Raw genomic sequence first — 121,896 nt, 5'->3', positions numbered from 1 at the left:
AAAGTACGTCTGAAGTAATATCCGGTCTTGCCAGCTTTTATTTGCAAAACCTATTTCCATCGCCCAAATTAGTATTTTCTTTTTTTCTATACGCTTCAAAATCCACCCCCCTGTATGCGTAAAAACTTTTTGCTTTTTTTGAGCCCATTTTCGTATTTCTCGCATATCAATTCAGTTTTATTTTCGCATTTCTTGAAAATTCAAATAAAAATGGGTGGATGGAAACCCAATATCACGTGACAGTGCATTTCAAAGCCATATAGAACAGAGCGTGAAACTGAAGTTTTAAGATTTATTTTTAAACTCGTACTGTTGTCTTTGTAGCAGAATCCCTATCAGCAAAACAAATGTCCTACTTGTGGTCGGAATTAGAAGGCTGCAACAAGGAAAACGTGGTATGGTTAATTTTGTGGTCGGGGGTAGGTGGAGGGAATCTGCGCTATAGTGTTTTCTTTTCTTGGATCATTGTAATATGACAATCAGTGAGTCTTCAACAAATCTAGTCCTGGGCACAATAAGACATAATAAAAACAATGAATTAACAAATAATTGTCACACAGTCAACACGTTTTGGCCAACACGTTTAATAATACTTTGATCCCATTTTACTCTTTCCAATTCTTACATGGAGGGCCTCGATGATCCCCAAACAGTAAAATGAACAAAGATTAAAATACACTTAAAAAACAAACAAACATGTATACTAGCATCGAAGCGGTGGCTGACAACTGACCGCTGGAGCCGCTGACATTAGTCATCACAATGAGACAACAAAACACTTTTAATAAGACACCCTCGACACAAGTGAAATGATTATTCCAGTAGCAAACATGATCCTGATTTGTTAGAGTGTAAGTCACAACAATTGGTACACATGTGCATTCTAATGAAGATGTCGGTTCATTTTTGGTGCAACTTGTGTATTGGGTCACATTAGACAAGCAGCTGTGCCTAAAGTTATGACCAGTTAGTATGGACAGGATTTTTTTTTTGCTTATGTGCCATGATCACACTTGATATATTTTTAGAACACAAGACAGGACATGCTCAGATATTTGAAGCAGCTGAAAAAATTTGTTTTTTGCTCATATGGGGAAACTAGTAGGACAAAGAAAAACTGCATGGACGAGCTGTAAATTAACATTAAAAGGACTGTGGCTCCATAGATGAAAGTAAGTAACCCTAAAAGTGAGTTTATAAAGTCAACATTTCTCATGATGATGATCATGAGGCCATCTTACAAACGTAATAAACTAGTGAACAAAAATAAGAAAATAAAAGTATACAAACAGGTGACAAGTGCTCAATTTGGACAACAAAAAGAACAGAACCGGGTGCTCGAGGGAAAACGAAGCAAGAAAACCAAAGTAAAATTGGCCGGGAGGGCCGCTGTTAGTTGTCGTCATCTTCGTCGTCATCCTCCTCACTGATGAGGTATCCCCGCGCGCCGCTGTGGTGAGCCGATGGCGAGGGGGGCGGGGAGGTCTTGTTGAAGAAAGGCAGGCGGAAGGTGGGCGAGGGCGAGCGCTCCTCGCGGGCGGGGCTGCTGCTGGGGCTTTGGCGGGGGCTGATGGCTTGCAGCATGCGACCTTTGCCCTCCTTCAGCATGTGCTTCTGTTTACAAACATAAAAGAGTGTCTTCTAGTAACATTAAGATGATATATTTCAGTACACTGTAGTTTTTTTCTTGAGAGACTATGGATGAATTGGAATCATTTTATATGGAGAAAAAAAAGTATTTATTCATGGGATTTCACGGTAGATTATTATTTTGCAATCCCATTCCTAAATGTTGAATTAACTGCTTCATAGAATTAGTGACGGGTAAATGATGTATCATGAAGCACGATATATTTTTTTACTCCTCTAGATGGTGCTCTTGGATTAAAGATAAAGGCTAATGCAATTGAACTGTATTGAATTTCCACTGCATCTTTAAACCAAGGAGTGCCATCTAGAGGTGTCCAAAATATTACATGCTTCATGAAGCTTCATTTGTCCATTACCAGTTAGTGGTATCACGAAAGAAAGAAAAAATCGCATCAAGTCACTCTTTTGCTCAATAAGTTTGTTTACGCAAAAAGCTGTTTTTGGGCAAAGCGTCTGAATTCCCTAAAACTTATGTTGTGTACTACTATTGATTAGTAGAGAACGGAAAAAAGTAGAATCAACCTTTTGATTTGAACACCCAAACAGTATGTGAGGTGCAGGTATTATTCTGTCCACTTGGGGTCGCCATCCTCATGTTCTACTGTAGCATCTGTGACTGTAAAGGCATGGTCTGAAGTTTTTCTGTTGATGTTTGTAAACACAACATTCAAAACTGACACTCAAGGAAGCAGCCAACAACCAGGAATGAGCATGAAAGCAGCCCACCAATCAGGAGCACGCATTCGCACAGCAAAATTTGCATATCGTCACTCTTCTGTGAAAAACACTTGGGTCCTTTTTTTTTTGTTTTGTTTTTGGGATGTCTGCATTCAGTTTCATCCCACAAACGTAAAAATGTAAAAAATGACAAAAATGGACATTTTTCACAGGACAGCGACGATATGCTACTGATAGTAGCTTGTCTCCGTAGCTTGGCTGGAAGAAAAACGTTGAATCTCCGCCCAGAAACAGACCAAAATAAATCCTTCAAACCATACCTTTCAGTGTGCATAGCTTTAAGGAGCCTGGTGAGTGACATGGGTGTCAGTGAATGAGAACATGGCAAAAAAAAGCTGAAGTCATCGCTTCGGTTACTGGATTTTTTGCATGACAGGAAAGAAAACCGCCTCTGCTTTCCTAATTTCTATCAGCCAGCTTCCATTGCAACACTTCTGATGTTTTGTTTTTCTTGCCGTGTCATCAAAAAGAACAGCCGACATTCTCACCAGCGCGCCCTCGGGCCCAAACATCTGCAAGAAGTTGCCGATAAACTCCCGGGACTTCTCCTCCCACTTCTGGATGAGGTCGATGCTCTTCTCCTCCACCTTCAGGACAAACTCTTTGCTCTTCTCCTCCACGTCTCGTACCTTCCTCTTCACCTTGTCCACGCGCTCCTGCAGGTGGTACTTTTTCTCCTGGGGAACGAGCAAACACGATCACGTATGCGTCCGCGCTCCCCGCCTGACGGATTGTGGACGTGCCGAGCGTTTTTCTTACGTTGATGAAGCTGACGTTGAGTTCCTTGGCCGTGTAGCCCCGCTGCAGGTTGCGCCGGACGTACAGGTCGTAGTCGCGGACGATGCGCGTGATGATGTCGGAGGTGGAGATGCCTTCTGTCCGCTGGGTGGGCGCAAACATGCCTGCGCGTTGGATGATAGCATCGTGTAAACAAACTCAGCCATTTTGTTGAGGCAACTGAGGTCACAGGTTCTGGGTTCGAATCTCAGCTCCTACCTGCTTCCTTGATGTGCTTATACACGTCATCGCTGCCTGCCGAGGAGTAGGGGATGTCGTCATGGGCCACAAAGTCAATCTGGGGGGGGGGGTGGAAATCGACAACGGATTCAGACCTAAAAATAAAAATACAAAACGGCAAGGTGACAGGTTCGAAGGTCCTCTCATCCACTCACGCGGTGTTTAGCGAGGAACTCTGGCGTTAGCGTCCAGGGGGCGTTGCGCACCACTTCGTCCACGTAGCGGCAATGTCGGATGGCGTCGTAGCGCTCGTCTTCATTCATGACTGTGAAGCCTTTGAACTTGTGCGTCAGGTCGTCGCTGCACACTTCAAACACAAACCCAAAAAAAAAAACACGATCAACATTTGTGCCCATTTTTTGGCATCTTTATGTTTAAATCAGTAATTAGTGATTGGCGATTTTCAATTTCAATTTCGCACTTACCTCCGACTATGAGGTGTGTGTTTGGGAAGAGGCATTTCGCCTGCATTAGAGCCCGGGCATGTCCTGAGTGGAAAACGTCAAAGATGCCGTCTGCGTACACCCGCACCGGCCTTTCCGCTGAATCGACAGAAAACAGCATGGGTGGTGAATTCTGTTGACGTGCGATGAAACGACGCGGTGGAAGTGGAAGACACGATCCATCAATGGCGGTTCGACTCACGCCGCGTTCCCCGTTTGGCCTCCTCCATGTTGACCCTCTCGTAGGGTTGCGCGTTGGCTGGCACCAGCTCATCGGCGAAAGGCGCAGGATGCTTCAACCCCTGAGGGAGCCCCACAAGCGGCACGAAAAGGTTACGGAGCGCTCAAGGGCCTGCGCAGCTGCTTATACGTTATATAATGTTTAGAATAATAGACAGTATACACTATTGATCAAAAGTTTGGGGTCACACAGAATATATTCTGATTTGTTGTGCATCATGATTTCATGCTTTCATTCATTCAGTGGCTCCTGGTGTGCACTCCTATGCCACCAGGGGGCAGTATAACACATAAAGGCTTACTAAATGAGGGAGTTGAAACAGAAGAAGACGTAACACCTAAGCTCGAGTAATATTTGTTTTTTAGCCAAGGCTAAAGAAAATGTGCGTGGGTGTTTGTCTAAAGGATTTAAAATACTACGCCAACACTAGTTTTGTTAGCCCATCTATTGCGTTTTGCATTGAGTGTTAGCGTTAAGCTAGCAGACTCTCATAAGACATGGTTTGGTTAAAAACACATGCAAACATGTTTTTCTTTTCACAGTAAACTTCGACTGGGGGTGAACATAAACAACTTGGAAGAAAGCACTTTGCCTTTGAAGAATTGTTCACTAACTGCCAAATTGTGGCTTGTTCAGTTCATTGTGACCAAAGCTAGCAGTGCTAAGTCAAAATTTTGCTCGCAAATCCAGAAACAGCTAATTACTTGCTGTGTTTTCAAAACAACCAAACAACCAAACAATCTGACGTTAAAAATAGCACACACTAGCTTAAGGCTGATTTTAAATGGAAAATCCCATTGACATGCTAACGGTTAACATTGATAGTTGCGGATTTGCATACATTTACTGTAAAACTAAACACACAATTAGTAACTCACAGTAGGTTTATACTAAAACTAAACATAAAACACAGCTAATTACTTGCTGTGTTTTACAAACAAACAAGTGTGATGCTAATGCTATCTTAATGCTTAATGCTAAAAAATGCCATTGAAATGCTAATAGACAATTTTGATAGTTGCTGATTTATTGCCCTATTACTGCTAGAGCGCAAATCAGGTAAAAATATATTAATAAATAAACTAATGATGGCGTGTATCTTGAAAAACTTTCAAGTCAGGTCACTAGTATGTCGATATCTGTACACAGGTGCATGTCAAAGAAATTAGCATTTCGGCAAAAAGTTCACTTATTTTAGTAGTTCCATTGAAAGAGTGAATCCAGCATATTTTGTGTGTGTTTTTTTAATGGAATATTCTAATTTCTTGAAGTTGGTCTCAGATATTGCACTCTTGTGTTGATTCTATACAAAAATAATACAAAATTACATTTCCTACAATATTGTGTGTGTATTTCCTCAAGTGCAGACAGTTCATGAAAAATAATATAAACATTTCCAATGGCCAAACAAGCCCAGTGCTCTTTTGCTGTTTTCAAAACTCATTCACTGCCTTGGACAAATCCACTTGTGTCAATCATGTTTTTTCAACAGGACGGGTGGTGGGGAGCGTCTGATTCTCCTCACCATAAATGTCAAACCTGGAAACAAATTTACTAATGCACAACCACCAGTAGATGGCACCGTGGGAGGAACGGCTCCATGTTGTGCAACATACCAATATAATCATCGAGCACAATGTCTTGAAAATGTCAGGCTGGCAGCGAATGAGTTTTCATTGTGCAACACCGATACACAAGTTGTCAACAAGTGAACCCTCGTGACATGCACACGCACACGGTGCCAACTCACCACAGTGCATCTGGGGATTTTCCCAATCCTTTCTCCCACCTCGTTGTCCACATTGGAGACGTCTCGTTTCCTCTTTCTGGACTGCAGCGTGGGGGCGTTGGTGCTTTGCATCTGAGTCAAAGGTGAAGACAAACGAGCATGACAGCTGCTCCGAGCCGGAGCCAGAAGAGTGCGGCGGCCGGCTAATGTCGCACGCGGTATTGACGCAGCACAAAGTCAGCAGGGCCACCATATGAGATGCTTATCGACTTCAAATGACCTCGTTACGTTACTGGCTGTCAGCTGAGCGGCTTGTTTGCAATACATTGCATCGAGGCCCCTTGACTGTCCTTTTCCTCGACTACACTTAATATAAAATAAACAAGCCAAGATTCAAACCCAGAATTTGTGCAGCTCGTGAGGCAGACCAGCTTCTTTTGTTAAAGGCCGATCCAAGACACGCGACAAACAATGCTCGAAGCCCTCGAAGGAAGAATTTGTTATTTTTAAACACCCAGTAAGCGGGATTCCTTCGGCTTCATGCCGAGTGAACACTGCAGCTGTGCACATTATATAAAAGCCTGCGCAATTCGGCCGCCATTTCATCATACTTGCTGCTATAATAGGACAGGAGCCAGAAGTCCTGTTTAACCACATGCTTCGCGGTCAACCCTTTCATTCGGAATCTCACTCTCAGGGAGAATTCCCCCAAACAAGGATTTACTTAGTAACCATACTAGAGGGTGCAAGATTGCATTTTGTGTCAGATTCAAAACTCATCGACAGTATCGACCGTTAGTTATTACACTCAAAATAAATCACGCCATATAATGCAAATTGCTATTACCCAAATGCTGTTTTACATAAACCTACAAAAGTTTTTAACTCATTCACTGCCATTGGCGCCTATAAACGTCAAAAATTCATTTGAACTATTTCTATTAGTTTAACATTTTTTTCCACTTTTGTTAACAAGAATATGAAAACCTAGACTTTTTTTTTCAATCTTTTTTTTGGGGGGGAGAAAAGATTATTAAAAATTAGGGGCGTCAGGCGATTACATTTTTTAATTGTAATTAATCGCATGACTTAAATTGTTAACTCACGATTAATCACAAATTTTATATCTGTTTTAAATGAGCAATACATGTTTTTCTAGGTTTTTATACTCTTGTTAACAAAAGTGGAAAAAAATGTGAAACTAACAGAAATAGTTCAAATGATGTTTTTACGTCTATAGCCGTCAATGGCAGTGAATGAGTTAAGCTTATTATTTACCCAAAAGTGGTACCAGGGCTCCTTCTTGTGGTACCCAAACGAATCACTGAATTAAATGTTCAAACTCTGCAGCATGTTACAATGGCTTAAACTTTTCTTTTTTTTTAAGCCAATATGGTCTATTTGTATAGTACTTCGTTTTGGAACTATTAGTACAATATTATATTTGCATTTAAACTTTTAGAACTGGTTATCAGAAGTTTTATTTAAATGCCATGTTTCAATTTGATTTTGCAAAATATTTTTATTAATTAAATCATTACTTGATTATATTCTAAACCTTAAAACCTGCCTCTTTTTCTTTTCTTTTTTTACTGTACACTTGATTGTTTAAAAACAAATCACTTTATTACAACATATATGAAACTAATTTGTGGAGGTGCAGCAATTAATCAGCAACTAATCAATTATGAAAGTAATAAAATTACTTTTACAACCAAGTAATCTTTTAAATTCCATGTTTAATTTAAAATTGTCAAAATCCTTGGCATTTCAGCCTCTAAACATAAAATATTATTTTATGTATGTAATCCGCCATCAAAGTAGACCGTTTATCTTTGTGGGGGGTTAATTTGCAAACATTCGTTTTTTTACTTCGGAAAACAATAATCAACCGATATATAATTTATGTTTACACATTTTCTGCACTGTCAATTTGAAATAAAGTCCCGTTTTGGAACAAAAGGATGGAAATTAAACCATTTTAAAGAACATCTGATTCATCGATTAATCAACCAAATAATAACCTACTATTCTCCCAAATTATGGAATGCACTTCAATTTGATCTGAGAACTGCCTCTTGTGTAGAAAGCATTTGTGCAGGCTATTTTAAAAACTTCTCAAGGTGAAAATCAACTGGAAGGCTGCCTAAAAGCAACTGACAGCAGATAATCAGTGACACTGGTTGAGCAGCTTTAAGTCTGCTAGTTCTCTCTTCAAGCAACACATCAACTTAACGTGCTAACAATTTCATGTACAGTAGTTTCGATCTGTTAAATGTTTACTTACTGTTCACTTTTGTCCAGTGTGCTACTTGTTGGTTTGTCGGTGCCCCCTCCCCTCGCAAAGCTAGCTACCTGGCTAACTGTAAGGAAGATCGCTAACTACCGTCGAGTACCAGCTCAATGCTAGCTGCCAACTTGTTCGACTTGTTAGCTAATTTGGAGCTTGTCGGCCGGGTACAAGTTGAAACAACCCCCTGGCGGCGTGGTGTTACGCCCTGGTGCTCGCTGTGCTAGCCGTGGAACAGAGCACAGAGCAAGGGGAGACAGCAGAGCAGTGACAGATTGTACTACAACGCTGACAGGTCAACAATTCGGAAACTACAAAAGTGGAACAGCCTGTAGGCGGAAGGGATTTGGGGAGAGGTACATTTCCGGGTTTCTGTATGGGCGGTGCTGCCAACTAGCGGATTCATACGGAAATTGTCGTTTGTTTTATTACGCTGGACAATATCAATTTTTATTCAGAGATGGCTCCCCTCTCTAAAAACGTGTTTTTGACGCTGATTTAAATTGTCTTTACTTTTTGTAACTCAACTCAACTTTATTTATAAAGCATTTTAAAACAAGCATTGTTGTATACAAAGTGATGCACACATAAACTTTATATCAATAAATTAATGACAAGATGAATTCATAGCTATGATGTTTCAGAAAACATTCCACCTGTTGCTGAACGGACCAAACCCTTAATTAATACATTTTAAAAGAATTATTATTATTATCATTATTATTATTATTATTATTATAAACTGCTGCAACACCTCGATTTCCCCCCTAAGGCTCAATAAAGGATATATTATCTTGTTTTTTATTTTTATTTTACAAAGATAGTACATTTTTGATTTACAATAATTTAATTCAGCTATTCTTTAATACAATTTTAAAAAATCTGAATAAAATAAATGAATACATTTTAATTATCAAATTTTGGGAGAAAAAAACTTACACTTATATAGCATGCAATAAAACAGCCGTTCTCTGCAAAGATTTGTGTACATTCTTTGATAAACATTATTCCTCACATAAAACGTAAATGATGACAAGCGCAGTGGAAAAAGTGGTGAGAACGTCTTCCTCATAGATGAGCGGTACCATGTTCGAATCTCAGCCCAGTCCTTCTGTGTTGAAGTTAGTAGACAGTATATTAGTAGTACTATTACAATGGTAAGGAGTAATTTCACTTGAAGATCAAAAAAAGCATGTCAAACATAACTGGTAGCTAGCTGTGTTGTAGGTACTCGAAGCCTTCCATTTTTTTGTCATCTGCACAGACAATTACGGAGCAATGTTAACCATTAGCCACCTGGCAGAACACCTTGAGACTTGCCATCTCCGTGTTATGCTCCTTGATTGCAGCTTTGCTGGTTTGAAAGTGGAAATTACAAAGGAACAGTCAAGGAAAATAGTCTTAAAAATTATCAATAAAAATGTTTCTCAAAAGTTTTTTTCACTGGCCGTATTACTTCTAATAGAATCCTTGGGGGCTACATTAAATATGAATCTAAAAAAAATATTAACAAAAAAAAAACAGTATCATGAATATGTTTTGGGCCTTTTATAAGTGTTTTTCTAATGTTTTATTTGTTTTTAGAACTGTATGAGAGACTGGACTTTTTTATGTCTCATGTTGTAATGAAATAATCCATTTCTTATCTATTTTTTGGAAACCTTTGTACAACAACTCTCAGACTGGTTCTGATGTAGGCTACTAAATTCCCGCATACTTCTCCAAAGACCTAAACAGTAGTTGGCTGTACTTCCCCTCTATTTTTTGACCATCTGTTTTGAGACAGGGGTTAATTTTTACCGCTTGGGCATGTTTTGTCAAGAAAGACTCCACAATAGGATGGCTCATGTTCTCATATTTTGCATATTCGAGCCATAAGACAAAATTGGAATCAAGATTCTAACCACATGTCAAGGCAATTGGATTTAGAGCCAAAAACTGTATATTCAGAAGCCAATTTCACCTGAAGTTTCTCTTTTCCATCAAAGCCCCTCCACATCTCCGAAGACGCAAGAGGGCTGGAGTTGTGTCCTCTTGCTGCTTAGTGGCCAATGAGCTGCAGTGTTGATAATAGTATTTAGCAACAGTTACAGTATGATGAGGAGCAGATGAGGGGAGCTACAGCAGCAGGTGAGCATGCTCCGTTGTTTGTCATTATGTTTGTACTGGCGGTTGACATTCGCGGCATATATTGTTTGTGTACCTGCATGTCAATTTGGGGACATTTTTGCATGATGATTACCTTGCAGATGCCAAGGATGAGTTCTCAGGTGTCCCTGTTCACGATGCTTTGCTGCCTGTTGGTCATGCCAGGTCTGTTTGAAAATAAATGTCAAATTATTCGTGTAACTTTTTCTTTCACAATGTCTGTATTTTTATTTAATATAATTATGAATCTTCTAACCTCCTCCAGCTTTATTAGAAGCATCATCTCTGTTGAGAGTAAAGAATCCCGCAGGTATTTTGTCTTGTTCTTACATTCTAATGAACATATGTTTGGAATAGAGCTGCATTTTTTTTCCTACATAAAAAACGTACTGGAATAAATATTATAAGTACAGTTTGACTGAATAATATTTAGCCTAACTGACTACTAAATTGAGAGTTTCTGGGTTTTAATCTTGGCTCAGACACTCCTGTGTGGAGTTTGCATATTCTCCAAAAACATGCATGTTAGGTTAATGACACTGTGAAGTGAATTCAGAGATTATGTTTAAAAATTACAGACATTATGATGTATTTATTTATTCATGTATTTATTTTGGTGGGGCGGGGCAAAAAAGGTGCCGTGTGCCGAGTGATGCCGTTGGGCGTCCAGCATGAGTCCTCCACTCGCCCGCTAAATAATTTCTATCACTACAACATGCAGTTAGCTAGCTAGCTAGCTAGCTAGCTATGCCTACACCCTCAAAATGCATCTTCCCTGGATAACACAATTTACAGAACAGCTTGGTGTCATTTCCAACTGAGGAAGTGATGACCGAGAGGAGCCCAGAAGCCTGTTAGTTTGCGAGCTAGCTAGTGGCTAGCGGATCTCTTGTCAAGACGTAGAAGCAACAAACCGAGTAGGATATATTCCAGCCACATCAGTCCTTAAGCGGAAATATTTTTGCAGTTCAAACATATAGGCAGGGTTGGGAGGGTTACTTTTAAAAATGTACTTTTAAAATGTATTCCGTTACAGTTACAAATCTCTCTCTCTCTCTCTCATCGTAGAAATTGTAATCCCTCGAAGTAATCTCCATTTTTAATAATTGTACCTGTAATCTGATTACATGTTTTTTCCTGTAACTGTAAGGGAATACAGTTTAAAAAAATTGTAATCTGTTTACGTAACGGCGGTACATTTATTCCGTTACTCCCAAAGGCTGCATATAGGGATGTTAAGGCAAACGAAAATTGCTAGCTAGAGAAAGTTAGCATTCATTTTCCAGTTATAGTAGTGGTATTTGATTGATATAGTTGACAGTTAGCGGGGCGTGTGCCTAATCTGGTTGTGGTAAATCTACTGTATGTTCTGGGGTTTACTGCATTAAGTTAATTTTGATTCACTCTATCGTGGATCTTGATTAGCCACCATTTGGATTTCATAAGCACATCTTATAAAAACATTTTATAGATACTGACTGAATTTCCCCCTTCTTTTCCTGTGTTCTCTTACACAAAATCCAGTGAGCATTGATTCAGCCAAAGCGCACGACTTCTTGACTAATACCCGACCCAAGAGGAATGTAGACCCAAAATGGTACAGAGGATTGCCTGACTTTCAGTCATACTACCATTTCTACAACAGCATCGGACACATTGAAGGAGTAAGTCTTTAAAGTTGCAATATGGAACTTTTTCCCCAAAAATAACTTTACAATAAGATTTTTATTTGACCATTTATGACTGAAATGCATTCTAATTGGTAGATTAACACCTTAGCTGTTCACAATGGGTACTCCTGCAAGTCTCTGGCCAATAGTTTTCAGACTGGATTCGGGTTAGAATTTCCTGCCCCCTGTATGCGGATGTGACGTAATGTGCGTTGTGCGTATGTGAAAAACGGTATGTGCAGTTTCATTTTTCGTCAGGAGGTGGCAGTAGCGATTGGAAATTGAATGTTCTAGGAGCTTTAAGTGAGTGGAAATAAATATGTATTAAGATCAAGGTTATTTTAGTTAACTAAAACTAACGAAACAAAAAAATTAAAAAAAATATTTCGTTAACGAAATTAAATAAAAATGCTTTTTTAAAAAAAACGAAAACTAACTGAAACTAATTAAAATGATAGCAAAAACGTCCTTTGTTTTAGTCTTTGGTAATCAACTTAATGCATGAGCCTTTGGGGATGATATATTTTGATATTAACTGGAATAAGGAATTTGAAAGTGTGTCACACAAAAGTGACGTCATCGAGCAGCAGCCAATAGAAAAGCACCTTCAGATGACGTTGCTCCCATGGTGTTTTTTTAAATATTGCGCACAAGTAATACACTTTTTTTTTTACAAACTAAAACTAATACTGAAACTAACTACAACTAAACTAAAACAGCATTTATGAAATAACTAATAAAAACTAACAGAACTACCCTGAAAACGAATTAAAACTAACTCAATTTAAAAAACAAAACTCAAAGCCAAATAAAAACGAACTAAAATGAAAAATTCCAAAACTATAATAACCCTGATTAAGATTGGGCCTTTTCAAATGTTTTTCTGTTTCTCTTAGATCTATGAGATAGACAGAATCAGGATGTTGTATCAGCAAATGCGCCACTTGGAGCTCACGTATGGCCCAGATGCCTCCAGTTACCAAAGTATCTTGGGTGTGCAAACCACCACTGCAGCACCCGCTACTACCACCCAGCCTCCCACCAGCCCCGCTTCCACAACGGACCCTCTGGAGCATGCTCGGAAGCTCTACCTGTGCCACCCCAAGGACCCTCTGTGCAAACCTCAGATTGTCTACATGCCGACCGGGGCTGTCTTGGTGCTGTGCGACCCGCGACACAACCCCGCCTGTAAAACCAAGACCGAGGAGGACATAAAAGCTGATGCTCCTCCTGAAGCCTCCTCTGCTCCTAAAAAGTCAGCTTCCCCTCCACCTCCTCCCATCATTGTTAAGCCTATGGAGTATGATTGCGACCCTTACTGGGACCCCGACTGCCTCATTGACCAACCCCTGCGTGCCGCCCAAGACACCACCAAGACAGTGGTGCCCGTACATGAGAAGGTGAAAGAGGAAGAAGCAAAAGCTAAAGAAAGTGTCCCTGTGGAAACCGCTAAGGAGACATCACACTCTTTCTTTGACCCGTATGATTTTAAACGAGACCTTTATGACCCCTTCCGCTATGCCAATCCAGCACCTGTTCAGGAATAAGAAATTCTACTAGGGGAATCGCTGCAAAATTCTTGTCCATATTGAAATAATTGTTCACCAAGAGTGCATTATTCTTTGTGTGTATTTTTTAAAAGCAAGTCTTTACTGCCTGATTGTGTTTGTTTGATCGGCAGGCACAATAATATTGAAGCATAAATACAATAAATAGCTTTCTGAATTACTGAGTGTTCCATGTGCTTGTCTTTGCAGTTGAGTAATTTCAACCCATAAAGGAGATCAGGCTTCCTGATTTAGTCAAAATAAAAATAAAAAACATCATATTTGATCAGTTTCTTATAGAACACATACAAACCATATTAATAGTATTGCTATTATACCAAAAATATCTGAAAACAAAGAACAAGGGTTCTATAAAGATTTGTAATTTTATTAGAATAACATTAACAACAATTTTGGATGCAAGACAATGGATGCAATATGTGAACCACACGAAAATGCCACACGAGAAACTAATGACATGCAACCTACAACCCTAATTAAAATCACATAAACACTCTAAAAGCAGGTGGGTCGAAAATAACCTTATTTGGGTCAAACATGGAACACTACTTGTGTCAATTTCACCCAACTTTCGGGTACTTGCACAAAAAAATATTGATTTGTGGCCACTATTCAACCTACAAATTAGCATTTTGAGTGCACGTCATACCGATTTTGGCCATGATACTTATAATAAAGATAACAATTTTTATTTTGTGGACGTAACATCTATTTTCATATTTTGTGGTTGAATTGGTATTAACTATAATAAATAAAACTTGTGCTTAAAATGATCATTTGTGGCCACAATTTAGGTATAATCATGAGCATTAAAAAAAACTTGTTCAATTTGGTAAGCAAATCGAGCGCACCTTTCCTAAACTAAGGCTGAGGTAAGATAAGTTATAGGAAGCAAAAGTGCGCTCGATATACTTACCCATATGTCCAAATTGTTAATCGGAATGAGGTCAAACCCACAAATGAGTATTTCTTGCGCACATTACACATTTTTCGTGTCCACACATTAGATTGGTATTAAATTCCCAATTTTCCCTGTATGATTTGCGCCCGTAGATGGCAGTAATTACCAGTTTGTTTCATTCCAAGCGTCGACGAAGAGAGCAGTAGCGGCCGGGCGGCGTCTTCTTCCACTCCAGCTTCCAGCATCATCATCACCGCTCATCACTTCTTTTCTCTTCTCCTTCGGAAACAAGGCCAACCAAACCGAACTGCTTTATCACTGGACTGTTTTACTTGGACGTCAGGTGTTTATACCCTTACGAATTTTTCCCTCGCATATGTTTTGGCGTCTTGAAACAAATGGGTGCGGTCGGTTGGTTTTCCGATGCTTTCTTGCAGGCCCTCTCGGAGTAGCATGCTAACCTAGACAGCTAGCTGCTTTTCCGGGATGTCAGTGTGGCTTTTAATTAGATTAAGTCATGCTTGGCTGGTTCTCTAGTTCGGTGGGAAACGTGTAGGTGACATGCTCAAGCGACTAAAACCTCAACTTTATTTTAATACAGCTTCAATTTGTTATAATAGCTTTTGTTGTTTACAGTTGTTTCGGACTGCGGGTGGAGCAGTGTTGAGCATCTTGGTTAGGTTACAACAGTGACGTCATAGACGGGCAAGAGTAGGGTTAGGACATAATAAACTATTTATGCGTTTTTGATTCTATGTTAGTGACACCGTTGTTAGTATGTTTAGCCGTCCTGGCTATTTTCAGATGGGTTTTAGTTTAGTTAAAAACAACACCCAATCTCAGTCATGGGCACATATAAAGAGAACATTGTAATAAGCAGTTGTGCTCATATTAACAGTGTGACAGGCCCAGGGCCACTTCTTCCTTTTTTGGAATGCTTATGTCAGCACAGATATCGCTTAAATACAGGTTTTGTTCACTAACACGGAGGCCACATGTTCACATGTTTGTACTGAGCAGAGCTGCAAATATAAGGTTCTACATTGACAGTTCCTCGGCCTGGGCAACCCAAATTCAGTGATTCTCCTGTACAAATTTCATAAATAAATAAATACGATGACATAAATGTTTTTTGTGTGTGTGCTTGCATTAAAACACACACAAAAAATGGGTTGTTTTGTGGATCATTCATTTGTCCAATTTTTGGGGTTAAATGATAAAGACTTTAATATTTAAAGTAGCACTAAGGAGCATTTCAACCTTAATAAAATATTTTCATAACTCTTCTGATGAAACATTGGCTTAAAACTAGTGGAATGGTACCTTTGCCGTGGCCTGAGGGGGTCTGTATAATTTTGACTGGCACCAAGCAACTTTGAGGAGGATGGTAGGAACACTGCCACACAAAAAAACTACAAATGTGCTGACTGCTTTATGACATACAGTACGTCACTTCCCCTTTTCCCCATTTGTTGACATTGAAGGCATGAATACTACAATATGCACAGTAATTGCACTTTGTAAAACCAGTTTACATCATTACAATGCATTCTCTTTTATTATATAAAATAATTGTATTATATTAAATAAAATGCCCTCTTTCAATTACTTATATAATTGATGAAAATATGCTGCCGTCTTCTCGCAGTATGTCTGACAAGAGTGAGCTGAAGGCCGAGCTCGAGAGGAAGAAACAGCGCATCGCCCAGATTCGAGAGGAGAAGAAGAGAAAAGAAGAGGAGAAGAAGAAGAAGGATGTTAGTCGCACTAACATAACACCGATAAAGATGTTGGAATTTTTCTTCTTGAACTTTTACTTGTCCTTTACAGGGAGACTCAAAGCGTTCTGTGGAGGCGGGTTCCGAAGACTCCGACTTGGAGAAGAAGAGGAAGGAGGCCGAGGCTTTGCTGCAGAGTGTTGGCATCACCCCTGATATACAACACGGTGCATACTTTCATACACACATTAACACACGCAGCAACAGCATGCTCACCTTTTTTTCACTGCAGTGGTGCTTTGACTTACTAGTAAGGCTGAAATAATCTAATTGCATTTTTTTCTTCCGTATTGCTATTGCGATTCTTTTTTTTCAAGGTCCTCTTAACATAATTTTTTTTAACAAAACACAAACAGAAAAACACGTACAATAAACAACATAACATTTATACATAAATAGGGCTGGGCAATAAATCAAATACATTTGACTAATCCTCATTTTAAAAATCTAACTGTTGAAAATTAGCTAAATCGTGAAATCGAGTTGCATATAAATAATACACTCTAATGAATAGCTTTTTTTTTGCACAAGCTATGAATGTTAATTTTACGATCAAATTTATTTAAAATCAGTATACAATATTGTTGCCTGAACCATTTGATCAGAATTTATTCATGAATAAATGAAAACTTTAAATAAATGTTTGTTGGGTTTATTACTTTGATTAAAATCATAATCATCCAGAATAATAAAAAAAGAGAGAGATTTTTCTTTTTTGGCCATATCGCCCAGCCCTATACATTAATATTTTTGTTTTATAGTTTACCACTAAAATAAAAGCAAATTAACCATGAATTAATATAAAAGACAGTTTTTAATCTCTTTCAATTAGAGCAGTTAAATTACTAAACACTTGCAGTCTAACAAGCGTTCACTACGACAACTTCACACGATTCTACCAAAGAAGTGTGATGTAAATATAAGTCAGTAAACATAAGTCAGGTTATAATATTAATGCTAACAAATCTGTGGCTTTATCACTTAAACTTTTTTTTTTTTTGAGTGTTCATACTGTCAACTGAAATCAACATCAGCAGGTGGCAGTACAGGACAAAATGGCCGCCCCATGAGATGAATATAGAGTGGATTTTTTAAATTCGTTCCACAATATTAATCAGAATACTGTGTTTTATTGCGGAGAATATTTTTAATATATATTTTTTAATTATATTAATATATAATATGTTTTTTGTTTTTTTTTACCCATTCACTGCCGTTGACGGCTATAGACGTCAAAAATTCATTTTTAACTATTTCTATATATATTTTTTTTTTAAATCCACTTTTGTTAACAAGAGTATGAAAACCTAGAATTTTTTTTATTGTTCATTTAGAACTGTTATAAAATGTGTGATCAATTGTAAGTTAACTAGTGAAGTCATGTGATTAATTATGATTACCAATTTTAATCGCCTGACGCCCCAAATTTTTAATAATGTTTTCTTTTCTTTTTTATTCATTCACTGCCATTGACGGCTATAAACGTCAAAAATTAATTTAAACTATTTCTATTAGTTTAACATTTTTTTCCCACTTTTGTTAGCAAGAGTAGGAAAACCTAGAATTTTTTTATTGTACATTTAAAACATATAAAATGAGTGATTAATCGTGAGTTAACTATTGAAATCATGCAATTAACTACTGTTGCCCCTAATTTTTAATAATCTTTATTTTATTTTATTTTTTATTTATGGCAGTGAATGAGTTAATTAACTTCCACTTTAACATTTGACATTTTCAATAGTTATAATTATGGAATGATTTAACGATGCATAAATAAACTTGAAAGACCAATAAAACCTCACAATATTGAATAGCAAATATTAAAAAAGCAAGAATGTGTTGATTTCATCGTTATTATTTATGAAATAGTCCACAGTAGACCTGACACAGTCATGTAGTGGCCAACCTAGAACCCTGTTAAAGTCAAAGTACACTGTACATATATAACAGTATCCAGGATGGACTGCTTGATACGCTTAAACAAAATCAAATTTTTCAGTTTGGTTATAAGTTGTGTTCACCCCTCTCACCTCACACATTATCTGACCATTTTGTGCATGACACCTAAGCCTGCCTATCATTTATGTTCATTCTCTCTTCTCTCCCCCTATCTGTGTGTCCTTGTCTCGACCCCCTTTGCTGCATGCTTCACTCATCCTCTCGCCACTGCTACCCTTACACCCCCCTCACCCCTTCTCACTCCCACGCCCACTGGTCAAACAGCCACAGCTCAGCCCCTGAGGGTAGTAACAGAGGATACCTGTCTATTTCACTACCTAGTCCCCGCCCCCATGTCTCCCTCCAACAAATCAGTGGCCAGCGACGCAGGAAGCCAGGATTCCGGGGATGGGAACGCAGGACCGAGGTGTGTGCGCACATGCATGCCGTGTGTATTTGTGAGGACGAGTGAGATAACAGAGACACTTCATTAGGTACAGCAAATGCACAATCCGACATTGTATTTAAAGCAGAAGTCAAGTCAAAAATGGTCTTTGCAATAATATGTTCATAGTCAACAGCAGGTGAACATATTAGAGTAAAGAAAATGTTTGACTTCACTTCTGCTTTAAGGCAGTAATGCATACTTCAATTGGCAACCAGAACGGTGTTTATATAAAAATATGCTTTCTATCGTGTTTGCCTTATTTAGTAACATAACGCAACCTCTCTCAATCTAATTCAGGTCTATAACAGTAATAAACACATTTAAATAACTTTCTGTTAATGTCGCTTAAAACTTAGCATTCTCAATATTTCATCTCAATCTTTTTAAATAATTCATTTGGTAATTTATTGTAAATGGAATGACACAAGGTAAGCTATTAGTAAAATGAACAATTTTGCATCATGAAGTACTTTTAGTTGAGAAATTCTAATCAAATTAATCCGTACTAAACGCTAGCCAGGGTCCGATTACCTGTTTGACGTTTTACTGTGATTTTAACAAAAATTTAATAAAAAAAAAAAAAGAAATAATTCAAATGAATTTTTTACGTCTATAGCCGTCAATGGCAGTGAATGAGCTAATGGGGTAAAAATGCTGTTTTATTTACCAAAAAGAAGGAAAAAAATCATTTGATGTGATACCGCAATATTTTTGCTCACGGCTGTCATATTGTCTGAATCTAATAGCGTCACATGCCTACTAATAACATCGCAAAAATGAGAATGAATTAATGTACTTTATTTTTATTTTTTTAATCATACATTTCAATGGTTTAAGTTTTCTAGTCCATCTACAAATGACCCGGCAATCTCCATTTTGAACAGCAATTGTGGCCCCTAGCACAAAAGTGTGCACACCCCTGCGGTACATAGTGCAAGCGTACCTAAAGTCGTGTCCAGTGAGTGTCTAGGACAAATGTTGACCTGCGTCCTCTTTGCCTCTTCACCAGCACGCTGATGTTTACTCGATTAACACGCACTTCTTCTCTCCCTTTCTTCCTTATCTCCTTTTTACTGTCTCCCCCATCTTAAACTCTTATCACATCTCACCCTTGACCTTGTTGGTTCGTCCCGCTGCTGTCCACGCGTCCTCTTTCTGCCGTCTCTCTGTCTCTTGCTAACTCCGTCTGGTGGTTTGGCCCCTTAAGGACATTGCATTGGGATCCTGACCCCTCTACTCTGCAACTCCACTCCGACTCTGAGCTGATGGGGTACTGCTCCTCCTCTCACCTCCTGTAGCTACCAGCTTTAATTAGCTTCTCGAGTTTCATCTCTAAAGTGTCCAAATATGTTTTGAGTGTTAGTAATATGTCTGTTAGCCCTCATCATCATGTCTCCTTTCATCTCAAGTTTCTCTTACGCTGCAGTTCTGCTTATATGTTTATGTCTGATGTGATGCCTCTATGCAGGCGTGGGGCTGTGAGGCTCACCATGTCTAAAGTCACCCAAGTGGACATTGTCCCCAAAGAAATGGTGTCCTACTCAAAAGAAACCCAGACCCCCACTGAAGCTCACACAGATCAAAAAGCAGGTAAGCGAGCACACTAAGCTCCCTCCTCCCGCATAAAACAAGGTCAAAATTGTGTATAGGTGCCACAAAATGGCGGCAAAGCAACCCATGTTACGTAAACAACAGCCCTCACATGACACTCAAACACACTAGCTAGCATGCTAGCCTAGCCAGGGGCTGTTGTTATTAGCTGAACCAAGAGAGAAGCAGAAACGTACTTCACTTTTCAAGGTGCATGAGGTGCGTTCAAGGACCGTAAACAAAACGGGACATCTCATAAAGCACTATCAAGGAATTAAACCCAACAACACCATGATTCCACCAGATGGCGCTAGTAAAGTAACTATTTGATCAAATAGATGAGATTTTAAAGCAAATAAGGTTAAAGGGAGGAAAGGTTCTGAATTTTTTTGTGTGAAATTGTGACTACGCGAGGGTTTAAATTATTTTCTGTGTGTATTTTGTGTGCTCTGCAGATGAGGATGAAGATGATGAGATAAGTGCGCCCCCACCAACAGAGGACGCTCAGGAGGAAAAGGAAGACCAGGGTGACCAACATGAGGAAGGTAAGGATGTTTTGTCACATCACACCATCAGACCAAATCAAATCAAATCAAATCAGGTGTGTTTGTATGAAGGTGTATACAAATCCAAATTGTGACCTGGAAAAGTATTATAAGTACAATGATACTCCAAATGTTGTCCTCTGTATGTGTAGACACCCCCAAAGAGCTAACAGAAGAAGAGAAGCTGCAGGTGCTGCACTCCGAGGACTTCCTGGCCTTTTTCGAACGAGGCAGCAGGATTGTGGAGCGGGCGCTGTCCGAGCAGGTGGACGTCTGCTTTGACTACAGCGGGCGAGATCTGGAGGACAAGGAGGGGTCAGGCCCATTCAGCGGGGAGAGAGAGAGAGGAACAAAATGGCCAGGCAGGACCCTCAATGTATTCTGTCTTGTTCAGGGACCTGCAGGCGGGCGCCAAGCTGGTTCTCAACAGACAATTTGCAGATGAACGCTGGACCAAAAACAGAGTGGTCACCTGTCTGGACTGGTCTCCTCAGGTGGGTTTTTACAAAACGCATCAACAAACAGGTGAACACAACAGCAAAGGGGGAAAAAAAATATTTTGGGGCTTTTACTATACTTTGTTGTAAGATGCTTACCTAATGAGGTGATTGTATTCCACCAGTACCCCGAGCTGCTTGTGGCCTCCTACAACAACAATGAGGACTCTCCTCATGAACCTGATGGAGTCGCACTGGTCTGGAACATGAAATACAAAAAAAACACGCCGGAGTACATCTTCCACTGCCAGGTAAGACTGTTAAATAATGTAGCGTACATCTAGTAATGTTGACCATGAAGCTCAACTATCACACACCAAATTGAATAACATCATTTTTTTTGCTTTTTGTTTTCTTGAAGAAAATCTATTCTATTATGATATAGAAAATGTATTAGATGAATTTTAAAAATACAACTTTATTCTCATTATATTACACCTCTTATTCAGGAAAGATGCTTTTATTTTATTTTAAAAAGAAAAGAGAGAGGAAAATATTCTTGGAAAAATATGCCTTTTGTTCTTAAAACAAAGTTTTTATTCCTGTAATTAGCAATTAGCAATGCGACAGGAATTCCCCAAAATTCAAATCTATCAAAATTCCAAGTCTAATTGAGAGGGGTGGAGAGAAGGATTCAGGAAAAATTGAGATTTTTTTTTATGTGGGGAAAAAAAAAGACCTTTTTTGGGAATGCCCACTTTGTGTCTGTTGAAAATGTGGTCAGAAAAGAAACTTCAAAATATAGTGTAAAACAGTGTAACTTTATTTGGATTGAATCACAGATTTGAGTCATGGACCGAATTGTCTTTTGGATCAGCAAAAAAAGAAAGAAAGAAATTGAAAATCGTCTTCATTTATTTTATAAAATTCTTTTGTCAAAAAAAACCCAAAAACATAAATTTTAGGAACACATCTTTAACTGCATTATAAGTGCACTTAAAGCTGTTTTCCTGAATCCTAAATGGCTATATTAGACATTTTGAGTTTAATGTTTTTTTTTTTTTTTTATTATTATTATATCATGGGCAAAAGTGTTTTATAAAATACATGAAGACAATGTTCTATTTCTCTTGTGTGTTTTTTTTTAATAATGAAAAAGACCTCAAAGTGCAATTTAACGCTCATTCCTCTCCTTTAAACATGGAGAGTGAATTACAAATTAGTCGAATATTGAACAAGAAGTAAAGAAAACAAGCCAAGCAACAGCAGCTGTCGAACTACTTTTGCCAGCCGGTCACTCCTTGCTAATGCTAACAGCTAGCTGCTAGTCACTAACGCCGGACAATTGTGCCATATCACACAATGACGGCCAAATTGACTAGCGGTTTCTTAGCATTCTAAATTAGCGATTGAATATGATTTCGGGATGGCGTTGTGTAGACGTTGGTCGCAATTATGTAATGTCAACAAAAACTGCAATTTGCCAAGTTGAAACGTCAAAATGGTAAGCTAGCACCACGCTGGCCAACTTCAAAGTAAAAGTCTACTGATTGATTTTGAACTTATTTCTTATGAAGATGCTAATTTTGTTCTTAAAATAAAGCTGACTGTTTATGCAGAGATGTAATTTTTATCCATTATGTAACAATCATCTCAGGGCTTCTAATTTTATTGACTGGTCCTCATACGTTGTCAGGCACATTTTTAAATACTTAGTAAAAAAAAAAATTGAAAATGTTTTTTGAACAAGCTACAACTTATATAGTAGTACTATTCTCAATAAAACCTGATTATTTTGTTTTCCTTTCTGCAGTCTGAGGTGATGTCAGCCGGCTTTGCCAAGTTTCACCCCAACCTGGTTGTTGGCGGCACCTACTCGGGGCAGATTGTCTTGTGGGACAACCGCAGCAACAAGCGAACCCCCGTCCAGAGAACCCCGCTGTCTGCTGCTGCGCACACTGTAATGCTCTGCCGCTCACCTCGTACCAAACACACACTCGCTGTGCTCGCTTCTTGATCAATCGTTGTGTCGCAGCATCCGGTTTACTGCGTGAACGTGGTGGGAACGCAGAACGCCAACAATTTGATCAGCATCTCCACAGACGGCAAGATGTGCTCGTGGAGTCTGGACATGTTGTCTCAGCCGCAGGTACGAGCGTAACTTGTCCTCGTTGGGATGCTTGACGAGATGCTTGACGAGAATCTTTTTGGCGTTTCCGCCCGACAGGACAGTTTGGAGCTGGTGTTCAAGCAGAGCAAGGCGGTGGCTGTCACTTCCATGGCCTTCCCGTTAGGTGACGTCAACAACTTTGTAGTGGGCAGTGAGGATGGCTCCGTCTATACCGCTTGTCGCCATGGAAGGTGACCTGTCATAACAACTTGGATTGATTTAATTTATTGTGGCTGCACTGCTTCCAATACGTGTAGGTTGATGTTGGATTTTTTTTTTTTTTGGTCCAATCAGATTTCAGCCTTTATGTGTTGCCATGCTAATCTTCCTTGGGCCTTCAGAGTCATTTAAACTCATTTAAACTTGTATTAACATTGGGACTGTTATTAGTCATCACGGGGCCACGACGTCGGCATTTTTATGTCCTCTGATTGGTTGGTCAGAGCAAAACTGACCAGCCAGTTTCAACTAGCTAATGTAGTCAAAATAATTCTGAACTATTAGGGCTGGATTTAATAAATCCCATAAATTTATGTGAAAATAGAATTTTACTTGAAGGCCTTTTTTTTTGTGTTGGTATCTTGATATGTTCCTGCAACTTAGTTACAAAAGTTGTAAGTTATAAAACCTGACTTATTGCACCCCCCCCCCCAAAAAAAAAAAAAATTAAATGTATATTTTTACAATTATTTCCATAAAATCCAGCCACTGATACTTAACCCATTAAGGCCTAAATCGCCTGGCAAAACATGTCTTTAAAACCTATGGGTGACTTTACTGTACAGTCACCCCCAAAAAATGAAGTTTTCTTGGAAATTCAACAATAATAAATCTCTTTCACTGCCATTGACAGGTATAGATGTCAAAAATTATATTTATTTAATTAGTTCCATTAGTTTCACATTTGTTCCCACTTTTGTTAACAAGAGTATAAAAACCTAGATTTTTTTTATTGTACATTTAGAACAGATATAAAATTTGTGATTAATTGTGAGTAACTATTGAAGCCATGCAATTAATTACAATCCCCCAAAAATTATCGTCTGACGCCCCTAATTTTTTAATAATCTTTTCTTTTTTTAAATTAGGGGCATCAGGCAATTACATTTTTTTATGTAATTAATCACTTGACTTCACTATTAACTCATAAATTAATCACAAATTTGGTATCTGTTCTAAATGTACAATAAAAAAAAAATCTAGGTTTTCATACTCTTGTTAACAAAAGTGGGAACAAAAGTGAAACTAATAGAAATAGTTCAAATTAATTTTTGACGTTTATAACCGTCAATGGCAGTGAATGGGTTAAGGCAAAAAATAAAAACAACATGAAATAGGTCTTCCTTGCCAGTAGTTGGTGCTATACTGCCGCCATTTGAAACCTTTGATCATGAGAAAGACAGAAAAAGTCTTCATTCCTAATGTAATTAATGTGTTAATTGAAATTTGATGGTATCAGAACTTGCATTTGATTGAATACTCATACTGGTATTGGTAATAAAAAAAAGAAGTTGTGGCAGATAAAGTCTGAAGGCTGAACTGCTTTGTGGACTGATTGTGTGCTGTTGTGTGCGCCTTTCAGTAAAGCGGGCATCACGGAGGTGTTCGAGGGCCACCACGGTCCTGTGACGGGTTTGAGCTGTCATACCGCAGCGGGACCTGTCGACTTCTCGCATCTCTTCATCTCCTCTTCTTTCGACTGGACCGTCAAACTGTGGAGCACCAAGGTGACACTCAGCTAGCTAGCCTCTCTACATCGCACTTTTTTTTTTGCGGAATAGCGATCAATTCCCTCCATACAGAGCACCCGGCCGCTGTACTCCTTTGAAGATAGTTGCGACTACGTGTACGACGCCATGTGGTCACCAACGCACCCTGCACTGTTTGCTTGCGTGGACCTCGCTGGTCGCCTGGACTTGTGGAACCTCAACAATGACACGGAGGTACGCCCTGAAGATTGAAAAAAATAATAATTATGCGGAGGCTTGAAGTGATCTTCTCACAGTAGCACCGCTTGGCTGTTGCGCAGGTTCCCACTGCCAGCGTGTATGTGGAAGGGGCTCCAGCGCTGAACCGCGTGCGATGGGCTCACTCGGGAAAAGAAATCGCCACCGGAGACTCTGAGGGGCAAGTGCAGGTGTACGATGTGGGCGAGGTGAGTAAAAGCAGACGACAAATCAGCACATTTCAAATGTAAGTAGGGGTGTCAAAATTTGTGAATTAATTTTGATGTCAAAATTTGTGAATTAATTAAAAACATTTTTTTTAAAATGCGCTATTAATGACTGCCCCTTACTTGGAAAGCCTGTACTGGGTGAATTCCAGTCACAACGCAGTGACATGTCCACGTCAAAATTTAGCAGTAATAATAATGGGTATATTTGAGGAGACTGGGGTCAAGTTGTATTTTACAATTTTAAAAATGTGCAGAATTTCACAAGCATGTTAAAGATTAGATAGCTCTTAATACGAAAACAAAAATGCACTGAGCTGTCACTAATGTCTTACAAATGCAATTATGCCATCTAGTGGCAGAAAAATGACCAACGCAAATCAATATCACATTTGTTTTTTTACAGTACAGTACATCTTTAATTTTAACTCAATTTTATGAATTATTTTGAAATGACTGCATCAATGACTAAAACATGCAGCCATATTTCTATTAGTTTAAAAAATTTCCCCACTTTTATGTTAACAAAAATATGAAAACCTAGAAAAAATATTTTATTTAATATTTTATTGTACATTTTGAACAGATATAAAATTTTAAAGTTAACTATTGAAGTCATGCGATTAATTACGATAAAAAAATTGAATCTCCTGAAAAAAAAAATAATAATAATAATAAAAAAGAAAAAATTGAATCGCCTGACACCCCTAAAAACGTATTCAGAAATGTACTTCCGTTTAAAATTAATACAAAATATTTACTGTCAATAGAACTAGAGTGCCACAAGGGGGCAGTCTAATACAGACATACAGACACAAACAAAGAAGTTTCACAACTAAGCAAGTCAGTAAACTGCAGTAATGAGTCATTTGTTACAGAGGATAAAGTCCATATCCCTTTTTTCGTCTTCAAATATCCGTTGCTTAAAGGGTTAGAACTCCTCAACATTGATGCTAGTTTCATTAGCCTGTCAATTGAGTTTTGTATTTTGTGTTAGCCGTAAGCCAATGTTTTTCATAGTCTTTCACCTTTTCCCAGCAAATCTGCGTGCCCAAAGCCGACGAGTGGACGCGCTTCGTCAGGACTCTGGCCGACATCAACGAGAACCGAGACGAAGCCGAGGAGCTCGCCAACGTTTGACGACACAAACGCACCCCCGCACGCCCCTCTGTACACTACATCATACTAGCGGAGCTTTGCCATCTTGCTTCCTCTTCCCACTTCTTAGATCCTGACTCAGCCTGGAGATACGTGCAGTGTTAGATTATAATAGACCAATTTTGATGTTTGTAGATATTGATACATTTTGAGTGCATTTTTGGGCATCAAATGCTCGAGAACAAAAATCAAGCATGGAAAACTGTTCAACAAAACACTGTCATGTAAATGTGGAACCTTGAACATTCCAAGGTTTCACCGATTGCTCTAAAGGCCTCAATCAATATGCAAATCTTTGTACTTGCACCTTTATACTAATATTTTATTTTGTTTTTCCAAAAACATGTTTTATTTTATATTTTCGCAACACACTGTGCAAGACCAGTTTTGCATTTTAACCACTTCATTATTTAATATTTATTCCGGTGCTTGCACTTATTTAAAACAGAACGTGTATTCTTTCTAACGCTGCTTTGTACGTAATCCTGCGTAGCGCACATAATTAGCACTTCAAGCTTTTTGACCTGTAAAACTTTTCAGGCCTCAACTTTGAACAGCTATCATTTACTGTGTCATGCCTTGTTTCAAGAACAGTATTCTAATTTTTAATATCAAAATGAATTTTGATGAAGGTTTAACCCAGAAGTCATTTTTATAGCTACTCTACCGTCCAACTCTTCCTTCTGTCCATGTACTTGTCCACCTAGTGTTCCTCAATGTCATCGACAGTACTTTGAGACTTTTACTTGTCAATTAAAAACGAAAATGAAAAAATGGCTACCTGGATGTTATTCCTATGTTTATACTTGAGAAAATGTTTTATTTAAAAGCTTCCAGTGGCTGGAATATTTTCCATTTGGTTGTCGCTAGTCTTTTCCAGGACGCAACAACGGGGCGCTCTAAAGTGGGCCACGCCAGCGTACTATCCAAAAGGAGGAAGCATTTTCAAGGCGTAACTGCACATCAAAATTGCATCGGGCACAATCGGAATAAAACTCCCAAAGCCTGTATTTGTAAAATTAAAACCACATGGATGATTTATTTCAATAAAATGACTGAATTTATAAGCATATAATTCAATAATAACCTAATTTCATGAATGCAAAGGTCTGTACACCAGTAAGCCTGACTCTCAAAGATCCCCTCTTGCCGTGACATCGCAATAAGCACACTATGCATCAATGGATGTCACCTCGTAACAGTTCTGTCGCAGCAGTTTTACAATATGTACAGTACTACATTATGCATACTGCATGTTGCGCTGTCCTAAGCATCACTTTTACAATATGTACAATATTCATCCTCCTGGGAGTGTCGCCCCACACACAACTAGGGTTGCAAAATTCCAGAATTTTTCAGTTTGAAACTCGACATGGGAATAAACCAGGAGTTTAAAAAATATATGTTGGCTCTTAACTCATTCACTGCCATTGACGGCTATAGACGTCAAAAATTCATTTGAACTATTTCTATTAGTTTAATTTTTTTTTCAACTTTTGTTGACTAGAGTATGAAAAGCTAGAATTTTTTTTTTTGTACATTTATAACATAAAATTTGTGATTAATCGTGAGTTAACTAGTGAAGTCATGCGATTAATTAAGATTACAAATGGTAATAACCTGACGCCCCTAATTTTTAATAATCTTTTAAAAAATAAAAATAAGAAAAAAATAATTACAATTATTATTATTTTTTATTTTTTTTAAAGAAAAGATTATTAAAAATTTGGGGTGTCAGGTGATTAAATATTCCAATCGTAATTAATCGCATGACTTTACTAGTTAACTCACGATTAATCACAAATTTTATACCTGTTCTAAATGTACCCACAAAAAAATCTAGGTTTTCATACTCTTGTTAACAAAATATATATTTTTTAAACTAATAAAAATAGTTCAAATGAATTTATGACGTCTATAGCCGTCAATGGCAGTGAACGAGTTTTTTAGTTTCCCGCTCCCTTGCAACCCTACACACAACACACAGCTACCAAGCGAATCACTTTCTATGCCCCCAGCCCTACTCGCAAAGAGTATCAGACGAAAACAAAACAAAACAAAAATCATAGCTACTCATGATAGTGGCGTAAGGCTGTTTGTATGAATTCTGGAGTGAGTGATGGAGATTCCAGGAGTGAACCGTCACTAAAAACGCTAAAGTGCTGAAAGTCTGCACGGCGACCAGTTGCTGCTCCACGATTGGCTGGGCAGTGACCACCACGTTCATCACACACAAGCTGCTGTTCTGGAATCTACCCACACCTCCCCGCTGATTTGGGGTACACTGAAACTGAGGCTGTGTTTTTCTGCTTTTCTGGTAAATATCTTCATGCCCGACTCCTGGAGGAGGATGACGACGGAGGGGATGGAGAAGCGATATGAACGCTCACATCGTCCCTAAGGGGACTGAGTTGGAGCGATGGGCTCCGGGGGGTGGATGGACACCACGCCCGAAGATTTGAATTTGGGGAGGTGGAGGCCGAACTTGTTCTCCACTCCGGCGAAGGTGGCGGCGGCCAGACGGTAGCCTCCCACGTGATCGGCGTTGATGGGAGGGAGCTCCGAGATGCGAGACTTGGGTGTGGGCTCGGATCCTGACGGGCGACTGCAATGGAGGACCACAAAAAAATTACATATTTGAGTCTATAGGGATGTACTGTATATATTTGATCTAGGTCAGTGGTGTCCAAACTCGGTCCTCGGGGGCCGGTAGTCCCGCAGGTTTTGGATATTTCTCTCCTCCAACACAGCTGAAGCTCATCAGCAAGCTCTACTAAGCCTGATAACAATCCTGTTGATTGAAACAGGTGCGTTGGAGCAGGGAAACCTCCAAAACCTGCAGGACTACCGGCCCCCGAGGACCGAGTTTGGACGCCACTGATCTAGGTGTTGTCCAGTAAATAATGTTCATCTACTTCTACTACATAACTTTTTACATTCCTCCCACATGTGCAAGAGATCTGTTTGTTTTTCTATCTCTCAACGTGCTGAGGTATTTTTTACTGACACCACCTTAAAAATGACTGTCGTGAAGTCCGATCGAGTTAGAATACGTCGGGTTGGGGGTGCGTTTCCAGCAAATTTGACATGTTGAATCAGCGTCGGGTGCATTTGATCACTGTGATTGGCTATCAGCTAGCGAATCAGAAGAGCAAGTGACAACGCGGATAAACAGTACTCAACTTAACTATGTTTTTTCAGGAAAGCACACGTGATTATTAAAATCTCCCATAAAGATGATATGATCATATTTCAGCATGATTTGGGCAAGAAGTCATTTAAAATTGTATTTTGCTAAATAGACATTGTTTACATTTAAATTTGTTTTTTTAAATGGCCGCCGTTCCTCCACTTTGGCCCGACGTCCCCGGAGCGTACAAGTAAGCTCAGCCAGGCGGTAGTAATTCAATCATAGCGGTGGACTCACCAGTGACAGTACAGGTCTCCGTCAGGCAGAGGAAATCCAAGTTGTTGGAAAGGAAAAACGTTTTGTTTATCAATGACCGCGCATTTAACAGCGCGATCCTTCCGTCCGGCGGTCTCGAGGAAGCTCCTTCAGAAGCTGACCTAACCTTCGGGAACGAAGCTTGTGCCAGCCCCCGTTTTTGCTTCACTAGATGGCCGCCGCGCTTACCCTGGCGCCGCTGTCAAAACCGGTATGAGTTGTTTACGTTTTATATCCCGCCCCCCGTAAAGAGGTTGCCGGTTGCCTTTAGGAAGAATGACTACCGCCGGCGATGGTACGGAGGGGAATTACTTCTCGCGCATGCGCTGAAGGTATGTAATAGTCGTGTCGGTGCGGGTGTGTATTTACAAGGGGTGGGGATTTTTGAATGTCTCACGATTCGATTTCGACTTTTGGGTCTGTGATTGGATTCAGAATCAATTTTCAATTAGGAATGATTTTTGCTTCAAAATGATTTGATTTTGCTTCAATCTAAAGATGTGCAAGGAATTGTAATGATCTACTCCAGTCTGACTCGCTAATGCTAAGTAGCGCGCTACCTGCGGCACTTTTATCACTCAAAAGAACGGCTCCACACTGAAAAAAAAAAAAACTTTTATTGGAATAACTTGATTGCGACTTTTTCCTTCTACTCTCTAATGTGGCTACAACTTAACAGCGTATCAGATCGCGTGGAACCACACTGCCCCTCAGTGGCCAAATCGGGTACAACATGAACAGCACTCCCAATAAAGGCACACACAAACAAAGGGAAGACAGTATAAAATAATTTAAATAAAATCCATTTGGGGACATTTAAAATCGATTCTGAATCGTACTAAATGAGAATCGCCATTCTTATGAGAATCGATTTTTGGGCACACCCCCTAGTATTTACGTCATTTTTCTACGCGACGTGCCGACGTCTGGGCCGACACCACAGTCGATAGGCGTCGGTCACATTTGGCCGACGTCGGATTGTCGTATCTAGGCTTAAGTGTCACTTGCTTTTCCATTCTTGCTTAGATTTGTACCAAAAATGCAAATTGTCTTCACTTTGGGACTAAGAAACAAAAATAACTTACTGTCCTCCAAAGTCGACATAGAACCACCTCTGCAAGAGTTCATAGGTCACCAAAGTCACGCCAAACTGGGGAGAGGACCGGCACATACGAGCTGGACGAGAGAGATTGTGTTGTCGTGTGAAAACGCGGCCAAAACAAACGAATCGCACACGTTAACTCTCACCTCCTGCTCCCTTCCAGAGAGCTCGGAATCCTTCCTCCTGCATGATCTTGCGGAAACAATCGATAACTCCGGAGTAGGTGGTCTGACCCGCACGGGCGGCCACTTGCAGACGAGTCTTGATGACGTCGGCGGGCGTCACCAGCGAAGCTGCAGGGATACCTGGGAAATCAAGACGGAAGATTACACACGTTACGAATACGATGGAGTCGAGAATTATTCTGCTGCTAGGTGGCAGTAGTGTTTCATGTTGGACATTGATGTGCGGCTGAGCTAAAAGAAAAAGAAGACACACTTGCCCCGCATATGCTTTGATACGAGTGAAGAGTAGAGATTAATAAGGTACTCATGACGCAGTTGTTTTTTACTTTGCAAGAAAGATTAAGCAACTTAAGGACTCCTGAATTTGATTTTGAACTAGTCCCCACATTCACTTATGCTGAGCCACATTTAGCGAGGGTGGAAGTTTCTACTTCTGCTTTTTTATTAGTAAATGGAAGCCTGTATTGAGAAACGTCTTGGAAAAAAGCAACTTGAGCTTCGATGAGCACATTTGAAATCTGGAATGAATGATTCCAAATCTAATCACGTTCAAATGTGTTTTGGAAATCCAAGCCGACAAAAGATTTATTCTTGGGTTGCCGCTATAAGATTGAGCGATTATCCTGTGGTGTGTTTTCGTTCTCTTTCCCTATCCACTCTTCTTTTAAATCATGTGATAATAAAACTGCTCAATATTTCCACACGTGAGATGCAGTGATCACTCACTATATTGAGGTGATTTTCAAAAATTAAATACCCAAAAATAAAATAAATGGAAATAACAAAAAAATACATATATGCATAAATAAATAAATTAAAATAAATACAAAAACAAAAAACAAGATTAAAAAAATAATAATAAATATAAAAATAAAATTTGAAATAAATATAAAAAATTATATATAAATAGAATTAAACATCAATCAATAACATTTCGTCCTGGCAGAGCGTTTGCAGCATGACATAAATGAATGTGAGAGCAGAGTTTTTATTTATTATATATTATATATATTATGTATATATAACATATTTGAATTGGTTCGGGTCGATACCGGTACTGAACAGTACCAATTTTCGGTACTTTCTGCACGAATCACGTAGGTGACCTATTTTGGTTTCAAAACGGCAAAGTTGGCCGAAAGGTGAGGGATTTTAATGCCGGAGTATGGAACGTAATAATAACGACACCAAGTGGACAGAAATAACACCTGCACCTTCACATGCACACATTTTTGGTCTGATACGCATGATGCTTTCAAAAACGAAATAATAAAACAAATATTTGAGCTCTACTTTCCAGACATTATTTTACTACATATGAATCAGCATCTTTGTTTACCTGCAATGGCTCCAGCCGAGAGGAGCTGCAAGGGACCGAGCCGACCTTGTTCGTCAGTCATCATGGACTTGAGGTGGGCGTAGGCGGGGAAATAGATGGCGGAAAAAGGGATGTCCCTCAGGAAACAGGCCTTAGCTCCCTAGAATGGCACGCACGGCCAAGAACCACCAAAGAGTGAGCCTGACAGAGAGGAGGCGGGTTGCCGAAACAAATTGGACATATTTTTACCTTGTAGAGGCCAAAGAAGCCCAAATCTCGCACCACGTTGAGCGCGCTAACTCGAGGCCCGGTGGTGATCTCGCCTGCCACTTGTAGACGGATCTTCACGATCTCCAGAGGGTTGGTAAAGATCACCTGGGAGCCTCCAGCCTTTATGAACCAGGAGGACGAGAGCTCGTTAGCGCACTTGCTTTTACCTCCTCCGCGCGTGCGGTGATTGCGTCACTTACACAGGCCCCAGCCATGATCTCTGCTAGCATCGGGATGGAGTTGTCCTTGTCGGTGAACTTGTCTCGTACAAAGTCATTCACCTGTTAAGCGCAAATACAAAAAAAAGTTTTTGTCTGTCTATGAAAAGCCACCTTTCATTTCGATTACACTGTTAGTGCAGTGAAAGAGTAAATTAAAAAACAAAACAAAAAAAAACGATGTAACTTCTAATGGTTGGAATTAAAATTGTAATTCTTAACCTATTTAGTGTAATATGTTAATGATTATGTCGCATCAATTAATAAAGTACAAGGTGCCCATAAAACAAAACAAATTAAGCTCATCCCTGTTGGTCAATTAAAAGCTCTGATATGATTGTAATGCATCGTCTCATAAATCCGATATCCCTGCATGAATAGTCTGGGGGGGGGGGGGGGTTCCCTTGTAAACAAAAGCCTATTCATTATTATAGGAATAAAGTCCCACTTTAAAATCTTGATAGAAGACTTTATCTTGAAAAAAGTTGCAGTATTCTGAATCTTGTCGGTTACAATTTCTTAAAGTGCAAAAACTACATACGGTTCATGATTTTATATAGCGGCTAGCAAATCTTTTTTTTTAATTAATTATTCTACTGATTACGGAAACACATATTTTGCATTATTTCAGAACGATAAAAATACAGAATATGCATGTGGGGTGCAAGAATAATTTCTGTCCACTTCGGGTCGCAATCTTCACTATCCACACAAGGGTATCTTTGATTTAGGGCTGGGCAATATGGCCAAAAAATAAAATGTCGATTTTTGCAGTCATTCAGGATGATTATGATTTTAATCCCGCCAAAAAATCCAGCAAACACTTGTTTTTTTATTTTTAATAATTCCTGTGCAAAATGTTCAGACAACAATAATGTATACTCTAAATCAGTTTTAACATAAACTTAGCATTCATAGTTTGTGCTTAAATGCCACAATTAAGTAGTTGGTAGCTATTGTAAACATGTCTTGTAAACCAACCCATTCAGCATTCGGCCAATTGTGCAAAATTACAACTCACAAAAATATTTGGATGTAAAAGAACATAAGAACAACAGCTTTTAATCATCCAAAAGACAAAATTCGATTTCACGATTGAGCAAATTTTCAACTATTCGATTTTTGAAATGACGATGTATCGAATTAATTTGATTTATTGCCCAGCCCTACTTTGACTTTGAATGTGTTTGGCTTTAAAAGGCGGGGCTTAACCTGGTGGGTGACGTGTGTGTCAGTCTTTGGGCATCAGTTGTGGCTGCAGCAACTAGTGTGGTTTTTATATATATATATATATATATATATATATATAGTGTTCGTATTCATATAATATGTAGTGTATATAGTGTGTATGTATATATATATATATATATATATATATATATATATATATGTCAGATTTCATTCATCAATATTGTAGTAGTACGGATAATCTTAATCATTTTGGTCATGATAACTTTTCCTGTAAAAAGTGGCCTGGGGCCAATTCAAAAATTGTTTGTATTTAATAACTATGATGTTCTTTGTTCGGTTTCTTCTTTTACTACTACTACTTTGACTACATTTCTAAATAGGTCAATAAAATTCTGATCTGCCTTATCGCCACCTAGTGACAGGAAGCAGCAACAGCTCTGAGGCCCTGTTTACACGACTTCACACACACATACCTCAAGTTGTTAAAAAAAAAAAAAAAAAAAAGCCAAGTGAAGCTTTTTTTAAATTTTGTATTCATCCTCTATGCTCTGTTTATGATGTACTAACTCTGGTTGTCTGTTTACATGTATTATTATGGGACTGCTTGCGGAAAAAGCAGGCACATATTACTATCCTAGAAAAAGGGTTTATTATTATGGGACTGCTGAGCGTAGCAAGCAAGCAGCACATATTACTATCCTAGAAAAATGGGTTTATTATGGGACTGCTGAGCGTAGCAAGCAGCACATATTACTATCCTAGAAAATGGGTTTCTTGTTGCGTAAATTATTATTATATCATCTTCCACGATTTTTGCGCTAGAATGCGGCCCGTACCGTAGATCGCACCGGGACAAATGAGGTATCAAACGATGCGGCTCGATCATCGGCATTATTTTTCTAGGAATTCCCACTTACCATGGCGACGCAATTCCCCAAAAACTACCCCAAAAAGTGCCATAGGAATGAAGGGGAAATGGAAAGACAAAATCACACATCAAGCACCTTTTTCCAAGACACTCTGTGCATGCATATGTTATCCGACCGATACGAATTTTGAATCGTTAGCTCAGTGTCGAAATCTTTTTTAAGGAATGAAAGCTCTCCCCTCTGTGCGGGTTCAAAGACAGTGAGTCATATAGCATTTTAACACACTCTGTTTGGTAATTAGCTAGAGTGCCGGGAAGCAACAAATCTCTTGCCAAAAGTCAAAAGTTTCACTTCAAGTCGTCACCATGGCCACAATATTTTCTCACTAGACGTCAAATTCTCACATTTTGTAGTCACGAGTGTCTTCTTTCAGACAAACTAACTTTTATTTGGCTAAGGTGTCATTTAGTACCTTTATTTTCACTTTTAGCGAGGACAAGTCGGACCAACTCGCCTATCTTTTCCATGTTAAATTCAGGCGCCTTTCGCTCTTAATTTCTGATAAATCATAAGTTTTCAACCTGCTCTCATTTGGTCATTTTTCATCCGATTAAAAAAATGAGAACATGCTCGTGTTCCCCAAACCCTTGCCGTTCTAACGAGCCATTTCTTGAATCTGTATCTTGAACCGTTAAGACGTGAGAGGCTTTTGTTCAAGGGGTGCGTCGCTCATTCAATATCAATGGAATGTTGGCGCGTGACGGCTCCAAGTCAAAAATGGGTGTGCGTTCTTAAAGGGACAGTGACATATTTTTAGATTATGGTTAACTTCCACATTTCTTGACCGATTCCAGTCATTTAAATTTTAAACTGTTCAGCTCATTTACATTTTTTTAAATACATTTTCAGGGACAGTGAGATACTTTTAGTTGATGTTGATTATGGTTAACTTCCACATTTCTTGAGCGATTCCAGTGGTTTAAATTTTAAACTGTTCAGCTCATTTACAAGAGTCAGCAGTCCCATTCAAACAAACGAGGCAGTGTGGACGGATTTTTTTTTCTGCCCGGGGAAAGGGGAAGTATTTGTTTTTTAAGATACCCTGCTACATGTGTACAAAGCCTCAATTGAAAGCTGCCTGCAGCCCTTACGGCCCACAGTTACAAAACTGAAATTACTTTTGCGGCCCACTAGATGGAGGTCACGGCCCAAGGTTGGGCCGCAGCCCAATGGTTAAGAATCACGGTATTAATGGGTGTGCATGAGTTGAGGGGACTCACAGTGAGTTTGATGGCCTTCTCAGGTGCCACGCCAATGAGCTGTGGAACCAGACCTGTGGGGTATCATGCGGGACAAGAGTTTGTAGTTGTTTGTGATGTAAACTGTTAATTGAATGGAAGTGAGGTAACAGGCAGGATTATTTTTTTTGTGTGTATGTGTGGCGTACCTCTGTAGAAGCCAAAGAAGCCTTCATAGCGAAGCACCTTCTTAGCGCAGTCAAAGCTGTTCTTGTACATCAGCTCCCCAACAAAAGAGCCCGTGGACCTTTGGTTCTGCATCCGGGTCTTCACCAAGTCGATTGGATAGACTGCCGTCGCGCCCGTGGCTGCGCAAACAAACACCAGCTTGGACCAAATGGTTTCTCTAACGATATCGATGGCTCTCAGGCGAAGAACTCACCTCCAGCAATAGAGCCCAAAGTGAACCTGTAAGCAGATTCTGCAACTTGGAGCCACACGGGCCTCGAACTGTCACCTTGAGCCTGAGATCGTAAAATGGAAGATTAGGACTGATGTCATATTTAACAGTGGGGATAGACTAGATTATCAGACGGGCCGATTATCGGTGCCGATATTTGGGATTTTGACAAATATCGGCATCTGCCTTTTTATGAATCTGAAGGCCGATAAAGCTGGAGAACGTAGCGAATTCCGGGTTTTTAATCAGAATTTGTAAGATGTTCACAGACACAGTTTTTACTTGTCGCAAAGACCTTTTGAACATATTCAGACCATTTTTCATGTCTGCGAAGATCTTTTGAAACCTTTTACGATCCCTAATTAACGAAACCCAAATTAGCTACATTCGCATGCATTTGTTGCTCAGTGAGATACAGGGAACTTTTCATTTATGGATTTATTTAAATTTCCACTTTATAAAAAAAAATGATGCCGACACTGGGAACTCCTTACACGTTTTATTTTAACAAATAAAATTATAATAATAATAAATTATGTTGAAATTTTGGAAAACTACAGTAGAAAACTTTAGGGAACTATTCACTTGCTTAGCTTTTAGCTTTTTAATTTAGCCTAACATATGCTGATGACCTTAGAAGCTCCTTGAAAAAATTGTTATAATATTTAAACAAAGCTGTCAATTTATATATTCAAAATGAAAAGAAAACGTTTTTTTTTTGTTTTTTTTACGCTAATACTTTCTCTTTTACTGCAAATGAATATCGGCTTGAAATATCGGTTATCGGTCTCTCTTTGACTACTAATAATCGGTATTGGTATTAGCCTTGAAAAAACCCACATCGGTCTATCACTAGTTAACAGTGTACGTATATTGATTGAATCACCCTATTGTACCTTGTCTTAATAGTTGAATTAATAATAATAAGTGGTGACATGTTACCTGCTTTTGAGTTTCAGCCAGGTTATTTGGAAGACTTCCTTCTTCTAGCGGAGCTATTCTCTCAATGTCAGCAAGATTCAGGCGCCTGGCACACAAGCACAGTACACGTCATCACTGCTGGGAATATCTTATGGCCAATTCATTTCAAACCTGGCTGTTATGCACTATTACAAAAAAATAAAAAATTAACATTTTGCGAGTAGTTTGGGAAGTGAACTAACGCAACATTTGTTGTCAAAGGAATGCCATTTCAGAAGCAGTGAAAGGTTCATCGCTCCTTGTCGCCAATCAGAATCAGTCATGCCCGGAGATGAACCAATGTTGACTGACTGAGTTTGAACTGATAAAAGAAGTGTTGAACTGACCCCAGTTGTTAGTTTTACGGCAATACTGGCGTGTTTACCCTGAGGGAGAGTGCAGGCCTGATAACTGGTACAGGATGTCAATTTCCATCGGCGTGATTTGACCAAACTTGTTGGCAGCGTGAACAAACTCCTCTGCGGGGAGACAGATGAGATAAGATTGGGAAGAAGATGTGATAAAACCAATATTTTTTTTCCACATCATTTCTCAAAGAAAAACTGTGTGCACCTTTGGTGACCAGTGTGTCGTTCCAGGAACCGGCCAGTGTGCTGTAGATCTTGCGGATCAGCTCCATGTTGTTGAGGAGGGAGTTGAAGGCATTGAAGTAAGAGAAGCTGACCAGGTGAGAGGTGCCGCCACCTGCTGCCTGGAAGGAGAACGCCACAAAGACGCGATTACAAATTTTTGCCTTTTCATTCCAGCTCAATCTTCTGTTTGAACACCGAACGGTACATAAAAAAAACAGAACGACTGGAAAAAAATATATTTTACAAAAAAAGTAGAAGCTTCCTCTTGTGTTGAAAGACTACCTATTAGGGTCGAATAATTATGAAAAATAACTAAATAGAATTTTTCCCCATTCACTCCCAGCCATTTTCACTGAAGCAATCCCCTTCATTCACGGCTGTTTTACTGGATTTTGACAGATTTTGCCACAGGTCCACAGAATATTGTGTTCTATAGCTATTAAAACATACCAAAAGAACGATTAGAGTCTCTTCCTTAATCAGGAAAAAATAGTATATTTTTATCAACTTCCATTTTGGAGCAATTAGCATTACAGTATGGCTAAATTTAATCATTATTCACAAATCTATTTAGAATTATGGGTAATTAGCTTTTTTTTCCAACATGGCCCTCGTCGATCTCTTTTGCTCTGCTGCCACCTGCTGGCCGTTTGTGTAATAACTACCATTTCTTCAACCGTTCTTTGCAGTTGAGAGGCTTCTGTCGGCTCTAGCATAAAACAACAACATAAAAACGTCTAAATACGTCTTTGGGACACTTAAACATTTAAAATAGAACGTGTTTATACGTCTTTGGGAGCGCACGGGTTGATAAGCGTTCCATCCGAGGCCATAATCAAGACTGTCACACACTAACTCACGGAGACAAGGTTCTCCTCCACAAAGGGTGTGAGCATGTGGTGCCTGATGGTGGCCATAATGTCACTGAAGTCCAAGGCGGAGATGACGCCATTCTTCCCTTTGTCCTTCTGGGCAAAGGCCTGCCGAGCGTGCTCCAACTGCAGCTCCTACAAGAAAGGGAATGACACACTGTGAGGATACGGTTAAAATTGTACACACCCTACGGTTTAAAAATATAACACTTGTCAGTGTACTGTCAGTGTGTGACAAGGAGGTGAAAAGCAAAGCCCAAGGTGTTTGTTTAATCGGATTACCTGCAGGAATTGGGTGAACTCGAGGTAGTTGAGCCGTTTCTTGCGGTCGTGCCCAAAGTGCAAACGGACGAACTCGCAGTCCCAGTTGAAGGGAATGTGGTGGTGCACTGTGGTCTGGCTGAAAATGTCACGCACATTCTCTGTGCCAAGAAATCATACACAGCATTTAAACTTTAAAAAAAATAAAATAAAAAGGACTCAAAAATAGTGATTGATTGATTATAGGATTATTATTTTTGCACATATTGGCCTTTTGTCTGTTTGTTTTAAACAGACGGCCGATAAGCGATCAGATGATGAGATGTTAAATTCCTCACACGAGTGACCTGCTGCCCACTAGCTATGTTGACGATGCACTTTTTGGTTTTTGAACTTGAAAGAAAAAGTAATGAGTAATAAGTGAAAGGTTACAATTTTACCTACAGTTAACTCCCGCTATTTGTGGGGGAAAGGGACCGGGCTAAAATCTGCATATATTTGACACCCAATGAAATGCAATTGGGGTGGGGTGGGGGGTTAGTAAACAAAGGGCTGCTCAATTATGAAAAAAATATTAATCACGATTATTTTGGTAATAAATGAAATCACGATTAGGACGATCATTTATTTTTTGGTACAAAACAATAAAATGTTCTTTGAAACACTATAATTATGAGAGTTTCTTTTGGATGAAACAAAATTCCACATTCCAAAGACATGCATGGCAGGTTAATTGAACACTCCAAATTGTCCATAGGTGTGATTGTGAGTATGGTTGTTCGTCTCTGTGTGCCCTGCGATTGGCTGGCAACCAGTTAGGGTGTACCCCGCCTACTGCCCGAAGCCAGCTGGGATAGGCTCTAGCACCCCCGCGACCCTTGTGAGGAAAAGTGGTCAAGAAAATGGATGGATGAAAATGCATCAAATTAAAATTTATTAAAATATAAAATTTTAAAAAGGTGCAAATGTATAAAATTAAACAACTCAAACAACACAAAATTAGTATTAATAATAATAATATTATTATTTTTTACGATACTGCTGATTTTGTAATTGTGGAGAGTAATAATTGAAAGTATAATTGAATTTCGATTAATTGCACAGCCCTATGTAAACCTAAAGATTTCTTCAAAAAATGCTCACAGACATTCAATGTATGATTATCCATAAGAAACATGGTGGAAATGGAGGGAAAACCCCAAAATATATACTTTTACATTTTTAAAATACAAAAAAAAAATTCAATGCAGTTTTGATTTTGTATATTTCAAAATTTTTCCGCAAACAAATATCGGCACAAAATTTCTGTTGTCGGCCTCCTTGACTACCAATAATCTGTATCAGTATCGGACCAGAAAAAAAAACATATCAGTATATCACTACTTATAACTCACAATAGTGCAAAGAGTTGTGTTATTTGGGAAAATGAGAAAACAAAAAAATTCAGCCATGTGAAATGAGCTGGAAAGTGGCATTCGGAAATTCCTTATCTGCAGCGCACTGCATGAAAACACAGAAGGTGTGCCGATGATGCGGCACACAAACACAGAACATCAAGTTTGGAACTGGGGCAGCTGCGCACAAAGCTGTGTGGGTGTTTTTTTTTTTAATCAACCCGTCACATGACTTGCACAATAAGGTGCACTACAAAGTCAAAGACAACAGCACGTACCAAAGGAAATGTCTCCAGTTCCAGTCTTGTCAAATAGCTGGAAGGCAACTATGAAGAGCGCGTCCGGCGCACACAACACCGACTCAAAAGCAAGAAACTCCTGGAAAGAGATGAGCCTGTCCAAGTAGGCAGACAAGAACACAGATTTCAATTAATCGTGACTTTGAGCATGTTTCGTTTCCGATATTAAAATGTTAACATTCAAACTACATAAAGCTGCAGTAGATGACAACCAAATGACACCATAAATACTACATAAAGAGTTGAGTGTGTATAGTCTGTGTATCATTTGTGCACATACAAGCACGTGGGTAACATGTTGTTTATCTTATCTTTACAAGCAAACAGTAGCGAGAGCTTTATCGGGTGTTTAACAAATAGCACTGCTTAATGTTTTGTGGCTTAGCGGCACATACACACCCGTCCTTGGTGGTGTCGGCCACCGCAGCCAGCAGTTGTACGGTTTTGGGGTTGTGGTGGATCTGCGTTTGCAGGCCCAGATACTTCTGGACAAAGTCTCCCGAGGTCATGAACCTATCTCCATCCTTGTCCACTTCGCTGGCATACTGAGGGTGCAAAAAGACAGACGAGAGCATGCAAGTTGACGTCGGGCACTGCGCGCGGTCATTTTTGTGTGTCGCGTGCACGATTACGTAATCACGTTGATCTGTCGCATGAAGTTGTACTTCTAATACCTTCAATAACCACGTTTGTTTGGGAAAGCCATGTGCCGCCTTGAGATACAAGTATAATTCGTTCTGTGAACACTCTCAGAACTCACTTGTATCTCAAATCATCTTTCCCCAGTGAAATAAATGGAGATGCCATTAAACTGTTCCAGCCTTTCCCCTTCAAAAATGTGTAATGTCTTTTTAATAAGTAAAATAGCCGCCCAATTGAATCCTTTATTTTATCAATCCATACATTAATAACATCATGTAAAAAGAAAAAAAAAGTAAATATTGCCGCATTTTTTTTGTTTCAATTGCATGGACATTGTGCTGCAACTTCTGGTGTGCATGCATTGACCACCTGGAGGCAGTATAATCCATCCATCTATCATCCATTCATTTTCTGAACCGCTTATTACAAGACATACGGATTTAGCGTACAAGAGCAGTCTCATCTTGCCAATCATTTCAAATAAGATCATTCGTTCTTCTCAAGGGCTAAAGCGTCTGTGAGTATCGTTAAAGCGCTACAATGCCACCACATCGATGCTTTACGTTATCCAGTCTATTGCGTTTCTTATTCTATGTTATCATATTTAGCTAGCGGATTTTAAGGCAAAGTTAGACAGTCATCTATTTATATGCACATTGCACAAGTGTATACAAACTAACACAAAGTAGTAGTATTTACATTACAAATCTAAAAATGCAAATCATTTCAATCAAATCATCCATCCTCTTTTTCCAAAAACTGTTCACTACCTGCCAAACAGTTTTTTTGTTGTTTCATTGATGCTCCTTAACATCAATTCCAAGGAGTAAAACTACAATATTGCCACGCACCCAATTTGTTGGTCCCTGGCAATGATGTCACACATCTAATTAACATAATCCGAGGTGTCGTATTTCTGTTGTGTGCTGCGCCTCAACAAATTCAGACATGACTGACCCAACCGAGCAAGCACGTAAATCTTTTTGGCTTGAGCTGGTGTGCTATTTGACCCTGTGTGTGTGTTCAAGTACCAACAAGGGCTTTGTCCTGCAACGGTCACATGATCAGTCACACGCTGGCCATGCCCAAAGCAACGTGAAGGTTAACTGCTTGCTGTAATAACCCCAGACATCTTAAGGACTGCGTGAGTATTATTAAAAAATACTAAACTCCGGCTAGCAAAAGACGTAAACACTAAGGACTTCCTTGCTTGTGCCCTTAGCTAACAACAATGCTCGTCTCACACTGAAGGACAACAACAATGCCAAACAAGTTGATAGACGACACCCACAACACGTGTTGAGCCTTCACAAGTCACTCAAAAGATTCAACCTTTGAATGTCAGCGTATTTCGTTTCAAACGCATGTCATTTAGAGGTTGAGTTTCATTTTCAACATGAAGCAAAACAGCAGCCTGTTATGGACGTTTAGCCGTGGCTAAGGGTGTAATTTAAACCCTGTGACACAACCTCCTCAGCTCACTTACTGAGCAAAATCAGCCTGGGCTCACTTTTTCTCCTTGTGTAAAATTCATGCGAGTCTTTCCCAACCTTTTGCATTAGAAAAATCCTACAATAAAGTCTGAATACTAGGGGCGTTGGGAAAAAAAACGATTCGGCAATATTTCGCGATATTACAGCGCGCAATTCTCGAATCGATTCGATATGCGGCCGAATCGATTTTTCAACATCAATTTTTTATGGGAATATTCAACAAAACGTTTTACTTAGGGTTAGGATTCACACATTAAGCATGGAAGAATGTTATATTAATGGAACATTAAGCCTTAATATTTTATTTCAGTGCTGTTTGCTAAATGCAGTGGCTCAGTTATAAGCCTGAATTTTCAGATAAATAAATACATTTTTATAGAAATCTTACAGTGTACATGTACAAGTTTACTGATTAGTATTTTCTAAATTTGAGTAAAAAAAAAAATCACAATAATCAATTTATAGATTCATATTGAGATTAATCTGTATCGAATCGAATCGTGACCTATGAATCGAATCGCCAGGTACTTGGCAACTCACACCCCTAAATACCTGAATACCCTGAATACATAGTAACGCTTGATGGTATTTCAATTTATTTACTAAGTGTGAAATCTGGGTCATGTTCAACTGAATTTATGATTTATTCTGTTGTATGATTTGCACCTTCTGCCCTCCAATTGAAGAACATTTCATTGTTTTGCCTGTCACTGTACATCACTGGCATAGATAAGTTAACAGAGATATATATTTGGGGGATGTTCGATTACATTTTTTTTTTCAGATACCAGAAGGAGATTCGACTTTTTCCAATATTACTAGCACTTTTGATGCATTCAATTAATAATAACTACAAAATTTCTGACAAATTAGTACACACTAGTGAGCCATGGCACCTTGCTATACATTAACTCTCACCAAAACAACAACAACAACAACAGCTGAAAAAATTAACAAATGATGTGCAATGCTCACCTTCTGGAAGATTGCTTTGAGCTCACTAGGATCCCCGCGTTTGGTTGATTGCACCTAAAAAAAAATACATACAAAAAAATACAGTCATACAAGGGTGATAGGGAAATGAAAACTGTTTATACATTCCTTCCCCACTGAAAAAAAAAAAATGCAAATTATAGTGTACGTTAGTGTAGAGGGCCAGCCCCAAGTCGGACGTGTTCATTTTAGCCTGGCATGAAGCTAACAGTGATGCTACCCAACAAACCCGGGGTTGACGGTTGTCATTCGCCCACAAGTTCACACAGGTCGAACCTCGAACCAGCCCCGGTATCGACAAGCTAGCAGAGCTAACACGAAGAGGACGCGAGCCGTTACAATGACACGAGAAAGAAAAAGCAGCCGCTGAGAATTAACCTAAGCTTCGACTGCTAATGGGTGAAAAGAAAACAAAAGGACGTCTCGCTTAGCGTTTTTGTCAGGAAGAAAGTATGACTGACAGCTGGTTAGCATTACGGAGCTATCCTCCCTCCAGCTTGTTGGGAAGTGTCATCAAGGCCAGCAGCCGCCGACCGGCCGCCGGGCGTCAGCTAGCCCGGTGATGCTACAAGGCAGCTCCGAGCACGACGCCCGCTCGTCCGGCGCACACTCGCCTCGACTGTTCCTAAACACGAAAACGAGCAAAACACCAAGAAAAATGACAAAAGTAGGGGTTGGAAATTGCAAAGGGAACGATGCCGAAGTCACCTTGACCGCCATGCTGGTTTGACGTCACGTACAGTTTGTGAGGGAGGGGGGGAGAGCGAGAGAGAGAGAGAGGGGAGGGGGGTGTCGGTGGGTGAGGGAGGGGGGACGCCCACGGGTGCAGTTGACATAAGTGAAGCGCTACAATAAAAGCGAAAACTATTTTACTCATTAATACCGATGATGTAATGTGTTGAGTTTCTCCCATTGATAAAGTAGCACTTTGTTGCTAGATGTAGCCGTTTCTACTGACTAAACTAGCATCTTTCCTCAACGGTGACGTCACCAATGTGGTGCCCGCGGACACCAGGTAGGCCCTTAGGACCACAAGTGCCTATTCCAAAAATAGCTCACCGGCGACATTGTGATTTACTAGGACTGTTATAAAAGTGATCGATTGAAAATGTGAACACTGGCGGAGGCTTACGGAAATACAGTGTTGCATATTGTCTTTTATCTTTTTTCTTGATTATTGTGAGAACTTTATTTATATAGCACCGTTCATACATTAAACTGTAACTCAAAGTGCTGAATAATTAAAACATCCAAGTTCAATAAAAAGAAAACACACCCCTCCCCTAAATATCCCAGATGAGAATGCCCTCCTCACACACACACACGCAGACAAAAACAAAAACATGGCGGGGCACAGAGTGGGGCCACCATGTGAGGAAAGGCCCCTATAGGAGCATGAGCAATGTCTTCACAAATGTGAATATAATTAATTATAACAACAAATAACAGGACAATTAAAGGAAATTACAGCCTGTGTATCCCGCTAATCGGTAGCCAAGAAGTAGCACTCAGTTTCAGACATGTTGGTGACCCCTGACCTTGGGGCAGTCTAAAACGCTTCAAGGGACAATGTAGATTTAGTGCCATGTAGTATTTTAACAATCCACTATTAAGTTAAATAAGATACACAATTTTTTTTATATCACATCAACATACATTTTTTATATAAAATCATAGGTCAAGTAATCGAAGGAGAAGAACTTTACAAACGTAGCTAGCTTCTGGTGGTGCTTGCAGCTAATGTCGTACCCAATGGGTCGCCTGCTGCTTACATTCCACAGCTGGCGTCTGCAGGTGATTGTCACTGAGTCCCGTGATTCGGGCTCCCGCCGCTTTTCTCTTTATGCTTTGCTCTCGCCATCTTATGCTAGCTTCTCTCGCTCACTCTCACTCTTGTTAGCCGTTCCAGCTAGTTCTTGTTAACCGCTCCAGTAAGTTCTTGCTAGCCACTCTTGTTCTTGCTCCCACTAGTTCCCGCTTGCCGAGCTGCTTGCTCGGTGGTAGGCTTGCAAAGCGTGGTCCCTCTGAGGCACTGTAGTGCAGGTGCTTCAAAATCATTGCATTCTATTAGTTCACCACTAGATGGCACAAAATCCTACACAATGTCCCTTTTATATATATATATAAAAAAAAGCTTAACATTGGCTAATGTCATAAAACTACAACCAGTTGATATCAAAATGCTTCACTAGCACAATCCTACTCATGCCCAATTTAACCTCTGAAAATTTAGGATTTTAGAAAAATGCTTAATGTTCATAAAATTACAAATATTGAGATCATTGTTTTGATATTTTCAGAGGTGGCCATGAGTAGAGATGTGTTTATTTAAAAATAAAAATGTACTGATGAATTACTCCAAATTAACACATTTCAATTATTTATTTATTTTTTGCTGAACTGGCAGTCAATTTGAGTTACGTCGCTATATGCTATATCATGTTCTATGTAATGACATCATTACGCAATGGCAATGTAATTGTAATTCTAATTTAGCAACTTTTAGCAACAAATAGACATGCCTTTAGCAACATGTCCTAAAAACGACTTGGTAACACTGCGTCCAAGGGTGCAGTCTGTTCAACAGAGTGAAGCACTACAACAAAAATTCAAACTATTCAACTTATCACTTATCAAAGTAACCTTGCATAATTGATGTGTGTGTTGCTCCTCTCACCAAAAACGAACAGAGCAACCCCAACAACAACAATCACCTAATCTATGAATCAAATCTATCTATTATTTTGTGTTAGTATTGTTTCTCTCCAACTCCCCACTAGCAGGATTACAGTTGGCCCACTCCCAGCCATCAGGAGTCACTTAAGGTCAAAACATTACAAATTTCAGTGTCAGTAGACAAGGGAGCTTTTCTTGGCAAACTCATCTAGAAGTTATGTTAATTCTATCAATATGTGAAACTGAAAACATGGCCATGTTGATGTCGATGTATTATTTTATTAACTGATGATCTGATATAACTATTTTCTATTGTAGAAGGCAGTGTCTCGGTTTGAAGAAAATAGCAGGAAGTGTACAGACTAAGTCAATACGTTTTACTGTGTTCTAAACCAAAGATACCTCTTATATTTAGGTTAGGCGTGTTCATTTCTATTTCATTTTACAACAAAATAAACAGCCCAGTACCGTATTTTACAACAGTTATGAGGAAAGACATAGAAAATTGATGGATAATCTTTATTGCAAAATATTCACTGTACTTTGGACAGGAAGTTGCAAAAAAAAAAATCAAACTGTGCAACACTTAATGTTTCAGAAAACAAATGAACAAGGTGCAAAACAAATGTCAAATTTTAGAAAACTAATTTACCTGCATAATATTTGATGAAAAAAAAAAGTCTGAAATACTGTAGGTGACCAATGACAGAAAATTCTTGGCAACTGTATCAAATCACAAATAATAATAATCTCCTCATGACACTGTTATATTGCACTGGTCAACACATCAAGATGAAATGCTTTCTGAAACGTTACAATGCATGGTAAAATTCGTATTTTGCAAGCTTTTGCAGTTCAAATTTAAAAACAAAAAATGAAAATATCTCAAAACCTGATGTGCTAGGAAAAAAGAAAATACATTTTATAAGTCAGCATCAAAAATACGTTTAAGGACACACATAAAGTCATCTCTGATTAAAAATGTCTGTTGACCATATTAGTAGCGTTTTCATTATTTTCCATTTCACTACAGCATAAATCAAAATATATATAATGTCAAATAAAATAAAATAAAAACTTCTTTTTTTTTTAACTTTAGGGGAAAAGTGTGATATTTATTTTCATTTGCCATTAAAAAAAAACAATGCGCTGGGTCTCTACTGTCATGTCGTCGCTGATTTGCTGCTCACCGTCACATGACCACCGTACCACGTGACATGACCTGCAATGGCGTCCCACTGCTATGCAGGATTTGCGACAAGATCTGGTAGGTGACTTAAAAAAGGTCACACGCTTAGGTCAACAAAGCACCTGAGTGAAATGGCAGGTGGAACGACCGCCTTACATTTAGCGCACGACTTTAGCATGCTTGCTAGTTGTTTTGTCGGAAGCTACTGCCGGTTGAGCACACGAGTAGATAAAACATGTCACGGTATACCGTATACACTATAGACATTCTGACAACTTCTATAATCTTTGTATTTCTTAACTAACCTTTAGCTTGTATCAATAACATTACTGCAACGACTGTTTTGCACATACATGAGAATTATTTGTTACATTTACACATAGTATTACACTAATTCATGACTTATTATGGTACCACTAAGTATATCATCATTTAGCAGTATTTATTAAACCAAGGCAGTGTATCCACATATTTTACATAAAAAAACAAAAAAATATGCCGAAATAATGATGACCTCGTTTAGGCACAAATGTACTCTGTGTGAAATCTAGTAACAAACCAAACATTGCTTTTGCATTCTTGCAGGGCTGGCAGCTATCTTTCGACGAGTGTGCAGTTTGGACCCGTGCGGGACCCCTACGGCGCGACTGTGTCACCCACATCGCCGCTTCTTCTGGAGAAAGTGGATGAAATCTCACTCGCACAGTGTCGTTCGTCCAGCTACTGTCAGGCCTGCCTATGCCGTACCCAAGGTAGAGAGTTTCTGTTTGTTTTTCAGAGCCGATACAATTTTTAATAGTCATGAAGGCCAATAACAGGCATTTGGAGCTGGAAAACATAAACTATATTTAGAGTAATAGGGAAAATATTGGCATATTTTTTTTTATATAAAGTATATAGTACCAGCTTCAATTTCTTAACTTTGTTGAAATGCCTTTAAGCATATGTCATTTAAACACCTTTTCAGTTGTGAACTTTACTTTTAGAACACTTACACAACTGCACCTGAAACAAAGTACTATACATAAAATTTAACACAGAAATAAAAATAATAATATCAAGAAGAAGACGAATGATGATAATGATTATATAAAAATAATAATTAAAGGAAGAAATAAAATATTCAGATTTTAAAACATACAATAGCAGAGTACAGGAAGTAAATAGTTTTATTCCCTTCATTCTAAGTAACAAATAACTAAACAGATGTCATCATTAAAAAAATTTTTTTACCGTAGATGAACAACAAAGTGACCCACTGTTTTCTCTCCTTTCCGGTTCTAAGCACATTGAACGGCCCGATTATGTTGGCACCAGACTGGTTCCGGAATGGCCCGACTATATCGAAATAAAAAATGCAGAGCAAATCGAAAGCCTCGCCAGAGCATGCCAGCTAGCTCGACATGTGCTGCTGCTAGCCGGTCAAAGTCTGAAGGTAAGCGTAGACTCTCACACAAAGTTCTTTGTTTGTGGGTTTGTCATTAACTCATTCACTGCCATTGACGGCTATAGACGTCAAAAAATCATTTGAACTATTTCTATTAGTTTAACATTTTTTTTCTCCACTTTTGTTAACAAGAGTATGAAAACCTAGGAAAAAAAATATTGTACATTTAGACCAGGTATTAAATTTGTGATTAATCATGAGTTAACTATTGAAGTCATGCGATTAATTACAATAAAAAAATTATAATCGCCTGACGACCTAATTTTTAATAATCTTTTCTTTTTTTTAAATAAGCTTCTTTTCAAAAAGAAAAAGAAAAATTTAAAAAAAAAAAGATTATTAAAAATTAGGTCGTCAGGCGATTACATTTTTTTATTGTAATTGTTAACTCGTGATTAATCACAAAATTTACATCTGGTCTAAATACAATAATGTCCCCCCCTAGTTTTTCATACAACAAAAGTGGAAACAAATGTTAAACTAATAGAAATAGTTCAAAAGAATTTTCGACGTCTATAGCCGTCAATGGCAGTGAATGAGTTGAAAACAAACAAAAAAATATTTTGTTTCAGGTTGGTATGACAACAGATGAAATCGACTTCATTGTACATCAGGAGACGATCCAGCATAACGCATACCCATCACCTCTCGGGTATGGAGGTTTCCCAAAATCGGTTTGTACTTCAGTCAACAACGTGGTGTGCCATGGCATACCCGACAGGTAAATAGCAAGTGTATGATGCCGGAATTTCACTCAATGGCAACAATTTATAGTGAGATATGAGGCGATAATGGTTCTATAGGTCAAATTTCAACCTCTTTCATCAATTAACAGTTTCATTGTCATGAAATAAATATTGTCAAGTGTTCAAAAATCGAATTATGTAAAAGGTGCTCAAAAACAAAGTCAGTAGTTATCTCAAAATATCGCAAAACAATCGCCGCTTACCTTGCCATTGTCGTCGATATCTTGTTGGGGAGTCTCCAACTTACGGGTATCAGTAGAAAGATGACCGTTTGCCTTTTGCTAATTTCTTACTCATTTTAATAATTCTACATCATTATGAACTCAAATTAGGCCAATCGCCATGAACTCCAGCTACAACATCCAACATAGCAACAGTTGCTATGCTAGAGTTCATGACCCTAAAATACTTGCTTCTGATTGGTTTATTGCTGTTTGTTCGAGTAGCACTGTAGCAGCCCGGCTAACCGCATGCCTATGTGGCGGCCATGTTGGCAGCGCTGTTATTATAGTTTTGGAATTTTCATTTTAGGTAATTCTTCATTTGTTTTGAGTTGTGCTTTTTTAAATGTAGTTAGTTAGTTAAATGCAAATGAGTTAAATGAAAAAAGCAGGCGAGGCAAGCCATTGGAGCCATATGTCAAGCACGTAAAACTGTCGCCTAGGTGCGACATCATCTGAAGGTGCTTTTCTATTGGCTGCTGCTAGATGATGTCACTTCTGTGTGACACACTTTCAAACAAACCAAAGACTAAAACGGAGGACATTTTCACTATGATTAATAGGGTTGTTCGAAAAAATCGATTCGGAGATATATCGCGATATTACAGCGCACAATTCTTGAATCGATTTGATTTTTAAACATCAATTTTTAATGGGAATATTCAACAAAACGTCTTAGGGTTAGGATTCACACATTAAGCATGGAAGAACGTTACATTAATGGAACATTAAGCCTTAATATTTTATTTCAGCGCTGTTCAAACATGAAACAGACTGCAACCTGTTTGTTAAATGCAGTGGCTCAGTTATAAGCCTGAATTTTCAGATAAATAAATACATTTTCATACAAATCTTACAGTGTACATGTACAAGTTTACTGATTAGTATTTTCTAAATTTGGAGAGAGAAAAGGATTGCAATAATCAATTTATAGATTCGCATCGGGATTAATCGGCATCAAATCGAATCGTGACCTATGAATCGTGATACGAATCGAATCGCCAGGTACTAGGCAATCCACACCCCTAATTTTAATGTTAGTTTTAGTTAGTTTTGTAAATGTAAAATGTAATTTCAGATAGTTTTCGTTTTTTAAAAAGCATTTTCGTTTTTATTTTATGTCGTTATCGAAAATGTTTTTTTTTTATTTTAGTTTTAGCTATTTTGGTAGTTTCCGTTATCTAAAATAACTTGGTAAGGGCAAATTTCCCATTAAATTGAAAAATCATGTTGAAAATACATCATAACTTGCCCATTTTTCGGTTTGGTACCTGTGGATTCACATAGAAGCAGATTTTTTCCCCCCATATTTTTTTGGATGGAATGGTGAAGAATTTTTTTAGTTAACTCCCCCCCCCAATGCATTTCAATGGCCGTCAAATATAGCCATTTTCAATATTCCAATATTCATGAGTTGGCCCGTTCCTATTACCGTGAATAGGGATCGACTATACCGTTTGGAAAAAAAAAAAGCGGCCAAAATATTTTTACCCGTGACAGGTTACTCCATTTCCCTTGTAGTAATGGTTACGGCCTGCTTGGCATTTGTTTTCTTGCCGTCCACACACATTCAACTCGTAACTTTGACCCTCCTAGCTAGCTCACATTATTGTGTCTTTACCAACAATAATGCTAAGCCCTGAGTCGAGTGTTTTGTTAGTGCGTGTGAAGTCATCCTGAATTATATCGATGAGGATGAATGTGAAAGATGACATCCAGTATTTTCTTTCTGTTATTGGCAATGAGACTTTCTGTACGCAGCATTCATCCTTTATTAATGTGCCTGCAGTCGGCCACTTCAAGATGGCGACATCATCAACATCGACGTCACCGTAAGTCGACGGTCGGGATCAAGCGTACCGCCGTAATCCGTCCAATCACCGTTCATTCCGCCCGTTCCCGTTAGGTGTATTTGGATGGTTACCACGGCGACACGTCGGAGACCTTCTTTGTCGGCGAGGTGGACGAGGTAGGGCGCCGCCTGGTAGAAACGGCGAGGCGTTGCAGAGATGACGCCATAGCCGCCTGCAGGCCAGGTGCGGAACTTTGCGTTATTGGGAACACTATCAGGTACGACGATCTACCACGGATTAGTATGCACGTACTGTTTTAGTTCAATAAAATATTTGTCTTGCGTTACAGTGAAATCGCCCTCGCGAATGGATTCCAAGTGTGTCCTTATTTCATTGGACACGGAATCGGCTCCGACTTTCATTGCTATCCTGAGATCTGGCACCATGGTGAATAATCTTCATGACAGACCTTTGTGCTTTATGTTTGTATTTTTCACATACACGGTGCTCCCTGTTTTTATTTCCAGCCAATGACAATGACATGACCATGGACGAGGGGATGGCGTTCACAATCGGTGAGGTCATTATCAATGTCATGTGCTGGTCTGGCGGCTGACTATATGTGTTCCGTTGGCAGAACCCATACTGATGGAGGGGTGTGCAGAGTTTAAAATTCTGAAGGATAAGTGGACCGCGGTGTCTGCAGATGATAAAAGGTGAGGTTTTGTCTTTGGCTGGTTGTCATTTGGATTTTTAACCTATGTTGTGGTTCCTTCCCACTCGTGCAGATCGGCTCAGTTTGAACACACGCTCGTTATCACATCCGACGGAGTGGAAATCCTCACCAAATTGTCAGAAGAGGACAATCATTGACCTGAAGAGATTTTAGTGTGAAACTGTCTTACTTGACAAAAAAAAATCTACTTGAACTGTAAGGCATCAGGTTAAATGTGTGATTTCCGCAAGCAAGACAACACATTAATAGGTGTGTTTTCATTTGAGTGATTTTCATCCGAATTTTTTTTACATCCTGACACACGTGAACATACCTTCATTAGTATATAAGTTATGTGTTTTTAATAAAAATCTTTTTAGTTCATGTGACTCTTATTTTGTCTGTAACATGCATCATACTTGGATTCTAATTCCATTATTTATTTATTTTCCTATAAAATTTTATTTACTCTATATGGACAATATATTGACCTTTACACGTCGTAGAGGAATAATTACTGAAAGAAAATAAGATATATAATGTTGCCACCCTCACAATCTCTTCTAGTGCAACCAACATTTTTTGTCCATAAGATGGCAGCATACATTTACCCTCCCCCCAATTACTTTTGTCAGCAGTTTTTTTTTTTTTAAACTAATCAACTACTCTACATGTCATTTGGGTTATTTAACATGGACTTTTCACAAAAGATTTCCACACAAACCACCAGAAACCAAATTCTCTGTTAATACAGTATATCTGTATAAAAATGTCATATATATTTTTTATTTTGACATGTAAGAATATGCATATTAATATGGTTGTAGTTGCCACCCTGTCGAACTGAGTAGTTTCATAAAACCCTTTTTGTTTAATCCACATCCTGTTTCTTGGTCGATTTTTGTCGATTTTGTAAAAAATTTAAGTTGCCATGTGTTTAAAATTGGGTTAAGGTTGCAAAGTAGGGTTTCAAACTAAAGATGGCATTTCAAAGTAGGGTTTTGGATGACACTTTTAAACTAGGGTTAGGGTTTCAAATTAGGGATTCAAATTGGGGCTTTGGTTTCAAAGTAGCATTAAAAAGTTTGGACCGGATTTCAAATTCATTTTTTTAAATTAGGGTTAGTGTTTCAAAGAAGTGTTTAAAATTGGGTTAGGGTTTCAAAGTAAAGTTTTAAACTATGGTAGGGTTTCCAACTAGAGTTAGGGTTTCAAATTCGTTTTTTAACTCTGTTTGGTGTTTCAAATTAGGGTTAAGGTTTCAAAGTGGGTTCACTTATAACACTTATGGTTCATTGATGACAGCAGCTCGGGTTTTGAGTGATGGATGCAGCCCTCGGGATACAAAGCCCAGATAGGGTTTTGAACTTGGGTTAGGATTTCAGAGCTAGAATTGTGGTTTCAATGTAGCATTTGGGTTTCAAATGAGGGTTTTAAAGTAGGGTTTCAAAGTAGGGTCAAGATTTATGACATCAGATTGGGAATGTTTGACCTCAGATTTTTAAAATTGTAATAGTATTATACTAATAGTAATTTTGGTGATACACTTTTTATTTCTTCATTTTTAGATGTCTTACATTCTTTTGTTTGTAAATGTTTTTCATTTGATCAGATACGCATTATTTAGTGACCACAAGATCAGTGGTATATAAAAACACTATTGATTTGTATATGATGACAAGTGACATAGTCAATATATATAATAATAATAATATCATTTGACCGTTTAATGTCAAGAAACATTAGAAGATGATATTGTGGACGTTACACAATGAATTCAGCATTATGAACGGACAGACGTGAATGTATGCATGTGTTTTCTCTTTATAAAATGTGTTCAAATTCAAAGCATGAAGCATGAAGTGTCATGCGAATGCCTTTTGCACGCTGCCACATGATCTTCCTCACCCAGTCCGTTCTTTAAAAGCCACACTCGGACGCACGCTTTCCCACACAAACCGCCACCGCCCACTCCAAACAAGTTGTTTTTTTTCCTCCTGCGTGCCGCCATGTCTGCTAAAATTAAATTTGCTGCTCTTGTCCTCATTTTAGGTGCGTGCGTTTTTGCACATGGCGCCCCCACTGAGCCGACGCACGCCTTCTGCAAGATAGTCTGGTAAGACCTTGTGACCTTTACTTTCATAATGATGTTTATAGGTGTATATTAATGTCAAGGTAATTTCAATAATAATCCTGATTACATTCGTGAGTAAATCTCGTTTAATCCCCGCAGGCTGCTCGGTGTGCCGTGCAGTAAGGTCAACGTCGCCATTGTGACTCAAATAAAAGCCATGGGCTCATACAAGGTAAGAAATGAAAGATTATTTTATAGGTGTGGGTTAATATATGACATATTTTTCCACTGTGTGTTTAATCCAGTTGGGCCCAGTCACCCCGTTGCTAATCCAGGCCAACCACACCTCGGCAGTAGGTCAGGTGGAGAGCGTTAACTTCACCGTGTCGTCCACAGCCATGAGCCTGGGATGCCGCGTGGATGTAAGTCACATGATTGTTTTTTGTTTGTTGTTGCATTGCTAATAGTATAAAAATGGCTCTTTAGCGCCCTCTGGAAATTTTTGAAAAAAAAAATGTTATTCAGTGAGCAACATAAAATTTAATTGCCACATCTATCATGAATAGACCCACAAAAAAGCTAGAAGAGTCACAGGAAGTCAGCCATTTTGGAACATTTCAAGGGGTCTTTAAAAAGCTAATTGCTCATAGTTTTTATTTGATAGTGTGGTGCCGAAGCCAAGGAGACGCAGGAGGAGTGTCACAAAAAAACTTTACTGAACATTACATCACTCTATAACCAAAACAGGAAGTCCGTCACTCTAACTCCCCTCCTAGTGAACACACTCAACAAACATTAGTTCCGTGGAGGAATTCTGAACACCACAATAGATACTGTACCAAATTTGAAGTACAGCACATATTAAGACAGATGGACAAAGCAAAACAGACTATACCCCTGACTATACTTCTTAAAATATTTTTTTTAATTAATTGAAATCGTGCCTGACACCTTAAAATTGGCCCTAAGAAGCCATTTTGGAGCAAAAACAGGACGGCTGCCATTTTGGTTTGAAGACTCTAAATAAGTGGTGGGCAATATTTTTATTTTAATTGTATTTTTTTATGATGCTTCAAAGAAGACAAAAGGTTAAAAAATGGGCATGTAAAATATGTAAATAGTTCTCTCTCCCTCTCTCTCTCTCTATATATATATATATATAAATGCAAATAAAAGTTCAATTAAAATTGTAGCTAAATAAATGTTTAGTTTTCAAAGATTAGATGCAAATGTATTGTACTTAATTTTAATAATAATTAATTGTATTGTAAATAATAGCCTAGAACATTATGCACAGTTTCAACATTTACTGTAATGTCAGTAATTCTGGTGTACCACTAGAGTCAATCCGCATCCCACTAGTGTACCTCGTACCACACTTTGAAGATCACTTATATAGAATCAATAACTCCAATTGGAACTTTTGTTTCAGGGTGCGTCAACATCTGCCTTTTGGTCCAGCCTTTTCGATAACGGCACCAACTACTGCAATCTCCGCAACGTGATCCAAGGTAGCCTTTTCTCACCTTCATTTTTTACCCCCAATGCTCTTTTTTTCTGATCACTACCATTTCCTGTCTGCACAGGAAGCGGCCTCTCCAAAGCTCCGGGCTTCACCGAGTACATCAACGAATGGCTCTGCCTGGGTTACGGACTTTCAGCCTGCAAAAGCAAATGAGTCGGAAAATGTTTGCGCTGCATTTGCTACAACTAATAATGGAAATTAAAGATGCAGGCAATGATGAACTCGGCGTATAGTGACAGGCAGAACAATTCAATGCTCTTCTACTAGATGGCAGTAGATACAATAAACCTGTGTATCCACTTGTTGCTTTTCATACCGCACAACTAATGGCTTTCTGCAAATTTAGCTTTATGTTCAACTAGAGACGTTCAAAAAACACGTCAGTACATTTGTGAGTAAATTGATTGATTTTGGTATCATACTTCTTTGTTAGCTTTTGGAGGTGTATTGTGAGATTTTTTGAATGTAAAATACATGGAAGGCCTTAAAAGTGCCAAATAACACAAGGATCCCAAACTGTCTGATGTGGAAGTGATGTGAAAATGATGAGTTCCATAAAAAAATTAATTTTATAATTTCAAAAGCCAAATTGAATACACATGACACTTGACTCATTTGTTAATGTTGTGATTATAAAAGTTGTACTTGCAGCTTCTGTTGTTTGTTCCATCATATTTAGCATTTTTTTGAAATAACATAATTTTATTTATATTTTATTTAACACATCCTGTAGTTGTGTAGGAAAAAGAAACATTGAGGCCACCTGCAGACCGCAAATTCAATTTATCCAGACTGCCGCACAATTCTGCAAACAAAATGGAATAAAGGTTTTTACATGATATTTAAATATAGTGGTGTGTTTAATTTGTTCCGTGACTACAGTACAAAAGTTTTGTAATGCGTTTTGTAATAAGTAATGGCATCCTCAAATAATGTAAAGATTTAAAGAGTGGGTTCATACTTGGCCACCAGGGGACAGTATAATACTGTCATGCAGACAAAAATACAAGAGAAATCTGGAGTTTCTCTCAACTAGTGATTCAGTAAGATAAGTTGTTTTTGCGCAGCGAATGAAGAATAGATTCCTTAGAGTAATGGGGAGGATGAACTGAGCGAGGAGTGTGCAGACATAAGTCTGCGATTGATGGATAAAATAACGATTTAAATCAATGACTATCAAAATCAATGTACAGTGGAACCTCGGAGTTTGAACGTCTAGGAACTCGTACAAATCGGACTTCAACCCAAAAATCTGAGTAAAGAATGCCTCGGAGTTTGAACTCATTTTCGGAGTTCGAACACCCAAGCCGACGAACGTACCTTGAAAACGGGCAGCCGAGTGAAGCCCAGCGAAGCCGAATGCTCACGTTGCGGTAGTTGCGACGATGCACTGCTCATTTCCGGTCAGATCGTGAATACTCCCGGAGGTGCTCCATACTCTACTTTTGATTTTTCCACGACAATTTTTTTCACCATGGGCCCAAAGAAAGACAACAGTGCTACGAATCACAGTGGAATTAGGAAGGAGATTATCGCGCAGTTGTAACTACCGTGACTACTTCTGTAAATACTGGCACGAGGACCCCCCCCCCCCCTTAGCTGTTCAACAACCTGCCTGACGTTAAACAATGCACGCAAAGACCGCTTAACATTTGTGATTAATCATGAGTTAACTAGTGAAGTCATGCGATTAATTACATTAAAAAAAAATAATTGCCTGTCGCCCCTAATTTTTAATAATCTTTTTTTTTTTTTTTTTAAATAATTAATTTATAGCAGTGAATGAGTTAAAACACCCAGAAACTTCATTCAAAAATCATTCCATAAGCCCTTTCCACTTCCACATGATCAATTTACACCTGGATTTGTGTGCTTCCCTAACCTGGCAATAACCAGATTGATAATTGTGATTCACTCAAGGGATTTCTCTACAATCTCAATCTGGGACTGCTCCACTGTAATTTGGTCGGGAAAGGCTGATTGGACGATGCGGCATCTTGTATAATGTTTGTTTTTACCTATAACGGCAACGTATGAAAATGTCTTTGGTCTTGTCTTAGGGAAAGAAAAAAAAGCACGAACGTCTTTACCAAGTAAAAGTGCCGCTTGCTGTTCAACATTCAACAAGGAAACGGTGAGTAATTCTGTAAGAACAGAATTAATTGCAGCGTCCATTTTAGGTTTGCACTGCGACTACTTACTTTAAATTCAAACATAGCTTATTAAGGTCGAACCAACGTTTTAATTTCAGTTAGACCAGCTCTAAAAGCTGCTGCAAGTCCTCTCCAGAACAAAAAGTATTTGCGTCGACTGCAAATATAACAAATTTCAAGAAATCACAAACTTTACAAATATAATTTATGCTTAAGATAAACAGTTTGGGTCCTAAGACAGATCCTTGTGGCACACCACAGGTGATGTTTTAGCACTCAAACTTGTGCCATCCCTCCAACATCATACCTCTTCATCTTTTTTTAGTAAAATCCCATGATCTATTGTATCAAAGCCTTTTTTTTTAAGTCAATAAAAATTCTCACTGCATATTTTTTGTCTTCTATACATCCTGTTATCTTTGCTACTAACTGCATTAATGGCATGGATGTTAATGTATTTGTTCTAAAACTGTACTGACTCCCCAATAATAAATTCTATTTTTCAATGAAATTGTCAAGTCTCTCCACATGTAGTTTTTCCAATATCTTTGAGAATTTGTTTGTTAGCATTAAGCTAAGCAAACGTTCCAAAGGCAAAACTTTATATGTTGTGATTCTCTTTGTTTTGTGTTTATTTTCAGTAAGATTATTTCACAGCTATTGGAAAATAGTGGGGTTGACTATTTAAATTGGAGGACATTTTGTGTGTGTAAAGCTTTGGGGAAGGCTTAAAGGGCACTACTAACCTGCAGCCTGACCCACAGAATCCAAACCTCACCACTTGACCTCCTACCTCTATTGTGAGGAAATTTGTCGTTGATATTATCTAATGTGTGTCTTGTTTAAGTTCCGCATAAGGCAATTACCTTTAATTACCTGTTAACGTGATTGCAATGTGATTGCCCTTTCATGGCCGATGCTGATTTTCCATCGCGAATGCCGTTTAAGGCGAAGAAGGCATCATCGACATCACGCAAGTCACATGTCTAAGCCATTTCCGAGTAACCGTGCTGTTTATTGTGGTGACCAGAAGTGAGCTCATCATCATCAATCCCGTGAGGTTGGCCCAGCGCGCCTTTTTTCGCGAGGATTTGGATTCGGGTCAACAAAATGGGGGAAGTGGACAAAGGACATAAAATCTGACCAGGCTACTTTGTTGCTTGTGTGAAGAATGTTTGCAAAATTGGCCATTTAATGAGGAAATTCACGTTAGCAAAGATTAAAAAGTCATGTGAGTTGATACATTCTTCTCGATGGCCTTATCTCTACAGCACACACTTAAAGAAAAGAAGAGGAAGTAGCATAACGAATGCTTTTGCTGTCATCAAGCGGTTAAAGCTGAACTGACGCCGTTTGTCATATTCTCACCAAGCTTGTGAGAATACTTGTCTGATGATGCTGGTGGAAAAGATGTTTATGATTCACGCTAAAAAACAAAATAAAAATCAAGCTTAAAATCATAATAAAAATAAGTGATGTATAAAATCATGAATAAATATGTACAAAAGAAATATTAAAAAAATGCATTTAAAATGAAAATAAAATCAATTAATTAAAAAAAAAAAAACAGTGTTAAAACTAAAATAACCTGGATTGGCTGGCAACAAGTTCAGAGCGTTCCCTGCCTACTTTTTTTTTTTTTTATGGGAGAGCTCAGTATTGATCATTTGACATGTCATCATCATTGTTCTCCCTTTTTTTTTTTTTTTTGTATGTGGATGTGTGTGTGTGCGTGTGTGCGTGTGTGCGTGCGTGCGTGCGTGCGTGTAAAAAAAAAAAAACATACCGTTCACCTAAACCGAACACTTCAAAATCCAGCCAGAGTCGTGGGGCCGCCACAAGACCCGAAGAGGGACCAAAGAAAAGAAAGAAAAGCGAAGCCCAGCACCGACCAGACACCACCCACCGGGCCACTAACCAGAGTCCTTCACCAACCCCAGAGACATCTAAATTCCAACAAATCAGGGAGACCTCAAGGGCCCAAAGGAGAAACTGAGGAAAGGTAGAAAGGACAGACGAAGCAGAGTGAGCCGGGCCCAGAGCGACGGACCGCGCCGGGGCGGCGCCGCCCCGAACACCAGGGAGAGCCCCGCAACACAGCACCCCCCACGAGACCCAGGGAACGACCCAGACGCAGCCGCCAACCAGCAGCCCACAGAGGGGCAGACCCGCCCACGCCCAGCCAGGAGGGGACAGCACCTGTAGAGTTAGTCCCCTGGCATGCAGTGAATCCGAATATTAGCCCTTAGTGCCCATTGGAGGTGAATCTGCTAGATCCTGCTGGCAGCAACTGGGTTCCTGACTATAAAAACACAACCATTAGTTACAAACTGCCAAATGCAGAAACATCAATGTAAGTTTTCACGATGTAGTGGCTCTCGCTAACAGGCAGAATTAAATAACCAGAATTAAGTTAAAATATTCTATATACGTAGACCATATTTCTATGAATTTTGATATTTGTTTTTCATTTGAGGCCGATATTTTTTCCATTAAAATGTGATTTATGAGGAGGTTAGACCATTGGTCGATATTCAGAGTTTGTTTATTTTTCCAGTTAACAAGAATTGTTTTTTTTGCGATAGTAAGGGCTACAAGTGTAGATTGAAATTGTTTATGTGGTAAGTTAGTTGTTGTTAGGTCACCTAGCAAACACAAGTTTGGAGATAAAGGTATCCTACAGTCCAAAATAGCGGAAAGTTTTTCTAAGACTTAAGTCCAGAAATACATAACCGGAGTGCATAACCATAAAGCATGAAAATAAGTGTCTGTAGTGTTTTGTAGACACTGGAGACAAATGTCGGAGTCGGAGAGCCCCATTTTCTTCATCATATATTGAGTAATGTATGTTCTATGGATAATTTTATATTGGATAAGTTGTAAATTTGTGTGTTTTGTCATTTTAAATGCATTTTCACAAACTTGAATCCAAAAGTCAGATTCCGGAGCTATAGACAAGTCTGTCTCCCATTTTAAGATGGGTAAAGACATTTTGTCCGTATATGAAAGTAACTTATATATTTTTGAAAGTTTTTTTGTTGTTGTCGGAGAAAGCTTGGTAATATCTTTAGCTAAAACGGGCGGTTGGAGCGTACCCTGAAGTGTTGGAATTTGTTCCCTGCCTACTACCGACCCCTGTGAGGAATAAGCGGCTCTGAAAATGGATGGATGGAAAGTTAAAATAAAATGAAATACATTATTTAAAATATGATTAAATACACACAATCAAAAATAATATGCAAATATACAACGTACAATAAATACAATAAATTAATACTTTCAAATAAATAAATACATAAAATAAAGTACATTTTGTTTAAAAAAATCACACAAAAAATCAAGTTTAAAATGAAAATAAAATAAATTATGCATAAATATGAATGAATACATACATTAAAAATAAAATGCAAACATAGAACATATAATGATTATAATACATTTATATTTTCTTGCAAAAACTATTTCAAAGAAGCACATTTTGTTGACCCCCCCACCACCCCATTAAAATTGAAGCTTAAAATTTAAATAAAATAAATAGTACAACTATACATAAATGGATAAATACATACAATATATATTATATTAAGTGAAAGTAAAAAAAAATCCCTACCATATAGCATTGGTTGTCAAAATAAAAATAATGAAACTGACTGATATTAAACGAATGAGAGAAAATCACAGCTCTGATACAGTTCAATACAGATTAGTTAGATACAAGAGCATGTCCAGTTGTCCACATGCGCGATGCTAAGTTAATTGATTTCCGCTTGACAGATAATCGAGAAACACTAATCAATTTGTTTTGATCTATAGTGATAAAAAGTATAGAATAAAGTGCAAAACCTCCCGACATGTGATCTCATGAGTAACAAATTAATCCTGTTTCACAGTGGCCACAAGACGATGGGAAAAATAAATAAATAAATAAATAATGTTCATTCGCTCACCGCTAAAAAGTTAAATATTTTCTTTTTTCCCCCTTGATTTTAAAATATTTATTTTATGAAATTATTGTTCCATTGATTTAATTTTATACTGTCTTTATTTTATTTGACATACTGTTAAGTCAAGTCATCTTTATTTATATAGTTCTTTCAAACAGCCTGAGCTGCCACAAAGCGCTTGAATTTGTTCATTTATTTTTGTTCTATCTTGCATTTTTTGTATGGACCGTCAATGCAATAAATAAAAAAATTACAAAAAAATAAATAAATAAAAAATTAATAATAAGAATAAAAAAGTAATAATAATAATAATAAAAACAGCCACAAGAAGGCACCAGAGAACATCATCAAAAGTGAGAAATGCACAAATGTATGACGCAAAAAAAGTAAAGCTTTATTATTTTAAAAGCCAGAGTACAAGAAAAACATTCTTAATGATTTTTTAAATACTGTGGTTAAAAATGCAGCAAATTATCACATTATTACTTTGTCTTTCTTCATTACTTTTTTTTGGTTTGTTTTTTTCAGACTGTACAAGTGGCAAGTCCGTAGCCCAGGCAAGCCCACTCGTTGGTCATCTCCATGAAGCCTGGACCGCTGTTCAGTCCGCTTGCTGGGTGGGAAGGAAAAAAACAAAACAAAACATTAGAAGTAGCATTAGCATAAAAAAGAAAAGAAAAAAAAGAGTCACATTTGTTGAACAAGAGGAGCTGACCTGAGAGCAGATCGTAGAGGTTGCAGTAGTTGAGGCCGTCGTCCAGAAGGCTGGTGAAACCCTGAGAGGTGGACTGGCCCTAAAAAAATAAATATATAAATAATAATAATAATAATAATAATAATAGTAATAATAATAATAATAATGACTAAACATTAAGCATTTTTTCTTTGGATTTTCACCCTTTAAAGCAGTTAATACAGCCACTGCATACTCTTCAATAAAAAAATAAGTTGAATAATGAATTATTTTTTTTACACTAACTTTTTTATAGAATTTAAAGGGCAAGTCAAGTCAAACATTTTCTTTATAATGTTCTAGAAACAGGTGGATTTTGCAACTTAATTCATATCACACAAATGCAATATTAATCAGTTAGACTACTGGGGATGTACACAATATATTATTGTAAAGACAATTTTGACTTAACTTCCCTTTAAGCAGCAAAATACAATTATATTTATCCATTTCAGAGGGCAGCCATTTTGTGACTTGATGTTGCCTGACAATGACATCACAGTGCCTGAGGGCTCCGGTATTGACCAATCATAGCTTAACTGTTTACTGAGTTTGGACATGTGACGTCTGTAACCTAATTTTAATTTTTGCTTTGTCACAAAGTTAAGCTGTAGATTTTTTCCCATCTGTTTTCATGAATTTAACCGCTTAACATAAATACCTTGAATACATTGAATTGATTTTAGCATGTTTTGACAAAGTGTGCCTTCCTCTTCCACCCATTTTTCTGTATCTATAGTCTTCAGTGAAAAAAAAGAATTTGGCCACATTATGTAAGAACACGTTACTTACAGTCACCCGACAGCCAGCCGTCATCACCATGGAGCTGAAGGTGAAGGTGATGTTCTCCGCAGCGAGGCCGTCCACCGATGTGTGGTTGGCGGTGAGGCCCAGAGGAGTGCCGGCCACCAGCTGGGAAAACATTTTGATAGGAAAAATCAATGACATGTCTTATAATCCGTTGATAGTTTTCTAAAAACAACATTACCATGTAGTGACACTTCTGACAGCCAAACATGGGGTTGAAGGTTTGGATCTGCTGCACCAGTTTGGAGCTGACCTCCGCACAAGTTGAAGGGAAGAGCCTAGAGAAGCAGAAATCAATAATAAGAATAAAAAAGAAGACTTTTCCCATCTCTTAATCTAAAATGTCACTCACCAGAGAGTTCTGCAGAAGGCGTGATAAATGGGTACAGGAACAGGCACGGCGGACACAAACAGGACAAGCCCGGCGAGGAGAACGAGAGTCTTCATGGCTGCAGCTGGAGGTTGTTGTGGAACAAACGTTGGCCGTTTCCCCTCTTATACAGCGTCGGCCGTCCAGGTTGGGTCATGCGCTCGGCAAAATGGCGGCCTGACAATCAATTGAGCATGGATAAGTGCTGATGACCCAACGTGGCGGTCTTGTGCTGATGGCGCCTGTTAAGTGAGGCCTTTTAATAATGACGGATGAACAAAAGAGCTGCTGCACAAGATTGATCAAGTCTTAAACATCTCGAAGGTTTGTCAGAAAAGTTCCAGGACTGGCCTCACAAAATATTCCATTTCAAACCGAAACTGTGAGTTACCCCCGCTCTTTGTAATCATAATAATGTATGTATTTAACTTTTTATATATAGCAGATATAAAAAGTCTACACACCCCGCTTCAAATGCGTTGTTGTGATATAAAAAACGGAGCCCAAGACAAATCATTTCAAAGCTTTTTCTACCATTAACGTGACTTACACAATTTAAAAAAAAATCTTTTTGAGAGGATGCAAAAATAAACAACTGCGATAATGTGGTTGCACAAATGTGTGCACACTCTTATCACTGGGATATGGTTGTGCACAAAATTAACTCATTCACTGCCATTGATGACTATAAACGTCAAAAATTCATTTGAACTATTTCTATTAGTTTAACTTTTTTCTCTCTCACTTTTGTTAACAAGAGTATGAAAACCTAGGAAAAAAATCTTCATTGTACATTTAGAACAGATATAAACATTTTGATTAATTGTGAGTTAACTAGTAAAGTCATTACAATTAAAAATTGTAATCGCCTGACGAGATGATTATTAAAAATTAGGGGCGTCAGGCGATTCATTTTTTTTAATCAAAATTAATCGCATGACTTCAACAGTTAACTCACAATTAACCACAAATTTTAAATCTGTTCTAAATGTGCAATTAAAAAAAAAATCTAGGTTTTCATATTCTTGTTAACAAAAGTAGAAAAAAAAGTTAAATAATAGAAAAATTAAAATGATTTTTTGACTTTTATAACCGTCAATGGCAGTGAATGAGTTAACCAAGTAACCGAACTCAGTTTTGTTCCGTTCGCTGCCTTTGTAAAAAAACATGCGCTAGAACTAGCATATGTTTTAGCATAATAGCATGCTACCATATGTTTTCAGATAGAGTATGTTTAACCGTACGTGCGCCCAATAGTGCGGTGCGCAGTATGTGTGTGTTAAACACAGAAAGAGCACCAGTAACTGTGACTGCGCCTTATAATACGGTGCGCCTTATGGCCATTAAAATACGGTAATCCTAATTTAAATGAAGGTCTCAATATGAGGCAATAGACCCATGTGATTTATCCCAGCCGATCAGCAAATAAAAACAATGATACAAAAATATTTTAAAAGTCAAATTTTGAAAAAATATATGTGTTTTGTGCATATGTAAAATATATATATATATATATATATATATATATATATATATATATATATATATATATATATATATATATATATATATATATATATATATATATATATATATATATTAATGATGATGATGATAATAATAATAATAGATTCTTATAAAGTGACAAAAAAATCTTTATTTTGTGTTAAAACTTTAAAATAAAATGTAATTTTGGGGTCAAGGAACCATTTTTGGTAACTTAAACTTGAGCCAAAATGGATCCCATTCTGTTAAAAAGAATATATTAATAAAATGATTTATCAAGACATACATGTTTTAAAAGCATAAAAAAATGTTTTTTCTTAATTAAAAAAAATATATATTATAGGACAAATAAACCATTTTTGACAATGTAAACTTGAGCTAAAATGGATGCCACACACACGCCCTGCAATAGAGCGGTAGTAACAAATACATTTTTTTTTTAAGTACAAACAAAAAAATTTTTTTGGGGGGACCTGTTACGTTTAACCAGTTAAAATGGGTTTAGTAAAAATAAAACTAATATAATTACATTATCAAGCAGCATTTCCTTTTTTTTCTGTCACTCTGGCACACAGACACCCACAAAGCAGTTTGCTCATTAGTCACAATCTTGATTTTTTATTAATAATGAGTCATTTCAATCAAATGTGTATATTTTTTTCTACATGCTGGAGAAAGTAATAGAAGTGCCAAAGGAGCAACAAGGAGGCCTTAATGCACGATGGAGGTGTGTTTAGAAGCAACGCCATACATCAAATGTCGAATGCACATGGAACCATTTTCGTTTTCATGCTTACTATAAAGAAAAAAAAATCAAAGTTCATTGTTGCTTCAGGCTTTGCAGGTGGCAAGTCCGTAGCCCAGGCAAGCCCACTCGTTGGTCATCTCCATGAAGCCTGGTCCGCTGGCCAGTCCGCTCTCTGAAAGAAAAACAAAAAACACATTAGCATTAGCATCAGCATGGTTTTCTTAAAATGAGTCTCTCTTGTATGTGAGGGGTTGACCTGAGAGCAGATCGTAGAGGTTGCAGTAGTTGAGGCCGTTGTCCAGAAGGCTGGTGAATCCCAGAGAGGTGGACAGGCCCTGGGCACAACCCCCACAAAACTCATCGTCACACGTCAGGTATTCAACCTTGTCCTTTGACTCCATCTTGTGACACCTTTAGGCAAACCCTATTGTGAAGATTGGTTGGACTTACGGTCAAGCGGCATCCTCCGGTCATCATGGTGGGGCTGAAGGTGAAGGTGATGTTCTCAACCGCCAGATCGTCGGTGGAAGAATGGTTGGCAGTGATGCCCAAAGGTGTGCCGGCTACCAGCTGGAGGAACATTTGGGTGGTAAAATCAGTGGAAATTTGATTTCAGTTTGATTTGTTGAATCATTTTCTGATACTAAAACTGGGATTGTCAAATTTCTTGTAAATGTAAGAATGAGACGGACGGGCCACCCGTGTTGTGTTTGTTTTATTTAACTCAACTTGGTAAAAAAAAAAATAAATAAAAACAATTACAATTTAATTTAATAAATTATAAAAAATATTAATAAATTAATTATAAATAAATGATTAATAATTAACTATTAAAAATTTAATTACAAATAAAAATATGTTAAAATTAAGTTTGATGTTTCCTTCTTATAACACATTTCCCCCCCAAAAATCATGTAAATTAAAATAAAAATCTAAACTACAATACATTGAGTGTAATGTAATGTATGTAAGAAATGTAAGAAAGAGAAGAGCTACTACTGTTGTGTTTGTGTTATTTAACTGTTTAACTTTTTCTCTAACTTTAAAATAATTTAAAAATAATAATAATAATTAAAATTAAATGTAATTATTAAAATGTATTAATAAATTAACAATTTTTTAATCATGTCAAAAAAACAAATTCCAGCAAACTCCAGTAAACTCCAGTACATTGAGTGATATCTTGTGACATTAAGCTATTCTATTTGTATTTTCATTTGTTGATTAAAAATTGCCAATATAACATAATAAAAACTAGTGTGATACAAAAATAATAATAATAATAATAATAATAATAATAATAATAATAATACAATTTTAAATCAGGACACACTTTATTCCTTTTCTAATCAATACTTGAAACCAAAAAATTGCGTAAATTGTAGTTACACAACGCTAACATTTTTCAAAACGCATATACAACACACGCATTTTTACTTAGGGGTGGACTCGCCTTTGTTGCCAGCTATTAATGTCAGTTTTTTTGTTGTTGTCATTTTGAGGGAACAAAAAATTATACACTGTCACATAAGCTTCAGCACACTGACTACTTTTCATTGTGTCCTATGAAACGATACGGGACATTATGGGTCTGTTTATTGTGTGAGCTTTTTGCTCATAAATTCATCTTGCAGAGAGAAGGTTTGAGTTAAAAAAAAAAAAAGTTACCCTGTAGTGGCACTTATCGCAGCCAAACATGGGGTTGAAGTCTTGGATCTGTTGCACTATTTTGGTGCTGACCTCCGCACAAGGGGAAGAAAAGAGCCTACAGGAGCACACACATGACATCACATCATTTTATATATACAGTATATATTTATGCAGTGCATACTGTATATTATGTCCATACTGTATACAGATAAGCCATTTTAATTCTTACCAAAGAGTTCTGCAGAAAGCGTGGTAGGGCACAGGAACAGGCACAGCAGCCACAAGGACGACGAGTCCGGCGAGGAGAATAAAAGTCTTCATGGCAGGAGGTTCTCGTGGAGGTTCTTCTTCTTCTTGGATGAGAAAAAAACTAAAGCCAAGCTTGGACAAGTGGCGGCTGCCGGTTTCTTATAAAGTCCATTGATGCAGGTCACATGCTCGGCCCAATGACAGCCTGACAATCAATTAAGTGCAGTTAGTTATAGTCTTGACATTAATAAATGGCCTAATAAATGTGCCTTGCCTGTATGATGAATATCTATTTATGTAGTATTTAGACACGTTTGCATGATTGTTATCTAATATATTACTTATTGAGTAATGTTTACACTTTTTTTTGCATGCACCACTATAAGTACCAATGTACAGTAAATGATGTGACTTAATTAAAATTTTGTGCTCTGTATCTCTTTTTCTCAAGGTGCAAATTAGTATCCTAATAATGAAAGTGTAAAGTTTAGCTTCATTTGCATCTTATTTTTATCTTCAGTTAAGAATTCTTTTTTTAAATGTTATTTTGTGTAATTATTTTTCAATTCTCTATTTTATGTATATTTGTATTTCATTATGTTGTATTTATTTGTATTTGTATATAACTTCTAATGCTGCATGTTGTTTTTTATGCTAATATGTGTATAAAATAAATGTAATTGATTGAAATCTCTGTTGTTATTTGTTAATGTTTCAATTTTAATATTCACTAGGGACGTTTGATACCACTTTTTTGTTTTTAATATTTTTAGTTGAACAGAAGTGGTTTATTGTATTGCTTTTTTTTTCCAATTGGTGTAGTATGCCAGTAGAATACCTTTTATGGGTATTTTTGTTTTGTTTTTTGTTAAAGTGGAAGACAACCTTAAACATTTCTTGTCAATAATATGTTATATGTGACCTTACTAGTCTAAACATAACAATCTGATTAATATTACATTTGTGGAAAATGAGTTATGAAACAAAATCCACCCGTTTTTATCCATCTCAGGGGGCGGCCATTTTGCCACTTGCTGTCGACTGAAGATGACATCACAGTTGCGCAGGACTCAGGCAACGACCAATCACAGCTGACCTGTTTTCTGAAGCTGAGCTGTGATTGGTTATTACCTGAGACCTGAGAAACATTGATGTCATCTTCAGTCGACAGCAAGTGGCAAAATGGCCACCCCGAGAGGGATCAAATAATTTTTGCTGCTTAACTCATATTCCACTAATGCAATATAATAGAATACAATATGTAAATAAAAAAAAAAAAAAAGAGAGCAATGATGATGACATGTCAAAAATGGTAAAATTACCGAATGAACAATACTGAGCTCTCCAGGAAAAAAATAAAAATAAAAATAAAAATAAAAATAAAAATAAAAATAAAAATAAAAATAAAAATAAAAATAAAAATAAAAATAAAAATAAAAATAAAAATAAAAATAAAAATAAAAATAAAAATAAAAATAAAAATAAAAATAAAAATAAAAATAAAAATAAAAATAAAAATAAAAATACAATATGTAGACCAGTGGGGCTACATAGAACATATCATTGTCCCCCCCCCCAAAATATCTTTGTGTTGACCTCTACTTGCTCTCATAAAATGATCACAATCCCACAAAGCATGAGATGTTTTTGGCTTGGGTGAATTTGCTTGTCCATTCCAGATTATGCTCTAAAGAGCATAAAAATGTGTATCTAAGGCAACGAGCGGTGGAAAAAAAGCATTTTGTTATTTCACCAAGACTTAACAGTGATGTTATGCGCTAAATAGCCAAAAAAAGCCAAGAGAAATTGACAAGATCCTAACAACCACAAGACTCTGGACAAGCGCCAAATTTAGTTCATTACCCACTGAAGGGATGAAAGGTCACAATCAAACAATCACCGTCATATCACCTGCTGTTCAAATAGAAATGACATGACTCATACATACATACACATTTTTATGTTTCCTTGGCCAATAAAGATAATCTCTTTGCATGTCAAAACATGAGGAGTGTCATATGTTAGTTGGTCACAATGATCATATCGATAACAAGTATAAAATTGTGTTATTCCTGTCGGCATGCCTGACCGTCACTCGCACGTCAGCTGACTCTGACGTCCAATGTATAGACGTGAGGTCAGAGTAGCGAGGTGGGAGAGCAGTCGGGGGCTTCATTGCATCGCTGGCAGAGGTTAATGATGACCAACAATGACAAATAAACCTAATGATTAAAGAAATAAAACAGATTTGAAGAGTTCAATACCATCCGTCCAGTGTTGATCTTCATTGTTAAGAGGAAGTCTACGTCAATGGTGGCCCATTGAGATAAAAGACAGACGTGTACATCTGTGGTACTCCCTGAACTGGAACATTTAATCACAAGGCACATACAGTATAGACCAGCGGTCTGCAACCTGCGGCTCTGGAGCCACGTGTGGCTCTTCAGTCCATCTCCTGTGGCTCAATGTGGATCTCTACAAGAATCTGTAGAAATTAATGATTTTTTAAATTAACATATTTATCTTTATTTTTAGATAAAATATTCTTTTAAATGAATATATGATTGATATAAAAATGAATAATTAACTCATTCACTGCCATTGACGGCTATAGACATCATTTGAACATTTTCTATTAGTTTAACATTTTTTTCCACCTTTGCTACAAAAGTATGAAAACCTAGATTTTTTTTATTGTACATTGAGAACATATAAAATGTGTGATTAATCGTTAGCTAACTAGTGAAGTCATGTGATTAAATAAAATTTAAAAAAATTATCGGCCGACGCCCCTAAATTAAAAAAATATATAAAAAATGAGGGGCGTCAGACGATTATAATTTGTAATCGTAATTCATCGCATGATTTCAATAGTTGACTCACAAATAATCCCAAATTTAATATCTGTTCTAAATGTACAATTTTTTTTCTAGGTTTTCATAAAAAATGAAATAAAAAAAAGTTAAACTAATAGAAATAGTTCACATGAATTTTTTACGTCTATAGTCGTCAATGGCAGTGAATGAGTTAAGTACAGTACTAAAAATGTCAGAGTCCAAATTTTTAAGTTGCCAGAAAAAGAGACAAAAAGGTAGATGAAAAAGTATTTAAAAAATATCTCAAAATGTCCAAAAAGTGACCATAAAATGTCCAAAAAGCAAGAGGAAAAGCAGAAAATTACCATAAATTTTCTATGAAATTGCAAAAAAAAGCCAGAGAATTATATATTTAAAAAAGGCAGAAATAAAAATGTTCAAAAGGTAACTATAAAATATCCAAAGACAAAAGAAGAAATACTGAAAATTACCACATAATGTCCACAAAATTGCCAAAACAGTCAGAAAATGTATTTAAAAAAGTCAGAAAATAAAACATTTAAAAAGCAACTATAAAAATTCAAAAAAGAAAAGAAGAAATCCTTTATATTTTAAAGGAACAAAAACACAAAGTGGATTTAAAAAAAACCCACAAAAGTCCAAAATAACAAAACTGGCAAGGACAGAAAGAAACCAGGAAGCTTGAATAGCATCTACCGAAACAACAAGGACCGCCTTGACAAGACACAAGGGACCACTGGGGCGACCAGCACAGGTGGACACAAAAACCTAACGAGACAGACATGGAATACATGACAAGTCAAAATCTAATCAAAACCAAAATGAACAAAAACACAGATCATGACAACATTCCTGAAATGACCATCAAACAAATAATCATTAGAATCCGTGTTTTTCATGTTTCGATTATATTTATAGAATTGTTTTGCAAAACTGCTCCTCAAGAAAAATAATTATTTCAAGCATTGACCCCCGCCGGGCACATCTGCCAATTTGGTGACAAAATGATGACTAAACATTAGATCAGCTTGGAGGTGGTCTAAAATGTGGTGCGGGTGGTGAAAAATGACATTGGTGGATTTGATTAAGGTGCAGGCAGATATTCTATTCATAAAATGACAACAACGTGCCTGGCGAACCCTCTGAATCGCTGCAAAAATTTATTTAATTAATTATTAGTTTTATTTATTTATGTAGTTATTTTAAAGTACCCCCTGACCCGCCCTTGTGCTGAGGGGAAGCACTTTATTTGCCTGGGAGTCATCTGCATTCCATTCCACAATTGCACAAATGCAGGGGAACGTTATGTGTCCATCTACCAAAATACCAAAAATAAACTCTATCCATGCGCACAGTGCTTTATTTTGGTGTTTTACATGTGTTTGTTTTAATCATGCACCATTCCCCATATTTAGGTCACTCAAAGTTACAGCTTAGCAAACGGAACCCAGTTTGAGAAGCACTGATTTATAAATGTATAGACACATGCTGTAATGGTCACTAAGCAGACATGTGACTTGTGTTTTTTTTTTATTTACTGCCTGCAGATGTGTGACTAAATAGCTGAATTAGGTGAACCAATGGAAGGCATCTAATCTAGTGAGCCGAAACAATAAAATTAATTTGCATTGTTGGCATGATGTCCTCTCTCATCTCCTATAAAATGGCAACACACTCCTTCATCCTGACCGCAATGAGGACAACTGCTACTGGCCACCATTTTGGGACTGTGCGCCTCCGACCCTCCCCCGGGTCCATTCCCTTACCATGCACACTGCAGGACCCTCTGGTTAGACCCACCATTCAGAGTCCACTCACTGTTCCCTCTGGTTTTCCCTGAGGGAGCAGAGCAGCCCGCTAGGCCAGGATGCTCTGGAACACCCCTGGCCAAGGGGCCTGCTATATGCTTTCCCACCGCTCCCCCTCATTCATCTGACCCTTCAGAGGGTCCTTCTGGAGGGTCAAAGTTGTTGCTGGTGGCCCCACTTTGGCCAGCCCAGACTTGGTTCTCTCTCCTACGCAGTCCCTTCTCCTCCGAATCGTGGATCCTGCCCATTCGGTTGGATCTATACTGTCCCAACAGCAGGGTCGGATTTGGCATCCTGATCCCCGTCGGCTCCATCTGTGTGTCTGTGAGACCCATCGCTGACAGTGCTCGTCTTCATTTAGGCATACGGTCCTTAATGCCAGGGCTCCGTTCTCCTAGCGCTTTGAATTATATACGATACGATACGATGCAATATACTTTTATTTTCCCCGTGTTCCCCACGGATCCAGCTGCAGTTTACAGTAAAGAGAAAACAACAGAATAGAAAGAGATACAATTAAAATTAAATAAATAAGAAGTGCAGCAATAAGTAGAAGACTTCCCAGAAGTCTTCACAGGAGTATACATGTGTAGAGAAGTACATTGCACACACCCATATACACACTTCTATATATATATATATATATATATACACACACATGGGTATGTACACAACATTGCACCATATATATAAATCTTATTGCACTGAGTTAATGTCGGTTGTTAAGCAGTTTGATGGATGTCGGCAGGAATGAGTTCTTGTAGCGGTTCAGCCTGGTTCTGGGGGCCCTGAATCTCCTGCCGGAATGCAGTAGCTGAAACTCATGATGCAGAATGTGAGTCGGGTCATTAACTCATATTCTGTGCCAGTCTGGTGACGGACCGCTCATAAAGCATCTGTAGGGAAGGATGATTCCTGACCCCCATGATCTTCATGGCTGTCCGCACCAGACCGGCAATCTGTGACCTTGACTCCACAGTCAGGTTGCCGTACCAGGCCGCAATGCCGTATCTGATGATACTTTCCAATGCAGCCCGGTAGAACAACAGCATGATCCTCTGCTCCACTCCATAGACCCGAAGTCTGCGTAGGAAGTAGAGACGCTGTTGGAGTTTGGAGCAGAGACTTCCAACATGTACCCTCCAGCTGAGCGTGTTGTCGATGTGGACCCCCAGATACCTGTATAAACCCACCTGGCTGATGTGGTTGCTTTTAATGACGACTGGCCTGTGGTCACCAACAGTTTTTGGATCAAATATCACCTCCTATGTCTTCCCCACATTGAGCACAAGATGATTCTGGGCTATTTCTCAGAAATAGAGAAATTTGTCCAGTGGGCTACCGCCGGCCTGCAGCAAGCTGACGATAGCTGTGTCATCAGAGAACTTAATGATAAAGTTCTCTGGGTGTGATGTCACACAATCATTTGTGCACAACGTGAAGAGGACCGGGGAGCTGACGCAGCCCTGTGGGGCGCCTGTGCTTATCAATCTGGGTTCCGAGAGGGAGCTGTTGACCCTGACTTGCTGTATGCGCTGTGTCAGGAAGGAGTGATACCACCTCGAGATTTACGGGTTCACATTCATCTCCATATGAACATTTACCAGACAAGATTTCTGAGATGTCATCAATTGTTTAGTATGCTCAAATTTTTGATAAATCTTCTTTGAACTCATTTTAGATGACAGCTATTGCTGTCCAAACTTGCATTGTTTTCCAAGACATTCCTCCATCTAATTTCTAAGAATGAACAAATCGAACTCTTATCGCACAAATTATTGCCTTTTTTTCCAATTATTGAGAGTACTGTATTTTAAATATTGGACACATACCCACCAGGCTCAATCCAAATCTCTTGGTTTCATCGCTGTTATCGACGATGGTGTCAACTACTGCAACCTCTACAAAGGTGAGCAAAGAAGATGCATGTGTCTTGAAATAAACATAATCTTATATATATTACATCATTTCATACTGTATGATATGATATATCATATGATATCATATGATGATATGATGATATGATATCATGATATTATATCATATGATGATATCATATGATATATCATATGATACCATCATATGATGATATCATATGATGATATCATATGATGATATAATATGTTGATTATATCATGTATGATATGATATATGATATCCAACTTTTGATTGCAGCCAGTGGACTTACCAACGAATGGGCTTGCCTGGGCTATGGAGAGGCCGACTGGAGTGCCTAAAATGCTTTTATGTTTGCCAACTCTTTGAATAAAAAAATATGCAACACATGACTGTGTGCCATGGACTACTTTTTGACTGTGAATTATTCTAGTAGTTCTGTTGGCGGTATCCACAAATAAGAGCAGAGTGGTGATTGCATTAATCATATGACATAAATTACACACATGATTTATGTACTATTTTCTGACTCAGTTTGTCCTGCAAATTCTACTTCCTTTATACAGTAATAGAATCAATTCTAATTACTCTTAATCCTGCAGATTGTTTTCAATTTAACATGCTTTGTGTTAATAAGGGGCACACTCACTCATTCATTATGCACTTGTTTTTATTTATAACACACAGCATGTCTTTACCCATGGAGTAGTAGATGGATTAAAAAAATCTTTCAAGCAGACAGCATCCTCCACTTTATGTACATATATATGCAATAGTATAAGTTTAGTTCTATTACACGAGGCCTCGGACGTGTCGGGAGTTAAAAAAAAAAAGAGTTTAAACTTCCTTAGTTGCATCAGCTACTTCCTGTCTTAGCCCTAATGCTTAGCAGCACAAAGTTGGATGAAAGGCAGACAAAAGAAAAGCAAAGGTGGAGTTCGTCCACGTGTAAAAGTGTCACAACAGCTTTGAAAGCTCCTGATTGGTCGCTCTATAAAAAAACACATGAATGCTATGAGAAGTCTAGGAGATCAAATAAAAGCTTCAGATGCTTTTCCCTTTCTCTAGCATTAAATACGGTACTTAATACAGTCCCGCCTGGCCTTATTGTACCCACAAATCCACAGATCATCACGCACACGTCCACTTTAAACCACTTTTAAATGTGACGACTGACACAAGCACCTGTACACCGTCACAGATGGGGGTCAGGTCTGTTTTCTTGAAAAGAAAAAAAAAAGACACCTTGTACAGCAAATAGGACCATTAACTTCAGTTTCAACCTCTTTCGCCACTAAAATGATGATGCGAAAGCTCCGCCCAACTGAAAGGCTGAGGCTGTTTCAAGTACAAGTAATAGAAAAAAAATGAAGAAAAAAAAAATTCCATCAAAGTTCCACTAAACTGTCAAGCCTGCGTTTATGATACATATTTGTCAAAAGCTGCTCAAATCATCTTAAATATCATTTAATCATACTTTGGTTAGACATTGTCTAGCGTATAAATATTTGATTTTAGATACGTAATGTCACGTCAGAATATGTGAAATATTAGTTAGAGGTGTTTTATTTCTATAAATATACTCATTATACCAAGCAGTGGTAGTAGTTAGACAAGATTGTTTTCTTTCTATTCTTAGTCATTTCTATTTCTATTAATCTCAGTTATTGTTTTGTTTTTAGTAAAAGTACTTTGCACTTATATATTTTCAGCAACAGCGACACACTCAATTGACATGCATGCCCTATCTCGCGTTGTATCTCGAGATTGAACGACTATTTTCCCAGAGGAAAATATTCAAAAGCATCCTTCTCTTGGATGATTGGATCCTCTTGTCTTCTTCCCTATTCCCATGTGCTACGTCAAAACACAAAACATGGACGATTAAGATGAACGGAATGCACTTGTCAATGGCGGCAACAGAACAGAAGGGCTAAAGCGGAGCTTAAAATGACAAAAATGTTTGTCAAGGGCTAGGACTGGGATTGGGTGTTTTAGGGTTATTTTGAATTCTCCTTTGCCAAGCTAACTTTGACACAGGAATGTTTTAGTGTTCTCCCCAAAAGAAACCTACTGCATCAATAAACGTTGACTGTGTTAAAGTTGGGAGGTGTACCTGACAGAGGACTCAGTACGAAGTTATTTCATCGAACAAACTCATTTACTCGTCAACCAGTTGAATTTACAACTTGAAGTTGACTCATCGCTAACGTGAGACATTTTCTTCCCACTGGTCAATGGAGAACCTTTGCCGCTGGTGAAAGATAATCTGCCAGACGATAACGCTCAAAAGGCAACACAGTCAACAGAGTATAAAAACTGCGCATGTTGCGGATTAGCATAGCTGTTAGCCTCCAGATGCTAGCTTCGGTTAGTCAGATTGCTGCTAGTCTTAAAATATTCATACCAGTGGGAACACGAGGCTGGCGACACCAAGTGAAGCTCCGTATTTGTCACCAAACGTTCTGTCCAAAAATGTGTGGACAACAACTGTGTGCTAACGAGAACACTTGCGTCGCGCAAGTGTCGTGTCACTTGTAGCAGTACAGCCAGCTCGTTGAAGAGAAAGAAACGCAGGGCTCTCACTAGATTCAGTGTAATGGTGAGTTGGATTTTATTTAAATTAAGTTAAAATATATCTTTTAGCGAAATCCGGAAGTGACTGACTAGTCACATTAGCACCGATTACTAAGAATCTTTAGCCCTAATCTCAACACCAAAGCCAAAACATTTGGCTCTGGCCTTGTGAAATACGGTTATTTGAGTGTTTTATGGTGAATTATCAACATTTGCTACCTTGCTCCAAAATAAACCTTACAATTTTCCCCAATTTTGTGTCACCCATGTTTAGTATACGTGCTTTAAATTTGGAAGCAATCAGACAAAATCTCAAGTACATGTTGGTTGGCTCAATGACCACTGCAAAATAAAATGGCCGACTTGTCTCAACGGACTAGCAACAGGCCCCTTGTGGCTGAAGACAGAGGGCAGCCATCTTACGTTGCCACTGTTACGGACTTTTTCTTTCCAGTATCGTCAATTGTGACTCACAGAGGTTAGGTTTACAATTTGCAGAAACAACATTTTTACTTTCATTTGATTGTTGATGCTTCTGACAACAATCTTTGAGTAACACCCGGAGATATACTGTACCTTCGAAAAGAAAATGAAAAGTCTTATTCTTAGTGCTGAAATGAACATGTAGCGCTTCTCCCAGACTTATTGGTACAACCGTGTGTGTGGTATTTTATAACAGTGGTATTTTCGCCGTGGAGGCAGAAATTCATGTGAAAACGCCACAGAGAAATCAATGTATTCAAGTTGGGCTTAACCGGTGGCAACGTAAAATGGCTGCCAGTGGCTTCATTTTTCCCAAGTCTGGGGTTTTGGGGCAAGGGTTCATGAAGCGTCTTGCGCGTCTACTCATCATTGGCATGCCGACCCAAAATGTTGCTAACCCTAACCTTGCATTTGGCCACTACTGATACAATTTCTTTGATTATGGAAAAGCCCTGAAAATGGCCCGGTAGTTAAGTTAATGTATTTTTTTTACCACACATTATCGCTGCCTGCTATCTTAACAAATCAATAAAAAAAAAGTCTGAATGTGTCACCAAAAAGTGCGGAACAAAACTGAGCCAACATCCTCTTTGGAAGAAAAGGGCCACACAATTATTGTGTGAGTTGTGTGTGTATCAGTCCGTCATACAATTAGAAAAATAATAATAATAAAAGCACAGCTCAGGGTGATTTCACTGAGAACAAAAGTCAAGTCGAAGCTTAAATCTAATTGGTTGGTGCTCGGGAGATTTCTTCAAGCAAGTGTGCAGACGGGAGAGAGAGAAAAAAAAAAATCCACTTACATACAGGAGCTTGAGTCACACTCGCTCTATTGAGTTTGTTAGAGAAAAGAGTCCAAGTAGATAAATACACAGGACTTAAGAGATATGGCTCCCTCACTGCCTCCAGTCCCCTTTTGTGCAGTTCTGCCGGGCATCGCAAAACGCGGCAATTGTTAGACCCTTTTTATCCCAGCTCGGCGCACCAGGCCTTCCTCACACCCACTCCTGCATGGAGCGCTTGCAGTACAGTATGTGGCGCTGCGTGCTCTTCCTGCGGAATTGGAACACGGTGTACAGCAGGACCATCATGCATAGCGCCAGGACGCAAGGGATGGCGATGGCCACCGCCTTCTCCGTGCCGCCCGCGCTGTCCAGTTTGATAACCACGTCGGCGTCTCCGCTGTCGTAGTGGCGCTCCTCGGCCGCCGGCGGGCTCCAGTCCCAGTCGGGGTCCGGGGGGAGGCCGTCGCAGCCCATGAAGTCGCGCAGGATGGAGCGCGGGTAGCCCGGCTCCACGCGGAGCAGCTGGTTGTTGAACTTCCAGTACTCCTTACCCTTGTAAAAGTAGGTGAAGCCTGGACAGACACAGAGATTGGGTTGGGTTAATTATTTTTGACACAGTAGATTGTGCTGAAGATCAAATTTGGGTAAACTGAAGCGCCGAAGCTAGTTGCCATTTTGGATGTTTGTGAGCTAAAGTTGATATAAATGTAATGAAACAGTTGTGTAAAAAATAACCCAATTTGGGTAAAAAATGCACCGATCCACTACTTGGGTCAATTCAACCCAACTTTTTGACTGTTGGGTCATTTTGGATAAAACAGCCCCCCAAAATTGAGTAAGTTGGGTCAAATTGACTCAAGTTGCTGATCGGTCCCTTTTTGACCCAAATTCGAATATTATTGACCCAACTTTAAAAAAATATATATTATTATTATTTTATTTTATTTTTAATAGAAAACGGTAGTGATGACTCAGTGGGTATCACTGCTGACTTTTGACACAGGGATCAGGGTTCAAATCCTGGGTGAGGTGGACGGCCCACTGGCCAACCCAAGTAAAATGGGTGGGTTGCAATTCAAGAAGGGCAGTGTAAAAACTGGGCTGTTTTGACCCAATGTTAGGTTGGGTCAAATTGACCCAAGTAGTGGGTCTGTCCAATTTCTGATCTAAAGTGGGTTATTTTTGACTCAGCAGTTTTTAAAAGTGTACACTCTAAAAACAGTTGGGTGCAAAACAACCCAATTTGGGTCTAAAAAGGAAAAGGGACCGACCCACTACTCAAATTGACCCAGCTAGTGGGTCAATCCAATTTTTTATTTTATTTTTTTTATCAAAAGTGGGTTCTTTTATACTCAGGTGTTTTTAGAGTATCTAAAAACTATTGGGTAAAAAATAACCCAATTTTGGTAAAAACAAAAAGGGACTGTTCCACTATTTGGGTCAATTTGACCCAACTTTCTTTTTGAGATATTTTGCCTATTTTGATATTTTGCTTATTACCTGGGGTTGTTTTATACAAAATGACCCAATATTTTGGGGAAGGATTTCCTCGAGAATGTTGGGTCATATTGACCTAAGCAGTGGATCTGTCCATTTCTGATGAAAATTGGGTTATTTTTGAGCCAGCTGTTTCTAGTGTCTATCATGTGAGTGACTTGTTGTGACAACCCCTGAAACGGGTGAAGAAGATATTGGTAATAAAATCAGTATTATTTTTAACCACAGCTGCTGATAACCTGGTGGTAACCCATTTCTTGGTAGCTCATCAAACTAACTGTATGGATAGTTATTATCTCCTTTTCGGATGAAAATCTTGATCCAGTGTTTTGGGTCAATCCGCACCCCAATGCGGTCGGTTTAAATAACCCGGCATTGGCTTGATTCCTCTTGGTAACGTCGCTGGGTTAGCTTTTACACAATTTGGGTTATATTTTACATATAAAAGCACTAATCACATGAAATGTGTTGTAGTTGCAGTATTTACAGTATTCAAGTTATTGAGTTTTTTGTTTTTTCAATGGCGAAGGTTCAACCTCTGCATCATAAGCAAAAAAGTGACAAATCACATCTGTTTAGTTTTCGCAGTATAATTTGTTTTCCCGTCCATTTTAAAACTCCTTCCCATGTTATCAAATGTCATTCAAATATGGTTATGGTGTCATAACTTTAGCTCTTGTCGATGGGCCACGTGACACACCTGGTCAAAGCTTACATGACCCTCAATAATCACGCGCTGATGCTGCAGTGTCTTTTTTGTGTTCAGTGTAAACAAGCAAAGCAGCTTAATGGCGGCCGGCTGCCACGGCGCTCTCAAAGCGGCTTTGAAACAACGGCGCCATTGAACTGTGCGCCGCGCCAATCTCTCCCTAATGGGATTTGCGGCACGGAGTCCAGTACCGTTGGCTTTGTCCACGAATGCCCCCTGCGGAGAGTCGGGGATGCCCTTCCAGATGGTGATGGGCTTGGGATAACCTGGATCCATGGTCCTCATGTCTTCATTGTACCGCCAGTATCTGGAAAACGGCACACAAAAACCACACTCAATATAATCATATCGCTTCATTGTTTTGAAATGTGAGAAAACCCCAGCACACATGCCCCAAAAAAATGCCTGACAAAATTGACAATGCGTAGTGAATCTCTCCTTAATTTCTGATTCAAACGTCAAATGTCGAGACCGCGACACGGCACATCAAGGACCGATTTCAGTACGGCGAAATCGATTTTCACGCTTGATTTTAAACTTCATTCGGTTCTTCTCAATTGGATGAATTGCATATCATCATGACGAGCAGGAAAAACGGATATCTTCATCCCGTCACATGAGAGGAGATAAACGAAACGCGAAGTAACGGTTGCCGTGATGATGGTGACAAAGCAATTTGTCAGCGCCGCGTCACCCTCTTGTTGACCCCTTCTGGAAATGATTTATGGTGACGGCTGCACAAACATGTCACAGCGCCATGCTGGCAAGCTGCGAGATTCAATTTGAGAAGGCAACTGTCCTTCATGTTCAACAAGGAAGAAACTTGATGCACGTGCTCAAGCAGGATATTAACAATATGTGCGGAACATCAGGCCAAATTTCTGCATTTGACTTCCATTGCGGTTAAAAGGGAAGGTCAACCCCCCCCCCCCAATTTATTTTTATTTTTACAATAATATGTTCTATGAAGCCACACTAGTCTAAATATGGTATTCTGCTTAATATTACGTTAGTGGAATATGAGTTAAGCAGCAAAATCCAGCCATTTTTATCCATCTCAGGGGGCGGCCATTTTGCCATTTGCTGTCAACTGAAGATGACATCAATATTGTACTGTATTATAATACTGGGCTCAGCTAACAACCTATCACAGCGCAGCTTCAGAAAACAGGTGAGCTCTGATTGGTCATTGCCTGAGCTCTGAGCTACTGTGATGTCATCTTCAGTCGACAGCTAGTGGCAAAATGGCTGGCCCTTGAGATGTATAAAAACGGCTAGATTTTGCTTCAAAACTCATATTCCACAAATTTTAATTCAAATATATTAATAATAAATAAGAATAAATATTACTCCGTTTTTTCCAAACATGTGTATAGATTATTTTATGTTTTATATGATTTTTAAGATCTTTGATTAGATTTTTTTTCTCTTGATGCACCGAATATTCGGCCACCGAAAATTTTCGCACGGAAATGGCAAAAATGTGCATTTTCAGCATTCGGCCGAAAGAATATTCAAGCCGAAAGAATTTGGCCGAAAGAGGATGTTGTGGTGACTGACGCAAGCCAAAAAACAACAACGCTTCAAGCAAGTGTCTGTTTGAATTAACCACCAAACGCGGGAGTGAGTGTCCGCCTTGCTGGCGTTTGTGAGTCCCGGCAGCTTCATTGTGCACGCCGGAGAAGGAGAGGGTCGCTTGGTAAACTATGTCGAAAAAGAGAGTACTGCACTACAGGTGAGCCACTCGTTCTCCTGCAGCGCCTTCCTTTTTTTCTTTGATGAGCGCTTCCACTTTTTCACTTGCATTCTGGTGGCCGTGCTAAATACTTTAGCTAACGTTAGCACTATTGCTATCAACAGTTTTAAACAAGTAAAACACTTACTTAAAACACTTAAAATGCTCAGTTGCTCACTCCGCGTTTGGTGTTTAATGTACGCCAACATGTCTCTGATGTCTGGTGTGGACGCCTTTCAATTTATATTGTGCTTTGTTAAAATGCTTGTGCTAAATAGGCCTAAATATTTTATAATAATATTATAATTTTAATTAATTATAATAAATGCAATGATAATAAAAAAATTGGCAAATTTTTTGGGGGCGTTTCGGTTTTCGGCCAAGTATTTCTCATTTTCGGTTTTGCGCCAAAAAGTTAATTTCGGTGCATCCCTAACAATAACGGCAATACTGTATCGCAATATTAAAATTGCTTCGACATCGTTGTTGTCATGTCACAATATTAAAAGCAGAACATCTGTTTAAAAAGGCGAGGTTGCATTTCATTTGTGCAGTTCCAGCACCCTCTGGTGATTAGTTTATTAGTGCAGTTTAATTTGAATTAGGCATGTTTTGGCAGCTGTGGTGGTTATCACTCCCACAAATCAGTCATACCAGCACATTTTTCAACATTTCAGCCAAACATAACATTGTGAATTATATAGACCATGATACTTTGCGCCACTGAGCCAATAGAAGCACATGATAATATTGTAAAATTGTGAATCCTGTTATTATGTACAAAAACAATTGTGCTTTTTTTGCCAATATGATTTTGCCATAGTGTCACTAGTGTCATCTTACACTACAGAACCTCCAGGCATCAATCTGTTTCTTAAAGTGCATATATGTGTGTATGTATTTTGTTTCTATGCTTGTTTGCATTTTTATGGTCTGGAATTTCATGTACACTAGGAGACAGTTGGACAAAAATGCATTCATAAAATGTTTTTACAAAATCTCTGGGGTGATAAATAAACGTCTCAATTCACAAAATGTCCTACAAACTGCAAACTGCAGAAATGTGCCCAATTCCACCCCCGACTAGATGATGCATGACGCAGACCTGTCTCCTTTGAAGAAGTAAGTCTTGGCTACGTCCTCCCACCACACGGCCGTCTCAATGCTCTGCGTGGGCATGCCGCTGCCGAACAGCGAGATGTCCTGAGGATAGGACGGCTGCAGAGTCGTGTCCTTGAACACCCAGAAGCGGTTACCTGAGGACGATGACATGGACGTTAAGAGACCTCGTCGTTGTCATTGGTGTGCGTATGACATTATTCTAGCAGAGACTCGAGATAAAGGCTGAATAACTACACGGTTTGATCTAACTGGGTGACAGATGTCATGTTAATCTGCCTGATGGATGTGTGAATGTGTGAGACTTGCAAGTGTTATGTTCAGTTAGTGATGTAATTTAAAAAGAAAAAAAATGTTGCTTCTTTTACAGCATTAATGCATGTTCACAGGGATCATACTTAGATGCAAAATGTTCCAAAAGCAGATACAGCTTTTTGTAGTAGTGCAAAACTCCACCATATGGTGCTGTTTTCCGATCAGTGTATCGTGACTGGTAGGGAATTCAAATCAATTTTACTTCTCAACAAACAGCAGTTTCTTGACACAAAAGAGGCTTCAAGCTGTTTAATGCCAATCCCAGTTGAAGTTTGCTGTCAAACTGAAAATGAATCAAATCATAGAACTTTGCCTTACTAATTCAAAATTGTTCCGTTTGAGAGAGGCATTGACGTGACGTTGAAGAATGCATCCAATAGGAGAGTGTTTGGCAGAGTGACTTCAGAGCGCTAACAGCAAAAGATTTTGGCATAGACAAAATGAAGGAATAATTCATAATTGCAGTGTCCCAGTGTATCAACTTTTGGGACACAGGAGGAATGACATGCAGTCCAATTCACGTCCAAAACAGCAACAGGCTGCTTCCTGGTACGCAGTTAAGCAACTACTTCCAAATATGGGCATGCTTATGCTAGAGCACCATCGTCACTGCACCCTGTCCCACATTGAACGTCAAGAAAGTCAAGTGCAATGTGAAAGGGCTCCAGGTGGCGGAGTGGTACCGTCACTTGCCTACGATGCAGGTTGGCGTGGGTTCGCTTCCCCGCCTTGGAGACCATGCTTGTATGTGAGCGTGTTTGTGTGAGTGAGTGAGTGAGTGAGTGAATAATAATAAAAAAAAAAGTGCATTGTGAAAAAGCCTTTATACTGCCCCTTTGTGGCCAAGGTGTGCACACTACAAGGAGCAGCACAATGTCTATGGCATTGAAATAAAAAATGTGGCAAAAACTGTTGAATTATTTACATTTAATTTAATAATGTCATTAATTTATGTTTTTAAAAGGTGCAATATTATAGAGTGCTTGTTATCCTTCTAATGTTTATAAACACATTACAAAAAAAGTTACTTTTTTGGGGAAGGCCAAATAATAATATTATTAATAATAATAATAATACATTTGAATCATAATATTAATAGGGATATTTTTTATTATAATATAATAATAATAACAATAACTATAAATTATAATAATAAAAATGTATTATTATTATTATCGGAACAATGCTAATAATAATATTTTTATTATAAATATATATATTATAATAACAATAATAATTGTATTATAATATAATAATAATAACAATAACTTATTATTATTATTATTATTATCATTATTATTTTTTTATTATTATTATTATTAGTGTTGTTCCGATACCGATAGGCCTCAATACTGCATTAAAACTGTGGATACTATTATTTCCGACGCCATATAGGACTTTGGATGCATCATCTTGTGCCTTGCTTGTGCACGACATTCACTGATGTTCACATGTTCACTGCATGCCGAGCCAAGATATCCTATTGGCCCTTGAATTCTCTGAACCAATGGCAAGACAGCTTTTTCATGTTAAGAGAAAAAAAAAACTAGGTATCGCTACTTATCGGTACGTATCGGTACGTATCGGTATCAGCCGATACTGCAAAACTGGGTATTGGAATCGGTATTGAGGGCCAAAAAACTGTATTATTATTATTATTATTAAATAAATCAATAGTCTTTGTGTGCACCAGCCGATTATTTTCTTCTTGATATAAAATGTCTATTTTGCTTCCTTTTTTTTTTACCTTTGAAAAATACAAATTTTCCTTCGCTGTTTTCATAGACGGCATCAATTTTTGCGGGCAAGCCTTTCCAGAAGTAGTTGATCTGCATGGGATATCCAGGGACCACCGAGTTGTCCCGCACCCTCCAAAACCATTGGTCCTATGGATAAAGCAGGAATTAGGGAGATCACCATCATCATACTGATCGTCAGCGGTATCACTCATCGCTGTGCTGCTTTTACCTTAAAGACAAAAAGTTCCTGCCGCAGGATGGCCAGCGTGTTGAAGCCCCCGTCGCAGATGTTAGGCTTAGAGTTTGGGTTGGATGGCTTGGCACCCTGCGGAGGGCGGTGGGGCCTGGCATGGCGGTCGTGCTTGCGGGGGTCTGAGGGGAGGTGGAAGCGAGGAGGGGCTGCCGTGGGCGGGGGCCTGGTCGGCTGCGGCGCTCTGTCAGGCGGACCTGAAGAAATAACAGCAAAATATTATCTTTTTTTTTGGTCCTACTTTGCATATTGTCTTTAAAAAAAATGTATATATGTATATATATATTTTTTAAATAAAATCTATTGAATAATATCAATCAATATGTACTAGATATAATATTTACATTTTTATTTTATTATAGAATATTACTATTACATTAGATAATATTACATCAATATTATAATAGTATTTAATTACAGTAATTTATTTTTAATTTTGATTTATTGTCCAAAAAAACAACCTTTACAGTATATTATAAAAAATTTAATTTAATTTAGTTCACTTAAATTCAATTCAATTTAATTAAAAAGAAACTGTTTGGAAAAGGTATTTTCATTTATTCATATGTTCAATAATATAGAATCTCTGCGACATGTCAGCCTATTTTCTTCTTTGAGTACACCATATAGGAACGAAAAAGGGTTTTCATTCGAACCAAATAGTTTGATTGTTACCGTAGATCTTTTGGATGCCCTGCAGGTCGTCGTGAGGTAGTTTAAAGTTCTCCGTGTCCATGTACTGGTAGAAAGGAGCCATGATGGCGGTGGGATCATTGGAGTGTTCCAGGCCGAGGGCGTGACCGAGCTCGTGAACGGCGACCAAGAAGAGGTCGTTCCCTAGAGACGGGAAGGAGGACAAAATGGTGGATCGATTATACATTTGGAGCTTAATACTTTTCATGTTATGATTCTCATCATTTTTAATGCCCATGGAGCCTTTCAGTGACCCAGAATGGCCGACAGAAATCTCCGTTACGGGTTTCTTTGTCCCATTTAAACAGGTTTTCCTTTTAATGAGTCACTCTGCTGTATGCTATCAAAGCCATCCTTCATTGTGTGTATTATGGAAAGCCCTCAAGTCGACTTGTGTCCGCCTGGATGAACGTGAATGTGTTCGCAGCTTGTGTCGTGTACAATTGTGTTGTATTTTCACAACAACAACATGGGGGGGAAAAAAGTGTGGTCGGAAGGTGCAAAAATGACGAAAGATTTTGCGACTGCATGCCCATAATTACTCGAATTGGGTCAGTGTTTGTGTTCCTCCTGTCACTGCGAATGACAATTTATGATAATGTGTCACACACACAACACGACAACGCGAGCGTGCGAGTGTGCTCCATGAACGGTACACTTTGTAAGTGTGCGACGTTAGTCTGTACGAGCTAACGTGTCCGTCGTGCCTCGTGCGAGGAGTTGACATGGAAATGTTACCTCATGTGAGGTATTGTTTTGACGGAGCAGTTTCACTAACTGATTGGAGAAGAAAAAAATCAAGATCCGAAGAGTAGTGGCCAACTGAAATGAAGGGAGGTGGGCGGCGGGGAAATTAGGCGTGAACATCGCTCAGAAGAAATCAGAGTGTAGAAAATAATTCAGCCAAGGAAGTTTTTAAGGTTTTTAAGATATTATACTTACTTTCAGTGTTCGGTATCGGCCAAAATGTAATAAATAATTTAAGAATTTTATTCTGAGCGTCAATTACTTGCATCTTGCTATTCAGGGCTTGGTACCTTTCCCCTGTATCATAAAAACACGATTTGTGTTTTCACTCGTGGAAGCAGCGGGAAGTTACAGAAGCATATTGCATTCACTTGGAAAAAAAAAACCCTCGTGTTTTTCTGGCAAATTTTTGGGGGATCTTTGTTTATTTTAAAATATCCTGATTTTCTTTCTGTTTTACTGAATATTTTTTTCTGTCATAAAAAAAGTATTTAAAAAAACAGGGTGGGGCGGAGGAAAAAAAATATTCAGAAAAACAAAAAATATATATTTTAAAAAACAACCGTTTTTTGTTTTTCTGAGTATTAAATTTTTTATTTTTTTATTTTTTTTTATACCTCTGAACACCAACTGTCTTGTTGCAGAATTGCTAATGGCGGACATTTTCCCTCATACCTCCAACGTACCTTCAACTATATGACTTACTGGCTCCATTAAGGTAAAGCATCTACCGTAATTAGTAACACAGACAGTATTGGTAATGTTTTATGTTTTTAGTTTTTTTTACTGTATACTATCATTGTAATGTAAGCTAGATTTATTGTTTTATGGAGCATGTAAGTATACGAACAAGTCAAAGGATCAGTTAAGTTTCTACGGAAGCGTATTGCATGCGGGAAAGTGTCCCCCATTAGCAATTCTGCAACAAGACAGTTGGCGTTCAGAGGTAAAAAAAATAAAAACTCGGAAAAACTGAAGCTGGTGCTCTGTTTTTTGGAATATATATATATATATATATATATATATATATATATATATATATATAATTGTATTTTTTTTATTTGATACTTTTCCCCATTTTTATTTTTTTTTAGTTTTTCTGAGTAATTTTCCCTCCTGTTTTTCAGAATGTAATGGACGGACAAACAGACGGACAGCCAGACATTTTGCTGGCCAGATAGATAGATAGATAGATAGATAGATGGATGGATAGACAGATGGATAGATAGATAGATAGATAGATAGATAGATAGATAGATAGATAGATAGATAGATAGATAGATAGATAGATGATAGATAGATAGAAGCTGTTTAGAAGAGCTAATACTGCCACTGACCCTGGCAACAGCGAACAATAAAACGCAGGTTATTACAAACTATAAAGCATCTCAAAACAAATGTAGGAAGTCCACCTGCAGCTCGCAGCGCCAAAGTAATTTTCGATAGACACACAACATTTCCATATAGCGTGTGACTGACTGGCTCTTCAGGAGATCGTTGCCCTTTAAAGCATGATATCCACTCCCGCCAGCTTCCACTGACCCAGGGCCAGCAGCTAAAAGGTTACACATCCCGCCGCCCTTCCCCCTCCCTCGCTGTATGTATGCAACACGAGCAGCCTCCTGCACCAAAGTCCCACAAGGACTCCCGAGCGAGCGGCCGGGGCCACCATTAGCGCACATGTCAACATGCATCATTTACAATTACGCTGCTGTGAAAGCCCATTAAAAGGACGCGTGGCTTTCGAGACACATAAGCGGAGAAGGGAGCTTTTCCCCGAATGTGAAACACCAGGGATGACGGACAGGGTTTAATAACAACCACTCACATACATGATGGCGAGGAAACACAATGTGGGTCGGAATATTATATTGTTCATATCGGGAGGTGTCTGCCTTTACAAAGTTCAGGCTTGAAGTGCATTATTGTGGTAGTTTTCAGTTGTGTACATGTTTGCTATAAATAATCAGGATGGAAGGTGGAAGGCGTGTTTGCAGTTCATTATAAACATACTTTTTGTGCTTTGATCATCTGCATTGACTCCACTGAATTTGGAGGGAATGAGGGGAGCCGGTTCCATTGGCTGGTAAACAAGTTGGCTGTGTTCACTCCCACAACGGCGCAAACTTACCTTTGCACCCACGCCCATCTACGAAAACACCATACGAAAGAAAACTCCACCCTTTTTGTTAGACTGCACTTTGCGCTAAACTTGCGCCGAGCATGAAATAGGGCACTTAGAGTGGTAACCCGTTTATAAATATGCTACCAACGTAGCCGCTATTGCTAACTTTACTTCACTAACATCACACGGACACATTTGTAACATCTCCATTGTATAGTGTCCCAAAATACCAGAACCAAAACCGTCAGACTTTGGGAAGGAACTGCAAAAACTGGTTAAAAAAACAAAAAAACTGGAATGAAATAATAATAATATAATTATTATTAATTATAATAATAATAATTATTATTATTATTAATTATTATTATATTAATATTTATACTAGTGCTGTCAAGTAAAAGCGTTAACTAATTAATTAATCATTTAAAAAAAATCGCATTAATCATGTATTAACGCAGATTAATCACACTATTAATTATGAGCGGGGGGTTACGTTACAGGTAGTACAGGTTGTGTTTGACCAATAAACATAACGTGCATTAAAGTAAAGCATTTAATAAATGTTTGCGTATGATATTCAGAACATTTGTTCATGTCAAACTATTGGGGTCATTTTTTTCCCCATTTTAAATTATGCAAGTAATTAACTGATTAGAAAGAGAGGAGGATGAGCGTGTGCAGTGGATACAATTTTATATTAAATGTCAAAAAAATTAACACGTAACAGGTGCTCTTTAAATTAGGCGGGCAAAAAAAAAGAAGCCTTTTTTAATTAAGTGATTAATCAAAATTCTAAAATGTGATTAATCTGAATAAAAAATGTAATCGTTTGACAGGTCTTATTTATACTGCTAAAACCTATAGAAGATATTTGATTTTGGCAGTGAGCTGAGCTTAACATGTTGCTATTGATCAAGAAGGAAATGGTCGCCACCCCAGCTAGCAGCGAGAGCCTTCATTTCTTGTGTTTGGATAATGGCAGCACACAATGACTAATGACCGCCATTATACGTAACGTTCACGTTACATGTTAAGTCCATTATTCTTTCGAACATTTGGAGTCAGTTTAATGTTACATACGCTCGTCTGATGTCATGCTCCAAATAAACAAGGTTGTGATGACAACAGCTCACATAATCCCAAGGTGCCATCATTGATTGAGATGTTGCAATTCTCAAAAGTGAATACTTTTCTGCAGGCCTGCGCAGCAAAAAGCTGCTGTTTCTCTCCTGTAAACAAAGAAGTGGCTGATGCGTTCTTACACAGCACAGTCTAATGATGAGAAACTTTTCTACATACTGTTTTGTTTTTCTCCTTTTAAGACATTTTATCCTGCTGGAAAATCTCATGCTGTCGTAACCGTCTTTGTCTTCCCGAGACGCCCACTTTGTTCTATTGTTTTGCTTTTATCTTTTTTCTATGCGCTCTCTTCCCCCTGTTGACGTACATTTCAGCATCCCACACTCAGCATTTCCTTCTTTGACTTCATTACCTTCCCACTGCTCTTTTTGTACGACAAAAGGCAGCACACTAAACCACCCGGGCAGACCTCATACCGCGAAAACTACAGTAATCATTCCTACTGTTTGCATTTGTTCCAATTTCCCTTCAAATGTCAATGTTACACAAAAGCATACTTTGTGATTTAGTATAAAGCTTCCATCCATGCATCTTTGATACAATTCAAGACTCCAATTGTTAGTTTTTTTTTTGGGAGAGCAGTTTTGTTAATCAATGACTTCATTTTGAGAAGCAACTTCCTAATTTTGAAGCTATTTTTTTTGCAGGTTCATCCCAGGCACCTGAAGCAAGGGTTCTATTAAACAATAAACATATGGCAATATAAAGAATGAACAATTGTTTTTCGCTTTAAAATAATAAACTATTTTATATATTCAATTCGCATTGTGTATAGAAGCAACACATTTTATTTTCTTGTCTATAAAACATTTTCAGTGGGTGCAATTTCAAACACAAGTATACATTTTAGTTTAACTCATTCACTCCCAGCCATTTTCACTGAAGCAACCCCCTTCGCCCCTGGCTGTTTTACTGGATTTTGACTGATTTTGCAAGGCCCACAAGATATATTGTGTTCTATTGCTATAAAAAACGTTTTGCGTCCCTTAGCATTAGAATATAGCTAAGTTTCATCATTTGTGGGCAAAAGAGCTTTTTGCAACACGGCCCTGGCTGATCTCTTATACTCTGCTGCCACCTGCTGGCCGTTTTCATAATAACTACCGTTGCTCCAAGCATTGTGTTCAATTCAGAGGCTGCATCAAAGCCTTCTGTATGCTCTAGCATAAAAAAACATTTTTAAAAAGTATAAATACGTTTTGGGGAGCATGGCAATATGTAAAATAGAAAGTTTTTATATGTTTTGCAAATAAGTTAAACTTACGATTACATGACCATACATATAGCAAAAATAAATTGGTTAAAAGAAAATAATAATAATTTCGAGAACATTTATCTTGCAGACCTCAAAAGTCAAAATCAACAACCGGGAGTGAAGGGGATTGCTTCAGTGAAAATGGCTGCGAGTGAATGAGTTAATATACTTTTAAGCCTATATGCCACTCCTCCTATAGCTGACATACGCCATAACGGAATTTAATTCATTTCTGGTTTAGCGAATATGATTTTGTATCCTGCAGCGTCTAGACCAGGGGTAGCCAAGTTTGGTCCTCGAGAGCCACTATCCAGCCTGTTTTCCATGTCTCCCTCCTTCAGCACAGCTGAATCTAATGATCAGCTCATTAGCAAGCTTTGCAGAAGCCTGATAACGATCCTGATCATGAATCAGGTGTGTTAGTGGAGAGAAACATGGAAAACAGGCTGGATAGGGGCTCTCGAGGACCGAACTTGGCCACCCCTAGTCTAGTCTTAATTTGCCTGCTGTTTTGCTGTGCAACATTGGATACCTTCCGCTTTAATGCGTTTCCATCCAGAATTCTGTAAAAAATGTGCTCGATCACCCAAGCATTTAATTCCGATTTCATGTCAATATTAGGTTAGTTTAGCAATTAGCATGACTTCTCCGTCTTTCCTCGTAATCCCTTCGTGGGAATGGTTACAACCTGGACTGTTTACTAGCCAATATCAGGGCATCCCCAGACAAACAACAATTCACACTTATTAACAATTTTGAGTCTTTAAAGAAGTTGTTATGCTGTATATCATTTTTGGAATGTGGGAAGAAGTCAGTGTATCAAAATGGAGAGAGCATGCTAATGTCACACGGAAAGTGAAACTGAGATTTTACGCTCAAAACTCAGCGCTGTCAAACGATAAAATTTTTAAATCAGATTAATCACATCTTAGAATTTTGATTAATCATGATTAATTCCTGAATTAAAAAGGCTTTTTTTTTTTAATTGCCCAAGAGCATCTGTTATATGTTAATTCTTTCGACATTTAATATTCTGAGGACGAAATCTTCATATTTTTTTGATCAACTGCATACTTTCATCTTCCACTTTTTCTAATCAGTTAATTACTTGCATAATTTAAAATGGGGAAAAAATGACCCCTATAGTTCGACATGAACTTATTGCAACACTTATTAAATGCTTTACTTAAATGCATGTAGCTATGTTTATTGTTCAAACACAACCTGTGCTACTTTTAACTTAACCATCCGCTGTCACGCTAAAGGATCATCTGTGGTCAAAATTAATAATGTGATTAATCTGCATTAATACATGATTAATATGGAATTTTTGGTGATTAATTAATTAGTTCATGCTTTAACTTTGACAGCACTATGCACATTAAAAAATGTTAGCTCACTAGCTTCTAGGCAGACTTTAAAAGGTGCAATTATGACAGCCAATGGAAGAAGAAAAAAAGACATGCAAACCAAGCCAATAGGTGCAAGAAGTCAGACATATCCAATAAATGCCTCTCAAAACAGCACCACAGCAATTCAGAGACAATAGAATCATTGAGTAACACTCCTAAGAATGTTTATAATTTGAAAAAATAGTCCTTCGGATGTACATAATTTTAACAGGTACATAATATGATTACAATGTGGTAAACTAAAGCAAGAAAGACTTCGTTCCTCAGTCATGACGTATCAATTCAACATACTTCCTTGACACCAGTGATTACTTTAAGGGCTTTGGTGCCATCTTGTGGCATCTTAGAGTATTACAGAAAGCGCACAAAAACTTGAAAATACGTGAGCATGATCCACACAAAAATAACAATAGGTGAATGTGGAAATGTTTTGAACTAGCCAACCATCTTGTCCACTTACCATCATGGTTGGGGTTCCCCAGGGTCCAAGGCTCGTCTGAGTCAAAGTGGGTGTCGCCACCGATGCCAGGACCAGGGAAGTAGGCGTGGGCGAGGAAACCTCCCTCCCCGTCGAAGGGTGAGCTGTCGCCGTGGAAACCCGAGGCAAAGATGATGGTGATGTCCACGTCGCGCCGGCCCGTCTCCAGGGCACTGTAGGGGACGGCCTCGAAGCGCAGCGGCGTCACGCCCTGCCACACATCGAACGCCCGGCGGATGGCATCGTGGGTCTCGCGAGCGCCCACCTTTGGCGTGACATTTTTGATGCTGTGGCGGAAGAAAACAGAGGCATCTATACATGGACCTGAATCTATTGAATCAAAACAAGCCAAGTAATGTACTAGATGTAAAATCAGTTATTCAGACACCTATGAAGTACAGCTAGCTAGCTAGCTATGCCTACAACCTAAGAATGGCAATATGTAGAACAGCTGGGTGTCGTTATTTCAATTCCCAATTGATGAGGTGACATCGCGGAGCAGCCCACTGCTCATCTGCTGGCTGAAAGGAGCCCTGGAAGCTTGTTAGCTCGCGAGCTAGCTTGTTAACTCGCAAGCTAGCTTGTTAGCTTGCAAGCTAGCTGGTGGCAAGCACCTCCCATTGCAACGTGGAAAGCCCAGCGACAGGGCTGGACTGGCACCAAAATTTTTTTGACTTAAGCCCGCCAGCCCAGCCCAGCCCAACTCCTGATCACTTCGCGTGACACATAGTTCTGCCACTGATATGAACTTATTTTGGTTCAGTTCAGTGGTGTAGCCCAGGGTATATGCGGGTATACCCACTTCTTTTTCAGTCAGCATTGAGTATACCCACTTCTAAATCCCCCCTGATGCACACCGTTGAGGCATGGCGTACCCTCCTCTCCCTCCAATTGGCTGGTACTCCCTGCCTACACTGATTAAATCGGCTAACTTTTAGCATGAGGACTGATGAGCCAATCGGAGGCAGAGTAAGGCGGGTCATGTCGAGGAAAACAATCCTTCAAATGCTCCCCCGAGCCACAATGCTGACATAGAAATAGCTTGGGTGAACTGATTTGCCCTCGTTCACGGGATACTTGATTGCGCCCTGGGTTCGATTCCCGGGGTGGACGGTGCCGGCTACACACTAACTACATGCTCTAGTTTTATAGTAGCTATTGGTACTTGACTTTTAACTACGTACCGGTAAATTAAAACACAAGAATGGGGACAAATAGGTTAAGATTCAGCACAAAACAATACTGAAGTCTAACAACAACACTGTTTTTCACTATTTTTGTTCATTGTTCACTAAATATTGTTTAAAAAAAAATACATATACTTTATGTTTGCCTCATGGTAAATAAATTTTACATTATTTCAGGCTGCTTGTGTTAACAAGCTGTTCCTAAAAAGTCATGATGATTTTATGTACAAATGATGGATTCTCCAGTGCTGTTCTTATTTAAAATGGATTAATGGACTAGTGCCTCTAAATTGTGGGCCAGTGTCTTGGGGTAAAATGGAGGAAAAATTAAAATTAAAAAAGCTGCATCGGCCCCAAAAGACGTCGGCCGACCGGGCATCTGCCCTGTATGCCAGATGGCCAGTCCAGCCCTGCCCAGCGATGACCCTGTGGGACAAATTCCAGCCACATGCAAACCATGTATAGGCATAAGAAAGTTGATATACAATAAATATAATTATTTATTTTTATTTGTTATTATTATGTTTATTTTTATTATTTTTTATTTGTTCCAAACTTTATGGCGAACTGAACTGAACTGAACTGTACAACTTGATGAAAACCAAATGCATTGGCAATCCATTGTACTTCCACAGGTCAGTATACAGAGACACTTTTACTTAGCCAGTGAGAAAATAAGTTGATACAACTATTTCAAGGCTGGCAGCGTTCACTGAACTTTTACACAGCTCTCTTTATCAGTGCCTGGCAGGCAGAGAGGAATTGGGAATCTTCTCTCTCGCCTCCCATCTTCATGAATAACACGTAGTCACCGGCTCAGCACTGATTGACATTCTATTTGGAGAGTGTTCTCATCAATTCAAATTAGGGGAGGGAAGGATTTGAATAAATTGACGGCATTATCGACGACAACGGCTGAAACCTGTCAATTTCTGCCACCGCGCCGCAGACCCGTTTATCGGCCCTCCTCAGAAGCCATTAAAAAAAAAAAAACGAGAAGGCCGAAGCCTAATCGGGGGAAGAGATAAAATGAGAGTGGGAATATTTTCTGCTGAAATGAGGGATTCTGCAGTCAAGAACTAGAGTGGAAATTGTTTGTTGCGGGGTATGCAAAGGCGAAAAGAGAGCCGCTAGCTATTTTGCGCGCTCGAAATAGAACATAATGGCTGCACGTACACTCACAGAGGTGGCAAAACTACTCACACTTAAGTAGAAGAATTTTACATGTACAGTACACACAATGTAAAGACTATTTTAGTAAAAGTAAAGAAGTATAGACACTGAAATGTACTTTAAGTACAAAAAGTAAAAGGTCAACATAAATAGGTGGATAAACATAACAATAACAAGCCTTTTGAAGTATTAAGTATAGATATATGTTTTCAAATGTAAAGAATAAAGGCAAAACAAATACTCAAGTAAAATACAGATACCTGATAAATATATTTCTTTGTTACTTCCCACCACAAATATATGGTAAACCCCTTGAGTGTAATGCTGCCTATATTTTCCCATACGATGACGTTTTGGAGCAGTCGCCATGGCAACACAGTGCATGTGATCACCGTTGGTGCTGATGAAAGAAAAAAAGCGATCACTGGCACACATGACTGCTCCTCCTCCTTCACGCTTAAGTGCGGCTAAGCCTGAATGGTCTCCAAGGCAACTGCCTCCCCCCTTACCTCGCCTCGCCTCTCACCTGTAGGTGATGTGCGTACGCTGCCACTTCTGTCCTGTCAGCGCGTATCTCCGCCTCCGTGACCTCGAAGCACTTTTGAGCGTGTCTGGAACGCCGCAGCGGGGCTTCTGCATCCAACTGGAAACAGACAGAAGGGGGAGAGAAGATAATTTTAGGTCGCCATTCATAGGACAGATCTCCACTCTCAGTGCGTGAGGTGAACTTGGCATTCAGTCCAGCGCCGATGACTGTGCAATTTTACTTCAACTCCTGATATGATATCATCACAATAACACCGGTTATAATAGTGTTGGAATTTTCATTATAGTTAGTTTTATTTTGTTTTGAGTATTTTTTTTTTTATGCACCTGTTTTTTAAAATTAGTTTTCAGGGCCAGCTTTGTTAGTTTTTATTAGTTTTAGGTTTTTCAAAAATGCTTAGTTTTAGTACTTTTTCTTTTTTATTGTGTGCAAGATTTTTTTTAAAAAAAACGTGAAAATTCAACAAAAATATTATTTTAAAATCAACTGTCCATCCACAAATCAAAGACTCAACTCTGCACTGTAAAGCAGTCCACAGAATTTGAATTACAGTAAATGCATTGCGCTTTACACATTCTTAATGCAAATGTATGGCCACAATCCTAATGAAACAAAGCTCTGGTTTTCCAAGTTGCCAACTTCTAAAGTGGATTTGTAGCTTGAATTCCCGTTGACAAGTAATAAACCTGGTTGTATTTTTTTTTTGATATTATTTTCATATATGAAACAAAATAAAGAACGCATTTCTTACTGAGCGTTGCGTTTTGGGCTGAGTTAAATGACAAACGCAGATGAGCCATTGGAGCCAAAAGTCACGTCACCTCAGAAGGCGCCTTTCTATTGGCTGCTGCTAGATGACATCACTTTTGTGCGACAATTTCATTCCGGTTAACAAAGGCGATTCTAAAGTTAGAGGATTAGGGGTGCTTAGGTGGTACAAAGAGCAGGGGGGTTTGGGGTTGTGATAGGTCGCGTGTCGTGGTTTGGGGGTACTTCCCGCTCCAAAAATGGCATAGGAAGTCAGTGAGTAAATCGAATCTAATAAAAGTTATTCAAAGGAGAAAATGACTTAAGATATAAACATATCCCAACCCAAATTTATTGGGAAGGGTACTCTTTACGAGCACTAGTTTGCCTTTTTACATATTTAATACAAATACTTCAAAATTGAGCTTTTGTCCATGACTAACTCCATGAGGCTACGTAAGTGCAAGTACACACACGCTAGTAAATTTCCCTCATTATTGAGTAGCAATTAAGCAGACTAGTAATGAAAATAATGTGTTGGTGTTTGGTGGTAGAAAATAAAATACTTTTCACATATCCTGGTGTAAGGAAAAAACACTTAATTTCACTACTCTAAACATACCCCGCGAATGGACTGAAGAGGACGACATGCTCCGCTCTCTACGCCGCTTGCTTGTAAGCATAAGCAGAGATGGGAGGGGTCGAGTTGGATGCAACCATTTTCAATCAAATGAGGGGTGTACTGTATTTTTGTTATTTAAATATTATTGTTAAACTCTATGGTTTATATATATATATATATATATATATATATATATTATATCTATAAGTTTCTAGTTTGTTAAAAAGAACACATAGTAAAATATACCTGAAAATATGCAATATATACTCCAAAATGTTGTGGGTGCTATTGTTCACTTTGGGCACAAAAATGGGCTAAATACGCATATGCCGGTTAATATTGAAATAAATAGACGAAAACTAAAAACATTTTCACTTAATGAATAGTTTTGAAATTATTTATTTATTCACAATATAATAATTATTATTTTTATTTTAGTTTTAGTTATGTAGTTTATTTTCATTAACAAATTGAACCTTGGACATAACAATAGTATCAGGGTACAGTGATGGTGGTTTCTAGAGCAAAACATTGTGAGAAAACCAAGGAAGATAGCTCCACGTTGATACAACATCCTTGGAATGCCTACTGATATTTAAACGTGTATCAAGAAAGATATAATAATCAACTCTTGACACTATTATCACAATAAAAAATGTACCATGATACAACGATAGTGTGATGAGCAAAACTTTGTGAGAAAAATAAGTGTGATGCAGGTTGATATCATTTGGACTGTCAATGCTGTGAACAAAAACATGGATATTGACATGTATTGATAGCATGTGCAATATCCATCTGTTATTAGTTTTTGAAGTGGATGTTTTGATGTTGTATCACAAGTGATAACAATTAAACTACCATCTATCTGTATGTTAGAGTCAAACAAAAAAAAGTGATACATGTGCATATGGTGACAAAACTCATTGAGTGTGCTTGCATGTTCAATGTAAAAGGTGATTTGACATGGCCATATATAAATATTTTTTATTCATGATACCAAAAGTATCACGATACAGTTATTGTGCATGTCAACAAATGCCCATCAATTACAAGCTTGTGCAAACTATACTACCACTTATGAGTGACACACACAAAAGGAAGGCGATAAATAACGTCAAGTCTCACCTCAGCGTGATATCACTGCATCATCATGCAAAATGGGAAGAAGGACACGTGTTAAAAGCGTCACCTGCTCGTTGATGAGCGTGTGAGGACAAAATGTCTTATTTCTGTTCTTCACACACATATAGATAAACACACACATTTGCATTTCTACAACAATGCGGTATACTCACTCCTTGGTTCTCTCATCCAGCGTCCCGGTGACATTGAGGCCATAGGCACGCTGCATGGCGGCGATAGCCGAGTGCATGGTTTGGGCCGAGCGTAGGACGGACATTTTGGGTTCTGTGCGGGGAAGGTAGCCATACCTCTGTAGCCATCCCTGAAAAGAGAAGGGATTCAGCAATTTACAGCAATAAACAGACAATTACCTGATTCACGAGGAGTCTATTCCAATAAGCATTTAGAAATAGTTACAACTTGAGCCCATATAACCTGGGGACATTTCTAATTGTCTTTTTTTGTAGCAAACTAGCAAGCAAATTTGCTATATAGCTAGACGGATACCTAGCTAGCCTGATAGCTAGCTAAATAGCTAGATTGCTTGCTAGCGAGCTATATAGATAGATAGATAGATAGATAGATAGATAGATAGATAGATAGATAGATAGATAGATAGATAGATAGATAGATAGATAGATAGATAGATAGATAGATAGATATAATGCAAACAGGTACACAGACACACGATTCCGTTGCCCATTCTCATTCAAACTTATGTTAGCTCATCTTCGTTTACGTCATTTCTATTTACATCTTCCACAACATCATACAGCTCTCATTGTTCAACGTTATTTATCAGTCATGAGAAGTTTGCAAGGCATAAACTATGCCATTGAACACAGTGAAGACAGTCCTCCTCATCAAGAGTACAAAACATGGCACGGCAGTGACATTACCAAGAACTGGGCGTCCCTCCAAAATTAATAAAAAAGACGGGAAGAAAACTAGCTCGGGAGGCTGCCAAGAGTCCAACAGCAGCATTGAAGGAGATGCAGGATTTACTGGCAGGCAATAGCTGTATCGTACGTGTGACAACAATCTCCTGTCTTCTTATGCCTGGGCTATGTGGCAGGTTAGCAAGCGATATTTCATGCTTGTATACTTGAAATCTCCCAAATTGGGAAAATGTATTATGCGATGAAACCAAGGTGGAACTTATTGGACACAAAAGGTATGTTTGGTTCAAGCACAACACTGCACATAACCAAAAGAACGCCATCAGCAAAGCATGGTAGTGGCAGCATCATACTTTGCGGCTGTTTTTACTCAGATGGAAGTGGGGCCTTTGTCAAAGTGGAAGGATTTATGAACAGTTCTAAATGTGTGTCAGTATTAAACCTGTCTTCTGCTTGAAAGCAAAAAATAAATAAATGTAAAAAATCCGACAACTCAACTATATTTGGGGTGCATCTGTCTTTCCAGCAATTCTGTCTCATTTACAGCAATTAATAGTAGCTTCAAATAGTAGCTTTCCAATGGGGACAATTTCAAAAGTGGATCAAAATGGACCCCCAGCTAGCACCTTAACATCTAGGCTACTCCACATAACACTTCTTCAGTTTTGATCATAATAACACAATTCATCCACCAGATCGATGTCCCGAGCGCCAGGTGTCCTCTCCATCATCCGTCCATCTGTTCGTCCATCCACCCTCGCATCCATCCTCGCATCCATTCACACGGCAACCAGCAGCCTTGCCGCGGGGGCGGCCAATCAGAAATATCCCCCCTACGCTATACCTATAATCTGTCCGTCCCTCCCTGTTTCCCGACCGCCTTGTTTATGATCCCTTTCCTGCCTCTCGCTGCTGTGTGTGTATTTTTCCTGTGATTGTTCCGAGGCGCTCGTCTCCCACATGTATGACAGCGAGGCGTGAAATTGATTTGCGGGATATATTGGAATCCGAGAAAAGGGGAGGCTTATAGATCTGATAGAATTATGGAAAGAACTAACAAATCTTATTATGCAACTGGCATGTGTGAATGGCTAATCCGCTCCATCAGCATGATGCTGAGGCCTATCACTTTTCATCATCAATGAATGCATTGCAGGCCCCAACAAAGCATGCATCTGTATCTGGGTTACATGCACACTCGCACAACACACGCGCGCGCAAATGAGCCTTATGAGTGGCCATGTTGTGCTATTGGTGCTCTAAATGTGGATTTATTGGGGTGGGGGGGCTGGAGGAGAGTGCGCGGTCGCGGATGGAGACAAACAGCAGGGAAGGGCCGTGTATATAATAAATTATATATTTATGTGCATCCTACCTCGACGCTGAAGTGCTGGTGCTCCTCTCCGGACACTGCACACGCAATCCAAAGCAAGAGATGCAAGCACAATGCGGCCGCCTGAACGCAATCCGATGGTTTCCTTGCACTGGAGGCGACTAAGGTCATAATGACCCGCTTAAATCCCGAGTCTCTCTTTTTTTGTTGTTGTCCTGCTTTTCAGGGAGAAGCCTCCCGCGTTTCGCTTTGGCGTCTTTTTGCGTCAAGCTAAAGGTATGGATGCATGGCGCGCAGCGTCCGCAAGGCGCGTCGAGAAGAAAGTGTCCGATGTCAAGCACACGTGAGGCGGCGTGTTCCATCCGCTCCCCTCGCCATCCTTGTATTTACATCACGGGCTCCATTTAGGCAGCAGCAGCAGCAGCGGCAGCATCACTGGGGCTGCAGGCAGGCAGTCTGCGCAAGATTGTCTGCCTCCTCCTCCTCCTCCTCCCGTCGCCTTTCACGCCTGCGCTTTGATTTCGTGCATGACAGAAAGTGAACGGCGTCTGAAAAGAAAAATGCTTTTCAATGTATGCTTGGTCTTCCCTGTAGAGAATAACCTAAAGTTGTAGTGAGAGGGGAGCTGCTACTCCGTACAATTAATGTCATAATAATAAAAATAATAATACAAATAATAATTATTATTATTATTTAAAAAAGAACATTTACAATTTGTTATCAATGCAACAAAAATGGGAAAAGCCCCTTAAATCATCATAAAACTACACTATTTATTGTTTTCTATTGTTCTTCCGTATAGAATCCACAGCAACTGTACAGTAAGTAGATCAACACATCCACTCATCTGACGTCACACGTCGGCCCCGCCTCTCGTTGCCAGGCAGAATTGGTAGAGTACACACAGGTAAGCCTTTGAATGAAAACAAATGCGTATGCATAGCAATTTATCAAATAGCAGTAACAAGGAAAAATAGAATTTTAGCATATTAATTTTGCTGACAGGCAACTTAAATATTAAATACAAAATTAAATACAAAAACACATGAAGAAAAATGATTGGGATGGAATAACATGATAGTCTGCTGTGTACTTTGTACGTCACAAAAACGCAAAGAAAACAGATTCATTTTATGTGTAAAACTACCTTAAAAGTCCAATCATTTCAACCAAAATTTGGTGGGAATATATTCCGCAAAGTCAAATCATTTTAATTAAAAAAAAAGAAAGTGGAAAAAATAGAGAGAGGGGGAAATGTGCTCAGAAGTCAAACAATTGATGTATGATCACATACAGCAAATTGGGGAAAATTTGCTTTAAAAAAAGAAAAAGGATGGATTACAACCATCAAATTATTTTAATGTACACCTCAGTGTTTTCAGCAGTAATTCACGGTCACATACAAAATTGCTCTCGATGATCTTTAAACATTATAATTACAATAAAAAATGTGCTATGTTAAATTGTATTTTCACTGTGGGTCTCCATGGGTTCCAATAAACTAAATGAAGTGTTTAATTTGCATTTTCATGACGGGCATGAAATTGATATAAGTTATATAAATGTATTATTTTGGGTTTCAATGTGACATATTCCAAAATTTGTAATTGAGCTGTTAAATAGATCACAGCATGTCACGGCAAGATGCCATGTAAATGTGCCCATAGTGGCTGTGAGCGGAATGGCAATCACCTGGGGGCATATTTTCATGGGATTGTATACAGTATTTGCATTTGAGCAATCTGATTGGATGCTTAGGAAATGGTGTAATTTACGGCAATGCCAGGGTATCATCGCTTTTGTGGCTGCTTCCCTATATGGATGCTTCACTCAGCATTCACACCATGAAAATAACTGAAGGCCTGAGGCGTCCATTTAGAGCAGGGGTGGGCACACTCGGTCCTTAAGGGCCGGAGTCCTGCAGGTTTTGGATGTTTCCCTTCTCCAACACAGCTGATATATGATCAGCTCATCAGCAAGCTTTACATAAGCTTGGTAACCATCCTGTTGATTGGAATCAGCTGCTTGACAGCAAGGAAACCTCCAAAACCTGCAGAACGCCGGCCCTTGAGGACCGAGTTTGCCCACCACTGATCTAGAGGCACAGCAACCTGCAAATGAGCAAAGTGGCCGCACGGTGGCGGTGTTTCCTGGAGTATTTTGCCTGCAAGCCATTGCCTGCTTGTGAACGCCAAACGGCCCCAGAACACACTGGAACCTGAGCCCAACTGTATTGGAACAAACCAGAGCAAAATGAAGCTGGTTCGTTGCACACCATAAAGATGTCAGGATGTGTTCACGCTCTGCTTGACGGTCCAACGTTTGATCAGCATTTCATGTGGTTATTGTACATTTAGACAGGCCTTTTACTGGAAGAGTCTGGCACTTGTCTTGGGAACTCAGAAGCTTCAAGCGTCCGACTGATGGTCGTTAGTGGTTGACTTCTGGGCAGCTTCGATTTTTCATGTTAGTTTTCTTTTCTTCCGACATAACATTGAAAGAATGACTTCAATACAATGAATTTAAAAGCATGGCATTCACTAGTTACTAACCATGTTTATTTAACTTAAAGAGGAGGCGGAGCAAAAGATGAAAAAAAATATATTCTACTGTAAATCCAACCTCCATCGCGGTTCCTGGGCTCACAGTCCCGCGATTTTGCAGACTTTATTGTCCAGTTCTGCCTTGTTTAATTTATGTGTAATTCCACTATCGGCCACTAGATGGCGGCACGCTATATTTGAAAGAAGAATAATGAGAACAGCAAGTAAGTCTAATTTAAGATCAGCCCAGTTTTTGCTGAAGAATATTGAGTTAAAATATTAATTCCTGCTTTTTACGCCTACAGAAAGCAATAGCTGTAGATTCACTTAATAATGTTAACTTTGGTCATGAGTATTGATTTATATTGTGAGGTGATGATTTAAGTTTGTTAGGTTGGAAAAGGGATTTGTTGAGTGTAATCAACAAAGGCGCACTTAGATTTTTTTGTACAATATTTTTGTCTTATCCATTGTTTTTGTACAAACCCTACTCAAAAGTCAAGCAAATTCAACCAAAATCTTCATGATATGGCAACAAAACGATCAGGAAAATGTGCCTTTTAAAAAATCAACACCATTTGGTGGTAAAATATGTCTCAGAGTAAAAAAAATTCAACCAAAGAATTTTGAGAAAAATGTGTCTCAAAAGTAACACAACTTTTGAACCAAAGGTTGCGGGCAAAATGTACCTTAAAATAAAATCTAACAAAATCTTTGTAAATTCTAACAAACGTTTATAAGAAAAATGCACCTCAAAAAGCAAACATTTTGATAAAATTTTAATCAAAAATATTTGTGGAAAAATTACCTAAACAATTTCAACTAAAAAATCTTTTTTTTTTTTTGGGGGGGGGGGGTATGTCACAACAGTCAAACAATTTAATACCGATTTTTTTCTGGGGTGAACATGTGCCTAAAATAAATAAAGTCATTTCAACCAAAATCTTTGTGAAATTTCAACTCAAATTTTTGGGTAAATTTTGATAGATTTTTTATTATTTTTTGCCGGAAAATATTACATGCAATAACAATTTAAGATAGAAATTTAGAAAGGAAACTAGCCTCAAAATTAAAAAAAAAAGAATGAAAAAAAAATCCATTAAATTTTCTAGAAAAATGTACCTCTAATTAAAAGAATGTGAGCAAAACAACTTGGAAAAATATGCCTAAAAAGTCAAATAATTACAACAAAAAATGTTGGGAAAATATTACTCAAAATCAAAACAATTTCAAACAAAATTCGAGGGGGGAGGGGGGGGGTGATTTCCCTCAAAAGTCAAACGATTTCAAACAAATATTTTGGGGGGGGGATTTATGCTTCAAAAGTTCCAATATTAGAACGAAGATTTTTGAAAAAATCTGAAATTGCAATACTAACCTATGAACGATGACACAACAACATGACGTACAGTCGAAACCTGTATTACTCAACAGTTACAGTGCATATTTTCAAACAGGATGTGACAAGTTGAGGTGCTGAACGTAAATTTCCGTCGACGTCAATGCAGCCTCATTCATTCATCAACTTGGAGGTGGTGGTGTGTGTGACTGACAGGTTGCCATGACGATGACATGCTCTGGCAAGCCTACAGCAACAAGACGGGAAACGGTTCAAATGTAGCGTGTAGGGCGTGAATATATTTTATTGGCGTTAAGAGTCAACAAAGCGTGTGTGCGCACACTTGTGCACTGTATGTGTGTGTGTTTACTCAGAATTAAAACCCATCATTGCTTTTCAAATATTTTCCTATGAGCAGTAGCTAGAGAGTAATTTCCTTCAGGGGGGCAGATGGTGAAATACAAGGTGGTCTTCTCTAATTAAACCTAATTAATTGCTACTTGACAGTTTGTTCTCCAGTGCTGCAGGCCTTTTTTAAGCCTGAAAAACAGATTTAACAAGCATTTTTGAATCTTTCGAGGATTCCTGTATTTTAAATGTTGATGTTGTAGAAGTTCATTTAAGGCAATTGACAGCTTTTGCGCCCCCCCCCCCCCCAAAAAAAAAAGGTGTCTGTATTTTTCCAAAAGTACACAGTGATGTTGCCGGCCCATCTGGACCCTGACATATGGTACAGACATGTAAAGACCCCTACCACCACCATCACCCCCCCATACAATATACATACAACAACATAACCTTTCACCTTACTAGACAACCTATTACTCTCTAAGACATGTTACTTCACCGCTATATGTAAAACACATATTTTAAAGTCAACCCAAAAACTTTTGGGGGACAATAATATGTTCTATGTAGCCCCACTAGTCTAAATATGGTATTTTGGTTAATATTGCGTTAGTGGAATATGAGTTAAGCAGCAAAATCCAGCCGTTTTTATTCATCTCAGGGGGCGGCCATTTTGCCACTTGCTGTCGACTGAAGATGACATCTTTACTGCTCAGGTCTTAGGTAACAACCAATCACAGCGCAGCTTCACAAAACAGGTAATCTCTTATTGGTTGTTGCCTGAGCCCCGAGCAACATTGATGTCATCTTCACTCAACAACAAAATGAGAGTTGGAAAAAAAGGCTGGATTTTGCTTCATCACTCATATTTAAAAAAATATATATTAATCAGAATGTCATGATTAGACTAGTGAGGTCACATATAAGATATTATTGTCAAGAATATGTTTAAGGTTGACTTCCACTTTAACTCCTAGTATTTAGTATATATGATCATTTTTATGCTGTTTCGAGGTACCCCCATGACTCTTGAAAGGGTTCACGTTTCTGCCGGAACCTTTACAAATGCGCTGGAACACAAACAGACAAGCAGGGTTGTTTCAAGCGCATTCTTGAACACTGTTTCCACTGTTGCGTACAGAAGCTACACACTTTTATGCTATGTGCAGTTTTACAGTTGCTAGCTTTCCCACATTACCACCATTTTCCTTGATTTAACACAGTGGTTCTCAACTGTTGTCATCCTGGGACCTGTATCTTGAAGTTAATTTTTTTTTTGTTTAATTAATATCATTTGTGAAAAAAAACTAATCATCTGTCTCTGGCACCTTCGTGTAGGCCTTACTTACGAACTGTCGACCGTTTGGCACACACTGTCAGGCACATTCATCTTGGGCAGTCCCCAGAAAAGCAACTTATGGAGTGTTGTGGTAAAAGTAAATGTTATCAGTATTTTTTTTTTTTGTGAAGCTGTGGTGAGCGTGCCTGCGGGTGTGTGACAAATGATTGATAGCTTGTAAGTCATGCCATCTATTTCTGATTAGTTGTTTTTTCCTTGGGGGAGGGTGGAGGGTCTGGTAGGTAAAAATTAGAGGGACAAGATTGGGCCACAGATGGATGATTCTCACAGACAGTATTTATTATGTTTTACTGTCAAAGAAAAATGACAGTAAATGGCATGATATGAAAAATTATTTCCCCCCCCAAACACCTCTTGCAAACTCCCCAGAGTGTGGCTACTTTTTCCACCACAACTTTATTTTGGAAAAAATTTTTTTTTTAAATCACAAGTTTATGACTTCTTAGCCATCTTTGTTCTTGTAGTCATGAGTCTGAGCGAAAAAAGATTACATGCGCAGTTCCACAAGGCTCCATTCTTCGACCACTTCTATTTAATATCTACATGCTGCCTCTTGCTCAGATTATGGAGCATCACCACATCTCTTATTATAACAACCAGAAAAGAGAATCCCCTGCACACTGACAGAACTTCACTCAACGAGTTTATTTGAGGGAAACGACTCGTTACGCGTTGAGCGTCATCAGGTTCACCTCAAATCTGACCTGAGGTGAACCTGCTACTGCTGCTCACCAGCACCTGACCATTATTATGTTTGCCTTGAGCAACATCATAACTCATTTGAGTCGAGCGTGTGTCTTGACCTCTGCCGAACCCCTGACAGCCTGACAATGACTCACCGAACCCCTGGGGCTTGATCAAACCCTGCAGGTAAATAATTTTATGATCCTCACCTGTGGAACAAATTCCCTTAATAACTGAGGTCTGCTAAAACTGTCAGTTAATTGAAATCAGAGCTGAAAACATTATGTTTACTGCTGCATTCTCATTAGTCTATCTTTTATTCTCTTCTTTTATAATGGTATTTTTTAGATGATTTTATTATGTTGTTTTTTTTGCTATGTCTGAAGTGGTATATATTTTCTCTTTCTGTAACGCTTTTAATGTTTCATGAACAAACTTGCGTTGCCTTGTAAATATAACAACTTTATGCTATTCCCTTAAAAAAACGAAAATTGATACTACTGTATTACGCCTTTTCTCTAAAATAGGCAACGTTTGAATTCCTAATCTTTTATACATATCTGCGTTAGAAAGATATGGGGGTCTTCGGAAAACAATACACCCCTGTAAGAGGTCCCTGGAGCCAAAAGGATTGTTTAATGTACCCAATCAAGTGTCCCGCAAGCAGCAGGCGGGAAGGGGAGGGGGAAGGCTGCGAGAGCGCATGTGCGCGCGCGTACCTGCGGCTCTCGTGACCCTGCCTCTTGTGACGTCATCGCGAATCGTCCTCCTCTGGCGCCCGAACTGCTTGAGAGTGTTTTAGAGGAGGAGCTGTCAAAGTTGTCGGACAGTCTCTACCGCCAGAGAAAAGTAAAAGGGGAGAAAGAAAAAAGTACGTCTGTATTGGACGTGGGACACACAGTGGAGCTACTTTGCATCGTTTGTGTTCGGAGCATGGAATGGCACCTTCTCGGTAGCGGCGTCAGCGGCGGCGAAAGGACGATGGCTCGCCGCCGACTTCTGGAGTGGTTCACAGTCACCTCGCTGCTCTGCTCCTCTCTTGTGGCCGAAAAGAAAGGTAGGTCTGGAGGGGAGGAGGAGGAGGAGGGAAGGACTGTCTGGGAAATGTCAGCCTGAGAAAGTCCACGTTTGGGGAAAAGTTTCTCACAGTCTCTCTGCTGACTGAGACGGCGGCTGAGGTTGAGGCTCGGTTCCGGTAAAGCTTGAGTAAGCGTCACTCTTGGCGTCCGGCGTCGGTTGAACATCTGGCCCAAGTATAGTCCTAGCAAATAGTTTTTTGTTGTTGTAATATTCTAACTGCAATGGCGGATTGTGCAATTGTGTATTGTTTTGATTATCTTTGGAATTAGTTGTGTCGCTCGGCCTGATTGCAAATGCAAAAAATGCAACACACTCATTCTGTCACGTACAATTAATCCACCTTTTAGGATAGATAAGTTAAGATTCATGCATAACTACCCTGCACTCTTAAAAAAAAAAGTTGGGTCAAAAGTAACCCAATTATGGATAAAAAATGGACCGATCCACTTTATGGGTCAATTTGACCCAACTTTATGGGTTGTTTCGTACAAAATGACCCAATTTTTGACCCAATTTTTGACCCAAGTAAAGGTGGGGACCAATATTTAAGAGTTGTTTTACACTAAAAGATCCATTTCTTGACTCAAAATTGGGTCAAATTTACCCAAGAAGAGGATCCATCCATTTTTGACCCATAGTTGGGTTATTTTTGACCCAACTGTTTTAGAGTTTACCTGTACAATCAATTAAGATCAAATGCAGGAGGTGTCACATTCAAAATGACATCGCAATTTACTAGTGTAATTTTGAAATTGTAAAGGCTGCAATTTTGAGATGAAAAAAACAGACAAAAATGCTTCATTTTAGATGGTCAGTAGGCTTTATTTTTAAATATCTGTAATAGGCTTTACACTATCAGGATTTTTTAACCGATGACTAATTAGCGATTTAAAATAAATAAATAAATTGATCACCAATCCAATCACAAGATGGACCAATCAATCCAATATATTAAAACAATTTGCCAATTTACTACTGTACAGTCGACCCACACTATTTGCAGGGGATTGGGACCAGCCTGGCCCATAAAACATTGCGCAAGTGTACCTAATGATATGTAATAATTTTGTCTGCAGTTGTGATTGAACATCTGCAAAGAAGCATTTTTTTAAATTAAAAAAATCATATAATTGGTACAAATGAGGAATTCCATGAGAAAAACAATTCATGGAGAATCGAAATGCAGTAGCATACTGTATGTGAAAACGGTCATTAGACAGGCCTGTAGGTGAAATTCTGACAAAACAGTTTCTTGTTGTGTATATTTCTCCACTTTGTTGGCCCTAAAGTAAAGCTCACAAAAATCGTTAGCACTATTATGACTGCAATGTTTATTTCGAGTGAGCCAGGATTTACCACAATTGTCCCCGTCCTGTACCAACGTTATGATGACCTTGGCTTGGCTTTGAACTGTGCCTTTTGATACCTTTTTAATGTTTGCCTGGCGTCAAGTTGTGTTTTAATATACTAAAACTGAGGATGATGCACTAACCACTTACAGTTGGTAAGCTACTAGGGAAGGAAATAGCAATTAATTTATTGGAAAGGTTTTTTTTTGCAACCACAAGTCCATCAAAGAAGGTTGGTCAATTACTCATTCCCATAGGCTATATACCAGGAAAACGTTATTATTATTATTATATGTGGTAGCAATTGTAATTTGCAATATGTTATTAAACTTGAAAATCAATTATTGGCCAGGTTAGCAGAGGTTGCAACATAGAACAAAATTGCTCAGTTTCTTTTGCGTGATGATGTTTTGTTTGCCTGCCTGGTAGTTGCACAATCATAATTGTAACGGTGAATGGAGATGATAAATGCTATCACTACCACCTGGCAGAAGACATGGTTCTGCTTAATACAGTCAAAAAAGAAGGCTTGAAGCAGATGATCAAGATGGAGTGTTGTAGGTATCAAATACGGAACAGAAAATACTTTTGCCAACTTTTTTCAAAAAGCTGATTTTGAAGGAAGTAGGGCTGCAGGTATCAAATATTTTGGTATGTGTATATCCTGCTGAAAATTATATCAAACAATCAAATATTCGTCAAAAAAAAAAAAGTAGATATTTTTACTTGGATAGCTTTTGGTCTATGTGATGACGTGACGTCAGAACCACACTAGCGATTTTGCCGGCTAAAACAGCACATTTAAGTACGGTAAGCCTTGTTTGTTAAAAAGAGATCAGTTGGAACGGCGACTCTGGCAAGCTCAGCATAAAAATGTGTGCAGTCATTAAACTGCATTTGAAAAGTAATCCAACTCTCAGCAGCCTTTATGGGGCACTTGCTTATCGGCTAGCTAACACTGGAGGCGCAGCTAAGCGCTAGCAACAGGCGCCGTGTAATACAATGTCAGGATAACTACGTTGTTGTTGTTGTTTTTTTTAGCGTTCGTTCAATTAGCGATTGAACTATTTCAGGATGACGTCGGTGGCAACAGTCTGGAAGATGAGACAAGTCAGCAGTTATACTGCGACATGCTGCCGGAAAAACTTCAAAATAAAACTATTACAAGGCATTGATCTCCATCAATTATTTGGTAGGTGTGTGCCAAAAAAATCGATTCTCATAAGAATCGCGATTCTCATTTAGTACGATTTAAAATCAATTTTAAATGCCCCCAAATCGATTTTATTTAAATTATTTTATACTGTCTTCCTTTTGTTTGTGTTTGTCTTTATTGGGAGCGCTGTTCATGTTGTACCCGATTTGGCCACTTGGGGGCAGTTTGGTTCTGCGCGGTCTGATACACTGTTAAGTTGTAGCCACATTAGAGAGTAGAAGGAAAAAGTCACGGTCAAGTTATTCCAATAAAAGTTTTTTTTTTTCAGCGTGGAGCCGTTCTTTTGGGCGATAAAAGTGCCGCGAGTAGAGCACTAATTAGTATTAGCGGGTCAGACTGGAGTAGATCATTACGATTCCTTCAACAATTATAAATTGAAGCAAAAATCATTGTCAATTAAATCATTTTGAATCAAAAATCGCTTCTGATGGAAAATCGATTCTGAATCAAATCGCACACCCAAAAATCGGAATCGAATCGTGAGACATTCAAAGATTCCCACCCCTATTATTTGGTACGGAACCCGGGTACTCGAAATACTTGGAGACTCATTTCACGCCTAAAAGGAAGTCATTGTAAGTATTGCAAGTTACATCATTTTATTTTCTCAAAGCAATGCAAAACAATACATTTGTAATGTACCTGGGCTTTAACTAATGCAGTTTATACATCCTTTTTGTATTCTGTAAGTTGCCTTTGTGTGCTGGTCAATTCACAGTTTTATTGTTTATATGAATGTGGATGTAACCTCAAAGCCCATAATAATGCAAATCATCTCTTCACTAAAACCAGTTTCACTAATCGTGATAATAAAATTGTCCATTGGCCCAAGTTGATCTACTGCAGTGCACTCTGTCATCCAGTAGAAAATGTGACTTTAAAAAAAAAAAAAACATAATATAGTGGAATTCTCAGAATTTTGAAAATTATAATGTATATTTGTGGTCATATTATTTATTCCCTATGTACCTTGTGTTGACCTGTGACTATAACATGACTCTTCTGTGAATCATTACAGTCACCAGTTGGAATAATATCAGGTCTTTTTTTTTCTTTTTTTCAAATAGAGATTTATGTTCATTGCGTGACTCAGCGGCCTCTAAAGGCCAGATGTCAGTAGAGAAAGTGACCAGGAGTGTTACCGTACTTCCTAATGACAAGTTCCTATTAGTATGAATCATCCAGTGCTTGTTCTTCCCTCCTTATGTGCACAATGTGCTGCACAAATGCAATGTGCTTGCTAGCCAGTAAGGACAGCGCTCCTAAATATATCCGCACTTCTAAACAAAAAGGGCAGCAGTATTTGAGAGAGACAGAGAAGCACAATCGGGCCTAATTTCCATTTGCAAAGAGACGCTAGTTTCTGCTTGCGGTCAATTTTTAGCACCGAGCAGATGTTTTAATGTGCTTTGTCAAGGTTTCCCCCAAAGGCGTTATTGCAACAAGATGTCAAACTGAAACATTTTTGGCATCCAAATTGCACCTACTGCTGATGCAGAACGAAGACTTTGTGGGAACAGTTCGGGAAAAGGCCTTTTTCTTCTTCCCGGTGTGTAAAGCATGCTCGGGAAAGGCTTACTTGCATGAGTTTGGTGTGGGAAAACGTCGAGGGCAATGTCCTTGTACCTTCTCAGCTTCTTGTCATGTATGCGTTCCCACTCGTATGAACAGCAGAGCGGGATGTTTGAAATCTCAATCAGCAATATTAAGAAAAAAAGAAGATTCATTTTCAAAATTGTTTACCCCTTGTTGAAATGGCAGTTAACTCTTTAATGTCCATACCTGCTCTACTAGAATCAAGCTAACCGTTTAAGAACGGCCTTTTTGTCTCCAAAGCATAGTCCATAAGTTTGGTGTGAACTGGAGAACCATATTCTCGAACCCCATCAACCTCTTCTGATGAATGCACGATCATTTATACGAACCGCCATCATTTGCGGTAAGCCTGTCAGTGACCCGCAGCTTCACCGCTGGTTATAACTGCGGCGGTTATTTCCCCAGATGACATGCAAGGGTAAGCAGTCACGACTACAGAAACTCTTCTTTTTATGGTCTCTCAAAAGTGCAGGCGCGAGGTGAACCTGCTGAGAGTCTGACCGAGCGCTTGACGGGATAATCTGTCAAAAATGAAACTAATCTGAGGGCCGTGTTGGTGGCTAAATCCTTAAATCCCTAAAAGTGAGGCTCCCCGGTCAGCTTTAGCAAAGGGGAACAAGCTCATTTGATCGATATGTTTTTTGGATTACTGTATTATTGTAAATGAAAGTGCTGGGCCGGCAATTCTTTACTCAATTGTAGATGGGAGGTGACTAATAGGTGGGAGGCTTCGATTCATCTACCTTTTGGAATCATAGTCAAGAATGGTATCAAGGATATTTTATGGCTATTTTTATTTATTTTAATTTTTTTTTAAATGTCTTTGACTTTTTATAGTTACTTTTTAAATGCTTTCTTTTCTGCCTTTTTTCTTTTAAATAAATGTTCAGCTTTTTTTATTTTTTATTTTTTTTGCAATTCCAAAGACATTTTATGGTAATATTCTGCCTTTCTTTTTTTGTTTTGGACATTTTATGGTTACTTTTTGAATGTTTTCTTTTCTGCCTTTTTTTCTTTTAAATAAATATTCAGCTTTTTTTTTTCAATTCCAAAGACATTTTATGGTAATATTCTGCCTTCTTTTGTTTTGGACATTTTTTGGTTACTTTTTGAATGTTTTCTTTTCTGCCTTTTTTAATCAATTCTCTGACATTTTTGACAATTTCATGGACATTTTATGGTAATTTTCTGCTTTTCCTCTTCCTTTTTGGACATTTTAAGGCAATTTTTTAAAACTTTTTCATCTACCTTTTGTGTCTTTTTTCTGACAATTTAAAAACTCTTACTCTGACTTTTAAAAAAATATTTAATTATTAATTTTTTATTTGATCGTTAATTTATTGAAAGAAAATTTTATCTGAAATCTAAAAATAAATATCTCCCCCAAAAAATCGGAAAAGTCGGAAAAGGCCGTGTCCTCTCTGGGTCGGGGATGAGATCCTGCCCCAAGTGGAGGAGTATCTTGGGGAGCAAGATGGAGCGGGAGATCGACAGGCGGATCGGTGCAACGTCTGCAGTGATGCGGAATCTGTACCGGCCCGTTGTGGTGAAGAAGGAGCTGAGCCAAAAGGCGAAGCTCTCGATTTACCGGTCGATCTACGTTCGTACCCTCACCTATGCTCACAAGTTGTGGGTCGTGACCGAAAGAACAAGATCCTGGATACAAGCGGCCGAAATGAGTTTCCTCCGCAGGGTGTCCGGGCTCTCCCACGTTGAGAGGAGCCAGTTGAGGTGGCTCGGGCATCTGGTTTTGATACCTCCTGGATGCCTCCCTAGTGAGGTGTTCTGGGCATGTCCCACCGGCGGGAGGCCCCCGGGGACGACCCAGGACACGCTGGAGAGACTATGTCTCTCGGCTGGCCTGGGAACACCTTGGGATCCTGCCGGAGGAGCTGGTTGAAGTGGCTGGGGAGAGGAAAGGCTCAACTTACCTCCTAAAGCTGCTGCCCCCGCGACCCGACCCCGGATAAGCGGTAGTAAATGGATGGATGGATGGATGGAAAAAAATATTAATTATACTACAACTTTTTTTTTTTTGTGAACCACAGGGAGCCACTGGAGAGGGACTAAAGAGCCACATGTGGCTCCAGAGCCACATGTTGCCTGACCCCTGCTTTAACCACAAACGTATCCTACAGATTTTGTCCAATTTTGTCATATTCAAACTACTTAATAAGTATAAGTAGTAGTATATTATACAAGACTAGACGGGCTACGTGAAATGGCTAAGAATTGTATTTTTTCGTCCTTGCGTGTGGGCGGAGCATGGCAGCAAAGTCGATGGCGGCAAAGTCAATGGCATTTGAAGATAGAAGATGAAAAGGTCAGGTTCAGCGCCATCCCGCTAGATTTTGAGCGCAAATTTTTCATGACTGAAGTTCACCCTGCAGCCAGCTCACTTCAGAGACACAAATCTCTTCACGATGAAAAAACAGATCTTTGCTTTTCATTAAAGCCATCTCTCTGGGAAAAGATGGATGTCCGCAGTGAAATAAGGGTTGCGATCCCGTGTAATCGGAGAAGCTGCCGTCTGCTTTGCGCCACTGCCGCTTCTCCTGATGAACTTGCCAGACGCTCATATGCTACAGACCTTGAAAATGTGGCTTTGTGCTTTGGGCCAATGGGAGTTGGATGATCATTTCTCACTGCCACCCCCTCTCAGCTTCAAAAACACTGTCGTGTCAGAAACGTTAAAGAGGCTCTAGTTGAGGTGAAGGATTCCGGTGTCACTCTGGGACAATAGCGCCTCTGTCCTTAGAAGATTTTGGATAAAACATTTTTTGTAGCATATCTGAAACCTGTTTACTGCAGCCAACCTACAGATGTACTGTATATCATCAAAAGGAACGTGAAACTTTTCATCTGCTTGTGGACAATATTTTTAGAACCATTTTTGAAAATAGCTCAGTGAAAGTGGCTTTTTAAATAAAATGAAATGAAACAGCTGGTACAAAGACTGGGTGGAATGAATAACTCATGTTGTATGGGACTCAGCACACACCTGCCACCATTTAAAGAGCCTCTAGAGGTGTCAAAATGAATCAATTAATCGACAACTAAGCGATTATCAGATTAATCGGCAACTATTTTGTCAAGTGATGTTCACCATGAAATTGTACAAACCTTCTGATTTCAAAATAAATTATTCTGAGTTCTGTTGTCCTTCATGAAAGCAGAAGAGATGTAATGATCTCCAAATATCGAGATATGATATGAACCCCACGATACGATAATTATCACAATATTGTGGGGTGGTGATATAAACAATAAAGCTCACAATACTTTAAACTCACGATATTGTAAAAAAACAAACAAACTAATTGACATACATAAAATACTTTATTTACCCCAAATAAAGTCCACATATTCTAGACAGTTTTTATGGAACAGTATATAAATTTTAAGGCCCCAGTTGCAGCCTTAGAAGAACAGCCCCAAAAACATGATGCTGCCACCATCAATGTTGTGTCCAGTTCTTGGTAATGTAATAGTTGTGTCATATTTTCTGACTGTCATGACTGTGTTTCGTGGTAGATTTGCTGTAATGCCCTGGAAATTATTTGTACCTTTCTCCTGACTGATATTGTTAAATAAGATCTGGATGTGTAGACTTGTGTGTGTGCCTCATGTTTCCGGGAACCGTTTATTTGGCTTGATCAATTGGGCCACTTGGGGCTATTTTGGGGACAGCCACTATTTGCGGAAATCCAGTTAGTAGATAGCGATGTGTCATTTGCATAGATAAAGCACTTCCACTCTGTTACAGTTGAGCATATCTGCCGTGCAGTGCAAACACATCACAAAAACACAGACACTCTTTAGTTTGTGTATACGTGGAATAAGTCGTGGTTACTCATTGAACAGATTGGTTGTCCGTTGTTTGTACAGAGTAGTAACAAAGCTACTGTTTTATGGCCTTTGCATGATTCCCAGCATTGGTCCCAGTGGAAAGAAAGGGGTTCAAAGTGGGGAAAAAAGCTGGCTATCTTCCGATCTCATCAGGTGTTGTGTGGCACTGAAGAAAAGCAGACTACTGTTGTTTGCCTCTCACAATACATCCTGAGGCTTGGTTCGAATTGAGTTACATTGAATTGTTTCGTTGGATTTGAAGGGGTTTGACCTAAACTTTAGGGTGCTGTTCTATGATGCCGACTCAGAAAGTGTAAAATTGCTAGGTGGGCTCGCTCAACATCAAATTGAAGCTCAGCCCTTTAAGTTGAGGCAAGAATTGGAAGTCCACAATGGCTATTTGTGGTCCACTGTTTGTGTGACCATTTCCTCATGCGGGCAATATGTGGTCGTATCTCTTCTCTACTGCTTCTGGCCCTGAAGAGGAATCTCCTACAGCGAGGAGAACAATGGCTCACCAAACATCTCCAAAGCTTTTTCTAGCTAGAGTAACTGATCTCTGAAACATCTCACTTCTTCCTGTGTGGCCCACAGGCTTGTAAACGCAACGGTCTGACTCACACTTTGTATTGTTAACTTATCCAAAAGTGTCCACATGAATTCCCACATTTATCAACTGTGTGCCTGGATGGAAAACACAACTTGAATCTTCATCCTGATGGCGTTTCAAACACCTTGGCTCTGCTCTATGCTGACTTTACTTCTTGCAGTTTCTTTGTGTTATTATTATTAAAGTTCGAATTACTTGAGTTCAGTATCATTTGAACAAAACCTTTGCAGGCTTTCCCTCAGTGTTTTATTAGCCTGGCGGCCATCTAGGCTTTCCTTCCACCAGCCTAATTACTCGCTAGCTCGTGCCGTTCACCATCTCCCGGACTCTCGCTAGCTCGTGCCGTATCCATTCATCGTCTCTGGCTTGCTCCAGCTGCTCGCCGTTTCTCACTAACTCGTGCCGCTTGCCGTCTCTTGCTAGTTTGTGTCCCTCGCCATCTCTCGCTAGCTTGTGCCGCTCCTTGTCTCTCTATCATTTTAACTAAAACTTTGCAGGCTTTCCCCCAGTGTTTTACTAGCCCGGCGGCCCGCTAGGCTTTCTTTGCCCCTCCATCAGGCTAATCGCTAGCTTGTGCCGTTTACCATCTCCTGTACTCTTGCTAGCTCGTGCCGTGTCCACTAGCTGTTAGACGCTAGCTCGTGCCGCTCGCTGTCTCTCGCTAGCTCATGCCGCTCGCCATCTCCCGGACTCTCGCTAGCTCGTGCCGTGTCCACTCACCGTCTCTCGCTAGCTCATGCAGCTCGCAGTCTCTGGCTTGCTCCAGCTGCTCGCCGTTTCTCGCTAACTCGTGCCGCCTGCCGTCTCTTGCTAGTTTGTGTCGCTCGCCATCTCTTGCTAGCTCGTGCCGCCTCGTCTCTCTATCATTTTAACAAAACCTTTGCAGGCTTTCCCCCAGTGTTTTATTAGCCCGGCGGCCCGCTAGGCTTTCTTTGCCCCTCCACCAGGCTAATCGCTAGCTTGTGCCGTTTACCATCTCCTGTACTCTTGCTAGCTCGTGCCATGCCCACTAGCTGTTAAACGCTAGCTCGTGCCACTCGCTGTCTCTCGCTAGCTCGTGCCGCTCGCCATCTCTATATCGCTTTAAATGACATTTTTACACCGTCTTGTATGTAAATATTGACAGATTCAGCCTGACTTGACTCGACATGGCAGGCAGTATTTCATCATGTGCTAACATGAAAGTGTCATCTCAAATACTTAATTATGCCTTGCCTGATTGGGCCTGTCTTGGTTTAAACCGCTAGACTGCCTTTGAAAAACTGTCCTGTCTCACCGCCCTCCCCAACGCAACTTGTTTTGTTCTTGCATTACATTGTACATTACACGGGTGTGTTGGGATATCAGTCAAGAAGTATTTGTTTTCAGTTCTCTTGAAATTATAGGCAAGTCCAACTGATCCTATGGCTACATATTTTCTGGACTTGCCATTTGCCCAGCAGTAGTGAGCTGGAAGGTGGTGTGTAAAATCTTCTGCAGTTCTTGACCCGTGAGGTATTTTCACAAAATAATGTCACAGACATGTTATTAAGACACCTGGGAAATGCTTTAAATTGAGAAGCAAATGCATAATATGTCGCATTCAAGGATGTATATTCACAGAGTTTCTAATTAGTGAAATAAAAATACAGACGTGTGCTGCTGTTTCTTATTTCCTCGACCTCCTGTCACTTCTTTTGAGAAGGTTTGGCATTGACAATACGTAGAATCAAAGCGTTGATTCTCAACTTACGCTTTTTTTGTTTTTTTGTTTGGGTTGGCTTCCATTCTGTACTTTTGATAATGAGGTGTTGTCAGTAGGCAAAAATGTCCTCCAGTATGCAGACGAAATGCGTCCCTGCAGAGTGCCCCCCCCTGCCCCAGAGACACAGACAAAAGGTTTATTCAGGGCTTTGTCGCTTTTTTTGACACAGACTTATCTGTCTTCTGCGTGACCTTAACTTGCCATGTAGACATGACTTTAGAACCCTGTGTCAACACTGAAGGGAAAGAAAGGCATCTTAGTTGAGTCAATGGCTTTCATGCTACCAAAGGCCTTTTTTTTTTTAGAGCTTCATCCAACAGTCATGCATGGAAAGCTGTGAATAGTCACTTAGGTCGTTTTAAGCAATGATGACGAAGATACAGGGTAGATCTTGGATTGGATCTTTTGCTTTTTTTTTGGTGACTTATTCCAACTGTTCCAAAATGGTTTAAATAAAATGTACCGTCATGTGATCAAAGTTAAAATGCTTTACAATTTTTCACTTGGCTTGACAAGAATGTTAAATTTTGTCCTCAATCAGGTGCTTTATTATTGTTTTGAAGTCTTAATATTAACGGTGGTAAATTTGCTATTTGACATTTGTATGGCAGTTCAGATTTAAATCATTGTCTCTTGTAAAGTTAATGAAGGTTAAAAAAGCGTGACAGTTTGGCCCTGGAACATGTTATTTCCATTCATCCCAAAGGGGAAACTAACAACTCAGTGGTTGACCAGCATCCAGCAGTGCAGTTTACATGCATTAGCAGGTGCCGTAGATGGGATCGCTGTCCAGTTCTGGCGTATAGAACGACTCAGCCAGGTGGTGAAAGCCTTGTTAACATGATAGCATCATGCTGTTGTGGCGAGTGACTTCATGCTTTTTATTGCACCACATGCCAAAATGCGGTCTTTGGAGTTGCGGTTTGATGTCTGTGAATGCCATCCGGCCCATTCTAGCTGAGGCAAAAGGAGCTGTATAATCCTTCCAGCAGGTTCTGGTCGGAGACCCAAGGGTGCTGAGGTCATTGCCACATTGATAAGGGGACCATAAACTTGATGATAAAATGTGGGATGTGGTCAGCAATAATAATCAGGTTATCTGTGGTGGTTAGATTATGGTTAGTTGATCTTAAAAACAAAGTCAGCCATCACAGCAAGACAATAACTCCCTGTGTTCTTGTAAGGGCTTTGGAAAATACTTAATTGAGATGCTCTGTGTACGCCTAAAGCTTTGTCTCCGACCTGATACAAAAATACACCAACAAATTATCTTGTCTTGCACTTGTAAAGTATAATTTCTTGAGCTGTGAATTACAATGATAGGGGCTGCCGGCGGGTATAATTTGACTGGGTGTTGCGGGGGAAGAAAACAAGATGTCATCCCGTCTCTCGCGGTGGTTCCGGCACATTACGAGCTCGACATCACCTCCTGGGTGTTTCATCAGCACTGTAAAATGTTTTTTTCATTCCTGCTATTGTGCTGTTTTAAAACGAGCTGATGGAAAATGTCACTTAATGTTCGTCGAGATTCATAAACTCGCACAGTGTTAAAATGTATTGTGATCTAAAGACACAATGTTGTAGCTTTCTAATTACCTTGTAGGCTAAAACAGTAATGCTTCATTGCACTCAAAATTAATTTCCTGGTGGTGCAACATCTCTGTTGCCACATGCTTTCGTGATTAAATCCAAGGACCTGCAGGGGGGAAAAAAAGAGCCCTTGCAGTGTTTCGCTCCATTAAAATAGGTTGAGCTAACATGACATAATATGCACATGGGCTCCATTTGTCTTACAGCTGCTTGACTCTTAACAAACTCTGACGAATTAGCAATGTCGCTACTCTGCGTCCTTTAATGTCCACAACAACCCACTTTCCGTTAAACGCTTGACGCAAGACTGCTCGCCCCGCAGTGCAAATACCCTGAAGTGCGTAACTGGAGCGGTGCCAGGCGGGAAGGAT

At 38.8% G+C, this 121,896-nt stretch overlaps 10 protein-coding genes across 16 annotated transcripts in view; 5 read left to right on the top strand and 5 right to left on the bottom strand.

The window, feature by feature from the left end:
• Window positions 1-568: 568 nt before the first annotated feature.
• On the bottom strand, window positions 569-8,424 carry pcyt1aa (phosphate cytidylyltransferase 1A, choline a). 2 transcript variants are annotated; one of them, XM_077558917.1, is made up of 9 exons: window positions 8,106-8,424; window positions 5,840-5,950; window positions 4,051-4,150; window positions 3,831-3,947; window positions 3,561-3,712; window positions 3,385-3,463; window positions 3,148-3,290; window positions 2,877-3,065; window positions 569-1,614 (listed from the first exon to the last, which is right to left on the bottom strand). In XM_077558917.1, the coding sequence occupies exons 2-9, from the start codon at window positions 5,948-5,950 to the stop codon at window positions 1,393-1,395; spliced, it is 1,113 nt and encodes a 370-aa protein (XP_077415043.1). In that variant the 5' UTR covers window positions 8,106-8,424; the 3' UTR covers window positions 569-1,392. The 2 variants fall into 2 exon arrangements, with proteins under 2 accessions (XP_077415043.1, XP_077415044.1); XM_077558918.1 differs by having other exon boundaries at window positions 5,879-5,950.
• A 1,942-nt stretch (window positions 8,425-10,366) lies between these two features.
• and3 (actinodin3) lies at window positions 10,367-13,473 on the top strand. Its single transcript, XM_077556345.1, has 3 exons — window positions 10,367-10,421; window positions 11,781-11,920; window positions 12,823-13,473. The coding sequence occupies exons 1-3, from the start codon at window positions 10,367-10,369 to the stop codon at window positions 13,471-13,473; spliced, it is 846 nt and encodes a 281-aa protein (XP_077412471.1).
• Window positions 13,474-14,570: 1,097 nt separating this feature from the next.
• LOC144044058 (dynein, cytoplasmic 1, intermediate chain 2a-like) lies at window positions 14,571-27,411 on the top strand. 4 transcript variants are annotated; one of them, XM_077558249.1, is made up of 17 exons: window positions 14,571-14,738; window positions 16,044-16,152; window positions 16,226-16,340; window positions 18,457-18,541; window positions 19,770-19,832; window positions 20,031-20,152; window positions 20,608-20,697; window positions 20,850-21,012; window positions 21,092-21,191; window positions 21,320-21,445; window positions 22,948-23,094; window positions 23,170-23,283; window positions 23,362-23,495; window positions 24,887-25,031; window positions 25,107-25,247; window positions 25,334-25,459; window positions 26,516-27,411. In XM_077558249.1, the coding sequence occupies exons 2-17, from the start codon at window positions 16,045-16,047 to the stop codon at window positions 26,615-26,617; spliced, it is 1,881 nt and encodes a 626-aa protein (XP_077414375.1). In that variant the 5' UTR covers window positions 14,571-14,738; window position 16,044; the 3' UTR covers window positions 26,618-27,411. The 4 variants fall into 4 exon arrangements, with proteins under 4 accessions (XP_077414375.1, XP_077414374.1, XP_077414377.1 ...); XM_077558248.1 differs by having other exon boundaries at window positions 18,400-18,541; XM_077558251.1 differs by lacking the exon at window positions 19,770-19,832.
• A 234-nt stretch (window positions 27,412-27,645) lies between these two features.
• On the bottom strand, window positions 27,646-45,235 carry LOC144044254 (electrogenic aspartate/glutamate antiporter SLC25A12, mitochondrial-like). 2 transcript variants are annotated; one of them, XM_077558548.1, is made up of 18 exons: window positions 45,147-45,235; window positions 44,421-44,474; window positions 41,710-41,855; window positions 41,290-41,405; window positions 39,639-39,778; window positions 39,345-39,491; window positions 38,465-38,603; window positions 38,277-38,370; window positions 37,874-37,958; window positions 36,914-36,995; window positions 36,681-36,839; window positions 36,514-36,566; window positions 33,156-33,236; window positions 32,935-33,075; window positions 32,707-32,845; window positions 31,329-31,487; window positions 31,166-31,256; window positions 27,646-29,240 (listed from the first exon to the last, which is right to left on the bottom strand). In XM_077558548.1, exons 1-18 carry the CDS (start codon window positions 45,156-45,158, stop codon window positions 29,033-29,035), a joined length of 2,046 nt encoding a protein of 681 aa, XP_077414674.1. In that variant the 5' UTR covers window positions 45,159-45,235; the 3' UTR covers window positions 27,646-29,032. The 2 variants fall into 2 exon arrangements, with proteins under 2 accessions (XP_077414674.1, XP_077414675.1); XM_077558549.1 differs by having other exon boundaries at window positions 44,900-45,195.
• A 3,038-nt stretch (window positions 45,236-48,273) lies between these two features.
• metap1d (methionyl aminopeptidase type 1D (mitochondrial)) lies at window positions 48,274-53,609 on the top strand. Its single transcript, XM_077559619.1, has 10 exons — window positions 48,274-48,381; window positions 48,889-49,055; window positions 49,589-49,738; window positions 50,323-50,471; window positions 52,507-52,549; window positions 52,624-52,787; window positions 52,860-52,957; window positions 53,038-53,085; window positions 53,148-53,226; window positions 53,299-53,609. Exons 1-10 carry the CDS (start codon window positions 48,342-48,344, stop codon window positions 53,381-53,383), a joined length of 1,023 nt encoding a protein of 340 aa, XP_077415745.1. The 5' UTR covers window positions 48,274-48,341; the 3' UTR covers window positions 53,384-53,609.
• Window positions 53,610-55,199: 1,590 nt separating this feature from the next.
• On the top strand, window positions 55,200-57,671 carry LOC144044094 (uncharacterized). Its single transcript, XM_077558303.1, has 5 exons — window positions 55,200-55,341; window positions 55,459-55,531; window positions 55,605-55,721; window positions 56,732-56,810; window positions 56,886-57,671. Exons 1-5 carry the CDS (start codon window positions 55,235-55,237, stop codon window positions 56,975-56,977), a joined length of 468 nt encoding a protein of 155 aa, XP_077414429.1. The 5' UTR covers window positions 55,200-55,234; the 3' UTR covers window positions 56,978-57,671.
• A 5,666-nt stretch (window positions 57,672-63,337) lies between these two features.
• On the bottom strand, window positions 63,338-64,913 carry LOC144042640 (uncharacterized). The gene is made up of 5 exons (XM_077555473.1): window positions 64,814-64,913; window positions 64,643-64,739; window positions 64,447-64,566; window positions 63,637-63,715; window positions 63,338-63,534 (listed from the first exon to the last, which is right to left on the bottom strand). The coding sequence occupies exons 1-5, from the start codon at window positions 64,906-64,908 to the stop codon at window positions 63,446-63,448; spliced, it is 480 nt and encodes a 159-aa protein (XP_077411599.1). The 5' UTR covers window positions 64,909-64,913; the 3' UTR covers window positions 63,338-63,445.
• Window positions 64,914-66,985: 2,072 nt separating this feature from the next.
• Window positions 66,986-71,160, bottom strand: LOC144043105 (uncharacterized). Its single transcript, XM_077556344.1, has 6 exons — window positions 71,069-71,160; window positions 68,965-69,132; window positions 68,754-68,850; window positions 67,536-67,655; window positions 67,342-67,420; window positions 66,986-67,257 (listed from the first exon to the last, which is right to left on the bottom strand). Exons 1-6 carry the CDS (start codon window positions 71,158-71,160, stop codon window positions 67,169-67,171), a joined length of 645 nt encoding a protein of 214 aa, XP_077412470.1. The 3' UTR covers window positions 66,986-67,168.
• A 5,017-nt stretch (window positions 71,161-76,177) lies between these two features.
• Window positions 76,178-102,731, bottom strand: mmp16b (matrix metallopeptidase 16b (membrane-inserted)). The gene is given in 11 exon segments (XM_077555891.1): window positions 76,178-79,942; window positions 81,768-81,883; window positions 84,417-84,567; window positions 86,493-86,631; window positions 86,714-86,931; window positions 87,410-87,571; window positions 94,567-94,871; window positions 97,471-97,587; window positions 100,159-100,307; window positions 102,260-102,423; window positions 102,426-102,731. Coding segments are annotated over 11 exon segments (2,037 nt in total). The 5' UTR covers window positions 102,580-102,731; the 3' UTR covers window positions 76,178-79,580.
• Window positions 102,732-109,246: 6,515 nt separating this feature from the next.
• Window positions 109,247-121,896, top strand: part of egfra (epidermal growth factor receptor a (erythroblastic leukemia viral (v-erb-b) oncogene homolog, avian)) — a 61,218-nt gene continuing 48,568 nt past the window's right edge. For both annotated transcript variants that reach the window (XM_077555890.1, XM_077555888.1), the window contains exon 1: window positions 109,247-109,548. In XM_077555890.1, the coding sequence (XP_077412016.1) occupies window positions 109,425-109,548 (124 nt within the window). In that variant the 5' untranslated portion in view covers window positions 109,247-109,424. The remainder of the gene's footprint in view (window positions 109,549-121,896) is intronic.

The sequence above is a fragment of the Vanacampus margaritifer genome, chromosome 2 (genome assembly GCF_051991255.1).
Source record: "Vanacampus margaritifer isolate UIUO_Vmar chromosome 2, RoL_Vmar_1.0, whole genome shotgun sequence".
Lineage (NCBI taxonomy): Eukaryota > Metazoa > Chordata > Actinopteri > Syngnathiformes > Syngnathidae > Vanacampus > Vanacampus margaritifer.
This window is presented reverse-complemented; position numbering and strand designations above follow the sequence as displayed.

Coding starts and splice junctions, on each gene's coding strand:
- LOC144044254 (XM_077558548.1), bottom strand. Junction 39,779..41,289: donor AACTGGAGACATTTCCTTTG/GTACGTGCTGTT, acceptor TTCTTGGCACAG/AGAATGTGCGTGACATTTTC. Junction 31,257..31,328: donor TCTCTGGAAGGGAGCAGGAG/GTGAGAGTTAAC, acceptor TCTCTCGTCCAG/CTCGTATGTGCCGGTCCTCT.
- and3 (XM_077556345.1), top strand. CDS start 10,367: ATGAGTTCTCAGGTGTCCCTGTTCACGATGCTTTGCTGCCTGTTGGTC. Junction 10,422..11,780: donor CTGCCTGTTGGTCATGCCAG/GTCTGTTTGAAA, acceptor CACAAAATCCAG/TGAGCATTGATTCAGCCAAA. Junction 11,921..12,822: donor GCATCGGACACATTGAAGGA/GTAAGTCTTTAA, acceptor TGTTTCTCTTAG/ATCTATGAGATAGACAGAAT.
- pcyt1aa (XM_077558917.1), bottom strand. CDS start 5,950: ATGCAAAGCACCAACGCCCCCACGCTGCAGTCCAGAAAGAGGAAACGA. Junction 4,151..5,839: donor AAATCCCCAGATGCACTGTG/GTGAGTTGGCAC, acceptor GGGCTCCCTCAG/GGGTTGAAGCATCCTGCGCC. Junction 3,291..3,384: donor TAAGCACATCAAGGAAGCAG/GTAGGAGCTGAG, acceptor TCCAACGCGCAG/GCATGTTTGCGCCCACCCAG.
- LOC144042640 (XM_077555473.1), bottom strand. CDS start 64,908: ATGAAGACTCTCGTTCTCCTCGCCGGGCTTGTCCTGTTTGTGTCCGCC. Junction 63,716..64,446: donor CGGCTGGCTGTCGGGTGACT/GTAAGTAACGTG, acceptor TTATTTTTTTAG/GGCCAGTCCACCTCTCAGGG. Junction 63,535..63,636: donor CCTCTACGATCTGCTCTCAG/GTCAGCTCCTCT, acceptor CTTCCCACCCAG/CAAGCGGACTGAACAGCGGT.
- LOC144044058 (XM_077558248.1), top strand. CDS start 16,045: ATGTCTGACAAGAGTGAGCTGAAGGCCGAGCTCGAGAGGAAGAAACAG. Junction 23,095..23,169: donor TGTCTGCTGCTGCGCACACT/GTAATGCTCTGC, acceptor GTTGTGTCGCAG/CATCCGGTTTACTGCGTGAA. Junction 25,032..25,106: donor TCAAACTGTGGAGCACCAAG/GTGACACTCAGC, acceptor CCCTCCATACAG/AGCACCCGGCCGCTGTACTC.
- LOC144044094 (XM_077558303.1), top strand. CDS start 55,235: ATGTCTGCTAAAATTAAATTTGCTGCTCTTGTCCTCATTTTAGGTGCG. Junction 55,532..55,604: donor AAGCCATGGGCTCATACAAG/GTAAGAAATGAA, acceptor TGTTTAATCCAG/TTGGGCCCAGTCACCCCGTT. Junction 56,811..56,885: donor TCTCCGCAACGTGATCCAAG/GTAGCCTTTTCT, acceptor CTGTCTGCACAG/GAAGCGGCCTCTCCAAAGCT.
- LOC144043105 (XM_077556344.1), bottom strand. CDS start 71,160: ATGAAGCCCCCGACTGCTCTCCCACCTCGCTACTCTGACCTCACGTCT. Junction 68,851..68,964: donor GCTTTCTGCAGAACTCTTTG/GTAAGAATTAAA, acceptor GTGCTCCTGTAG/GCTCTTTTCTTCCCCTTGTG. Junction 67,421..67,535: donor CCGGAGGATGCCGCTTGACC/GTAAGTCCAACC, acceptor GGTTGTGCCCAG/GGCCTGTCCACCTCTCTGGG.
- metap1d (XM_077559619.1), top strand. CDS start 48,342: ATGGCGTCCCACTGCTATGCAGGATTTGCGACAAGATCTG. Junction 48,382..48,888: donor AGGATTTGCGACAAGATCTG/GTAGGTGACTTA, acceptor GCATTCTTGCAG/GGCTGGCAGCTATCTTTCGA. Junction 53,086..53,147: donor GGGGATGGCGTTCACAATCG/GTGAGGTCATTA, acceptor TTCCGTTGGCAG/AACCCATACTGATGGAGGGG.